This window comes from Alnus glutinosa, chromosome 2 (genome assembly GCF_958979055.1).
Source record: "Alnus glutinosa chromosome 2, dhAlnGlut1.1, whole genome shotgun sequence".
Classification (NCBI taxonomy): domain Eukaryota; kingdom Viridiplantae; phylum Streptophyta; class Magnoliopsida; order Fagales; family Betulaceae; genus Alnus; species Alnus glutinosa.
Window position 1 is genome coordinate 8188542 of NC_084887.1, and position 144179 is coordinate 8332720.

At 37.8% G+C, this 144179-nt stretch overlaps 7 protein-coding genes across 13 annotated transcripts; 3 read left to right on the forward strand and 4 right to left on the reverse strand.

Annotated features, from left to right (window-relative positions):
* The first annotated feature begins 3002 nt into the window (after window positions 1–3002).
* LOC133861156 (two pore calcium channel protein 1-like) lies at window positions 3003–62302 on the forward strand. 2 transcript variants are annotated; one of them, XM_062296876.1, is made up of 24 exons: window positions 3003–3323; window positions 5039–5182; window positions 5411–5518; window positions 6281–6376; window positions 7558–7688; window positions 14031–14091; window positions 14562–14728; window positions 31474–31579; window positions 31705–31782; window positions 47237–47298; window positions 51004–51076; window positions 52636–52701; window positions 52808–52873; window positions 55196–55253; window positions 56402–56509; window positions 56759–56822; window positions 58118–58286; window positions 58736–58800; window positions 59008–59098; window positions 60033–60119; window positions 60595–60672; window positions 61510–61547; window positions 61645–61753; window positions 61979–62302. In XM_062296876.1, exons 1-23 carry the CDS (start codon window positions 3198–3200, stop codon window positions 61730–61732), a joined length of 2130 nt encoding a protein of 709 aa, XP_062152860.1. In that variant the 5' UTR covers window positions 3003–3197; the 3' UTR covers window positions 61733–61753; window positions 61979–62302. The 2 variants fall into 2 exon arrangements, with proteins under 2 accessions (XP_062152860.1, XP_062152859.1); XM_062296875.1 differs by having other exon boundaries at window positions 3004–3323; window positions 52808–52951.
* Window positions 62303–64532: 2230 nt separating this feature from the next.
* Window positions 64533–65961, forward strand: LOC133860853 (major strawberry allergen Fra a 1-E-like). The gene is made up of 2 exons (XM_062296483.1): window positions 64533–64756; window positions 65460–65961. Exons 1-2 carry the CDS (start codon window positions 64585–64587, stop codon window positions 65741–65743), a joined length of 456 nt encoding a protein of 151 aa, XP_062152467.1. The 5' UTR covers window positions 64533–64584; the 3' UTR covers window positions 65744–65961.
* A 2963-nt stretch (window positions 65962–68924) lies between these two features.
* Window positions 68925–73336, reverse strand: LOC133861376 (putative ubiquitin-conjugating enzyme E2 38). Its single transcript, XM_062297160.1, has 7 exons — window positions 73133–73336; window positions 71661–71726; window positions 70998–71561; window positions 70700–70763; window positions 70263–70402; window positions 69866–70177; window positions 68925–69418 (listed from the first exon to the last, which is right to left on the reverse strand). The coding sequence occupies exons 1-7, from the start codon at window positions 73205–73207 to the stop codon at window positions 69173–69175; spliced, it is 1467 nt and encodes a 488-aa protein (XP_062153144.1). The 5' UTR covers window positions 73208–73336; the 3' UTR covers window positions 68925–69172.
* Window positions 73337–79975: 6639 nt separating this feature from the next.
* On the reverse strand, window positions 79976–81847 carry LOC133860256 (uncharacterized). The gene is made up of 3 exons (XM_062295894.1): window positions 81386–81847; window positions 80336–81304; window positions 79976–80245 (listed from the first exon to the last, which is right to left on the reverse strand). The coding sequence occupies exons 1-3, from the start codon at window positions 81845–81847 to the stop codon at window positions 79976–79978; spliced, it is 1701 nt and encodes a 566-aa protein (XP_062151878.1).
* Window positions 81848–109238: 27391 nt separating this feature from the next.
* Window positions 109239–110395, forward strand: LOC133860919 (uncharacterized). The gene has a single exon (XM_062296587.1). It carries the CDS (start codon window positions 109507–109509, stop codon window positions 110188–110190), a length of 684 nt encoding a protein of 227 aa, XP_062152571.1. The 5' UTR covers window positions 109239–109506; the 3' UTR covers window positions 110191–110395.
* Window positions 110396–112465: 2070 nt separating this feature from the next.
* Window positions 112466–117948, reverse strand: LOC133860929 (mannan endo-1,4-beta-mannosidase 2-like). The gene is made up of 5 exons (XM_062296601.1): window positions 116803–117948; window positions 115669–115866; window positions 114001–114123; window positions 113472–113683; window positions 112466–113153 (listed from the first exon to the last, which is right to left on the reverse strand). Exons 1-5 carry the CDS (start codon window positions 117157–117159, stop codon window positions 112748–112750), a joined length of 1296 nt encoding a protein of 431 aa, XP_062152585.1. The 5' UTR covers window positions 117160–117948; the 3' UTR covers window positions 112466–112747.
* A 15316-nt stretch (window positions 117949–133264) lies between these two features.
* Window positions 133265–138934, reverse strand: LOC133861261 (G-type lectin S-receptor-like serine/threonine-protein kinase At4g03230). 6 transcript variants are annotated; one of them, XM_062297004.1, is made up of 8 exons: window positions 137596–138934; window positions 135628–136107; window positions 135043–135180; window positions 134694–134905; window positions 134399–134609; window positions 134032–134269; window positions 133794–133881; window positions 133265–133700 (listed from the first exon to the last, which is right to left on the reverse strand). In XM_062297004.1, the coding sequence occupies exons 1-8, from the start codon at window positions 138932–138934 to the stop codon at window positions 133401–133403; spliced, it is 3006 nt and encodes a 1001-aa protein (XP_062152988.1). In that variant the 3' UTR covers window positions 133265–133400. The 6 variants fall into 6 exon arrangements, 4 of the variants coding, with proteins under 4 accessions (XP_062152988.1, XP_062152987.1, XP_062152990.1 ...); XM_062297003.1 differs by having other exon boundaries at window positions 133794–133944; XM_062297006.1 differs by having other exon boundaries at window positions 133531–133700; window positions 133799–133881.
* Between the last annotated feature and the right edge of the window lie 5245 nt (window positions 138935–144179).

Below are 144179 nucleotides of genomic sequence, written 5' to 3' on the forward strand. Positions count from 1 at the left end.
TCTTTGGTCAGAAATTGAGCTAGTATCGATCGGTTTACTCGTTCTTAATCTGTGATCTGATTTGGCTCACATGACTCTTCCTTTAACCCCAAAGGGTGGCTCAAATGGTGAAGCTAGGTCTTGGGACTTTGGTGAGCTCGCGTTGGACGTGGCAAACATGCATAAGAAAGAGTGATTGACAAATAGATTTCTTATATACTCACGTGACAATCTAAATGAGTGCCATAAGCCATAACATAAATGAAAATTTTAATTTTTTTCTTTCACCACTTGCACGAACTTAAGAATACAAAGCAAGTAGACATTGGAGATTAAAGACATTGCTTTTGGAGAGTTATGACCGACATGATATTCTATTTGTACCCCTTGTGCCTCTTTATGGCGACTGCTTAATAATAAATCTAAAAATAATATAAGAGTTTTCATTCTTTTGAAGGGAAGATACGATAGAGTTCTTTTTAATAAGACATTGGAAAAAAGGTTGATAATTTTTGATACGATTCGTAAATTTAATACGAATTCAACACGAAATTAAAGGGATAGGGTCGAGGAGTCTGGTCAATTTAATTAAATAAGTCGGGGTAGGATTGACCTATATAGTCTTATACAAATACTTCGACGTGACCTAAGAAAAAGTACTAGACACATTTGCACTATCGCTAAAAAATGACTAGTTAATTTGAAACTTTCTTAAAATTCCTTACAAAGCATAGTTTTACATAGTAACTAAGCAATGTAGGACTTAACACTCAAGATTATTTTTATAAACAATTATATGTGGACTCCTCTTCCTCATCTTCCTAATGTATGACAACAATATTACATATATAATCTTATATTCATGCCTCGACACGCGAATACGAATTATCACTCCTGATTGTGGAGGACATTAGGGCTTTACGGTACGGATCGGCATTTCTAGCAATTTATTAATAATTTAAACAGTATATCGTGAGAAAACTTATAAGGAACTTGCCTGTTCAAATAAAATTTGAATTGTCTGATTACATATTATGACGCGTGGCATGCCGTACAAAATACTAAAATTGTTTACAGTAGAAAGAACCTAGAATTGTCTTATGACTCTTATCCTTGATCTTTAAGAAATCTACATAGATCATTAGATCTTTATGAATACGATAAGATGGTGAGTGGTGGGGCCGCCCAAGTTCTTGCCGACTCCATCCTTCGTGTAACGTCTGTAAACGTCCAACGGATACATCCAGAATCTTCCTCTTCATACTTTTCTCAAAAAGGGAAATTCTTTACATATTTTGGAGAATTAATAGTCTGAGATCATTTCATGAATGAATAGTATGAAATCATCCAATAAAAGGTTGTATTAGGATTCTCGTTAAAAATAAAAATATCATAATAAAATGAGACCATACCCGGAATACCTTCCATTCTTTGCTTTTTCATTGATAATAAACTAATATTTGTCTGTTTTTATGTTTTTTCTGTTCTGTGTTGTGTATTTTTCTTGTTTTTTTCAGTATAGTCTGTTTAGGTATTGCTTCAAATTTTATTGAAATTTTTGTTGGCTAGATGCTAGATCGGCCTTCTTTTATTTAAGAGTGATTGTTATTGTAAGAGATGCTTAAATGTAATTATGAAAAAATTTGATGTTTCTGCTTTGACAGCTATTTTTTAAGTCAGATCATTATGGCTTAGAATGTAGAAGTCTTGTATCTCTTTCTCAAGATGTAAGCCTTCAAGCATTTTTAAGCAATATATACTAACATGCTACATGTTCTAAAAAGAAAAAGAAAAAAACAAAAAACTAATATTTGTCTTCTTGTAATAGTATGAGAGGATTCACATTGAACTCAATAATTTTTTTTTAATTAAAATATTACAACTTTTTTTTTATTTAATTATAACTACTCACTTTTTTCAAAGCTTTATATCTCATCTTATATTTTAACGGTCTTTTTACTATTTTATTTAAATATTATTTCTTTTTTAAAGTATCTAGATTTATGTCTCATCCGAGTCAACAATTTTTTTTTTTAAAATTTTAATTTTTAGACTAAAATAATAAAGTAAAATATATATATATATATATATATATATTATCACCCAAATTTACACTCTGGCTTCATTAGGCGGTTGAATGTTCTAAGAAATGATTTCTCATGCTCTAATGTTTAATCGCACCCAAAAGTTTATGGTTCATGAGAAATTATATTTTTTCATTTCTTATATATTTTTAGGCAAAATATATAAATTCTCTTCAAAATACAATTTAATTGTTAATATTTTTCAAATTATTAATTGTGTCAATGTCCCTCTCCAAACTACAAAAAAATGTCAATGTTTCCCTTAAGATCAATAAAAAGACAAAAATGATCATAATTTGTTTTGATTAAGAAAAAAATTTATTTATAAATTTTGAAATAAAATCTAAAACCAAAAAACAAAAAAAAATTATATTTAAAAAAATAAAATGAAAAAAATTAAAGAAAAATTGATTTTTTGTTAAAAAAAGAAAATTAAAAAAACCAAAAAAGAATGATTATTATTATTATTATTATTATTTTTTTACAACTGAAAATTATTAAAAAAAAACGAAGAAAAAAATAAAACCAATTTTTATTTTTTATTTATTTTGTATAACTTTTTGTTATTTTATATTTTTTTAATAATTTTATGAATGATATTGTTATTGACATTTTTTTTTTGTAGTTTCTAGTTTGAGGGGGGACATTGACACAATTGATAGTTTGTGAGGGACATTGACAATTGAACGGTAGTTTAAAAAAAATATATATACTTTTTCATATATTTTTTGTACAAATTTTTTTTTTTTTAAAAAAATCAATTATAGATTTATACGTATGAAATGGTCAAAACTTGATGAACGTGCGTCTCGTTATTAGTATTACCTTGCATTTTTCAAGATGAGTAATTTTAGAGGAGAGTGCATGGAAGTAGCCGTGAGGGGTAGCTCATGGGAACCTAAAGCGAAAGGTTCAAAACGTTCACACCTCCCTTAATGACGAGACGTCGAGACTATCATTTCATTACAGTCACGCTTTACGTCTCGGGACTCAGATCACCATTTTCCTCTCTCCCGCTCAATCTTGTCTCTTTTTATACGACGTTTTTAGCTCCCTCTCTCTCTCTCTGTCTCTTTTCGACGTTTTTGCTGAAAGAAAGTGTGATTTGGTTTCTGTTTCTTTGTTCTCTCTGAGATGGAGAAGCCTCTGCTGGGCGGTGAAAGCAGTGGAATTAAAGGTCGCCGGAGAGAGCACTACAAACACGCTGATGCTATTGCTTATGGTTCGGCTTATCAAAAGGCTGCGGCTCTGGTTGATCTGGTTAGTTCTTTTCTGCATTTCACCTGCAATGTTGTGATCTAATACATAATTCGTAGGAATGTCTGTTCACTTCAAATTTGAATTATGTGCTTTTCGATGACAGTTATGGTGGATTTAGCTGTGGCTTGATGGTTTTGGGGTGAATTCAGTAATGGGTTTGTGTTTAATATTATATACAGGGTAATGAATGATCTTAGATTCTTAGTGATATTTGTTTGAACTTTTTTTGGGTTTTTTTATTTTATTTTTATGGGGGGGGGGGGGGGGGGGGGGGGGTGGAGAATATGCAATGTAATGAATGATTTTTGTGATAGCTGTTTGGCTTATTTTGTTTGTTTTGGATTGGAATTATGGATGTACTGTAATGGATGATCTTAGTGATGGTTGGTCATACTTATTTAGTTTGTTTTGGATGTGAAATTATGGAGAATTGAAATGTGATCTGATGATATTGAATTGAATTTTCTAATTGGTTTGCGTCTCATAGTGTTTGCAGTGGAATGAAAGATCTTTCTTAACAGTTCATCTAGATTTATTTTGTTTGTCTTGGATGCGGAATTATGGATAATTTAGATGTATATTGATGATTCTGAAGTGAATTTTGATTCAAGTTTGTGTTAGAATATATTCAATTTAATGAATGATCTTAGTGATGGTTGATTAGACTGCTTTTTTGTTGTTTTAGATGTGGAATATTATGGGTTTAGCTCTGATTTATTGATTTGAAGTGAGTTTTATAATGGGTTTCTGTTTGATAGTACTAGAATGGCCAGTTGGGTTACCTAATGATTAAATTTTTTGCGCTGCTTTTGCTATTTTGTATGTGTATTACAATGAAATATAGTTGTGATTTGTTAGTTTCTGAATGAATTTTATACTGGGTTACTGTTTAATGACAGTATTGTTTTATAATGGATTATTATTTGATCATATTGACTTGGCAATGTAATAAATGATCTTAGTATATTCAAGATTAATATTGTAAGCAACTGATCGAGGAGGTGGTATATGTATTTCTGTTTTTAATTGACTTGTGTTGGGCTTAAATTTTCAATAGAATGTATCAATCCTCTCATTTTTTTTTTTTTTTTTGTTTTTATTATGCCATATTTAATGAAATTCTTGTTAATACTGAATTTTTTAGTATCCGTTCCAACTGGGTTTGTCTTTGGAATTTCGATCTAGGTTTCCATGAAGACAAGTTATATGCAGTTACAAAGAAATGAGAGAGATTCATATGGGAATTCAAATTATATTTCTAATATATTTTGATAGAAGGGGTGGTGTATGTATTCTGTTTGACATTTTCAGTTCGATTGCTATGTTTTATTTTCTCATTGTAAAAATATTTTCTTCTCATTTTGTGAGTGGAAATTTGCTTGATTTTTGAAGTTTCTTTTTAATAAGTTTGCTTATATCTAACTAACACGAAAAAAGTTGTTAATTTATATCTGTTTGTCTTTCTTTTCATCCTTCTGACATTTTCCCTTTTTTTAACCGTTGTATTTTATTTTATTTTATTTGGGAGACTTGTGAATTGTAACTAAAAATGAAATAAATAGAAACTATAATCATGTCTAGTCTCCCTCTATGAACTTCTATATAAAATGTCTGAGATTTATTTCTCATTTCTTCATTAATGTTCTTATTCTCCTTTTTTTTTTTTTTTTCCAAACAAATAATTACTTGTTATGCTTTGAAAATGCATTCTGCAGGCTGAAGATGGTACTGGTCTACCGGAGGAAATTCTTGATCAATCAAACTTCCAGAATGCTGCAAAGTTATACTTCATATTTATTCGATTTGATTTCATCTGGTCCCTCACTTACTTTGCATTGATAGTCCTAAATTTCTTAGAGGTTTGTACTTTTTTTTTTCCCTTTAATTTTGGTTGCTATTGTTTTCATTTCCATTCTGTGCATTGGTATAAGGCCTTTAGGCAAAAAGAAAAAGAATATTGGGTAGTGCTGTCAAGGTATTTGTTTGTTGTTTATTGTTTTTTTTTTTTTTGGGGGGGGGGGGGGGGGGGGGGGGGGGGGGGGTTGGGTGGGTATGTGTTTATTCTTAACTTGCTTAACTTTGTGCAGAAACCTTTGTGGTGTACAAACTATTCTACATATTCTTGTGACGATAGGGAGTACTTTTTTCTTGGGGAGTTGCCCTACTTAACTGGTTTAGAGTCTCTCATCTACGAGGTAAGAGTAGTATATATGTCAGAAAAATTATATATGGCTTGTAGAATATTTATGACATTTGTTGTTAGTGTATCAATAAATTTTATACCTCTACATTCTACTGGAGCTAGTTAAACATGAATGGTGTGTGTGTATATATATATATATATGCTTTCTGTCCTTGTGTCCAGAAATGCTGTGAATATATTCACTGCGAGTTTTAGTGCACATGCACACACAAGATTTAAGGTATTATGGAAGGCTGGAAGTGCAAATAAAATGAACAAACTGTTTTTAGGAGACTAGGACAAAGTCACTTTCACAAAGCCACTTCTGTTTAGCATCTGTTCTCTCAACTTGCTATCTTCATATGCCAAGTGGTTAAGTTATAAATTTGACATGATTGGAGTTTGTTGTCCTCCAAAATATGTGGTTCAGACATACATTATCATCATTGTTGGAATATTTTTTTGGATGACAAGAACCCCTTCAAGGCAGGGCCATTTTATGTACCCACCCCTGTTAGGTAAACTTCGGACCCATGTAAAGCACCCCCTCCACTTGGATCGGCTAATACTTTGGCTTTGCTGGCGGGCTGGCCCCAAAGAATTGTTTGCACCCAAGGGGATTCGAACCTTAGACCTCATGAGACTGTCACAAAGACCAAGACCCTTACTACAAGGGGTTGGCTTATATAATGTGGTTTTCCACATGTTTCCTTGGTATGATGTATTAGATAGCCAGTCTTTTGCAAGTTGCATAACTTTCTGCTTTCTTCTGCAGGGCATAACTCTCATCTTGCTTGTGATACATACTTTCTTTCCAATTTCATACGAAGGGTACCATCTCTATTGCAGAAATCCTCTTAATTGGTTAAAGGTACTTCCCTTCACATTCTTTATCGTGTAGAATTTTTTGAAGTTCCAAAAAGTAAAAAGCTGACAACTCAAGTTATCTGTTTTTTATTTTTGTACTACCAAGAAGCTTTTTGTTTGTTAGATAGTTTTGTCTATGGCTTCTGCGAGGGATTTAAATGATCGACTCATATGGCTGAGAAGTTCACCAAAGAAAGTAAATCTTTTCATGGGGTTGACCTTTTTACTTATTCATGCCGTGTTCTTAGATTATCAACCACTTGTCTTTTCATGTTGCTTTAGCCACTTTTCTCTTTGGTTGTCAATGCTCCTAGCTCTTGGTGCCATTTTGGGTCACTGACTATGTCCATATTATCTTGACTGACTTAACCTCATCCTTACTTGTATTTCCACTTATTCATCTTCATATTCATTCTTATTTTGGTTGCATTTTTTAAATGTACATGGTGCTTCTTGAGTGACCATTTTGCACCTTAACGCACTGTTGTCAAACTTTTTTTGGGTTTCTCTTGTATACTTGGTATGGCCTCTTTTAATAAGATCTTTACTTACAGAAGAAAAAAAAACTCATTTTCTTTACTTGATGGTTGATGTTGAACTCATATTAAATGCAATCTGAAAAAAAAGTTTAGCAAGTGGATTTATAGAAAACGTTCCTTTTAGGAGTTGGTTAAATCAAGGTAAAAGTATTGATCATGTAAGACAGCCTGAATGTGCCTTCAGTATATGAAAAATCCGTATGCAGTTGAATTTTTTATGGCTTAGAAAATTGCCTAGGATTCTAAGCTGTGCAGAGATAGAGATGAATAATTTGTTGAAAAGGGAACGCGGTTGTGAGTAATGAAATATCCTTCATAGAAAGTAAATGGAGCCTCCTAGAGTGTGTTGCCACTGATGTCTGAATTTTAGAAGCTACAGCAGCATCAAGAATAAAAACATCAACAGCATTAATAAAGATGAGCAAAATAAACAACAGTGTATCTTACAGATTATATGATCTTTCAGTTTAATGTGCAATTCATATGCTCAGTCTTTTGTATGTAAGCTGGAGAAGAGAAAAAATTCTGGGATACAAATGAATGAAAAAAGCCGGCTGACAATATCTGATTTATCTTCTGAAAATGTAATGTCATGATACTTTCTTCCGCCAGTCTGATTGTAACAGTTCTTTTTTTGGCTTTTCAGGTGACTTGCCTGTTAATTTTGGTAGCTGATATACTGGTTTATGCTCTCTATTTGTCACCAGTGGCCTTTGATTATCTTCCTCTCAGAATTGCACCATATATCAGAGTTGTGCTTTTCATGCTGAACTTTAGGTAATGGGTGATCAAATTCAGTTTTTGTTTTCATTTGAACTACCCATGTGTGTGTCTAGAATTTAGACTCAAGGTATTAATGCAACTACAACACAAGAATCTCATTCCAAGTATGAGTCTTGTGCAGCACAACTCTATCCGAAAGTGGTTGATAAGAAGTCTATCTCATCCGATCTCATCCAGACTCCTGGTTCTAAGCTAGAGTCCTAAGTCTAATTGTATGCTAAATAGATGGGAGTTAAAGAGTCCTACTTTCAGTATGTATAGGAGTCTTAATCTATTATGATCAGCGTGTATAGGAGTCCTAGTCTATTATGCACTCTTGTAATTCTCCTATAAATATTCAATGAATGCTCAGCTATAGAGCAAGGTTTTACAACCTAATATATTTGTTCTATCATGGTATCAGAGCCAAATCATCGACTAACGTCGTGATCCATGGCTTCCGACTCCGAATCCTTTGCCACATCGGCAGCTTCTCATGCTTCACAGCATCCCCCACCACCCGTTCAGCCCTCTGTTATCTTTTCAGTCCCAAATATGAACCATAATCTCAGTATTAAACTTACCAAAGGCAACTTCATGGCCTGGCGAACTTAGATTCTTGCGTATATCAAAGGCCAAGACGCTTATGGCTTTCTCGATGGTTCTTCTCAACCGCCTGCCTAGACGATTCCCAATCCCAGCACTATTGCCGGAGCACCAGCCACCGTCGTCAACCCAGATTTCCTCGCTTGGAATTAACGGGATCAGATGATCCTTAGTATTTTAATTTCTACACTGTCCGAGCCCTATGTTGTCCATGCAGTCGGCTCTCCCTCGGCTTCTTCTCTCTGGAACACGCTGCTCACCATGTTCGCTTCTCAGGCCCGTGCTCGGGTCATGCAAATTTATTTCCAGCTCGCAACGGTCAAGAAAGGCAGTAGCTCGATCACCGAGTACTTTCAGACCATCAAGACACTTAGTGATACGCTTGCGGCCGCCGGACAGCCTCTCAATGATTTTGAGAGCGTATCTTTTCTCCTTAAAGGACTCGGCTCCGAATATGATCCTTTTGTGACGTCGGTCACAACCCGAGTCGACCCACTGTCCTTTGATGAACTTTATGGCCACCTCCTTGCTCACGAGATGCGCCTCGAACAACAAATCCCTATCATTGATGTTCCCCAACCTGCTGCACACATCACCACCCGCGATTCCACCTTTCGTGGGCGAGGCTTCCGTGGTCGTGGCGGTCGTCATAACAACCGGGGCCGCGGGTCTTTCAACAGCAACAGAGGTCGCGGTTCCTACTTCTCCCCGGATGCAGCTTCTTCTCGGCCTTACTGCCAGATTTGTGCCAAGCCCGGTCACACGGCATATTTGTGCAACTCACCATCTCACCGGACACCTTCAGAATCTCAATTTGGCTCAAGAGGCGTACCACGGCCAAGACCAAATCCGCATAGGTGATGGAACAGGTTTGAATATTTCTCATACTGGTACTGCACTTCTTCCTTTGTCTCGTCATAAGTCCATCTTAAATCAACTTTTGCACGTCCCCTCTATTTGTAAAAACCTTTTGTCCGTTAGAAAGTTTGCCCTTAACAATTCAGTTTTCTTTGAATTTCATTCTTCTAATTTTTTGATCAAGGACAAACAAACCGGGATGCTTCTTCATCACGGGCAACTTAAAGATGGCCTCTATCAATTGCTTCCTTCTCCATCCAGTTCGTCGTCGTCGTCGTCAATAAATCAAGCTCTTGTTGGTGAACGCACCACTCCGGCCTCCTGGCATAAGCGCTTAGGTCATCCAGCTTTTCGCACCGTTCAGCGTGTCTTGTCTCAGTTTAAACTTCCAGTTATTTCCAATAAGGCCCAACTTTTTTGCTCTGCATGTGCTCAAGCAAAGGGTCATCAATTGCCTTTTTATCCAACTATCTCTAAAGTCTGTAAACCTTTACAGTTAATTCATTCTGATGTATGGGGACCATCTCCTACTATTTCAATTAATGGAAATCGTTATTATGTTTCGTTCATTGATGTTTTCACTCGTTATACATGGGTTTTCCCTATTCAAGCAAAATCTGATGTCATGCCCACTTTTCTTCAATTTCAAATCATGGTTGAACGTTTACTTAATCATAAAATTATAAGTGTTCAATCTGACTGGGGTTGTGAGTATCGTAATCTTCATCAATACTTTCAATCTGTGGGTATTACTCATCGTCTCTCTTGTCCTCATACACATCAACAACAAGGATGTGTCGAACGTAAACACAGACATCTCATCGACACCACTTTGGCATTGCTCACTGACAGCCATCTTGCCCAAAAATATTGGGATGAAGCTTGTCTTACATCCTGCTACCTCATTAATCGCATGCCAACTCCCTTGTTACATCATCAATCTCCCTTTGAAAAACTTTTCCATACACCACCCGACTACAATTTCCTAAAAATCTTCGGATGTGCATGCTATCCAAATCTTCGTCCCTATAACTCTCACAAATTTTCTCCTCGCTCAAAAGAATGTGTCTTTCTCGGGTATAGCCAAAATCACAAGGGTTATAAATGTCTCCATCTAGAATCTGACCGGATGTACATCTCTAGAGATGTCATCTTTCATGAAGACCGGTTTCCCTTTTCCAAGGTCTCTCCTATTTCCGAGTCTCCCAGTGTTCCTCTTCCTATTGTGCTTCCTCCCTCATTGTTTCCTCCTCCTTCTACCACTATATGTCCTCCAGCCTCTCCTTCAATTTTATCTTCTTCTCCTTCTCATTCCCTGTCCACCCCTGATTCTTCCACTCATTCTCCAGCAATTTCCAGTATGCCTTGTTCCACTTCCTTTGCAGATCAGCCTCTAGCTCGAGTACACTCTATGAGAACTCGGTCCATGAACAACATTGTACAGCCACGGCAACTAACAGATGGTCGAGTTAGATATCCAGCTCCTTAAGCTTTAGTGACAGTAGTTTCTCCGGCCAGTTGTGAACCCACATGCTACTCCAATGCTGCCCCTATTTCAGAATGGAGAAATGCTATGCAAACCGAGTTCAATGCACTTCTTCAAAATCAGACTTGGTCACTTGTTCCTCCTCATCCTTCTCATAATATTGTAGGATGCAAGTGGGTTTTTAAACTTAAAAGAAAGGCTGATGGTTCCATAGAACGACACAAAGCTCGCCTTGTAGCAAAAAGGTTTCATCAACAGGCTGGGGTGGATTATGGAGAGACTTACAGCCCAGTTGTGAAGCCTACAACAGTTCGGACAGTCCTCTCTCTAGCCTACTCAGCCGGCTGGCCCATGAAGCAAATTGATATCCAGAACGTGTTTCTCCATGGGTTTCTTTCTGAAGATGTTTTTATGGTGCAACCACCAGGTTTTGTTCATCCTAGTTTTCCTAACCATGTGTGCAAACTCAAAAAGGCCATCTACGGCCTCAAATAGGCCCCACGAGCCTGGTTTTCAAGACTCAGTGACAAGCTAATTCAACTTGGCTTTGTGGGATCAAAAGCGGATACTTCTCTTTTTCTCTATCGCACTGAGACAATCACCATGTATCTTCTTATTTATGTTGATGATATCATCATCACAGCCTCAGATCCGGTTGCTATTACCGAACTTTTACAACTTCTAAGTGCAGATTTTGCTGTCAAAGACCTAGGTGATCTCCATTATTTTCTTGGTGTTGAAGTCCTAAAGATGGATTCGGGTCTGCTGCTCTCTCAGAAACGGTATATCATGGGCCTTTTGAAGAAAACTAATATGCATGAAGCAAAACCGATCACCTCTCCAATGGCTTCCTCCTCAACTCTCTCGGCATTCACAGGTGATCCAATGGACGACCCATCTCTCTATCGAAGTACGGTTGGCTCATTACAGTATCTCTCTCTCACTCGGCCTGACCTAAGCTATGCAGTAAATCGTGTATGTCAATTCATGCATCGTCCGCTCCAGCCACATTGGCAAGTTGTCAAATGAATCCTTCGGTACTTGAAGCATACAATTTCTCATGGCCTTCTTCTTCATCGCAACTCTCACAATACCTTACAAGCATACTAAGATGCTGATTGGGCCGGATGTTCAGATGATCGCTGCTCTACAGGTGCCTATTGTGTCTACCTTGGCTCTAATTTAATCTCCTAGAGTTCACGAAAACAACCGACAGTTTCAAGATCCTCCACTGAGGTCGAATACAAAGCAGTTGCAAATACCACAGCAGAACTTCTTCGGATACGTGCACTTCTTCAAGAACTCGGGATTGGACAGTCTACTCCACCAATACTTTGGTGTGATAATATTGGAGCCACCTACATGTCGGTCAATCCGGTCTTTCATGCACGTATGAAACATGTGGAGATCGATTTTCACTTTGTCCGTGACCGAGTTGCTGATAAATCCTTGGTGGTTCGGTTTGTTCCAAGTTCGGATCAGATTGCTGATGTTCTTACTAAGCCCCTTGTTTCCGCCAAGTTTCAAAACTTTTGTTACAAGCTCAACGTGCGATCTCCTCCGTTGATCTTGAGGGAGGATATTAATGCAACTACAACACAAGACTCTCATTCCAAGTATGAGTCTTGTGCGACACAACTCTATCCGAAAGTGGTTGATAAGAAGTCTATCTCATCCAGTCTCATCCAGACTCCTGGTTCTAAGCTAGAGTCCTAAGTCTAATTGTATGCTAAATAGATGGGAGTTAAAGATTCCTACTTTCAGTATGTATAGGAGTCTTAATCTATTATGATCAGCGTGTATAGGAGTCCTAGTCTATTATGCACTCTTGTAATTCTCCTATAAATATTCAATGAATGCTCAGCTATAGAGCAAGGTTTTACAGCCTAATATATTTGTTCTATCACAAGGAATCATAGGCATGCACACTGATTGGGCAGATGTTTGTCTTATGAACTTATGCTTTGAAACGTAATAATTGTAGTTAAAAACAATAGATCTACAAAATATCTTTTTTTTTTTTTTTTTTTTTTTTTTTCCCATGGCGAGAAAAGAAAGAGTGAACATAATGAAAATGAGAGGAGATATATATATAAGAGAAGACTGGGAAGAGGAGGGGAGTTAGAGAAGGACAAGAGAATCTTTTTCAAAACTCTTCATCTTTTATTTATCACTAAGGCTGATTCTATTACACCCGAACTATTAATAGGCTCTAGAAAACCCTAGAACATGTAGGAACCTTGTAGAACTTTTCCTAACCGATATGTTAATATGCTAAGACTCAAATTTCGTTAACCATGAAGGACGTAGCAATCTTTAGTAATGTTAAATCACCAGTTGTCCCAAAAATTTAAACAAATAAGAAATGACAAATTTAATCATGTAATTAATATTCTAGCTGTTCTCCTCCCGTGTGGGCTCAAACTACTCTTTAATTAGTGAGGCTTAACACGTGGTTTATTTGAAATGGGATGTAAATAGCGGAGACAAGGTTTGAACTCAGGACCTTTGCTCTGATATCATGTTAAATCACCAGTTGTCCCAAAAGCTTAAGCTAATAGGAAATGAAGAATTTAATCATTTAATATTAATATTCTAACAAGTAATATTCTTCTTAGTTTGTTAGTAACCCGGTAAACTAGCAGGAGTGTCATTTGAAAATAAAAGCACATCATTAAGATTTCTATGAGTATGCAATTAGTTAAAGGATTTCCCTTCACATGTCTTCGAACAGTTTGAGTGCTGAGGTAGGGTAATCAAAGAACTTACTTTGTGCTCATGCTCTGCATTTAAAGTGAACCTCAGATGAATGGATCAGCGTTGTATTTTGTCTAAGGAAGTGCTCTGATTCATTAAGTCATTGCTGTTCACATGTACAAGTGGTTGCGTGGGATAACAAATAAAATTTTTCTTCCAATTTGTCGGAGTTATAATGATTTTAGAGAGTTCAATTGGGATCATACAGTTACTATTTATCCTTATAAGTGAGCATTATTGATGTGAGATGATTCCAAACAAATTGCATTTTCCCTGCATCATCATCATGCCCCGTACCTGAACCTTATTATTAGGAAAACCTAATTCAGTTTGGGATATACACAGTATTAACAGTGTGGGGAAAACAGAATCTTCCCATTTCCCTAAGGAGTGCCCAACTAAAAGTAGGGTATTGATACATGTTCGGAGGCCATAAATTAAGTCTTGATGTGCCAAGGGCCTGAAGATTGATTCAATCACCTGTAAGCCATTTGTGATGATAAAGTTCTGGGGACTAGAACTCGCATAATCACTGTAGATACCTATACATCGCGATGCACATGCATTCTTACACTGTACTTTTACTGTTAAACAATTTTTTTTTTTTTTTTAAACTAGTTTGATGTTTTCTCATTCTACTTTGGTCTTAGGGAATTACGAGCGACCGTCTTCATCCTAGCTGGAATGCTTGGCACATACTTAAATGTCTTGGTATGTATACCATCTTATTATTTTTACCTTTATCTATGCTGTTGCTGAGTTTGCGATCTTTTTTAGTTTCTAAATATTAACAGGATGATGCTTTGCAGAGAAAGAAATAATCATACATTCAATGGTATTTAGTTGTCTATAGTTGTACCAAAATCTTTATTTTTGCGACTGACTGTATGAGTGGTCAATTGCTATTGGCAAGACTTCTATTCCTTCGGTATAATTTTAGAAATCATAAGCCTTAGCTTGTAATTCTTTTGGAGATTCTTCTTACTCTGTCTCCGTACTTAAGGTTCTCTTTCTTTTAAAATTTCTATAAGAAAAATGTGTCTTTTTTGGCATGTAACTCTAGGGATGGTACACCTTCATTGCATCTGTTCCATTAAATCCATTGTTTAGTTGTGAAAATACATATTACATTATGCTTTTACCTTTCGCGCTTATTGCTGACTGATTTCCTTCAATTGCAGGCTTTAGGGTTTTTGTTTCTTTTGTTTTCCAGTTGGGTAGCCTATGTCATGTTTGAAGATACTGTACAGGGGAAAACAGTATTTACTTCTTATGGAACCACCCTGTATCAGATGTTTGTTCTGTTCACCACATCCAACAATCCAGATGTTTGGATTCCTGCGTACAAGTATGTGGGAGCTTGAAAAGTCATTAAGATGCTTTTTTTTTTTCTATTTTTTTTGAGTCTTTCTAGTGGTGCTCAATTTCTAGCTTGCCACCGGTAAACTGACAATCGTCCATTTATACAATCTTTCCATGAAGGTATTGCATACTCATTTTGAAGCTGTTGAAACTTTGATTAGGTTCAATTGTACGTGGGTCTTCCATGTGGCACTTTTTGTTTGTGAAAGTGTGACTGTTTGACTTGTGTGGGATCTTTAGCTTTTCAGCACTTCATTAGGATTTCTCAAGCTATCTTGTTTGTAATTTGTTGTGAAACAGGTTTATGGATGGTTGGATTTTTAAAATAGGAATTTGGATACGGAATTGCACATGCAGCTCCGTATTTCTCAAGTTATCTGGAACGATGATTCGTTAGGAATAAGAATGAGTATTACTAGGAATACAAGAAGTTGGAACATAATGACCATTCATATTCTTTCATTTGATGAAAACACATGAATGACCAAATTTTCTCACTGGAACTGAATAAAAATTCCAAAAATACCCTAGCTCTAAAAATGATTTCCCCAAAAAACTTTTATTTTTTATTTTTTTGGGAACCCAAAAATAATAATAAAAGTTCATTCCCCATAGGTTGCCTACCACAATGGGTGCCCAACCACACCCCATGGGAAATGATTTTTATTTTTGGGTTCTTAGAGGAGAGTACCAAGGAGGCTATCTCATTGCTGAGAAATTTCTTTTAATCTATTAGTTTAGCATAGGAGTTCAGAAAGGGTCGAGTAGGGAAGGTGCATTGAATGTTAGGGAAATCATGCAAGTGCTTCCATTCTAGAATTGTTTGGTCTAAATAAGTTATTATTTGTAACATCAACTTTATCAGGAATAATAAGTGAGTTGCATGTGTTTTATGAATCCCGAGGAGGTGTGTTTTGTGAGTCTTTTTCTCTCACTCTTTGGTTTCCGACTGCGCGTCCCACTTCTTCTTAGAACTTGTGTTTGGTTTATCAAGTCTATAGATTCTCAGGACTCTGGGTTGTTTGCACGGATGTTATGGGTGAAGCTTTTGATTTTTTTGACAAGGTTGTGGCTAGGTTTCTGTTCGTATTAAGCTCTACGTTATTTTGTGGGTTACTTCGACAACGGTGTTTGCTCTGTTTCCTTTTTTGTTGCATGACGATGGGCTTATCTAGGTGGTTCTTTGTGGAAGCTAAATCCTTTGAGTTTGCATTAGAAGAGGGAATCTCAGTTTTACGTTTCTTCGAAAGGAGTAGGGGCTTTATGTGCTCCATTTCCATTGGCAGAGTGATTGTACATTGGTTGTTGGCCACCATGGAGAGGTTGCTCGAAGCAGAGGAATCAATGGAGCTTTTGAAGTCCTACAGAGATGGTTCAGAAGCTTTTTTTTGTCCAGAGTTGCGTGAACAACTACGACGGCTTTGTAATCGTCTCGGAATACGACGGTGGTGACCGAAAGGGGTGTTGTGGTTTTTCCGGAAGGAGGCGGAGGAAGGCATGGTTTGGTTTTGTTTGTGAGTTAAAAAGGTTTGTTGTTTTCTTTCAGACCTCCTTTGGTGGCGGCCAACTAGCTTCGTCTTCCCTCTTGAAGGAGCGCCCATTGGTGCCAGCGGTGAAGGTGGAGTGAGCGTCGTTTGTGGCTGTTGGTAATAGGTCTTTTTCTGAGGTGTTGGTTGGACAGGGGCATCGTATGGTGGGTAGTACGACTCTTAGAGAGGGCCACACCAAGCCTAAAGAACCTGTACCGTAGGTACAACTGGATAACAACCAAGGAGTGTGCATCCATGCATAGAATGTCTGCTTTCCTGCCAAGGGATGGGACATGGTAGTGAGGGACGTTAGTGGGGCCCTCCATGACTTGAGAAAGTTGCTGGTTTATTTGAAAGGGGAAGGAGATCGAGCCATTGCAAAATTAGATGTGTGGGCTTGGAGTCGTTTGGGTTAGTGGATATTTTGCAAGAAGTTGTTAGTTTTGAGGTGAGGCCCCACATGCAAGTGAGGGCCCAACACTCTTTTAAGCCTCCTGTTGTAAACCAAAGCCTTTTATCTATGCCCCAGAAGGAACGTGTGCTAAATGGTAAAACACACCCGACCCCCGCACCAAGTTAGGTCAAGTTTTAAACCCACTTATAAGTGGGTGGCGAAGTCTTGGGTTGGGGCTTGTTTGGGTGCAGGCACGAGCTCCAGTGGGGTTGGTTCGAGTGCCTTGCCTGTGGCTTTTGAAGCAACTGTCATGAAGTTGAGTGATAAATGGAAGGGAGTTTTGGAGGACGACAGAGTCAACTACGTTGCCGGTGGCACACTGTCTAAGGCATCGCCGGAGGTAGCCCAACTACATTGCTTCGAGCAACCCTCAATTTCAAAATGTGTTGGTGTCACGAGTAGTCCAGCGCTAGCTCATGTAGTGATGACGTGGAGGATATGAGGTGTAAATAGTATTCTATTAGTTGGTTTTGGTTTCCAAATTCTGTTAGGATGCGAGGCTATTGTGGGAGGGACGGTATTGAGAGAATCTTGTATAAATGGGGAGAAGGGTGAGAGAGATGGCAATCAGTCTTAGATTGTAAGGAGGAAGAACACCTTGAATGTTCATGGAGGCCAGGCACCTCGAATGCCTAATTTCTATGTTTTCTTAATTTTTCAGTAAAGTGTTCCTTATTCAATTCCATTTTCTTCTTCTCCCTTAATCCAAATTCAGTAACAGGAAACTCACCTATTACAAGTAGTATCAGAGCCTCCAATCCTTCACACCATCGCTTCCAATTCTGCCATCTTCCTCTGATCTTTTCTTTACCTCACTTTTTTTTTTTTACAACCCCAAATTCTACCACGATAGTTCTGTGGCGACCGCAATATTATAGCCATGGCCAACTATTCACAGCCTTTGAAGGAATTGCAGGGATCGATGACTCATCTCCTTGCTGACATGGTGGGGACTCGAACCGAGATGTAGAGTATCCGTGCTGTGATTGAGCACTTAACGCAGCAAGTTCAGACGCTCATCGATGATCGTCCTCGGCCACAGCACAATAATTCCAGTTTCAGTGGTGGAGGAGACTCGAGCAGAAGTCCATGAAGAAGAAGAGGATCAGGGCGACGATGAAGCCAACCTCACAATAATTCCAATTCCAGTACCAGTCCCAGTAGATGGCACAAAACGCACACCAGACCCAGCAATAGAACCGGTGGAAGGTCCAAAACACTCAACAGATACAACAACAAATCCTGTTGTCATCGCCTACCATCTTTCTGACGTAATTCCTCGACAAAATTTCAAATCTCTCAAGGAGCAGCAAATTCCGGATCGGTCGGAAGAGTTGGATGTGGTGGTCTGGAAGCACAAATGGCGATGGAAAAACGCCGGAGTAGAGCTCATTCAACAGACTGAGCCACCAAGGCACGTAGAGGATGGCCAAGAAGTGGACGAAGGCAGGCTATCATCTTCCCTTCTTACTCTGGATCGGCCAATCCTTCTAGTCCAGCATATTGGCGGCGCACGGGCAACCAATGGCGGCAAAATCTTGGCTAGAGCCAAGCCGAGAAGGGGGCCAGGTGTTCTAGCGATGGATCCAACTCGGTGCTTCCCTCTTATAGCGCTTGGAGGCCACTTGGACCGTATCTCATTGGTGGAGTACGAATGGGGCACCACCGAGACAGAACTCGGACAAGAGGCAGAGCCACCGGGGTGCATCACTGCTGACAGAAAGAATGGGCATAAAGGGGTGATGAGCTGGCTTCACATTTCCGGCCATTTGGTGAAGAAAATGTGTTCAGAGGAGCTTCCCTCGTGTAGCACCAGGAGAGACGGCGATGGCCGAACACGTGGAGGTTCCAGTCGGAGCAAAAATCGGTCAAGCGTACGCCCCACCGAAGCGAGGCGATGCTGCTTTAGTGAGTGCGAAGGAACGGGTGGTCCTCCGAAGCGAGGCAATCCATCACGGCGGCGAAGTGACAGCCGTCAACGGCCTTCGGTTGGGCGAGAGCACCGTGTTGGACAGCATAGCGGTTGGGGCCAAGTGAGCTGGCCAGGAACTCGGATGGGGTTCAGCAGCCGGCCAACCAGCAAGGGTGGGGAATGGCCGCAGCTGAGGTGGAGATCCAACATTTCTGCTGAAAACTCAGAACCCTTCAAGAAGAACCTAGAAACTTTCGTGTGTCTAGCTAGGTGGCTACGTAGCATTAGGAGCATCACTCGAAGCTTTTACAAATGGCTGGAGGGGCTGTACAAAACGGTGCGCATTAGACATCTTCTGGAGCGTGGCAGCAAAAAATATTTTCAAGGAATGGCAGACATCTGCACAGTGATGGGGTATGAAATGTCGTTCAAGGGAAGGGCAGAATTGTCTTTTACGCTTGGTTCTATGTGTCAACAAGGGACCGACTCTGCCATGGTTCCTCCAAAGTGCCCATTTGGATATGATTCAGAAACGTTTAAGCTAAGGCCCTTCAGCTGTATCATATGCCAAGTGCTTCTCTTTGAAAGTCGCAAATGTGGGCCTTGTTCTCATGTTTATGGCCCAACATGCATATCACGCTTTAAGGACTGTCCACTATGTGGAGCTGATATTGAAAAGATAGAAGTTAATTAAAATCTTCATGGTTGATCGCTTTATTGGAGGTGGTTTACGTAGACGGCCTTTTGTGGAATGGAGGTGTGGAGGTATTCTTGCTGAAACGGGTATAGTTTGTGTTATTGCACGTGACAGGCACACTATACTCTATTTTGAGCTTGTGATGGGGGCTGTAATTTTGGCTTTGAACATTGCTTGGCAAATGCTAAGGAATGGGAAAATTGCAAAGGTCACTTGCAAAAACCACTTGATACAAAAGGCCTCAAGTTTGGGCATCCTTCCAGAGGCAAGGATTGAGCGAGAAGTGCTGAAATGTCAGAGGGAGTTGGCTGACTCGGTCAAAGAGGATGTGAAGAAGGAAGATGCCAAGAACCTAGAAGCCAAGCTGCAGAGGGACATGCTGCAACGTGGACAAGGGTGGAGGATTCTAGATCTTATGGCAGCATTTGGTAGGAGTAGAGTGCAGCATGGGTCCAGCTGGAGTCCGGATTCAGCACTGAGGATCAGCTGGGTTGTTTTACTAGAAAGGGCAGAATTGTTGTTTCAAAGGAAGGGCAGAGATGTCATAGCTGAGTTACATTTCTTTTATTCAATCAGTACCTTGAGGGCAAGGTGCTTAAAAGGGGAAGGTAATGTCACGAGTAGTCCAACGCTAGCTCATGCAGTGATGACATGGAGGGTATGAGGTGTAAATAGTATTTTATTAGTTGGTTTTGGTTTCCAAATTCAGTTAGGATGCGAGGCTATTGTGGGAGGGACGGTATTGAGAGAATCTTGTATAAATGGGGAGAAGGGTGAGAGAGAGGGCAATCATCTTGTAATTTAGTCTTAGACCGTAAGGAGGAAGAACACCTCGAATGTTCATGGAGGCCAGGCACCTTGAATGCCTAATTTCTATGTTTTCTTAATTTTTCAATAAAGTGTTCCTTATTGAATTCCATTTTCTTCTTCTCCCTTAATCCAAATTCAGTAACATGAAACTCACCTATTACAGTTGATGATCTTTTACAGTTGAAGGCCCATAGGAGGTCAGGGTCCGAAGCTAATCCAATCGTGGATGGTAATCTTGTAGGTCTGGGTGGCTTAGTGACAAAAGTGGCGACGACGAATCCTTTCGACATTCTCAACTTGGACCGCCCTATTGATGAGTAAAACACTTCTCCTATTTCTCCTGATTGGGCAATGATGGTAAAATGTGGGAAAAAGATCTCGTTGGTGAGTTTTTCGATGGTAATTTTGTAGGTCTGTGGCATAGTGACAAAAGTGGCAACCTTAACTGCGAATCCTTTCGATGCTCTCAGCTTGGACCGCCTTGTGGATGAGGGAAACACTTCTCCTCCTATTTCCCCGGATTGGGAAATGGTGGTAAAATGTGGGAAAAGGATCTCGTTGGTGGGTTTGTCTCTGCCCTTGCTATCCTCTCTTTCAGAGCAGTCTAGGGGGGGGGGGGGGGGGGGGTAGTATTATAGTAGGCAAGGAGATGGGTCTTTCGAATAAGGTTAGGAAGGGTGATGCAAACTGTTTGGGTGTCAAAGTTTCTACTAGTTTGGCTAGACCCAATGTTTGTTGTATGAGCCTTTGAATTGCTGTCCCCCTGGTGAGTCTGTCAACCCAAGGTGTTCAGGGCCAAAGGCTTCAAGATGGGTTCTGCAGAAGATGATTGACATTCACCATATTGTTGGTCTATCTATTGTGTGAGGGGTTTGAAGGGGAACTAATGGTGTTGCTTGCAACCATTGAAATGAGTCATAATTACGGGGGAGGGGGCTTCCAATTCCAAATCAGCAGTTAAAAAGATTATCATGCTTGATCAACTATGATTCTATGGGAGGCAATTCTAGCCAAATTAGAGCAAAGGGGAGGGGTTTCTCGGTTTGTCAATGAAGCCCAAATTGTTATTGTGGAATATAAGAGGGTTAAACGACGGGGAGAAACGCCTTAGAGTGAGAAATTTGCTTTGAGATTGGAAGATTAGTGTTGCTTAGATTCAAGAGGGGCATCTGGGGGTATATTGCTCATGTGGGATAGAAGGGTGGTGGAGAAAATTGAAAAGTGTGTGGGTGAGTTTTCGGTTGCCGTTTCTTTCAAAAATGTCGTAGATCAATTCTCTTGGGCTTTTGCAGGTGTTTATGGCCCTAACACCGATTGTGATAGGAGGCTTTTATGGGACGAATTGGCTAGTTTGAATAGTTGGTGGGACTTACCCTGGTGTATAGGGGAGATTTCAATGTCACTCATTTTCCCAATGAGAGATCAGGTGAAACCCCTTTTTCTCCTGCTATGACAGAGTTTTTAGATTTCATTTTTGAGTATGGGTTCATGGATATTCCTCTTATGGGTGGCTCTTTTACATGGTATAGCAACAGGGACCCTTCTTCGTGGTCTAAAATTGATAGATTCATTGTTTCTTTTGATTGGGAAGCCTAGTTCCTTGATTTGGCTAATAAATGGTTTCCTAGATTGTGCTTGGATCATTTCCCCATCATTATGGATTGCAGAGGCCTTTCTGGAGCTAGAAGATATTTCAAGTTTATTAACACAACTCACGCACAAGACTCACAGTCCAAATATGAGTCTTGTGCGTTGCAATCTATTCGGAAGACAAGTGATAGGACTACATCTCCTATCCGAAGTTCTAGTGCTGATATGATAAGATAGAGTTCTATGATAAGATAGAGTCCTTCTAGTGTTCTACTTCTATGTTCACGGTGAGATTCCTAAGAGATAAAGCTAGATGAGTTCTAGTCTAATGTAAAGAGAGTCCTTGTAATCAGAGTTAGTGTTTGATCCAAAGTCTTTTGTAATCCGTCTATATATATAAATGAACGCTCATGTTATTGAGCATGGTTGAAAACCCAACAATTCTAAAGTTCTATTATGGTATCAGAGCCTTTTCATAGACAAACGTCTTGATTCATGGCTGATTCTGATTCTGATTCTCCTTCTTCCATCGCCTTTGTGGCTTCTACAACCACTCAACCCCAAACACAAACCTCCCAGCAAGTTGTATTTACCGTCCCAAACTTGAACCCCAATCTCCATATCAAGCTTTCTAAAGGAAACTTCATGGCGTGGAAGACACAAGTCCTCGCTTATATCAAAGGACAGGATTCTTACAGACAATACCGAATCCCAGTAACGCTGGAGCTGCTGCAACTATTGTCAACCCGGACTATCTCGTGTGGTGCCAAAGGGACCAACTGATTCTCAGCATCCTTATCTCCACTCTTTCTGAACCATATGTAGTGCATGCCGTCGGTTGTGCTACATCCTCGACCTTATGGAAAACTTTGCTCACTATGTTTGCTTCTCAGGTTAGAGCCCGAGTAATGCAGATTTATTTTCAACTCGCCACTATTAAGAAGGGAAATAACTCAATTATAGGGTATTTCCAAACTATAAAGACTCTTAGTGACGCCCTGGCTGCTGCTAGTCAGCCTCTCAACGACTTTGAGAGTGTCTCGTTTCTTCTCAAGGGCCTTGGATCCGAGTATGACCCTTTTGTTACCTTGGTTACTACTCGGGTTGATCCCCTCTCCATTGATGAGTTATACGGCCATCTCCTTGCTCATGAGATGCGCCTGGAGCAGCAGGTTCCAACTCTTGACATCCAACAACCAGTGGCAAATTTTTCCTCTCGGGCTCCCATGGCTAGGGGCAGAGGATCTCGAGGTTGTGGTAATCAACCATATAACCGTGGTGGTCGTGGTTCATTCAACAACAATCGTGGACGAGGCTCTTATTTTTCTCAGGATGCTGCATCCTCTTCCTGCCCAACATGCCAGATTTGTGGCAAGCTTGGACACACATCTCTTCGCTGTTATCAGAGGCAGGAGTCTTCTTCCTTCTCTGATTCTCCACAGCCTTCACCTCAGGCTTATTACTCGTCTCCGGTGCTGCCTGCTGAGAACACATGGTACCCCGATACAGGGGCCACTCATCATATTACCAACGAGCTCCAGAATCTCAATCTGTCACATGAGGAATACACTGGACAGGATCAAATCCGTGTAGGAGATGGAATAGGTTTGCCAATTTCTCATACTGGTTCTGCATCTTTATCATTATCTTGTCGGTCTTTCATTCTTAAACAGCTTCTTCGTGTCCCTCTAATATGCAAAAACCTTCTCTCGGTTAGACAATTTGTTGCTGATAATTCCGTCTTTTTTGAATTTCACTCGTTTCATTTTGTGATCAAGGACTCTCAAACAGGGACCATCCTCCATCAAGGCATCATTAAGGATGGGTTGTATCAACTCACTCCTTCATCCAGTTCTCCACCAATCAAACAAGCCTTCTGAGGTGAGCACACTTCCACTGCTCACTAGCACAAGCGTCTAGGACATCCTGCCTTTCGCATTGTCCACTGTGTCCTATCTCAATTTCAGCTTCCAGTTCTTCCCAATAAGGCAGCCTCCCCTTGTACTGCTTGTCCCCAAGCCAAGGGTCATCAACTGCCGTTTGCTGTTTCAAATTACCACTGCCGTTTGTCGTTTCAAATTCCCGCATTTGTAAACCTTTAGATTTAATTTACTCAAGTGCATGGGGACCTTCCCCAACTCTTTCGTTTAATGGAAATTGTTATTATGTGTCTTTTATTGATGCCTTTAGTCGTTATACTTGGGTGTTTGCTATTCAGTCCAAATCCGATGTTATGCCAACTTTTCTTCAATTCCAAGTCATGATCGAACGCCTACTAAAATCCAAAATTAAAAGTGTTCAATTTGACTGGGGTGGCGAATATCGCAATCTACATACCTATTTTCAATCTATAGGTATTTCTCATCACATCTCGTGTCCTCACACACATCAACAACAAGGATGTGTTGAGAGATAGCATCGTCACTTAATTGACACCACTTTGGCTCTCTTGGCCGACAGTCATCTCCCTCAAAATATTGGGATGAAGCATGTTTAACTTCATGCTATCTAATCAATCGGCTCCCCACCCCCTTATTGCAAAACAAATCTCCTTTTAAGAAACTCTTTCATCGTACTCCTGATTATAAGTTTCTTAAAGTTTTCGGTTGTGCATGTTTTCCTAACATACGTCCATATAATTCCCACAAATTCTCTCTTTGTTCAAAAGAATGTGTTTTTCTAGGCTATAGTTACCATCACAAAGGCTATAAATGCCTTCATATTGAATCTGGCAGAATGTATATCTCACAAGATGATGTATTTCATGAGAATAGCTTCCCCTTTGCTGCTGTTCCTTCATCCACCGAATCTCTGTCACCTACCCTAGCTTCAGTTCTTCCTCCTATAATCTTTCCATCTTCTGTCTCAACTCGGCCTTCACATCCTGTAATAGTTTCTCCTTCCATGTCATCTTCCAGTCAATCTCCCCCTTCTTCTGTAGAACAAAGCATGCCTAGTTCACTCTCTGGCCTGGATGACCTTCCTGTCCGGACTCATCCAATGTGTACAAGATCCATGAATAATATTATTCAGTAGAGACAGCTTACGGACGGCACCATCAGGTATCCTATTCCTCGGGTATTATTGGCAAAAACTCAATCTGCAGGTGTAGAGCCGGCTTGCTTCTCCAAAGCCATTACTGATCCTGAAATGGAGGAATGCTATGCAAGTAGAATTTAATGCTTTGCTTCAAAACCAAACTTGGGTTTTAGTTCCTCCGTAGTCTTCTCATAATGTTGTCAGCTGTAAATGGGTTTTTAAACTCAAACGGAGAGCATATGGTTCAATTGAACGCCACAAAGCCAGACTTGTTGCCAAAGGCAAAGGCTTTCATCAACAAGCTGGCCTTGATTATGGCGAGACATATAGTCCGGTTGTTAAACCGACAACAATCCGGACTGTTCTTTCTATTGCTCACTCAGCAGGTTGGCCTCTCAAACAAATTGACATCTAGAATGCATTTCTTCACGGTTTTCTGTCTGAAGATGTTTATATGGTGCAACCTCCCTGATTCATCAACCCCAACTGTCCTCAGCATGTTTGTAAACTGCAGAAAGCACTTTATGGTTTAAAACAGGCTCCCCGAGCCTGGTTTTCTCGACTGAGCACTACACTACTGCAGCTCGGCTTTGTGGGTTCTAAGGCCGATTCCTCTCTCTTCATTTATCGGAACAAGAATGTCACTATGTATCTTCTTATTTACGTGGATGACATCATCGTTACAGCTTCCGTTCTTGCTGCCATTACCGAGTTACTTCAGCTTCTAAGTACTGACTTTGCAGTGAAAGAGCTGGGTGATCTTCATTATTTTCTTGGAGTTGAAGTCACTAAGGTTAAATTTGGTCTTCTACTCTCCCAACGCAGGTACATCTTGGATCTTTTGAAGAAAGCCAATATGATTGAGGCCAAACCAGTTACATCTCCCATGACTTCCTCTTCTAGTCTTTCGGCCTTCACTGGTGACCCTATGGAAGACCCTTCCCTTTATCGGAGCGTGGTTGGCTCCTTGCAATACCTTTCGCTCACTCGTCCTGATTTGAGCTTTGCTGTCAATTGAGTGTGTCAGTTCATGCATAGACCACTCAAACCTCATTGGCAGGCGGTTAAACGGATTCTTCGGTATTTGAAGCATACTCCTTCACATGGTCTTCTTCTTCATCGCACCTCGAGTACAACTTTGGCAGCTTACTCGGATGCTGACTGGGCTGGTTGCTCAGATGATTGTTGCTCCACAGGAGCATACTGTGTTTTTCTTGGCTCCAATCTGATCTCCTGGAGCTCCCACAAGCAGCCAACTGTCTCTCGGTCATCAACGGAAGCTAAATACAAGGCTGTTGCTAATACTACTGCCGAGCTCCTCTGGGTTCGTGCCCTCCTTCTAGACCTTGGCATAGGTCTCTCTTCTACACCAACATTGTGGTGTGATAACATTGGAGCTACATACATGTCGGTCAACCCAATTTTCCATGCGCATACCAAGCATGTGGAATTGACTTCCACTTTGTCCGAGATCATGTTTTTGATAAGTCTCTGAATATTCGATTCATTCCTAGTTCGGATCAACTCGCTGATGTCCTTACTAAACCACTTGTCTCCAACTGGTTTCAACTTCTATGTTCCAAGCTCAATGTGTCCTCTCCCCCGTTGATCTTGCGGGAGGGTATTTACACAAGTCACGCACAAGACTCACAGTCCAAATATGAGTCTTGTGCGTTGCAATCTATTCGGAAGACAAGTGATAGGACTACATCTTCTATCTGAAGTTCTAGTGCTGATTTGATAAGATAGAGTTCTATGATAAGATAGAGTCCTTCTAGTGTTCTACTTCTATGTTCACAGTGAGAGTCCTAAGAGATAAAGCTAGATGAGTTCTAGTCTAATGTAAAGAGAGTCCTTGTAATCAGAGCTAGTGTTTGATCCAAAGTCTTTTGTAATCAGTCTATATATATCAATGAACGCTCATGTTATTGAGTATGGTTGAAAACCCATCATTTCTAAAGTTCTATTGAAGTTCGAGAGCATGTGGTTAAAATCAGGGGGTTTTGTAGATAGGGTAAAACAATGGTGGTCGTCTTATCACTTTTAGCGTGCTCCAAGTTATATTTTGGCTCGCAAACATCAGGCCTTGAAAGATGATTTAATAGTTTGGAATGAGGAGGTGTTTGACAACGTAGAGAGAGAAAAAGCTTCTTTTGGATAATTTACGAGTTTATGAAGGCTTGGAAGAAGAGAGAGGTTTAAGCGAGGAGGAGAAAACAAGGAAGGCCACAATGATCAATGATTTTGAATGGTCAACTCTTTTGTAAGAGCTGAGTTGGAGGCAAAAATGGAGGTGTTGTAGTTAAGAGAGGGCGACAAGTGCACAAATTTCTTTCATCGAGTGGCTAGTTTGAATAGAAGGTAGGCCTGACAATCCGGGTTGGCATGTATGGTCGATTGAACCGCCAACCCGTTAAGGGTTAACCCTGACACAATCCGTTTAGTTAAGTGTGTCAGACCCTTAACAAAGTGATCAAGTTATCCATTGCGCAGTCCAAGAGGTGCCTAACTCTTGGCATTGTCTAGCGTCCATAGTCTATGGCGATAATTGGACACGACCCATTTAAATAAGCGGGTGACACGATGCAACACGACCCGTTTAACCAGTTTGATAAACAGGTCGTGTTGGGTTGACCAGACCCACAGAACAAATTTAATAAACAACAGATCATGTTGTGTTGACTCAATCATAACATGTTATTTTAAAAATAACTCAAAGAAATGGATGACCCGTTTGACCCAACCCGCATAACCCACTTTACTTTTAGGTTTAGTTTGTTTTTGTATTTATTTTTTATTATTATATTTTTAATTTTTAATTTTATTTTTAAAAAAAATCTGATTTTAGTATACGAGTAACTTATAGGTTAAGCGAATGGACTCAAGATTGACCCCGTTTATTAAATGGGTTAAATAGGGCCGACCCGAATTGACCCAAACCCGATTATACCAAAACCTAACCCGCTAATTTCGTGTTGGGTTCAAGGGTCGTGTAAAAAATTGTCAGCCAGTTTCTTAAGATTAGTCTGTGATCAGAGAACACATTGTGCAGTTCTGTGATAATTTGTTTATTGAACAGTTTAGTTGGCGGCCTAGGTTGGATGGCCATATTTTTGATTGGATTGAGGGGGGAGGAGGCCATTTGGTTGGAGAGGCCGTTCGAGGAAGAAAAGGTCTTCATGGTGGTGAAAGCCCTTAATTGTGACAAGGCCTTGGGGCCCGGCGGTTTTACTATGGGTTTCTTTCAAGCTTGTTGGGAGGTACTCAAAATAGACATAATGAATGTTTTCCATGATTTGCATGCTAGAGGTATGCTTGAAAAAAGCCTCACTGCCACCTTCATTACTCTTATACCAAAGAAATGTGAGGCCATTGACATTAAGAACTTTCGTCCTATTAGCTCAGTGGTTGGAGTTTACAAGATTGTTGCCAAAGTTCTAGCTAACAGGTTCAAATTGGTAATGGAGAAGATCATTTCTAAGCCTCATAATGCTTTCATCAAGGATAAGCATATTCTTGACTCTGTCCTCATAGCCAACGAGTGCTTTGATAGTAGGATTAGATTTGGGGAACCAAGTGTGTTGTGCAAGTTAGGTCTATGACCATGTCAATTGGGAATTTTTATTGTATTTGCTGAGGAGGTGCGTATTTGGGGAGAAATTGTGTAATTGGATAGTTTTTTGCGTCTCTTCAGTGTGCTTTTTTGTATTGGTGAATGGTAGTCCATTAGTTTTCTTTAGTAGTTCCCGTGGCTTGATATGGGGAGATCCATTGTCTCCCTTTCTGTTTCTTATTGTCATGGATGCATTAAGTAAAATATTTCTGCTATAGTGGATGGGGGGCTATTATCAGGCTTATTAGTGGGGTCTAGGAGTGGGAGTGGCCTCAACATTTCTCATCTTTTGTTTGCAGATGACACCTTGATTTTTTGCGGGGCAAATCCAGATCATCTTCGTAGCTTGTGTTGTTTTTTTATTTTTATTTTTTATGTTGTGAAGCAGTTTCATGTTTGAGGATTAATATGTCTAAATCAGAGTTGGTTCCCGGTGGAATTGTCACTAATGTTGAAGGTATGGCTAGCATCTTGGGTTATAAGGTTTCTTCTTTGCCTATGAAATACCTAGGCCTTCCCTTGGGAGCTTTGTTTAAGGCTAAATCTATTTGGGACAACATTATTGAGAACATAGAACACCGTTTGGTTGGATGGAAGAAGATGTACTTGTCAATGGGGGGGGGGGGGGGGGAGAGTTACCTTGATTAAAAGCACTTTATCTAATCTGCCTACCTACTTCATGTCTCTTTTTCTCTTCTGGTTGGTGTTGTCAATCACATAGAGAAGTTGCAGCGGGATTTTTTGTGGGATGGCTTTGGCGAAGAGTTCAAATTCCACTTTGGTTAGTTGGATTAAGGTGTGTACTCCAATTTCTAAAGGAGGGTTGGGGGTGCGGAATTTACTTTTGTTTAACCGAGCTCTTTTAGGGAAGTGGCCTTGGCGCTATGCTCATGAGAGAGAGGCCTTATGGAGGGTGGTTTGTGTTCTAATGAGGTCCATGTCGTATGGGGTAGGGCTTTGGAAAATATAAGGGGCTGGAGAGAGTTTTTTAGCCATACTAGATTTGATGTGGGTGACAACTCCAAAATTAGATTCTGGCATGGCGTGTGGTGTGGGGATCAGGTCCTCAAGATTGCTTTCTCAGACTTGTTTAGTATGGCTCGATTTAAGGAAGCTTTCAGGGTAGACCATTTTGATCTCTCTAGTGTCTCTCATTAGTGGATTATTAATTTTCTTAGAGCAGCTCACGATTGGGAGGTGGATCTCTTTACCATGCTCTTCAGTTTGTTGTGTTCTTAAGATTGAGACGGGGTGGTAAAAAAACGTTTGTTGTCTACCTTTCAAGAGATGGTGGTTCAATGTTAGATCATACTACAATGTACTTGTTCGTCGTGATAGTACTACTTTTCCTTGGAAGAGTATTAAGTGGAATAATGCTCCCTTGAGAGTGTTCTTTACTTGGCCGGCCGCATTAGGGAAGATCCTCACCATTGACAACCTTAGGAAGAGGCATATTATTGTGGTTAATTGGTGCTACATGTATAAGAAGAGTAGGGAGTCGGTGGATTCTTCATTGTGAGATTGCTAGCGCTCTTTGGAACGCTATCTTCAACAGTGTAGAGCTGGCTTGGGTTATGCCTAGTCAAGTGGTAGACTTCTTTGCATTCTGGAGAGGGCAAGTTGGTAGGCCTCATTTTGATGCTGTATGGAAGATGATATCGTCATGCCTTATGTTGTGTCTCTAGATGGTAAAAAATGATCAGAATTTTGAGGATCGTGAGCGGACATCAGTGGAATTAAATGCTTTTTTTTTTTTTTTGGATAAATAAGAAAAGTTTTATTAGAAAAAGCGTAAGGCGCTCCTAAGTACACAGGATACATAGGAACAACCAAAGCCAACCCATCAAAAGCACCCAACAAAACCCTAAAGCCCAAAAGGATCACCCGAGAACAGCCCACAAAAGAACCCAACAAAACCCACAAGGCGATAATCCCTAAAACCCGAAAACCTCTAAACCCACGAGGGCACAAAACCCTACTACATGAGAGCCTTGCCTTTCCCGCGCCTAGAGGGAGTGCTTGCCACACCGTAATTAATTGAACTTTTCAAATTCAAAAGCTCCCTCTTTCCTTTGGTCTTTTGCCGTGCTATCATCTTGTCCCGATGAAATTCATCTTCCATGGCATCAAGGATTGCCAAAGACTCCTCACGCTGAACCTCGTCCAACGACTAGTCTAAGGGCAACCCATCCCAAAAATCTCCATCCTTCTCCCAACCAACTAACTCCCCATTAAAGTCATACCCGACAGGCCAATCCTGGGATTGAGAACGACCATTGCCCTCTACAGATGAAGGAATGATGTGACCTCCCGGAGGGGAGTGAAGCCCTATCATCTCAACATCCTTGGCCTCATGAGACGCGGTAGAGGTTATTGCAGCCGGGCGAGGGTTGAGGAACCCCTTTTGAAGGAAACCCTTCTTCGCAGAGCCTACATAATTCTTCAACGGAGGCACTGCAGCTACTTCCATTTTAGCAGAACAGATAGGCGTCTTTGAAGCAGCCAGGGAATCTGCTAACAGCCCCTCATTCCACTTCACTGAGTGACCTTCCCTGAGATTCCTAGCCTTCCGGTAATAGCTCTGGAAAGACTTCTGTGAGTATATATATAACACCCAAGAAGAGTTGCGGAGTTACAATCTAGCTATCTGATAAGCTCTCTCTCTCTCTCTCTCCCCCCCGCCCCCCCTCGGGTGTGATATCTTGGTATAAGCTTAAATGTTTATCACTGAGATCTTTGTTTGATTGGCTGTCTGCCTGCATTGGGCAATCTCCTTTTTACTCTTTTTTGTAATTTTTAGACCTTTTTGTTTAGGAACCTTGAGGTGAATCCTGCCATAATCTTTCTGTAATATGCCCGTCCTTTGTCTCTTTTAGAAGTACTTTTAGTGCATTGACATTTCTCTTGAAGTTACTATAGCTTTTACTTTTTTTTTTGGTTTCCACATATCTGTTGTTTCCTCATGCATTGTTGTTAGAATCATGATATATCTTCACTGATATTTCTGTTTTTGGGAGTCTTCAAATTTCTTTTTATGACATATAAACCTTGATCTAATGTTTCATCATTTATGCTGTCTTTTTTAAGGGCTTCGCGATGGTATTGTCTGTTTTTTGTTCTCTATGTGCTATTGGGGGTCTACTTTGTCACCAACTTGATTCTTGCTGTTGTATATGACAGCTTCAAAGGTCAGGTATTGTTTTCTTCATCTTTGAAGCTGCTCTTGTAAGCATGAAAAATAAGATGCAACTATTTTATCTGTGTTCATCTATTCAATTCAGCTGCTTCCATATTGTTTACTACATCTGTTTGTTGTAGCTTGCCAAACAAGTTTCTAAGATGGACTCTATGAGGAGAAGAATGTTGGAGAAAGCTTTTAATCTCATAGATAAACATGTAAGTGTGGTGGTCACTGACTGGCTAACTCTCCTCTTACCCTTCTGCAACAGTCTTTGATTATATTCTTGATCTGCTCCTCATGAAGGATATAGTTCTCCCTTATAACTGTCATTCAATTTTTCATCTCTAAACTTGGTTTTTACTTTTAGACAACCTTTTGTTAACAGTACTTGTTATATCTTAAAGGACATTTTTGCTTCTAGACAACAGGGAGAAATGATCTTTCTTAGATACAAGAGAGAAGTACTTTGATCCTATGTCTGCAGCTTTAAATAAACCACCGGCATCATAGTGTTCAGGGGCGTGGGTTATACGTGATTTCTGTAATGTTAATGAGTGGTGTTGGAGAATGATTGGCCCTAAGAACTTAAGCCATTAGGAAGGAATCTCTAGGTCACAAACACATTAATCCTTACGTGCATTAGCCTGTCAACAGTGAACCAAATGGGTGAGCCTTGCATGTGTAGAACTGAAGTAAATAATTAGAAAGGGGTCACCAAGACTCGAACTAAGGACTTCAAGACAAATAGGTTCTAATTCCTTGGAACCATCAGTCTCAAAAGCTTACACTATTGGGAAGTGGGCCAACCATGTTTCACACTCACATACACACTAATGCTGAGGGTGGAATACAATTTTTTCTTGTTTTCGACAGTTTATTCGAACTCTCAATAACCGCCTCTTACTCTATTGGTATCCTTGCTGGTTCTCTATGTACCTCAACATTTGAGGTTGGGATTTCAAAGCACCATCTGCTCTGCTGGGATAAAGTGTAGATTAAGGATAAGATGAAGGACACATTTAAAGATAATTTATCATATTCAATCAAGATTTATGAAAGCATTGGTATAGAAGAGTATTTATTTATTTTTTAATCAAAGTTGAAGGCAGCAAAAGGGCAAATTGAATGCCCAAGAGACATGGATAGACTATAAATGCAGGATAAGATAATTTAGTTGATGGAACTTTGGGAGAGTGTTTCTGAAAAATTTTAGTTAAAACAAAAAGACAGAAGAAAAAATTGGTGTGAATGCCTCCTTGGGAGTGGATATTTCATTATTTCCGTTAAAGTGTTTCATGGAGTTGTTTTGAGTGATATAGAAAATCTCATATGTTCTTGCTTGGAGAATATTGGAGGTGTTAGAAAAGAAGGGCTATTAAGGAAGCAACAAATTATTGTGGTAGATTGGTGCTACTTGTGTAAGAAGAATAGGGAAACCGTTGACCACTTTTTACTCCATTGCAAAACAACAAGTGCCTTATGGAACTCTATCTTCGGCTTGTACGGTTTAGCGTGGGTCATGTCTCGTCGGGTGAGAGATCTCTTCGCTTGTTGGAGAGGGCAGTTTGGTAATCTTTGAAGTGAAGCTGTTTGGAAGACGATTCCGCTTTGCTTGATGTAATGTATTTGGAGAAAAAAAAAATGATTGAAGCTTTGAAGATAGTGAGAGGACAGTGGCGGATTAAAGGCCTTCTTCTTCAACACCCTTTTTCCATTAGATGACGAATGATTGTTTGCATATTTCTAGTTCCTGTGTTCTTGATCACTTTTTGCGCTTTTATTGAAATTTCTCTTACTTATAAAATAAAAAAAAAAAAAAAAAAAAAAAAAATTCTAGCTTTCATGACTTTTTGTTTTTAAAATCTTTTTCTGGTTAGGTGTTTATCTTGTATACTTCCTATGTACTTGGGTGCGTCCTTTAGTTTTTAATGAAACTAGCGCATAACCTGCGCAATGTGCGGGATTATTAATTATAATTTAATTTTAAAACTTAAAAACATCTCCATTGCACAAAGAACATTGCATGAATATATAAATCACATAAAATTTTACTATCAAAATTACCATAATTTTAGTTTTAATCCATACAAGTTAAAACATTAAAAATAATCCCATGTGTAGTTTAAAATGGAAAGAAGTGTAAAGAAAAAAAAAATAGCAAGAGAAAAACCGAGATTCTGATTATCAAAGCATTAATAGTAAGATTAATAGTAGGAATCTCTGATATTGTTAGTGTGATACCTATTATGTTTGAACAAAAATAAAATCCTTATAATTCTAAACTTTTTTTTTTTTTTTTTTTTTTTTTTTTTTTTTTAAAAAAAAAAAATAGAGCAAAATACTTATCAAAAAAAGAAAAAAAGAAAAAAAAGAGCAAAATAAACATTTTTTTTAATGAATACAAAATAAAACAAAATCTTTCACTTAACTTTTAATGCAATTAATTAAATCATCTCACATCAGGTTTAATGCTTAATTAACTCTTTGGTGTTTTGAAAGCATTTCTATTCCTTTTGTGCACAATAATCAAATAAGATTTTGCATTTTTTTGCTTTCAAAAGCAGAATAACACTTCCAAACAATAAGTGAAAATAGTGTAAACCACAAAAGAAAAAAATATATCCCACAAAACATTCAAATTAATTAAAACATAATACCCTTATTTTTAGTTTAATCCATATAAATTAAAACATGTTAAAATCTTTGTTTTCATAGGTGTAGTTTAGAATGAAAATAAGTATTAAGAAGAAAAATAGCAAGAAGAAAACCATGATTTTGATTATCAAAGCATAAAATAGAAAATTAGCAGGAATTTTTTATATTGTCGGTGTGATACCTATTATATTTCAATCCTATATAATTCTGAACATTCGAAAAAGAAAATGAACGAAAAAAAAATTCTCATAAATTCAAATCAAGAATTGCTCAACCAAAAATTTCACAAACAAAAAGGAAACATATTTAGATTTCAACCCAAAATTTAAAATACTAAAGAAACACCTGTCTCCACAAAAGAGTCTTACTCTTGTCATTAACCCACTCTCAAGGTTTGACAAAAATTCACGAACTGTAGGTTTCACGGTGACATATGTTCTGTTTGACAAACCATACAATACCTTCATCTGGCCAGATGAATGAAAAATCGTCTCAAGCTTTTCCAAGATCTGAAACTCTTCTATATTTGAAGGCATTAATAGAGAGAGAGAGAGAGAGAGAGAGAGAGAGAGAGAGACGTGCTTGTCATCTCAAGCTTTTGCAAAATCTGAAACACTTCTATATTTTAAGACGTCAATAGAGAGACGCTTCTATATTTTAAGACGTCAATGGAGAGAGAGAAAGAGAGTCGTGTGTTTAGGTAATGTATATATGGATTTTTTTGCTGCAATTTTTTGTCATACAACTATATGTAATTATTGTAACGTATATATGGGTCTTTTTTTTTTTGGTATATATGGGGGTTTTTGTTTTCCTATATATGAGATTCTATATAACACATATAACTCTTGCTTCCGTGTATGAGTTTTTAAATACCGTATTAATACATATAATTCTTGATTCTATATATGGATTTTTAAATAAACGTATTAACATATATTAAATAGACTGGTTTAATTTTATTTAAAAGACCGGTTGAGTACTTGAAGGACCGGTTTAGTCACTAAAAAGTATGTGTTCATGCCACGTGTCGCCATTCTATGCCATTCTAAGGAAGGACTTAGTTTTTATATATATATATATATGATTTGATTACTTACAAAAATAAAAGAGGGAAAATTACACATATTCCCGTTAAACTACCACTCAATTGTCAATGTGCCTCCCAAATTACCAATTGTGTCAATGTCTCCCCCCCTAAACTACCAAACAATGTCAATGTCCCCCCCCCCCAAAAAAATGACAAAAATACCCTTCACAAAATTATAAAAATTATATAAAAACAAAACAAAAAAACAAAAAATTATTTAAAAAAAAAAAAAAAAAAAAAAAAAAAAACTAAGGTTTTTCATTTTTTTTTTTTTTATAGATTTTATATAAGTTTTAGTTTATTAACGCACATGACTTATCATCAAAGGACTCGATCACTCAAGACACCTCTCATCCTATACGTGAGTCTAGTGATAAAGAGATAAGAGATAAGAGCATAAAGAGATAGAGATAGGAAGACATTGTAATCTAACTCAAACTCAATGTATAGATGAGGAAGAGTTATACTTCAATATGAAGACATAGAAGCGGTAGAGTTGTAGTTAATCTTATATATTGTAAATGCTATATATATCAATCAAAGCTCACTAAGATGAGCACGTTGAATATATTATACAGCATGGAATATTGGGTTCTATTATGGTATCAGAGCAACATATAGACCAACGTCTTTGATCCTTATGTCTGACTCTGACTCTACCTCGACCACCTCTTCCATGGCTTCACCACCCCACCCAACCAATCCCATGTTATAGTCTTCACCGTCCCTAACATGAATCACTCCCTGAATATCAAGCTCTCCAAAGAGAATTTCATGACTTGTAGAACGCAGCTCCTTGCCTACATCCGCAGTCAAGATGCGTTCGGATTCTTAGATGGCTCATCTCAGCCACTTGCCCAAATTGTTCCCAATACCAGCACTAAAGCTGGTGCTCTTGCCACCATGGCCAATCCAGAGTATCTTGCGTGGTGCAAAAGGGATCAAATGATCCTTAGCGTGCTCATTTCCACGCTCACTGAGCCTTATGTTGTTCATGTTGTAGGATGTGCTACTGCCCATGCTTTATGGACCACTTTGGTCACTATGTTTGCCTCTCAAGCTCGGGCTCGTGTCATGCAGATCTATTTTCAATTAAGGACAGTCAAGAAAGGGAACAACTCTATCACTAAGTAATTTCAAACCATCAAGAGCTTGAGTGAAACTCTGGCTGCTGCTGGCCAGCTCTTGAACGACTTTGAAAGTGTCTCCTTCTTTCTCAAAGGTCTTGAATCTGAGTATGACCCGTTTGTTACCTCTGTAACAACGCGTGTGGATCCTTTATCCATCGATGAGCTTTATGGACATCTTGCCCATGAGATGTGTATTGAACAGTAGCTCCCGTCCATTGTTCTTACCCAGCTCTCTGCTAATATCTCTTCTCGGTCTCCCATGTCTAGAGGTCGAGGTTATCGTGGCCGTGGCTCATCATCTTCCTACGGTGGACGACACTACTATCATGGTCTTGGTTCTTCCTCCATCAACCGAGGGCGTAGCTCCTACTTCTCCAATGACACTGCCTCTTCATCACGGCCTACATGTCAGATTTGTGGAAAGTTGGGGCACACTGCCCTTCGGTGCTATCAACGGCAAGATTTGACATCTCCATATGAATCTCAGCACAGTCCACAAGCTTATTATTCTTCCTCTACCCTACCTATTGAAGACAACTGGTACCTCGATGCCAGGGCAACTCATCACGTTATCAATGAGCTCCAGCATCTTAATATCTCTTCTGAGGACTACCATGGTCAGGATCAGATCCGTGTAGAAGATGGATGGCACCGGTTTGCCTATAACTCAAATTGGTTCTGCAACTCTTACTCTTACTCGTCGTCAATATCTCCTTAAACAACTCCTTCATGTTCCTTTAATTTGCAAAAATCTTATCTCAGTTCGTAAATTTGCTCTTGATAACTCGGTGTTTTTTGAATTTCATTCTATTAATGCAACTACAACACAAGACTCTCATTCCAAGTATGAGTCTTGTGCGGCACAACTCTATCCGAAAGTGGTTGATAAGAAGTCTATCTCATCCGGTCTCATCCAGACTCCTGGTTCTAAGCTAGAGTCCTAAGTCTAATTGTATGCTAAATAGATGGGAGTTAAAGAGTCCTACTTTCAATATGTATAGGAGTCCTAGTCTATTATGCACTCTTGTAAGTCTCCTATAAATATTCAATGAATGCTCAGCTATAGAGCAAGGTTTTACAGCCTAATATATTTGTTCTATCATGGTATCAGAGCCAAATCATCGACTAACGTCGTGATCCATGGCTTCCGACTCCGAATCCTCTGCCACATCGGCAGCTTCTCATGCTTCACAGCATCCCCCACCACCCGTTCAGCCCTCTGTTATCTTTTCAGTCCCAAATATGAACCATAATCTCAGTATTAAACTTACCAAAGGCAACTTCATGGCCTGGCGAACTCAGATTCTTGCGTATATCAAAGGCCAAGACGCTTATGGCTTTCTCGATGGTTCTTCTCAACCGCCTGCCCAGACGATTCCCAATCCCAGCACTATTGTCGGAGCACCAGCCACCGTCGTCAACCCAGATTTCCTCGCTTGGAATCAACGGGATCAGATGATCCTTAGTATTTTAATTTCTACACTGTCCGAGCCCTATGTCGTCCATGCAGTCGGCTCTCCCTCGGCTTCTTCTCTCTGGAACACGCTTCTCACCATGTTCGCTTCTCAGGCCCGTGCTCAGGTCATGCAAATTTATTTCCAGCTCGCAACGGTCAAGAAAGGCAGTAGCTCGATCACCGAGTACTTTCAGACCATCAAGACACTTAGTGATACGCTTGCGGCCGCCGGACAGCCTCTCAATGATTTTGAGAGCGTATCTTTTCTCCTTAAAGGACTCGGCTCCGAATATGATCCTTTTGTGACGTCGGTCACAACCCGAGTCGACCCACTGTCCTTTGATGAACTTTATGGCCACCTCCTTGCTCACGAGATGCGCCTCGAACAATAAATCCAGATCATTGATGTTCCCCAACCTGCTGCACACATCACCACCCGCAATTCCACCTTTCGCGAGCGAGGCTTCCGTGGTCGTGGCGGTCGTCATAACAACCGGGGCCGCGGGTCTTTCAACAGCAACAGAGGCCGCGGTTCCTACTTCTCCCCAGATTTAGCTTCTTCTCGGCCTTATTGCCAGATTTGTGCCAAGCCCGGTCACACGGCAGTTCGTTGTTACTACCGTTAGGAACAACCCGAGGCATCCCAACAACACGAGTCATACCAGCCATCCAATTCACAAGGTTTTTACTCCTCCCTTGTACTACCAGCCGAGGACCTCTGGTATCCTGACTCCGGTGCAACTCACCATCTCACCGGACACCTTCAGAATCTCAATTTGGCTCAAGAGGCGTACCACGGCCAAGACCAAATCCGCATAGGTGATGGAACAGGTTTGAATATTTCTCATACCGGTACTGCACTTCTTCCTTTGTCTCGTCGTAAGTCCATCTTAAATCAACTTCTGCACGTCCCCTCTATTTGTAAAAACCTTTTGTCTGTTAGAAAATTTGCCCTTGACAATTCAGTTTTCTTTGAATTTCATTCTTCTTATTTTTTGATCAAGGACAAACAAATCGGGATGCTTCTTCATCACGGGCAACTTAAAGATGGCCTCTATCAATTGCTTCCTTCTCTATCCAGTTCGTCGTCGTCGTCGTCAATAAATCAAGCTCTTGTTGGTGAACGCACCACTCCGGCCTCCTGGCACAAGCGCTTAGATCATCCAGCTTTTCGCACCGTTCAGCGTGTCTTGTCTCAGTTTGAACTTCCAGTTATTTCCAATAAGGCCCAACTTTTTTGCTCTGCATGTGCTCAAGCAAAGGGTCATCAATTGCCTTTTTATCCAACTATCTCTAAAGTTTGTAAACCTTTACAGTTAATTCATTCTGATGTATGGGGACCATCTCCTACTATTTCAATTAATGGAAATCGTTATTATGTTTCGTTCATTGATGTTTTCACTCGTTATACATGGGTTTTCCCTATTCAAGCAAAATCTGATGTCATGCCCACTTTTCTTCAATTTCAAATCATGGTTGAACGTTTACTTAATCATAAAATTATAAGTGTTCAATCTGACTGGGGTGGTGAGTATCGTAATCTTCATCAATACTTTCAATCTGTGGGTATTACTCATCGTCTCTCTTGTCCTCATACACATCAACAACAAGGATGTGTCGAACGTAAACACAGACATCTCATCGACACCACTTTGGCATTGCTCACTGACAGCCATCTTGCCCAAAAATATTGGGATGAAGCTTGTCTTACATCCTGCTACCTCATTAATCGCATGCCAACTCCCTTGTTACATCATCAATCTCCCTTTGAAAAACTTTTCCATACACCACCCGACTACAATTTCCTAAAAATCTTCAGATGTGCATGCTATCCAAATCTTCGTCCCTATAACACTCACAAATTTTCTCCTCGCTCAAAAGAATGTGTCTTTCTCGAGTATAGCCAAAATCACAAGGATTATAAATGTCTCCATCTAGAATCTGACCGGATGTACATCTCTAGAGATGTCATCTTTCATGAAGACCGGTTTCCCTTTTCCAAGGTCTCTCCTATTTCCGAGTCTCCCAGTGTTCCTCTTCCTATTGTGCTTCCTCCCTCATTGTTTCCTCCTCCTTCTACCACTATATGTCCTCCGGCCTCTCATCCAATTTTATCTTCTTCTCCTTCTCACTCCCTGTCCACCCCTGATTCTTCCACTCATTCTCCAGCAGTTTCCAGTATGCCTTGTTCCACTTCCTTTGCAGATCAGCCTCCAGCTCGAGTACACTCTATGAGAACTCGGTCCATGAACAACATTGTGCAGCCACGGCAACTAACAGATGGTCGAGTTAGATATCCAGCCCCTGAAGCTTTAGTGACAGTAACTTCTCCGGCCAGTTGTGAACCCACATGCTACTCCAATGCTGCCCCTATTCCAGAATGGAGAAATGCTATGCAAACCGAGTTCAATGCACTTCTTCAAAATCAGACTTGGTCACTTGTTCCTCCTCATCCTTCTCATAATATTGTAGGATGCAAGTGGGTTTTTAAACTTAAAAGAAAGGCTGATGGTTCCATAGAACGACACAAAGCTCGCCTTGTAGCAAAAGGGTTTCATCAACAGGCTGGGGTGGATTATGGAGAGACTTACAGCTCAATTGTGAAGCCTACAACAGTTCGGACAGTCCTCTCTCTAGCCTACTCAGCCGGCTGGCCCATGAAGCAAATTGATATCCAGAACGCGTTTCTCCATGGGTTTCTTTCTGAAGATGTTTTTATGGTGTAACCACCAGGTTTTGTTCATCCTAGTTTTCCTAACCATGTGTGCAAACTCAAAAAGGCCATCTACGGCCTCAAACAGGCCCCACGAGCCTGGTTTTCAAGACTCAGTGACAAGCTAATTCAACTTGGCTTTGTGGGATCAAAAGCGGATACTTCTCTTTTTCTCTATCGCACTAAGACAATCACCATGTATCTTCTTATTTATGTTGATGATATCATCATCACAGCCTCAGATCCGGCTGCTATTACCGAACTTTTACAACTTCTAAGTGCAGATTTTGCTGTCAAAGACCTAGGTGATCTCCATTATTTTCTTGGTGTTGAAGTCCTAAAGATGGATTCGGGTCTGCTGCTCTCTCAGAAACGGTATGTCATGGACCTTTTGAAGAAAACTAATATGCATGAAGCAAAACCGATCACCTCTCCAATGGCTTCCTCCTCAACTCTCTCGGCATTCACAGGTGATCCAATGGACGACCCATCTCTCTATCGAAGTACGGTTGGCTCATTACAGTATCTCTCTCTCACTCGGCCTGACCTAAGCTATGCAGTAAATCGTGTATGTCAATTCATGCATCGTCCGCTCCAGCCATATTGGTAAGCTGTCAAACGAATCCTTCGGTACTTGAAGCATACAATTTCTCATGGCCTTCTTCTTCATCGCAACTCTCACAATACCTTACAAGCATACTCCGATGCTGATTGGGCCGGATGTTCAGATGATCGCCGTTCTACAGGTGCCTATTGTGTCTACCTTGGCTCTAATTTAATCTCCTGGAGTTCACGAAAACAACCGACAGTTTCAAGATCCTCCACTGAGGCCGAATACAAAGCGTTGCAAATACCACAGCAGAACTTCTTTGGATACGTGCACTTCTTCAAGAACTCGGGATTGGACAGTCTACTCCACCAATACTTTGGTGTGACAATATTGGAGCCACCTACATGTCGGTCAATCCGGTCTTTCATGCACGTACGAAACATGTGGAGATCGATTTTCACTTTGTCCGTGACCGAGTTGCTGATAAATCCTTAGTGGTTTGGTTTGTTCCAAGTTCGGATCAGATTGCTGATGTTCTTACTAAGCCACTTGTTTCCGCCAAGTTTCAAAACTTTTGTTAGAAGCTTAACGTGCGATCTCCTCCGTTGATCTTGAGGGAGGATATTAATGCAACTACAACACAAGACTCTCATTCCAAGTATGAGTCTTGTGCGGCACAACTCTATCCGAAAGTGGTTGATAAGAAGTCTATCTCATCCGGTCTCATCCAGACTCCTGGTTCTAAGCTAGAGTCCTAAGTCTAATTGTATGCTAAATAGATGGGAGTTAAAGAGTCCTACTTTCAGTATGTATAGGACTCCTAGTCTATTATGCACTCTTGTAATTCTCCTATAAATATTCAATGAATGCTCGGCTATAGAGCAAGGTTTTTCAGCCTAATATATTTGTTCTATCACATTCTTCTTATTTTGTGATTAAGGATTGTCAAACTGGGAGATCCCACTCCATCAAGGCCCAATTAAGGATGGGCTCTACCGACTCCATCCTTCGCCTAGTTTTTCCCTTCAATAAAACAAGCCCTTGTAGGTGAGCGAACCTTCATCAATCACTGGCACACGCTCTTAGGTCATCCTGCTCTCCGCACAGTCAATAGAGTCTTATCTCTGTTTCATCTTCCAGTCATCCCTAATAAGGCATTGACTCATTGCACTGTCTACCCTCGGGCCTAAGAGCACTCCATCAGACTCCTTAAAATGGTTCCCTTCCTTATATTTAGAGAAAATTTCATAAAAAACATCAAAAAACACCCTTCATCAGACACCCTAAATTTACATGATCTCCTTGGGGATCTACAATAACCATGTATATTACATGGTTATTGTAGATTCCCAACCTAATATTTTAATAAATAAAAAAACCATCTCTCTCTCCTCTATCCTCTCTCCTTCCACCTTCCCCGTCCTCCATCGTCTCCACCCCGTCAAAACTCAAACTCAATCAAAATAAAAAATTTCTTCAACCACGGCAAAGCCCCGAGCCCTAGGATCATTGGAAAATTCACAGTTCAAAATTCCATCGGAAATTTTCTCTTGTTTCACCGGAAGTTTGCACCTCAAGCTACCAGAATCACGCCCTCAACTTCTATGGCATCGACCCAGCATCACCCACCGGAGATCAGACCTTCCTCTCACCGTGTCTCTTCTTAGGCTACCGGAAATCGGACCCACGGGTCTCTCTGCATCTCCGGTTCTCTTTCTGATTCGATCTCTCTTCCTCAAGCTCTCTCTCTCTCTCCCGGGTTCTCTTACTCTACTTGTTTTGGGTCACAGAGAAGAGAGGAAAGAATGATCGGGAAGATGAAGAAAGGTAGAAGAAAAGAAGAGGAGGAAGAGAAGAAGGGGCGGTGGACTGGTGGGTTTTGAGAGAGATAGGGCAGAGATGACAAGAGAAAAAAATAATAAAAAAAATAAAAGTAGGAAAGAGAAAAGATAATAAAATAAGAGTAAAAAATAGTATTTAATTGATATAGGGAAAATTTAGAGAATTTATTGTGGAGTTTTTTTTATAGGGAAGCAAAAAATAGTTTTGTTCCCTAAATACAGGGAAAATGGTTGGGAAACTGATGGAAGTGCTCTAAGGACATCAATTGCCATTTTCAGTTTCTGCTTTAAGCATATGTAACCCTTTAGATTTAATTTTTTCAAATGTATGGTGTCCTTCTCCAACTCTTTTTTTTTTTTTTTTGATGAATAAGGGAAAATTCATTAAAAGCGCAAAGAGCAATCAAGTACATAGAGAATATACAAGAATGACAATTAAGAAGAAGAGGAAAACAATACAAGAAAATCATGATAATTAATCACTATAGGGGCAAGGAACGCAGCCGTCCAAGAATACAAAGAAAGAAAGAAAAAAGAAATGAGCTCCTTAATGATTATTTCTTTATCCTCGAACTGTCTATCATTGCGCTCCCTTCACAAGTACCATAAGAGGCAACAAGGGACCATCTTCCACACAACCGCACTCTGAGAGCGACCACTCGTCCACCAAGAAGCAAATAGATCTACCACCTGACGAGGCATAACCCAAGGAGAAATGATTGAGGGGGGACCTTTAACCGGCCCCCCTCCCCCTCTTTTCAATAAAAAAAGTAATTTTATTCAAAAAGTGTACTTTTTGATTGTTTTGTTTTTCCTTTTTGAATAAAATTGCATTTTTTTTATTGAAAAGGGGGAGGGGAGGGGGGCAGGTTAAAAGTCTCCCCTCAATCATTTCTCTAACCCAAGACAGACTGAAGCGACTAAAAATGGCATTCCAAAGAACGCAAGCGACCTCACAATGGAAATCGTTATTATGTGTCATTCATAGATGCTTTCAATCGTTTTACATGGTCTTTCCCATCCAATCTAAATTTGATGTTATGCCCACATTTCTCGAATTTCAAGCCATGTTTGAATGCTTACTAGATTCAAAGATTAAAAGTTTGCAAACAGATTGGGGTGGCGAATATGACAACCTCCATACCTATTTTCAATCCATTGGCATCATCCATCGCGTTTCATGTCCTCACACGCATCAACAACAAGGATGCGTTGAATGAAAACACTATCATTTTATTGACACCACATTGGCTCTTCTAGCTGACAGTCATCTTCCCAAAACCTTTTAGGATGAGGCGTGTCTCACTTTGTGCTACCTCATCAATAGGTTGCCCACTCTATGGCTGAAAAATAAGTCTCAATTTCAAAAAAATTTTAACCGCACTCCTGACTACACTTTCCTTAAAATCTTTGGGTGTGCATACTTCCCTAATCTTCGCCCCTATAACTCTCATAAATTCTCTTTGATCCAAACAATGTGTCTTCCTCGGCTACAGTCCAAACCACAAAGGTTACAAGTGCTATCACATTGAGTCTGGCCGCATGTATATCTCACGAGATGTGGTGTTTCATGAAACTATGTTTCCCTTCACCACTACATCATCACTTACTGAGTCCTATGCTGCCCAACTTGCTCTCTTTATTCCACCTCTCCATATTCCAGCACATACTCCTACTTGTCCTACACCTCCTCCTGTAGCATCAAATATAACTCTATCGCTTACTTCTTCCCATTCATCTTCTGTAGAACCAAGTGTGACTAATTCTCACTCCAATACTCATGCTCCTCCTCGCAATCCACTTGCCTCCAGCCTACTCGGGTAGATTGGGTAGGCTGCCCAGATGGTAGACACTCCATAGGAGCCTACTGTGTCTTCCTTGGCTCAAACTTGATTTCATGGAGCTCTAGGAAGCAACCCACCGTCTCACGCTCCTCTATGAAAGTAGAATTTAAAGCGGTTGCCAACGCCACTGCTAAACTCCTTTGGATTCAAGCTTTTCTTCATGAACTCGGTGTCTCTCTCCCTTCTCCACCTAAACTATGGTGTGACAACATTGGGGCTACGTACATGTTAGTAAATCCTGTATTTCATGCATGCACAAAACATGTGGAAATTGACTTCCACTTCGTTAGAGATCTCCTTGCTGATAAATCATTGGAAATTCTCTTCATTCCCAGCTTGGACCAATTAGTGGATGTTCTAACTAAACCACTTGTCTCCACTTGGTTTGTCATCAAGCTCAAAGTTCGATCTCCCTTGTTGACCTTGCGGGAGGGTATTAATGCACATGACTTATCATCAAAGGACTCAAAATCCCTCAAGACACTTCTCATCCTATACGTGAGTCTAGTGATAAAGAGATAAAGAGATAAGAGTATGAAGAGATAGAGATAGGAAGACATTGTAATCTAACTCAAACTCAATGTATAGATGAGGAAGAGTTATACTTCAATATGAAGACATAGAAGAGGTAGAGTTGTAGTTAATCTTACATATTGTAAATGCTATTATCAATCAAAGCTCACTAAGATGAGCATGGTGAATATATTATACAGCAAGGGTTATTGGGTTCTATTACAAGTTTGGGCCACCTCCTTGGATTTTCATTTTTCTCGTTTTTATTTTTTTTATTTTTAATTTAATTATTTAAATTGTTTTTTTTTTATTCTATCTTTCAAAATTTTTTTTTAAAAAAAAAGAGAAACTAGTGTTTTTTTTTTTTTGGTTTTTTTGTTTTTTGTTTTTTTGTGAATTTATAAGGATATATTTGTCTTATTGAAACTTTTTTAGGGTTAGTTTTGTCTTTTATTGGATTTAGGGGGACATTGACATTTTTTAGTAGTTTAGGGACAGATATTGACACAGTTGATAGTTAGGAGGGCACAATGGGGGTGACCAGGCACCCCCATTTTTATTTTTATTTTCAATTTTCTTTTTATTTATTTATTTTTAAAATTTTATTATTTTTAATTAATTTTTAAAGATTTTTTTTCAATTTTTTTTTTTTTTTTTTATAGTGCCACGTTAACACGTGGCAAACCGTTAATATTTGGATGGAAAAGTTAATAGAAGTATCAAGTTGGTTTTTTCCCAAAACTCAGGTACTTCCTATGAAACAAATGAAAATTAAAGTATAAAAAAAAAAAAGTTGAAAACTCAGGTACCAATTAGATATTTATCCCTTTTTTTTAAGGCCATCCCAAAATAGTGAAAGTTTCCAAAAATGAAAGTTTTATCCTTTTAACTTACCATATTGCCCTTAAATTTGAACTGTTCCTTTTTTTTTTTTTTTTTTTTTTTTTTTTTTTTTAAATTGAATTCAAATTTCTTCACCCATTTTAAGAGCATTTAAAGAAGAATGTTTGTTTTATTAAAACACATGTTATTTGTAAACTTCCGTTTGTTGCAGGATAGATGGAGTACTGTCTTTTAAATTAAAAGTTGATTTCGAGCCCTATGTTTTTTGTTTTTTGTTTTTTTTTGTTTTTTTATGAATAATAATTTATTAAAGAGAAAAGGCAATGCCCTCATACGTGAAAAGTATACAAGAGAAGCTATCCCCCTAAAGGTGTATGAAATCTAAAACATAATAAGATCTAAAATAATATTTGATTTTGAGCCCTTTATTTGTGGTTAAATAATTTATTTTTGTCAAATTTCACTCACATTTCTGGACCTATTTAAGAAATTTTTTGGAAGAGTGTTTGTTTTTTTAAAATGCGTGTCATTTGAAAACTTTCATGTGTTGCGAGATGGAGGGCGTATTATTATTAAGAGTTGATTTCGAGCCCTTTGTTTGTGGCTTTAGTTGATGAAGATAGGGAAAAAAAATTATGGTTTTTTGGAATGATATGTTTATCTAACAGGCTTGTGTATGAAAAAAATAATTGATACTGCTGGTTGGATCCATTGGCCTGTCTATAGACATTAAAATACCGGCGCTCTGAATTTATTGTATGTATGGGCAAATTTTTATGTGCGTATAATGATTCCCCAACACCACCCCCCCCCAAAAAAAAAATGTAGCCCTTCTGTTGTCATGCATGTTGTCAACCTTTTTTTTCCCAGCAGAGAGTTCATTTTATTAGTAAGAAAGTGATTCTTGTCTTCCTGGCACCATGATTATTTTTCTTGTTTAGCTTAATTTCTTTGGAATTTAAATATGGTTGCATTTGTTATTTTGGACATTAAATATTTATTTATTTTTGAGTCCTTTTTTTGTGCTTGAACAGAATCGTGGATTTATTGATAAAGAGCAATGTATTAAACTGTTTGAGGAACTGAATGAATACAGGTATTAATGGCAGCTCTATCTTTAACATGCATTCAGATTTATTTCTTTTACCATTCCATTGTTGTGTCTTTTTTGAAATTCTGTTGGTTAATAGAACGGTGAGAATGGAAGGCTACAGTGAGGATTACTGTGTCCTCCTTTCTTTATTGGTGCCAAGCGAAATAGACTCCTCTCCTAAAAATACAAAGAACAGTTTTAGAAAACAATCACAAAGAATGGCTTCCTATGCGGCAGTGGAATGTATGCTCTCTGGTTTTGGTTTTTGTAAATGTTCTCCCGTCCCAGTTTCCATTAAAAAAAATGCTCGTTTTCTCCTCTTAATTACATTTTGCATAATAACTCTTCAGCATGGAACTGCTTTCCTTCCTCGTTTACCGATGCACGGCGCATGTCAGTAGGCAGTAGATAACCCAATGTTTTTGAAGGTATAAATAGGAACTTGATTTTTTCTTAAATCTACTGTACTGTCCTCTCCGAGTTGCCAGAGAAAGGAAAACTCATAATGAGGAACAGGAAGAACCACACTTTATTTATTTTCCAAATAATTGTGTAGATTTTCCAGGCTACAGTTTTTCAAATTACAGATGATAGATTACGTTTTTTAAATTCTGGTAGAAGAAAATATTATTAACTTGACCTGAGACATTTCAAAGCTCCTCTGCTTTCCATAAATGAAGGTTGTAGCTCTTGGCCAACTTTCTGGTAGTTTAATACAACTCACCCATATGCATGGGATTGAATCTAAAGGTCCACCCTCCACCTGTAGGGGAAGGAGATGTCATTTGGTCCAAGGATCATTGCATGCCTGCTCAGCGTTCATGTTGTATGAAAATACTTGGATTCATATGCTTTTTGTTCAAAGTAATTTATCAATAGAGTAGGAATGCGCTAAGTAGAAGTTATTGGAGGATTTTAATTTTTTAGGGAAAAATACATTTTACTCCCTTGAAGTTAGGTCGCTTTTTCGATTTTGCCTCCAATGTTTAAAAAGTAACAATGTACCCCCACAAAGTTTCTGATTTTTGCAATATTGCCCATCTGTTAGGCATTTCTATCTTCTCTGACAGAAAATTATGCACTGGGGTTTTTAGTGGATGAAATGTTGAAAATACCCTCATTTTCCTAAATAAAAAAGAAAAGAAAAACCCTCTTTCTTCAATTTTTCCTCATACTTTTCGTGTTCAGCCTCATAATCATCCTACATAGTCGATTCCCACACCACCATGAAACTTTCAACAATGAACAAATGAATTCAGTTCCACAGTTATCTAGAAACTAAATCCAATTGAAATGTCAAAGCACCACATCAGACATGAAAGAATCAAAATTTTTACATCTAAGAAGTTATAAAATTTATATAAATAAATAAATAAAACTCTTACCAATTATTTGGTCGCCGAGAAAACTGAAGACAAATGAAAGATAAATAATAATAATAATATTTGAAAAAAAAATTCAAACTCAACAACCCAAAGACATCAACTATCTCGGTGCGGTAAACATTTTGTTTCATTCTCCAGGATTGAAAACAATGAAAATCCCAACATGAAAACCTTACACTCATTTCTTTTGTCAACGTTTTCTCGGAAACCAAATAGAGCTAAATCTCCAACTCCTTCAATATTCGCTAACACCAATTGAATTTACAACAAACAAAAATCTTTCACTAAAATTAGGAAAAAGTTATTCACAATTCTGGATGGGTCATCACTTTTTTTCGTGATGGGAAAGTTCTTGTGAAGGAAGAGGATCCAATCTTTCTTCACCATCCGACGGCGAAGATGGCGCCCCAATGGATCTGGTGCAGTGTTCACAATGAAACTTGCAGTCAGAGCCTTGATTGTGGACCCCAGCATGCAATCATGGCTTTCAAGTGAAGAACTACTATAACTCGTTACAGCCTGAAAAGAACGAGGAGATTGTAAATCACCTCCTCCTCGATTGTGAGTTTACTAGTGATCTTTGGTACCTTGTTCTAAACTTATTTGGAGTTTTGTGGGTCATGCTTAGCAATATCCTAGGGGTGCTACATTGTTGGAAGACTCAAGGACGGGGACATTCAAATGGGGCCATTTGGAAAGTTATTCATGCACTATTAATGTGGAACATTTGGAGAGAAACAAATCGGCACCTATTTGCGGACTACGAGTCTAATGTGCTTTGTTTAAAATCCTCCTTCTTGAGATCTCTCTTAGATTGGGCTGTAGCTTATGTTCCTAATTTCTCCTCAAATCTTGTAGGTACTGTTAACTTTTTAGATTTCAGACACCAGTAGGGTGGTTGTCTCTCGTGTACTTTTCGTGTACAAGGGCTTGGCCTCTTCTTCTAATAAATTATTATTCATAAAAACAAATATATTACATACTACCAGTTTCATCCTCTAAAATAAATCCATTGACTTTGCACAATTTCTATAAACAATCTCTTGACTTTCTGTTGTCCAATCATGGAAGCCTTCTTTTTAAACCACTTAAAGTGTAAGGATGATTTATATTTGACCATTTGCTACGGGTGTTGTTTCTAGTCAGGTTAGTGGCAAGAGGGCCCTTGCTGTTGTCTAAAGTAACCCAGGTTCTTTGAGGGCTTTGCGTTTTTGTGGTAGGGTTGGGGGTTGCTTTTGTTTTTTGGGTTTTTTCGGGTTTCTTCATTTGTTTTCTGTTTTTCTTTTGTTTTGGTGTCCTTCTTGTATACTCCATGTATGCTTAAGGGTGCCTTACACTTTTTAATTCTATTTCTTTTCTTACCTATCTTAAAAAAAAAATTTAAAAAAAGAAAAAAAAAGAAAAAAAAAAAGACCATTTGCGGACTCCTTTTTCAAACAAAATATTCTAATATACGAAGTTTAGTTATAAAAATAAGAAGCTGTGAGAGACCACCCTAGGTGGAGAAAGGATCAGGAGGCAGCCTAAAGGCAAGTGATTCCACAATCATTAGTTGTTGCTTTTCAGTCATGACATCCCGATTAGAAGCTCAGTGAACCACTTTTCATTTTAAGCCTCTGTTATTGACATTGGATCTGTGGTCTAGCAAAGAAACTACTAACATGTGGTTTATATATATTTCATCGGCTCAGCAAGTGATTCCATAACCATTAGCTGTTGCTTTTCAGTCATGACATCCTGATTAGAATCTCAGTGAACCACTTTTCATTTTAAATCTCTGTGATTGACGTTGGATCTGTGGTCTAGCAAAACAACTACTAACATGTGTTTTTTGATAAGTAAGCAAAATTTTATTAAAGAAAAAGGCGTAAGACACCCCTTAGTACACAGAAAGTATACATAGGAGTAATCACAGCTAACCCACAAGGGCCACAACCCAACAAAACCCACAAAACCTAAACCCTAGAACCTGAAAGATACACCTAAAAACAACCCACAAAGGAACCCAAACAAGAACGGGAGGAAAAAAACCAAGGGCCCTCAATACAACCCACAAAACCCACCAAAGCTTACAACCCTACATCATGTAAGCCTTGCCTTTCCTACGCCTAGAAGAAGCTTCAACGTTGCCATAATTGATGGAGCGTTGCAAATTCAGGAGCTCCCTCTTGCCTTTGGACTACATCGGCTCTTTCCACAAGAGATCAGCTTCTATTATGAAATGAAGGCTCTTATATTAATTATAGCATTCAATATTTGTACTGCTTGCTTGTGACATTGATTTTGTGAATCTTGAAGGATGTCTTATATAAATTCCATATAGGACTTTGCCACCAATATCAAGAGAAGAATTTGAGTTGATATTTGATGAGCTGGATGATAGTCATGACTTCAAGGTATATTCATTTACTTAAGCTCTTGATTAGTCGAAATTCTTGTAAACTATTATTTTTTATTTTCTTTTCCATTCGCCATTTGTTTGAAAAATCCAATACTTTTCTAAAAATTGTGTTCTTATTGTTATAATTCTACATTTGATTCTTTAAATCCCTAGGGTAGCACATCGGCTTGGACCCCGCCTCATGAAACGGAAGCCACTAGTTTCAATTTCCCCCTCTCTCTTGGGACAAAAACTCACTCATTCAAAAGAAAAAAAGTTTAATCATATATGTTTGGGGTGTCATAGATATGTTTGTTAACAATGCAGTACCCTTTGATGCACATAAAGATATGCTATTAGTTTGTAATATTTTTAAATACAAGGAAAATACATTTTAGTTGTAGAGTGCTTCTTGTATTTCAAAACAAGCAGCTTTTTGTGCCATTTTAAAAAAGAGGACATACTTGCCTCCATATGTTGAAACTATTCACACATTCCTCGAACAAACCTCCAAGAAGTTAGTTCTTTTTATTATTTAGTTAGCTAGAGATCCAAAAAATGAAGAAGGTGATCCTCAAATACATTCTGGCCTGAAAGAGCTTCATTACCCCCTATTGTTTCAAGAATATTGCCAATGTAGAAAGCTCAGCAATGCTTTCGCTATATCTTATTGATCTCTACCCTCTTTTTGATTAATGGTGGGACCTAATGTTTCTCTTTGTTGGTAGGGATTTAAAAGTGTAAGGATGGAAAATGTTGGATAGAAAAGTTAAGAGTAAGGGATGTTGCTTTCCCTTGTATGGTAGTAGGGATGGAAAGTTGGACACATGGAAAAAGGATGACAATTTCCTTGATGGGTAGTGGAGAAGGATGATAGGATGGAAATAGGATAATCTAGGAAAGAAAGAGAACTTTTATACCCTATGTATTGATCTTTTGGAGTTGCAATTCATAAATTGGTAAATTGGCAAAGATTTTTCTTCATTCCATTATCTGGTTGGATAATACATTTGTGGGAGTTGGTTGAAAATGCTTTTTATCCCTTAACTTTTTTTCCCCCTGCCAAACAGTAAAAACTGGCAATCCACTTATTTTTCTCCCTACCAGATAGAGATGTTTTTCACACTTTGATATAGAACTTTGATCTTCTAGATGTGCTGGAAGAATAAAAAGAACAATGCAATAACTGAGCTTTTTGGTGATATAAGTTTGATTTATCAACCTATTTCATCAAGTGTATCAGTTCACCATTTGCTTACCACTACATGATTATTTCTGCCTTTGCTTGAGAGTCCGTGTTCTCATATCCTATAGCTTGAATTCCTTCAACAATCTCGAATCTGGAATGCCAATCATGATTTTTGACCAATTACTGTCTCTCCCAAGTAATTCGGCTTATTTTCAGTGAAAAGGACTACAAGTGATGCAACCTTTAGTAAAAAGTTGGTTTTGGTTTTTCTTGTCCTTTTATGTTTTGTAGGGATGGATATTATAAAAGACATTTGTATGGTAACTATTATTTATTTTGTGTATTTCTCTGATTTATTTCCTTGACTTCATCTTGTTGACCTGTAGATCAACTTGGATGAATTTGCTGACCTTTGCAATGCCATTGCTCTTAAGTTCCAGAAGGAGGATTCTGTAAGTCCAAACTGCTGTAGATCTGCAACATTAGGAAGCTCCTTTTTGGGTTAAAGATCTTTGTAATAAAACCTTGATGCTGACATACTATGCATTTTGGTTGCAGCCATCTTGCTTTGAAAGATTTCCTTCATTCTACCATTCACCCTTCTCCAAAAAGTTGAAAAGCTTTGTACGGAATGCCAAATTTGGATACATTGTATCCTTCATTCTTATACTGAATCTACTTACTGTTATTGTTGAAACAACGGTACAGATTTCATTTAAATAGAACTACTGTTTTATATTTGCTACCCTGATTAACATATAGGGTTAATTGAATTGGATTTTTTCTCATTTTTATGGATCAAATTTAGCTTTGATATTCTTGTCGGATGCCACAAGTTGTATGATGTTAATGCTATAATTAAACTTTCATTTTCTCAATGAGGATGTGATTTCTGGATGCAATCCATCGTCAAGGCTCATCATTTGTAGTATAGAATTAATTTTATTCCGTCACTGCACGTTTCAAATGAAACAGATCTCATATGGTCATAATTATTTGTCTGTGGGGTTTGACATTTGGTTCTTCATTGGCCTTTTCCCACTCCCTTCCCCCACCCTATGCCTGGAGGGCCTTCTTTAAGTATTCTAAAAGTAGAGAATAAAATAGGATAAAAGCCACACAAATAGGATTCAGAACATTTCTCAAGAGGCAGCACTTATAGAACCTTTAACATCACAATTCGAGAAGAATAATTTATATTCTAGAGACAAATGTAAGTGTTAGGACAATTTCCGATTGGTGACGTGTCCGCACCTGCAAAAGAGAAAACAGTCAGGCACAAGAGCTTGTTGGAGTGGGCCGTCGGGAGATAGCTCTCTAATGCCTAAGTCAGTTATCACTCTTGAAGTGGATAATGACAATATCACAATTGACCTTTTGCTAAGAGTCAAATAGTAAAAAAAAGTCCCTTTACCTCTATATATAGTGGCTCGCTGTTGATGGAGCTTATCCTCGTACCCCCCAAATCCTAGGATTGGGGGAATGGTGCTGGCTTGGCCAAACGTTACATGTCAGTGGAGAGATGTTATTCATACCCCCAAATCATGGGATCCAGGGTGTGGTACGAGTGTCGCTCGGACTGACGTGATCTCTGTACCCCCCAAGTCGTGGATTCTGGATATAGCGTGGAGATTGCCTTTGACTTCTACTTCTTGCGAGCTGGCGATAGGATCCCGGATTTCGCGGGAAATAGAATCGAATCCCAAATACTTCACTAACAGAATGATTTCTTGCCGATCGGGCTCAAGGACTCGGATTGAAGCCTTGACATTGATCGGCTATGGGCTTCAAGAGGTGAAACCCAGTAGTGGACTCTGATTGTTCACAGAGATAATGGGCTGGGCCTTAACTGCCGGCCGAATTCCCAACAGTAAGTATTGATTTCATCATGGAAAAAGGCTGTCAGACATGGCAACTTCCAAAAATCTTTACTAGGGGACTTGGATATCTACATTGTTCTTGTGAAATTTTATTAATAGACATGTATATTAATCTATGTTCTAGGGTTTTACACTTGCAGAATAACCATAGTTTCTGAGAAATATCAACATAATAATAATGTGTAAGTTTTATTTTTTGGTCAAAAATGCTTTACACCCTCGTAATTCTCCAATTGTTTTGGATTGTTGGTGAATCTTTATCCAAGTGTTCAAACTAGTATCAAACACAGCTTCACGTGAGCGTCATGTCTTCAAATTACTAAACTCACCAATTTTCAACAGAACTGTCTTGTAAATTGTATCAGATCTTCCTTTTTGGCCTAGCTTGTGACTAGATTATTGCTTCAGCTGCTCATGATTACAGCAGTTGGCCATTCTTTTTTCCATATTTTGTCAGCTGTGGACGCAGCAGTGTTTCATATTCCAAAGGATGTTCTGCATTAATAAGATGCTGATCCCTCCATAATCATGCCTTAAGAAAGGAATTTTTTTCCGTGTTAACTAACAAAGACACCTTTCAGTGTTTTCAGTTAGGTTTTAGATTAAGGAAATCAATAATACATCTACCATCTGAAACCTGGTCTATTTGATTTCGAACTACAATACTAATGGCCATTCTTTTCAGATGATCGAGGGAGGGAGGCAGGGAGGGAATCTAAACCAGCTACATCTATAGATGATAGGTTCTTTTGGCACTAAAATGAAACATAATACATCCCTCTGACGTTCTTGGAAAGGGAAGAGGAATCCTTTTTAATCAATGCTCCCTTAGTGGAGATAGTTGTCCAGATTCTTGCTAGACAATACCGAAAATTGAAAGAACCTAGAATCACACATTTAAATTCCTACTCCAAACAACATGTATTTGGTCATATCATTGTTATGTTTAATGCTTGTGTGTTCTTGATTACTGGCTCCTGAACAATTGATTGCCAGGTGGCTCATTTAAGTTGTAGCCTGCGTTCATGATGGTTCATGCTAATGTGGAATACTTATTTTATTGCAGCTTGACATAGAAAATAATTCTGCTCAGAAGGTGTGGCAAGAGGTAGAGGTTGTTTTTGGTAAGTGTTGCTGAGGAGTAACCTATTTTCACCTATACACGTTAATTGTTGCTAACCAACAACTTATGGTCTAAAGATGTTTATGGTGAGCTTCTGAGTTGATGCAATTCTAGCAGTCATATCTGGAATTGTTCAGGCAATCAAGATTGGCAACATGGATTTTTTCACCACTAGTCTTGGTTTGCTGTTATTTGTCTGAATTGCTGTTTATTGTGTCAAATGAATGATTAAGAGAGCAACTATGTTTTCCTGGCAGATAACTATGTGCATTTTCATTGGTGTTACAAGGTTTTAGTGGATCAATATTTTAAGCCAGCAATTGGTGTCATTGGCCATTTATGTCAGTGGTGAGAGCTTGAAATGATCCACTGAAGGATTTTGAGTTGGAGCTCTTGTAAACATGAATATATCCAATGCTTGAGATGGTCAATTGCTGTTGATGCTTAAAACCAATATAAGTGGCCTTCCTGAATGTTGATACCTTGTCAAGTACTTAACGTGAGAGAAGAAAGTGTATTATATTTGAACCAAATATATGCTTAGGGTTTTATATATCACATGTGAGGGCGAGCACACCACATAAATACTAGATTAGACACATTCACTTACATAAGCATCCTAGCATTCTAGTAGTAGCACACTTGTTGATTGCACTGCTGGCAGTTTCTTGTGCTGCTTGGTTGACTTGTAGACTTGTTGATGCATACTCGCTCCAAAGAAAACAAAAGAAAATATTGTCCCTTTTGTTCAAAATACCTGTTCAATTGTGTTCAAAGCTGTCTCGTCAGTCTTCTTCAGTGATGGCAAAATGAAATGCAATTACTTTTATTGAGAGTTTTTGACTTGGGCTAGAACTCTGTTTTACGATTTGAGAGTTTTAGGTACAGTGTTGGAGTTAGCCATAATTGAAACTCTTAAATTTTTGTGTATAGCAGCTAGATTGAGCTTATAAGATAAAATATGTCTGAATCAGCTGGGTTGCTCCCTTCTTTTGAGTTATCTATATGAGCCTGCTCTAGAACTGTTTTAATTATTTACTCCTTGCTCTGTGTGCATTTGGGCTCACTAGTCAAATAGTGTCTGATATGTTGACACTCAGTTTCTGTTGAAATTAATGGGTCTCTTTTTCTTGTCATTTTATCCCCCAGGTTGGATATATGTACTGGAAATGGCTCTAAAGGTCTATTCATTTGGATTTAAGAATTATTGGAGTGATGGCCAAAACCGCTTTGATTTTCTGGTCACATGGATTATAGGTAATTGGATTGGATGATAACATCCTTTTTTTCAGTACTATTCAATTAGAATCACGCAAAGTGGTAAATGCACTAGGCATTGTATTTGATACGTGGAAATATTTATAGAAACTACTTTTGTCATTCCTAAATTGACCCTTTATATGATTGTTATATAGATCCAATATCCCTTGCTTTACTGGTTTGTTTTATTCGTTTTATTCTGGCTTGCATTTACATTGCTGTGACAGATGATTCTTATGCCTGCAGTTATTGTAGAGACCTTAACTTTGGTGAACCCTGAAGGACTAACTTTTCTTTCCAATGGAGAATGGTAGGACAAGTTTTTTTGGTTTTTTTTGTTCTGGATAATTCGAAATTGCTTTATTTCCCCTCATTTGTCCTAAATTGCTATTGAGCTTATTAGTTATATGAGAATATTTTGAAGAATGGGAATTTTTAGTCTAGGAATGATGACAGATTATTGGGATAATGTTAAATGACCTCCTCATTGTCTTTGTCAAATTGCTCTCACATTAGGACACTTCTCAATGATATTTACAATTCTATAATTGAAATGTTGATGGTGTTAAAAGAAAGACTAATGGAAATATAAGGGACAGGGTAGTTTCGTATTCTAAAGTAAAGGATTGCTACAAATAAGCACATTTCTTAAATAAGGGAACCCTAGCACTTTTGTTGGTGATAAAACTCTTAGGATTGGATCTGGATAATTAGGTGTATTTTCTTCTTGTTTTATCTGGAATGGAAGTTTTTCTTCATCCTCAAGAAAAAGAGAAAAAAAAAGAAAAGAAGTTTTATCATCTAGGTTTAATGTGGATTTACCCATCTAAATATTGCATTCGAGACAATGTTTCCACATTTGGGACTAGATGTAGCTGATAAAACTGGATTCAGATACTATGCAATTTTGGCAGGAAAAATCACTTGTATACCTTGAAATCTGGTTGAGAGTGAACTTGGGAAACGACTACAGGCATTCATAATTGAATCAAAAGCCAATATTTTTGCGGTTGCCAGTGGGGCTGATCCAAAGCCTTCAAATCAACTAAAACCATTATCAGTCTGGTTTCAAGTTTTGCTATCTTTGAAGGTCATAGTAGAAAAGATTAACATCCTTGGTGTCATTTAATTAATTAACTAATTTCTTTAGTTCAACTGCACTAAACAAGGAGCTGGCGGAGAATATGATCTTAGAAAGGATAAAATGGCAAAAAAAGATACCCCAACTCTGATTAGTTGAAAAAGGATTTATGAAGGCAACCCCATTTTCATCACATTGTTTTTTCAAGTTAGACCCTGAGATTGTTGGCTGCCTTCGATTTTATAGTGGGAAGAATATGAAAGAAAAATACAATTATAATTTGAAATCATACAAATAGATGATTCACCAGCTTGTATCTTAGATGAGAATGCTTTGACTTATATTTGCGGATGAAAATATGAGGTCCCCTATTTTATCATCACTCACTTTTGTTTCTTCTGCTGTGCATAAAATGTGAAGTTGATGATAAGTTTGATACTGTACTTTTATGGTTGTCATACGTTTTTAAGCATTTCTTATCTACGAATACATATTGACAAGTACTTCTGCTTTAATATCAACAGGATTCGCTACCTTCTCCTTGCAAGATTGTTAAGGTTAATAAGGCTGCTGATGTATGTAAAGCGTTACCGTGCCTTCATTGCCACTTTCATAACCCTTATACCAAGTTTGATGCCATACCTTGGGACCTTATTTTGTGTCCTATGTATTTATTGCTCTCTTGGCGTACAGGTAAATCTTTTCTCCTTTCACTTAAAGAAAGTAATTCATTAATATAAAGATGCCCTTTTCAACCATCGTTCTTTCTTTGTTAACTTGTGCTTCCATTGTTGGAATGGGAAGTAAAAGAAAATTTTCTAACCTGTACTGTGACCCATTTTCTCTTCATTCAGTAAATTTGGTAGTGAGCTTTTTTTTTTTTTGGGTGTGTGTGTCCCAAATCTGTTCTTGTTATGTATTTTTGCAGATTTAAAAGAAATACCTAGTGTGGAGTCATCCTTATACATGATTGATTTAGCCCTTGTGTCAAAGGTTTCATGCCTTCTACATCTTAGAGATTGACAGTTGACATGGCATATCTTTCAGACATCTGATTGTTATGTGTATAGAATTGAATCCTTTCCCTTTTATGTTACTGTTACAATATGCTTCACAATTTTTTTTTCCCATTTAATTTCTAGATCTTTGGTGGGATTGTCAATGCTGGAAATGCCACTTTGGAAGGAACAGATCTTGCTGATGATGAGTATCCTTTATTAACTGATGGAACTCTTTCCTAGATTTTGATTTAATCCAGCCATCGCATGACTGATACCTCTCTGCATGAGATTGATGAACTGGCTAATTATAGGAAAATTCTATTTGATTTTAATATCAATAATCTTTTAACTTGTTTATTGCTCCTGCAAGGGTGAATCTCAATTTCTTCACTCACTTTTCTTGACAAAATGAGCTATTTACTTTTCAATTTCAATGACTACCCAAATGGGATGGTGACACTTTTCAATTTGGTAGTCATGGGAAACTGGCACATATGGATGCAGGTATGACTGCTTTGAGCAATTATTTATAAATTTTGTATATTGTCCTGCGTTATCATCTTTTTCTGCATAGTCACTGAGCTGTTCTCTTATGATATATGTCCCGATGGAGTACTAGCAGGGAATTTCTCTAACTTCTGCTTCTCTTGTATATTTTCACGTGATTATGAGCATCTGGGCTTTTCCGATTCTCTGTGTAGTGACAGAAGATTTGACTGGTTTATTTGTAAGAGAGCTGGTAATAGGTTGGCAACTCTGTGAACCTATCCCAAATATATGAATAGGAAGTCTGAAAACCATGACTATTGATTTGGGATTTGGCCTTGCATTAAAAATGTTGCATGGATCTAGACCATCCAAGCATGTCAATCCCATGTAGGACCCATGGGTTTAATGTAGGCCCCATCTAATGGACAGTCTGGTTCTGTGTATCAGAAAGTCTAGAAATTTACACTGTACAAAACTTGATATCGTGAGAACCTGACGCAACGCAAAGTCAGTCACAGTGATGCGACCATATTCTTGGCACATCTGCGACATGCATGTCCAGGAATCATAGGAAACTGTTGTGTCTGACATGAATCCCCTCCTTTTAAAGTATTCAGGTTACCTGGCAGGACCCACATATTGTGTGTGGCCCAGTGTCAAGGCTACAATCCCTTTTGGTTCAATGAAGTTACTAGCTTAGCGAAAAAAGCATTGCTTTATACAAGTTTCTCCATAGCAAACATCTGTATTATTTAAAATGTTAGAGAACTGTATGTGGTACATACAGCTGATATTTGGACTATATAAGATGTTCAAGCATTTTTAAGTTGTTTTCAGCAGTTCATCCTTAATTCTGTGCTATTACTTTTATGGGTTGATTATTTAAAGTTGAATGGTAATTGTAACCTACACGTTTAAGTCATCAATTAATTGCATTTCACCATTTCAGAGCTACAAGGAATTAACAGGAACTTGGTGGACCGTTGCTTATTTTGTCAGCTTCTACTTGATAACTGTGTTACTGCTTTTGAATTTGGTAAGTTTTATTAAACACTGTAGTATATCATTTTTATCTTGATATATCTTTGTGTTTTCTTTTTAGGTAAGTTACAGAGACACTCAGTGGGTTTTGAACCCACTACAAAGAGAGAAGATGCTATTTGAGCTACAGCTCATTAGCTTCTTATCTTAATGTTGCAGAAGCAAAATGCCCTCCATTTGATTGTTTTGCAATTTATGGGATAGAGCAACTTGTTTCTTCAAATAGATGCTGCAGTAACACATTTTCTGAACTGACTAAACCCGGAGTTGAAATATATCTTTATGATTTTGTTTGATCTAAATTCATGTAGTAAATAGTAACTTTATAATGGCCCATAACTTTGAACCTGTGCAACCAGTTTTTGTTGGTTTGGTATGGTTAGCTGAGGGCCCCTGGTTCCATCCTTAAGATTTTACATGTGATTGCGGACAGGGTCATTAAGTGAAGTTTGTTTTTTATGCAATTTCAGATTGTAGCTTTTGTCTTGGAGGCATTCTTTGCTGAAATGGAGCTCGAGTCATCAGAAAAATGTACAGAACAGGACAAGGTTGGTAGCTGTTCTGAACTTTTTATTACTATGGAAAATTAGACTGCCAGGTCCATGTGTTAAAAAGTGATCAGGATTTAGATAAATGTATTCCCTTTTTACTTAAATATATATTTAAAAAAATTCTTTGATAAGCATGCTGCTTGGTTTTAAAGTCATCTAATTAGTCAAGAGGAATGTATACAGATACTACTCAAGATGAAAATGCAATTAAGTCCTAGGTCAAGCTCAAAGCTTTGATGACTGTTAATAATGGCCATGTTAGATTCTGCCGCAAATTGCTCAGCATTACCATATTGGTGTCCTGAGAGTTTCTTGATATCTAGATTTTTTTTGCAACTTGTGCTATCAAGGGACATGAAATTACATAATAATATTGTTTGCAGATTAATAGAAATACTAAAATCATTATTGTTATTCTCACAACTTATCACCTCCATTAGAATTTCCTAACAAATTGCCTGTGAATTTTTAAAATAATATGGTGACCATGTAAGTTGCATTGTCCTCACTTTGTCTAAAAGAGTGATCCCCTAGTAGCACAAACTGTCACTGAACTCGATTTAGTTTCTTTTAAACGGAGCTTTTTTTCTTTCTTTCTTTCTTTCCTAGGCATATTCTTTTGAGCATCATACAATTAGAGCTTGCACAAAATATTTCAATTGGAATCTTATTGAACCATAATAAAGTTTTTCTTGCCTTTACCATGTTTGTTGCTTGTAGCAGTTTTTCTTTCCCATTACTGTGGTTTCCAATATTTTTGATCTCTCACCAGTTCATATTCATAGTTCTACCCAAGTGTTTGAATCTTAATTATTTTTTCCCTTCTCAATCTAGGAAGGGGATAGCGGAAAGGACCATCGACGATCTGTTGGGTATTTACACCAACTTGTTCTCACTTTGGAAAGCTCTATTTACATTCATTTGTTTATGTTAACACCAGCCCGGTCTCATTCTTTTGGCTTGATGCAGCACAAAAACACGGAGCCAGAGGGTCGATGTTCTTCTTCATCATATGTTGAGCGCAGAGCTCGATAAACCGCAGTCCTCCAATATATAACTTCGCTCCATTCCAATCTTGGTAACTGAATTAGACCTAGTAAAATCTTTTACTCAGCAAACATTTGATCAGTTTATGAGACTATAAAATCGACATTTTGTTATCCCATTTGATTTGCTATTGTGAATTTCGAGTGAGATCTTTTCTGTTTCTTCATATAATTGCATGGTGACAGTACTGCTCACAGATTTTTTGCTAGCCATTGCAATTGCTAACCCATCGCCATTCTGTCTGGTAAAACTATAGAGGAGAAAATTGAAGGCATTTCAATTCCCCACTTGCTGTGGATCTTTGGTGGAAAGGAGCCATGCTGTTGCTTCAATTAGGGAGTGGTTTATGCAGACATTTTCTCCACAACCTTGGTATGAGAAATACATTGAGATGCTCTTACTGTTTGGCAGGCTGCTTAAATTCTGTGAGCATACACATTCTATGATCTCCAAAAGCCCTGCCTTTTCTTTTTTGTAAGTTTTTTGTGCTACCAACGCAGTTTTGCTTGGAATTGTATTTCTATTACTATAACCAATTTTCATATTATTGTATAATCCTAGGCTGTCCATATTTCTACAACCCACTCTTACTATGTTTATAGAAATTCGAATAGCCTAATAATAGAAAATCTCAGTCACTTGAGATAGCCGATGCTTGATGACTACGCTAGGGAAAGCCACATACAAAATCGATAACTGGTATGTGACATCAACTAAAAGTCTAAAATTATTTTATTTATAGTAATGTTATTTAGTAGACAGTTAAACGATTATCATATAATTGGAATGGCGTAGGAGTTTTACCTTTGGATCTGTAAGAACTTTGTAAAAAGAAGAAAAATAAGGGTTAAATTTCACATTTACATCAGTCACAGTCACATAACAATTTACGAAATAGTATTTCTTTCTCTTCTTTTGGGTTTATTATTTCATAAGCTCGAACCCCGGAACAAGCCCATGACAAGTGGCCTTAAAGCTTGAAACCCATGATTGGGTAGTTGAAATCACCTACCAACAAATAATATACCTCCATCTTTTATGTATTTTTTTGTACATTTTCAACCAATCAAGTTTTAAACTTACTATTGAATTTGTGGGATCTAATGTAGGTCTCAGACTCCCATAAATATAAATGTGGATTTAAAAATGAAATATACTATAAATATATAGGGGATGCAAAAATATTATTTTTCTTTTTCCCATGACAAATTACGCACACCTTTAGTGAAAGCAAGAACTGAAAACACCTACACCCACTTTTTTTTTCTTTTTTTCTTTTTAAAAAAAATAAAAAATAAAAAATAAAACCTACTCCCAACAAACTAGTGTTGCTTCCGCAGTTGTACCGAAAAGAAAAATTAACTTATTGAGTTTTCAAGTGAATTCAATTATTATTTGGGTTTTTTAAATTGTTTTATAACTTTTTAGGCCCCCTTTTTCTTTTTTTTCGCTCCCCTTTTGTCCAAAACTAATTAAGTGGCATTAATTCCGTTACTGCCACCTACAAATAAAATATAATAAAATCCGTTATTGCCTAGTAATTAAGCAATTTTGTTACGTGACGTCACATACGCATGTTAAAAGAAATAATGCTTTATTATTTACATATATATATATATATATAAATAAAAAAAAAAAAAAAAAAAAAAAAAAAAAAGGGAATAGTGATTCATCCATTAGATAAAGGGGTACGTGAGTGGACGCCCACTACCGATGGGCGGAGGGCGATGGATGGGTTGGACTGGAGCCTCCGTTAATCTTTTTTTTTTTTTTTTTTTTGTGTGATATGTCCACACAAGAGGGTCAGGAATAGGATTCGAATTAATGACTTCCGTTTTATGAAACGTGGTCCCTATCTAATTGAGTCACCCTTTAAGGATGTTAATTAATTTTGAATGGAAGTAGAGTGAAAAAAAAATAAAAATAAAAAATAAAACAAAATAAAATTACAGTTTAAAAATTCAAGGTGTAAATTAAAATGTTGCGAAAAAACACTTGTATGTTTGATAAAGAGTTTTGCAGTGAAATTTTTGTTTAAGTGGTAATAATAAGAAGTGATTGATATGCTATAAAATATAAATAAGTTTTCAATATTTTATGAGAAAAGGAGAAAAAATTATGTATTTTAGTGGGTGTTTTTTTTTAATTATTTTTTTGTTTAAACAGTAATAAAAAATTATTGATATGATATAAAAAGTATGAATATTTTGAAGTTGAATTTTTTTTTTTTTTTTAAAAAAAAAAGAGAGTTGAGTTGTTTGCCAAACGGGGTCTTCTTCTTTTTGGTTTTTTTTTTGGTTTATTTTTTGGGGGCCAAAAGCATACGAGGAAATGGTTTAGTATTTAGGAACCTGATCCCATGAGAATTGAAGGCATTATTTTGCACTTGTAAATGAGTGGAATTCTGTCTTTTTCACTACACTCCAAGGCTTGTGCTATCAATTCTTCTTTAAATATATATAGGTAGACCATAGATAGTGAATATTAGCATCTACTTTTGAAATCAAAATATAACTCGATTCACGTCAATTCTTGCTCCACAACCCTAATTTAATTTATATATATATATATATATATATATATATATATATATATATATATATATATATATAATTGTAAGAATTTATAGGCACCAGACGACCCTCCTTCCTATCGAATTACATCATGTACGTATAAAGTATAAACAAACAAAAAACATGACACAGAGAGGGAGAAGTACGTGGCTTCACTATACTATACTTTACCAAAGAAATCTCTATGTGGACAGAGCGTCTCTTAGCCTTGTGTCCTTATTTAAAGCCCCCAGGAATCAATCACAAAACAAGCTAAGCCAAGGGGAGAGAGAGGGAGAGAGAGAGAGAGATGAATTCCATGAAAGGAGAGGTGGTTCTGAACATCCCTGCGGAGAAGGCATGGGAAATGTACAGAGACAACGATATCATCAGCAAAATAAACCCTCAGATGCTTGCCGGAGCCGAATACATACAAGGAGATGGTAGCCCCGGAAGTTTGAGGGTTTTCAAGCTCGGCCCTGGTAACCTTCCCCCCCCCCCCCCCCCCCCCCCCCTCTCTCTCTCTCTCTCAAACCTTGTTTCAGCAACAACTGACTCTTCTATATTCTAGCTCTCCTCATATCCCCATATCTCCCAAAAAAGAAAAGAATGGGATAATTAGTATCCCATAATTAAGCAGAAATCGAATATAATATTATAGTGATCTACGTACAATAAGAGAGTTGCTACAACCATTGGCCATATCCACTGTCCGGCCGGACTGAGCCTTGTTCGGTCCGAGGGAATTGAGGCATTAATTCGGTCGGTGCTACAGTCGCTCCTCGTCTAAACGAGTAGTAATAAGCCCGAGATATTTAGTTGGAAGGCTGGCTGTAGCTCGTTTGACCGACCGACTGTACTATTCGTAGTAGTTTCATCGCGATTCTCATCCAAATGAGATCCCGACAGGGCGTTTTAATTACGTGTTTTTATCATATAATCTTAATTTGGACAGCCTTAATTGGCTGCAATTTATATATGTTTTCTTCTATTTTACCTCAATTTCTTGATTTAATTCTCGGTTTTGGGAAGAGTTACGATCGAGTTGTGTGTCGTTTAGTAGTTTTGCGACTCACTGTATCAGAGCCACTGCATGCATGATGAAAAATATGACCATAATTTTGTGTTACTTAATTGGATGCGTATGAATGGAAACCATTTCTGATGCATATTTGCGGCACGCAGCTGTCAGCAACTACGTGAAAGAATCAACTCAGAAGATAGAAAAGGTGGAGATGGGGCAGTCGGTGACATACCGTGTCATCGGAGGTGAGCTGCGAGGGCTGTACGATCCATACAAGGTTACCTTCTCGTTTGTTCCTGTTGAAGGAAAAGAAAATGAAATGTGCATCGCTGAGTGGAAGGCGGAGTTTGAGCCGCTGACTCCGGCGACGCCTCCACCGGAAAAGGCAAAGGATGCTGCTCTGGGATTCCTCAAGTGGTTTGACAAGTTTGAGCTACGCTACTAGGCTACTAGCTATACATATATATATATATATATGTTTCTATATGTGATGACATGGTGAATAAGATCTATATAATTGTGATGTGTGTGTTTATATTCTAATGTCTGATCATATTTATGTATGTTCAACCCATGTTAATACAATCTATATGGGGTGTTGGGAATGTAATTAAACTTTGCCTTCTGCTTTCAATATATATCATACAAATGAGTTTTTCCTTTGGACCTGACATGTACGACTCAAAATCAATGGAGAGATATATGTTTGGGCTTTAAAAAAAGAATTGAGATTATTAGAATATTAATTAAATAATTAAATGATGAACATGAGCGATCTGCAGATGATTTAGAGCTGCTCCAGCGTCTTCAATTAATAGTCTTTTATCCGGTTCCCTTCGAGTGTCAATAAGATTGATCCAAAAGTTCTCATTTTTAAGTTCATTGAGCTTCTCGATCAAAATAGAAAGCGACTCAAAAAGATAGTAAGGCTCGTGCCCATGCAAACTGAGAGCGATAGCATGTTTAGATCTATCAGCTTATGCTTTTGGGACAACTGATAATTTAACATGACATCAGAGTAAAAAATTTTAGTTCGAGTCTTGTCTTCGTCAATTATTGTGACGTCTCACATCGCTGGGAATAAGGATGTGCTTATATGTATAAACATACCCTTCTTGACACAATGCGTTTTAAAACCGTGATGGCCATAAACCTATTAGTATTCCGCAGTTAAGCGTGTTTTTGCGAGAGTAGTACTAGGATGGGTGACTTGGAAAGTCTGGTTCAGATGAGTTAAAAGCGAATAATATTGTGTTATTGAGAATGAATCGTTACATTTACCTTACATTATTTCAATAAAATATTTTACCTATAGGAGCTAGATTTATATAAAGATAGTGGATATTTTCTTGCCTTTTGCTTTATTGCTTTTATCTAAATATAAAAAGTCAATGTAAAAGAGACATCCAATGAGAGAACAAACGTATCACATGACTTTGTAGTATCCATTAGATTGCATATTTGTTTAATGGTCATGTAAAGTGCTTGTAACTTTATGACATATTCTCTCTATTAATTGGTTTGTAATATATATATATATATATATATATATATATATGTTGTGTAGCTTATAGACAAATTAAACAAGATATCTTTTAGACCTATACCTATACCTATCATATCCTCCAATACCTCCTTTCTCCTCTTTTTAACGATGGCTTTAAGACCTCTATTACTTTTTTCTTTTCTTTTTTACTTTTTTTTTTAAGATCACGAGTATAAAGTTCTTACATCACAAAACATAAAGCTTAGTAAAATCATAGTCACATGCTATAAGGTTACAAAGTCATAGATACAAACAAAATTCTTACAATAAAGTGTTATCTATGACTTTCATCTTCTGCTAATCCATGTACAAACAAAATAGTTTAAATATACAATAAAGTGTTATCTATGACTTTCATCTTCTGTTAGCTAACCCATGTACAAAAATAGTTAAAGAACAAATCTACTCCAAGCAGGCTAAATTTAAAACAAAGGTTGCCAAATATCCTAAAAAAATTTATTTTAAACCGACAGTGAGAAATAAACCCTCACACCGAACTATTCAGGCCATGAGAGATAACCTTTCACACCTAATTAAGCTCCATCCCATAGATCGTCCATGATGACAGATCTAAAAGAAAGAAAACTTTTATTCAAAGTAAAAACACAACTAGCAAACAGCAGCAGCAGGTAGGGAGGAGATGAACGGCACAACACGGAGGTAGATGGAAGAATGCATAGCGGAGATGCCAAAATTACTAATATGGTCAGATGGTCAGATAACACCTACAAACAAAAGAAAAAAAAAAAAAAAAAAGGGGGAAAGGGTAGGAGCGGGGAGTGCGATCTGTTCCATTCTCCTCTCAGATCCATTTTCTAAAGGGTGAATTCTAGAGCCGGATTCTCTTGATCTTATCCAACTTCTCCATTACTTTTAAATGTACTCTCATATTTAAATTAGTAGGTCTCCCTTTGTACCCTTTTTCTTATTTGGCTTAAAAATAAATAAATAAAATTAGTAGGTCACAACTTTGGACCAACTATATACCACTGATGATGATGGTGATCTATATTGACTCCACAAGATGGCTAGTACGTATTGAGTTTGAGTTTTAGTTTTAGAACTAATATTCTCTCTACTATTGTTGGTTATCCCCTAAAATATCTATTAAACTAAAGGTAGAGATAAATGTACAGTAAATTCTTTTAATCGGTTGTCTATATAATTTGGATAAACGATTGAGAGAGGGCTCCGATAGAGTCAACCTACCAAAGCATATGGATCTCGCACTACGGACCACCTAAGCACCCACTTGTGTATGTAGGCCCATCGGCACCCTCTCTCATTTGGAGCTCGGGTAAGCTGTAATTTGGTTAACGAATTACAACCAATCCTTATATGATATACATTGCTTAAACCATTTTCCCAAAGAAAAAATAAATAAATAAACCTACTCTAACGGTGTGGCTCTCTCTCTTGCACGCATGTTACAACCAATCTGTCAATCTGATATACTAAAGTAGTAAGCACTCTAAAAATGTATAGATCACAAATGAGAAATGAATGCCTCCCTAGTTTTAGGTGGAGAAAGCATCCAACTTGCGTTCATGATTTTCCATGTTGTCATGAGGACTTTCAGAAAAATAACCGAAATTTGTTTAAGGGATCATTTTGTTACTGAAGGATACCACGAGGACTTTTTAGTTTATTTTGAAACCATAAGGATTTCCTTGTTACAAGATCAACCAGGACCAATTTAACAATTTTTTCAATTATATTTAATACCTTCAATAAATGTTCATATTTTTACACAACACCAAATGCAGTGTGCTACGTCAAAACGGGTCAGACTTCTCAACCCTAACTCGCTAACTTCGTGTTGAATTTATGTCGACTTCGTGAGTCGTGTCAAAAATTACCTGAATGTCACATGTCAGGTTCAAGTAGAGACGTGTGTATTAATAAAAATGTGCAGTGTATGTGATCATAACTCGACTCATTTAATTAAACGGGTCAGACCTCTCAACTCTAATCTACTAATTTCATGTCGAGTTTGTATCAGTTTCATGGGCTGTGTCAATTGCCAGCCCTACCTTGCAATTCCCACAACATGAATACAACATTTACTAATTTAGAGACATGCACGAATCATCTTAATCCAATAGAAATTCTTCTCATCAATCATCCCAAAATCATCCAATTATATCTACAACTACTTGGAATAGAAAATATATAAATAGACTAATGGTCCAATTCCATCAAAATTGCAATGAGAAAGGCCATCAGCTATATGTCAGTTCCAACACTGATTTCAACCTCCCCTGTACATATTTCGATCTTACTGGCTTACAGCCTTTCCCACGCTACCAGCTCCTCTCTAGTGTGATTTTAGGCCGGAAGGCTAAACTGCTCAATGTCTGTCGACCCATTCTTGGTGAAGCATGTTATCAGCATACTCATCATCTTACCTAATTTCGACCTGAACTCAATTGACCTGTTGTCTCCTCCAACATTATCCTGAGCCCCGTCATTATCAACAAACCCTACAGGAGCACCCTCCGTGTATGCTTTACACGCAGCCAAAATAGCGTGTGCTCTACTGCGAAAATGACTGAAAACAAAGTCCTCAAAATGCTGCAAATCAGAGCCAGATATAGAAAATTTAGTCCATCAGTTCCTCGACGTACAAATGTATTTGTAAGCATATGCATGATAGAATTACCAATAGTATTATCAGGATGATAAATGCATAGCTCACCCTTTGAATCATCTTATATAGAAAAGCAAAAATTGAAGAGGGATAAGAGCTTCGAATTTTCACAACCTTTCAAGACAATCAAACTTCTGATGGAAATGGTGTCCGATAAAGCAGAGGATGAGGTTATGGTTCAAGACTCATTGGGTGGATAATACACACACACACATATATCTATATAGTACATTAAGAACAAGGAAGGGCAGATGATATAAGTGTGACGCTTCAACTCTAATGGTTCAAGTCCACGTGCAAGCAAAGCAATTGATGGATAACCTTGATACATGAAACTACCATCCAGACTAAGATGGTTGGAATAATCATACCTTTGGTGGCCGCCTCAGTGTGTATATCATTGTCTTCAAGGATAGAACAAAGGCATTCTCATTGTACGCAAGCGATCTTCTTTCGCCTTCTATCCCAGTGTATGTTTTTTCATATCCAGGCTCATTAAAGAAGGGCTTCGCGTTCAGAATCAGAGCTTGTATAGAGACCAAAACTTGTAGCATGGTTGATTTCTCTGGGATCCACATCTCATTCTGTTTACCAGTCCAGGTGCCCAAAAGGCTTAGGCAGACTTTCCCACAATCATACAAATTTGGGTTCAGTCGAAGGCCACCTGAATAGTAGTACACCATCTGAAAGAAGAAAACTCCCAATTTCTATTATATACAATACAAGATATTAATGATGAAAGTACAGGCATTTCCACCAAATACATACCGGTGGTGAGCTGGGATAGCTACTGGGAAAGAGGCAATCAAAGACAAAAAGACCATCATGATAAGGAGTTCCCGCAGGTCCAATCATAACAGCCCTCAAAAGTTCCATCCTTGCTTCATAAACTCTAACAAATATTGTGTCTGCAGAAGAAGAATCAGTGAGATGCAGGGACAGAGGTAGTCAAGGGAATAACAACTTGCAAAATGAAGAAAATCATTCATATTCTGGTATCATACACTCAACATTAAGTTATTAACATTAAAGGGCTTAAGACATTAATTCTGCCCCGAATAAGAAGGACCACGTTTAATACTTAACAGATACTACAGGCCACATCACACAGAAAAGCCTGATCGGTGATAATGGTCCCAAGATAATCCTGACATGTAAATACTACAATAGCACAATATTTCAGAATAGTAAGAGTCAGAACTCACCCGGTAAATTCTTTTCTAACATTTTCCACTCATCCTGAATTCTCTTTCCCCAATTCTTGGGTGGCTATCAACAAAGAGACACATAGCAATTCATATCAGAAACACAGAGAAATAACTTTACATACATAAATGTACGTAACTGTTTGTGTTTGTGTTTGTGTTTGTGCTGGTGTTGGTGTTAGAAAGGGACACACACACACACACCATACAGAGAGACCCAGTGCAGCATGTAAAATTACATCTTTTTTTTTTCTTTAAAGTACAATCATAAACCATATCTGTAAGTAACTTAAGTCACCTTCCCATCTAAAAATCCCATGCGGCTATAATGGTGATCTGACCAATCATCTACAGTATCAAATTGCTTAAACTGTAGAACTTTTCCCATTACTGTATCCCCATTTTCTTCTTCTTTCTCCTTTGAACTTGACTCTGTAGGGATGATTGAACTGCTTGCAGCAGCTACCTGCATTTTGCTTTCTGGAAGATCTGAAATAATTAAACTCCTTGTTGAAACTGGTATGTTTGCACTTGAATCCGAGTCGTTCAACCAAGGAAGTGGCACCTCTATTCCAGGAGGCAAATCCACATTATCAAATTGGGATTGCATACCCATATAACCATCATCGTACAAGAAATCATCATTATCGTAATCAGAAACATAGTCCTCATCTTCATAGGAACCACCATCATCATCACCAGCACCGTTGACATCCTCATCATAGCCATTATATGTTATATCAGAAGTAGAACTGTTAAGATTGTTTGAATTGATTGATCCTGATGTGGTGCTCTTGAGGGGATCAACACTGTCCAGTGATCCTACAACGGTAGAATTTCCAGGATCACCAGCTGAAGCATCCTGTAGAAAGAACAAAATTACAAAACACACAACAGGACAAGTAACATTAAGCAAAAGGAAACCTATCAGCAAAGCACAGAGTTAATTCTGACAATATACCTTGACTTGGTCTTGCCATGTCCCGTCATAGCTTATTTTTGTTTTCCCTTTGCTGTCCATGTCAACCTAAACAACAAGATTAGTCCATGAGCATGTAGTTATCAACTTTTTCATCAAATAAGCAAAGAAACTAAGCATGTCCATGGAATTTAAACAATGAATCTGAAAGTCCACTGTAGTTATCAACTCGGGAGAGGGAAATATACCTACAGCAAAAAGTGTATTCTGCAAGAACATGAGTATGTCTAAAAGCATATGCGACAATGTGCACGTGCCTGTCTGTGTGCGTGTATGTGGCGAGAAGGGGGGGGGGGGGGGGGGGGGGGGGAGAGAGAGAGAGAGAGAGTTCCAACATAAAGAAGCAAAATGATAAGTGGAAAACAAGCTGTTTTGGTTTATCAATATCATACCCTTTTTTTTATAAGTAAGAATCAACATCATACCCTTATTATGGGGAAAAAATCAATTAATATTTGAAAATATGGTTTTGGAGTAGCAAAGGGCATTTAAATGCTTAGAACTCATCCTCCAAATGAAACACACCTTAGAGTGGGTTCATTAACATTCACTCTTTCATTTCTTTGAATCAAAAAGGTAAAGAAATTAGCCTTTCTGAGCAAAACAGCTGGTCGAAAAACCATGTACTCAAGCATGCACATTCATGCTGGCACAGGAGCCAAGGATAATCAGCACTTGGTCGGCACATCTTGCACTTCACAATTCACAAGTAAGCATGCATGATACAAGAAACAATAGAGTCGCTCTAGAATTTTTATTGGATGCCTTATTCCACCTTATACATAAACCATTGCAATAACGCTGTTTTCTATCCATATAAGCTAAACCTAAGATTATAACACAACGCCTAAAGTCACATTGTCGGCTATGTACTTCTCAGAATACATCTTAAAATTAAGCATTCTTACTGAGTCTCTACTGCTCTCAACTCATCCTCAATATGGCTCCATGATAAAATAACAAAAGTACTGTTTGGGGGTTGAGAAAGTTGAGGGAAAAAGGTTGGAGTGGGGGTAAACCCAACTAAAGTAACTCTTTCTACAACCATCCAGGAAATCTATTAGAATCTCCCTTCTCTTTCAAACCAAGCAGCAAACTTTACTCCTAGTTTCCCCTCAACTTTCTCACCGACAAAACAAAACCTTACAAAATGCATGTGAATTATCAGAATCACCCAAGCAAATAAACGACAAAAAGCCATAAAATTTCAAACAATTACCGATCATACACATCAACCAAACAAAAATCAACAGCCCCAACAACCAATTCCCTTCTAAATTAACAATCTAAACGAACCCACCAAAGAAAATTAACCCAAACCCACTTTTCCAAAGCACAAAAAATAATATGTCTATATATTTCTCAACCCAAAAATCAAATTTCATCGAATTATCAAAAACCCATCAATTAACAACCCAAAATTAACGATGAAAAAAAAAAAACAAAAAGACTACCTCGTTATGTTTAAGTTTCTTGGAGATCAAAGTCTCGGGAGTTTCACAGGCGTTACCCTCCACGTGCAGATCCATTACTCTAAGTCTCTAACCCAATTGCTGTGCCACAATTCTAGACAGAGAAAAACAAGAAGAGAGATATCAAAGTCAGAGCGAAAGAGACACAGAGTTCAGTTGGCAATGGGTAAGCAAGTTTGCTGCCGTATTAGGCAAGGGAACTATTTAACTCTTGCTACACACGCTGTGTGGCAGCCCTTCATTTGTCTTTAAAAACATTTTGGTAGAAACTTTGCTTTGACTTTCCTACGTGCACTAAAATGAATGGTGGAAGTTTTAGGTTACGGTAAAATTGAGTGTGGCTGATTTCTTCCAAAAGTGCCCTGGAAATTTTTGGCTTCTATGAGTTAAGAATGCTGGTGATTTTGAAGAAACCAGGACATCTTTGGTAACTCATGTTTTTTAAAATTTGTAATTTGAAAAAGTTATCTTTAAAAATGTTTTTTTGGCTTTTAAAATAATAGGTTAACCTTTTAAAATTTTATATTTTTAAAAAAATATCATATTGCCTGCGATTTTAAAAAATAGTTTTTTTGTGTTTTAAAATCATAATTTTTTAAAAACACAATTTCTAAACGGTGCATTTTCTGCGATTTAGTTTAAAATCGCACTTTTTATTTTTGAAATCGCAATTCCAAACGCAATCTAAACCATCCAAACATAATTTTGAAAAATAAATTTTCTTTATATTCACACTTTTAAATATAATAAATAAAAGTATAATACAACATAAAAAATAAAAAGGAAAACGCACCAAATGAGCCCCTAATATCTCCCATCTCTTCTTCTTTCTAACTTGTAAATTTCGCATTAACTTTTTTTTTTATTTTTTTTTGTGGGTAAATGACCCCACCCTGCTGATTACATTATGACCGTCTAAATTGATGACTTTTTTTATAAAGAAAATGCTATTTACACTACACTCACATAACAATGATACAACAGCCCCTCACATGGGGTGGCCCACACATACTATGGAGCCCGAGAAATGATCCCTACACTCATTTCTCACAACAACCCCACAACAAACTGACGTGGCTGGTAATATTTTATTATTTTTTTATTGTAAAAAAATAATAAAATATTACCAGCCACGTCAGCTTGTTGTAAAGCTGTTGTGAGAAATGAGTGTAGGGATCATTTCTCATGGAACCCACCCCATATGAGGGGCTGTTGTACCATTGTTGTGTGGGTGTAGTACACCAATCAAGTTTCTTTTTATAATATAAAACACTTTGTGATAGAATTTACACCAAGCCGCGAGAGGTTGTTCGGGTCTCCCTTTGCTAAGTTCTAACAATCTTTAACGTAAAGATTGTCAAAATAGATGAGGTCCGAAGAGCTTCTCATAAGAGCGTTTTTATTGCATTGATTCTAATTATGGTTTTAAGAAGATTGTAAACATAACTAGGAGTCATTATCTTATCCTAATAACATTTACATAGATTTATCCGCCTTATTAATAGTTTTTATCTTCTTTTTCTCTCTCGTTAATTAAAGTGATGGAATAAAAGAATATTCATATTTCAATGAATTAATAATTTGTGAAAGTTAAGCTCACCTTTATAGATGAATAGAGGTACTATTAGAATTATAAAATATATTTTTCGAATGGAATCCACCTCCTCTCAAATTAATTTTTGTTTTTAAAAAAATAAAAATAAATAAGTAGTGAAGATATTGTTGGTGGGAATCAATTGGACACACTACTTTATTTCTTTGTTCACATGAGACATTAATGCCTAATGACCTACGCATGCAATTAAAATAGTACGTACGTGCCCGACTAAATTTCCCATTCTTGATGCAGACCTTAGAACCAGGGACAGCAAGACATTTGATTGGCAGGGTCAAATAAAAAATAAATTAAAATATATAGTTAAAGTATAAATACAAAAAATATTGTGTGTGTTTGGTATTTTTTTATCTTCAAGTTTTCGACGTCTTCTTAAGTCTCTTTTGTCCTTGAAAAAAAAAAAAAAAAAAAGCTGCTTTTTTACAATACCTTTTTTTTTTCTTCTCAATTCTATACTACATCATCTATAACACAAACTAATATTTTCTTTCATTCAACATATAATATTAGTCACAATATGGTGGGATGATGCTTTTCACGGTCTGGTTGAACCGCCTTTTAATCCAAAATTTATTCATTAAGATTTCAACTCCGGCAAAGATTAATATTTTCAAGATTTTTTTTTTCTTTTTTTAAATCTTCATCTTCCCAAGTTCTCAACACTCAAGAACGAACCTCCAAAAAAATAAGTTGAAAAATTTGCTCCTCTGTTTCGGCCTACACCCATACTTTAATTCATTTTTATTTCTCCACAAATTATAGACCGTTTCACAAAGAACCAATCGACATAGATAAGCTTTAAAAGGTTTATTACTCCACACTATAACAGCAAAAATAGACCAAAATTTCTAATGGGTAGGGCCAAAAATTTTAATCGATAGGGACCAAATAAACTAAAAATCAAACAATACTTGTTAATTTTTTTATTTTATATTTTTCAAATGAGCTGGGGAGGCATCGCCCCTACCGGCCATCCCCCATCCCCCATCTCCGTCTTTGCTAGACCACAATAAATTATACATCTATATAAATAGTGATATTTAGGTAGTTAAAACATTGAAATTATTCCAAGAAATAATGCTATATACCTATTTTGATAAGTTAGAATAGAAGACTATTAATGTTGGACATCATTATTTCCACTTTCATAAGTTAGAATAGAAGGAATCACTCACTTCATCATTCATTGTCATACTATTTTTGGCATTACTGTGGCCAGGATATGACCTTTCACGTGGCCATTTTTACACATTTTTGTCAAAGCAATTTGAAGGTGTGGAATCTGGCCCACGAATTAGCAACTTCTTTCATTGATTTCTTTTTCTTTCTTTCTTTTTTTCCTACGTAATATAGGGACAAAGGGAGAGGAAACTACAAAGATCGAGGAGTTCAAAACTGAGAATATTTGAAAGAAATGGGTACTTTTCACTATTTCATACTTCTTACCTTGAAATAAGGAAGATGGGTTATATGTTGTAACGGGTAGGAGATATACTAAACATACATGAGAGAATAAAATAAGGAAAATAATAACGGGCATGTCCCTTTGATTTATGCAGGTAGCTCGTGATTTTGATTCTCTCTTTAATTCTTTCATTGCATCTCGTGGTTGTCGGACCTAATTCTCCCCCTCAAACTAGGCTGAGGAGTGGGGGCGGAGCTACCATTGCTCTTTGAGGGGGTGTGTCCACGGTAACTCCAAACTTTTTTAAAACGCTTACAAAAGTATTATTTTAATACTCTAGTCCAAGACCATTGATATAAATTTGTTTAGATTGGTTAATTCAAAGCGATGTTCATTGGCTCTATGGTTAAACCTCTCTTTACTAATATGAGGGAAGGGGTTTGAAACCCTCATTTGCATAATATGTTTTGACTATTCAAATTTTTACATTAACATTTTAATTGCAAAATAGGAGAAAATATGAGTTATAGGGTTCAAACCTGCGCCTAATGAGCACATTTACCATCACGGCAACCACAAAAGTTAGATGTAAATATAACATATGATTATACTAAGGGTTAAATACTCCTCTAGTCCCTGAGTTTTGAAAAATTTATTTTTTAGTCCTTGAGTTTTAATTTGCATCACAGATGATATATAAGTTTTTGGAAATGATCAAATTAGTACCTCGGTTAACTTCTCCATCCAAAAACTAACAGCCCGCCACGTCACTGACACTTAGCACCACTAGAAAGTCAACGCCTGTCCGGTCAGACACGTCAGCATCCACTTAAATTCCAAATCACCCAAACACCTCCACATCACACACCCACGTCATTTGTTTATTTTGAGGGGAAAATGTTTTGCAATTTAAAAAACTTAAAACTGAAACTCAAATATTTCAAACAAAAAATTGAAATTATCTCATCGTTCATATGAAAAAGAAATAAAAAAGGAATTAACTTGTAAATTGAAAACCCTAATCCCTAAACTCCCTCTCGACCGACTCCCTCCAGATTTCTCTCTCGTCGACTCCACAGAACCGGCCGACTCCCTCTTGGACTCTCGCTCGATTTCTCTCCTGTTGACTCCACAGAATTGGCCGACTCCCTCTCGAACTCTCTCCCTTCGACTCCACAGAATCGGCCGGCCGGTGCTCTGTAACTGGCGGTCTTCTCGCCGATTTCACACCTAACCTCGGCCGGACATAGAAGAAAGGGGATTTCGCTCATCAAATCGGCACATTCCGAGGTATTTTGCCCATTTTTGTTTTTTTAGAGGACTTGTTAGAAGTTTGTTTTGTGCTATATATATGGGTTGTGTATTGTGATTGTTGGTTGAATCTTTGTTTTGGTTTTTGGAGCAAATGCTTGTCAGTTGTTGGGCAAAGTGATGATGTTATAAAAACCGAAACTTTCGGTTGTTGTGGGTGGAAGAAAGCGATGGCTTCTTGTCGCACACGAGATTCCAAAGGGAAGGAAGTTTCCCGTGGTGTAGAAAAGGTCGGTTCTTAGGTTCAAATTTGCTTTAAAAATTTGTAATTTTATAATTTTTTCTTAATTTTTTTTTTTGGTTTAAAAAAAACTGCTTCGTTTGAAGATTTAGACAATTTTTTGTTTGTTATGTGTTTGGTGTTGTTCGTTCTTTGAAGTCATCATCCGGATCGTCCTCGGTGGGTCGTGTTAACATATCTATTTCTGTTTTTGTGATTTACCCGCACCATTGAAGACCTCGTAGACTACGGAAAACTCTAGAAGAAGATTTTGAAGTTGCGCCACTTACAACTTAAGAGTAAGCATTTTGTTATAATTATAGATAGTTTGAGTGAGTTTTTGCTGACTGAATGCTATACTTCAACATACAGAGAAAAGATGCATGCAACTTTTTCAAATGGTTGGACAAGCCAACTTGTGCAAGGGGTGTGGAGGTTTTAAATTAAATTACCAAGAAACTTAACGAAGTGGAGAATGCAAATGGTACTTTGGTAGCAAGGATTAAAGATTTGGAGAATGAAAATGTCAATTGCATGGAAAGAGTTAGGCAACCACTGAAGGGGGATGATAGACAAATGGAAATCATCAGGTGTCTAGAGAAGGAAAATACTATAGGGCAAGAGAGAAATTTTTGATGTATGCTTTGTTATTGTCATGGTTTACCATTCTGTTGATTGCTTGTGTTGTACTTATGAAATGAAATGTAGTTTGAGATATGAATTGTAGATTATGTAGTTTGGATATGTATTTTGTATATATATGAGAAGTATGTAAGTTTTATGGATGGAGCTGCTGGTTTGAATGGATTCCCGTGTATCACATTTGATACCTAACTGTTGTCAAATTATCACAATAGGTACTTAGGATTTTGAAACGTATCACAAATGGTACCTCAACATGTTTAGTGCTCCATTATTTCCTAAATGCACAAATTTGTCAACAAATGCACGAATAAATGCAATAATTTTGTCAACAAATGTACATTCGTGCTCAAATTTTGGACACTTCATACATGTCCCAATTTATTCCATTATTTTTTAAACAGTATCACAGATGGAACCTCATGTTTGTATTTATATCACATGGGGTACCTAAGTTTTACATATGTATCACATATAGTACCTTATAGGGTATCTTAATATGTTTTTAATATGTTATGTCAAACAATATCCTTTCTTCAACAATTTTGTCAACAAATGTACATTCGTGCTCAAATTTTGGACACTTCATACATGTCCCAATTTATTCCATTTTTTTTTTAAACAGTATCACAGATGGAACCTCATGTTTGTATTTATATCATATGGGGTACCTAAGTTTTACATATGTATCACATATAGTACCTTATAGTGTACCTTAATATGTTTTTAATATGTTATGTCAAACAATATCTTTTCTTCAACAATTTTGTCAACCTTGGCGTCTTTATCTTCTGATTTTTGGTTACTCCATTTCGTTCCATTAATTTCTATATGGTATCACAGATGGTACCTCAGTTTTGCATATATATCACAGATAGTATCTTTGTATGGGTTTTGATATGGTATGTCAAAAAATATCCCATCATGCACAAATTTGTCAACCCTTGTCAACCTTTGCCCCTTCATTCATTGAATTTCGGTTACCTCAGTTTGTTCCATTCTTTCCTAAATGATATCACATGTGGTACCTCATTTATTAATATGTATTACAAATGATACTTAAGTTTTGGTGTTTGTATCGTAAGTAGTACCCCTTCCTGTATTTTGGGTATGACCTGTCTGTGCATCCAATAATCAAACATGTACAAATATGTACATCAACAACCCTTTTTGCAAAATATCAATACAACAACACAAAATATGTACATCAACAAACACGAGCAAAATGTGCACATCACATGAACACCAACCTGTGGCTTGATTTCAAATAACCTGCTTAACAAACTGAGGTAACCAGGTACATCAGCAATCAGTATACTCCCATTAACACAAAATACATTAACAAAATGTGCACCAACCAAAATGTGCACATGTGCACATCAACACAACAAGTATGTACATCAACAACCTGGATACAATCATCAACACAAAATGTATCTTGTCTTTGTCTTGTACATCAATCTATTTCAATTGGCTGTGATCCACCTTGCTACCCCAACCAAGAGATAGGTCAATCAACATGTATTTAAATACCTATTAACCAGCTCACATAGGGTAACAAAAAAATAATAATAAGTGGCTAACCTTTGGTTGCCTCTTGTATATGGAAGACATTCTCCTTTCTCTTGGTCTTCAACGTATGCTTGTTCCTTGAGGTATTCTTTGTCTTCGACGTGTCCTTGCCAGTTGACCTGGTGGATATGCAGGGACAGATGGGCCTGCACCTGGTGGATCTGCAGGGGCAGATGGGCCTGCACCTGATGGACCACCAGGGGTAGATGGGCCTGCACCTGATGGACTTGCAAGGGCAGATGGGCTTGCGCCCGCATCTGGTGTGCCTGCACCTGATGGCGCTGCCCTTGATGGGCCTACATCTGATGGCCCTGCATCGGATGTGCTTCCCTGTCTCATATTTGACAAACACATCAGTTACAGAAATATAGTCATTCAACCAGTATTCATAAATATAGTCATTCAACTAGAAATATCTACCTTCGGTTTCTTAGGCTGTTTGGGATACTTCTTCCTATACGGGTTGTCGGGTTTGCGGCAACTCCTAGCATGGTGCCCATTTTCACCACAATTTCCACACCGCACATCGTAGCCCCTGTGACTCACTTTAATGCTCTCGTCTGGCTGCTCATCAACTCCTCTTTGCCTCTGTTTTTTGGGCCTCCCGCACTGTTTCCTTGGCTGCGGTGGTTCTATAGGTTCTACACCCTCATCAACAGGCCACTCATCCGGGCCAGGCATAGGATTAACTCCGGAGGCATAGGACTTTCTGTATGTATCCATCATGTACCAATGGCTGACATAAGTCTTGGATTTTCCTTTATTGAGGTATATCGCACAAACTGCATGTGGACAAAGAATCCCATTAACTTGCCGCCTCCCACATCCACACGTTTTTTGTTGAAGATCCACCACCCGCCGAGCCTCATAGGCACTATCGACCTCAAACTGCATCTGATTGCTCCAGCAGCAAATATAGTTTTTCGCCTCTAACTTGTTCCTCTCCAACTTCTTCACAATCTTCAGACAAATTACATTCGGTGTTGTTGCCGCCCCAGCATTTTTCTGACTGAACCGGTTCATAATTTGCTGCCGTATAGTCTCGAAACAAGTTAGTATCAGCTGGCCTCTTGCTTCCAATACCCAAGCATTGAAGCTCTCGGCGATGTTATTCAGCAAGATGTCATTGCAGTTGGTGGTTCGGAATGCGTGCCTTGACCACATTTTTGGGTCAAGCCCCTCAATGTACTCGAGAGCTTTTTTGTCCATACCTCCAATGACAAAGATGTAGTACTTAAATTGGACTTCATTGGGTGCCCTAGCTGCACCCCATAACCCGTCCTTGAACTCATTCCCCTTCAATCCCTTCCCCTTCATGTTTGCATGCAAGTGCCTAACACAATAACGATGCTCGAGACTGGGCATTAGGTCCTCCAGAGCATTGATTAGCTCTTGTGTAAACAAAAAATAAATGTCAAACAAATGTTATTAAAATAAAAATGACCATACGATAATTGTATTAGATATTACCTTTTGTCGGTCTGACATGAACGACCACATATGCTCCTGCGTATAACCAATATCCTCCAACAGTTGGACCAAGAACCATGTCCATGTATCCTTGTTCTCGGTCTCGCATACCACATATGCAATAGGATATATGTCATCATTACCGTCACGGCCGATGGCGGCATGCAATTGCCCACCCCATTTGATCTTAATGAAACAAGCATCAACACATATCATCGGCCTACATCTTGCCAAGAATCCTTCTTTACATGCCGCCAAAGAAACATACATCCTCTGGAAGAACACTCCGTCCCTTTGGATGTAAGCTGAGCTACCGGGATTCCACTTCCGCAATGCACTGCAATACTCTCGAGTGTGACAATATTGTGAACCATCTCTTCCGTCGAGGATATCAATTGCCATCTTCTTTGCATGATGGCAACTCAGTATTGTCATCTGCAAGTTGTAATCTCCGCGTATCATTTTCCGCAACGCCCTAGCCGTAAAGTTTCTTTGGTCTCGGAAAATCTCTACATATCGATTTGCAGCCCACCTTATAGTTGCCTTATTGTTGTAGTAATCACTGCCACAGTTATGCTCATCATAGAGAGTCTTGATCTGAAAATACTTTCTACACGGAGTCCAGGAGGCATATAATTTCCAGTGACATAACGATTTGCAGTGGGCGGTTACCCATTTTTTGTTGTTGTGCACATACTTGTAATCGAAGTTATTTTACACTGCGAATAATTGCAATGCTTCTTTAAATTCTTTCGGGTTCGTAAACCTCAACCCTACACTCAACTCCACTATTTGACTCCAGTCCCGCTTTTTCTTCCACTCGACATATCTTTCTTACGCTTTATAGTTGACCCTTCACTTTCTTCTTCACCACTGTCTAGACTGTCAAAGTACTCACTATCATATGAATTAGGGCTGGCAATTTTGACACGACACGACAACCCGACACGAATACGACACGAAATTAGCGGGTTTGGGTCTATCTTAAACGGGTTTGGGTCATAAACGGGTCTACCCGTTTATGACCCGTTTATCTCAGTTAAATGGGTCGTGTCACGGGTCACCCGCGGGTGACCCGCCAGACACGATTACTCTCTTTTTCTTTTTCTTTTTTTAATTATTATTATTATATATATATTTTTTTTTAAAAAAAAAAAAAAAGAAGAAGAAGGAGAAATGGGATTAGTCTGACTGTCATCAATATCTTCTTTTCTCTCTCTTTTCTTGGTCTTCTGACTCTTCTTTCTAGTTTCTTCTTCCTTCTTCGTTTCTTTTTCTTCTTTCCGAGAGACACAACGAGAGACGAGAGAGAGAGATCGAGAAATTGAGAGAGAGAGAGAGAGAGAGAGTGGGTTGAGAGCTGAGAGATGAGACCGAGAGATCGAGGGAGACCGGAGGAAGGAGAGACCCGATCGTGGAGGATCAGACCAGTGGGTCGACGGCGACGATTCTGGCGAAGCAAAGCTGATTTTCGGTGATTTCTCCGGTGGATTTTCTGGGAAAAATCCTGAAAGTGAGTAATTTTGTGAATTTAGTGTTATCCTGTGATGATTAGTTGGATTGACAGCTTGGGTGTTATTGATTTGAACTTATGTTGAAATTTTGTTGTGGGAATCGATTGGGCTTTGTGAGAGTACAGTATTTCGGATTGTTTGAGTATGTGTGGGCATTGTGTGCAGTGTGTCGGTTGACTGAGGGTTATTGTTCCATGTTCTTGTCATTCTTGATCAATTGTGATATGGGGGCGTGACATTTCTGGGCTAGGTCTCGGGCGCGAGAAGCGGGCCTAGGGTTCTCATTGTTTTTACTTTCCTTTCTCTTTGGTTTTAGTACTTGGAAGTTGGAAGAGTGTTTGATTTTGGTTCTGTTGCTTGATGATTTTGATTTTGTGTTTGAGCTTGAGCTGATTAAGATATTGCTCCGAGAGTTTTTGATTTTGATGATTTTGATTTTGATTCAGTGAATGCTTTCACAGAATCCTAATATATATATTTTTTATTATTTTTTTTAAAGGGTTAAACGGGTCGTGTCGACCCGATATGATCCGTTATGTTAAACGGGTTTAACGGGTCGTGTCGGGTGACCCGTGAAATAACCGTGTCGTGTCGTGTCTGGAGCCCCGACCCGTTAACATAAACGGGTCGTGTCTGGGTCTAGCTTAAATGGGTCGCGGGTCTTAACTGGTCATAAACGGGTCGTGTCGGGTATCCGTTTTGCCAGCCCTAAATTATGAATCCATGTCCGGGTCATTTGTTGCATCAACTCCAATGCCCGCTTTGGAATCTCTATCCCAAGTCTGAAACCAGGTATTTATATCATCATTGGGTTTGCGTAGGACATCCTGTTCCTTCGCTACAAACATGTCCTCCTCCTTGCCGTCTGTCAACTCAAAATCACTCAACTCAATGTCCTCCTCCTCATCCTTCTGTTTCCTTGGCCGCCCGGGTGGCCGTTTCCTTGGCTGCTATGGTGGAGGTTGCACTGCTGGCTCTTGGGGTGTCTGTTGCACTGCTGGCTCCTTGGCTGGGTCCTGTGACAAATTCTCCTCCGCATATTTTATCTCAACTTCTGCTGGAGACTGGGTCAAAAGCAAAACAAGATTTATCACTTCAATAGGAACAGGTTCTTCATGATCCACAAAAACATGCAGCTTTTTCCTGCCACTATTCAACAGCCCTTTTTTTAGAGTAACGAAATCACCATCTTTGGTAAGACTGTGTATTTGCTCGTTGGTCTCATCATCAAACTTGTAATACATTCTAGGTAGCACTCTAAAATGTTGGTCAAATCTCCAAACTTGAACTGAGATGTATCTATACCGGCAATTGTTAGAATGTCTCTGCCAAGATAGGCCATCTTGTGTCCAAATAGTGACCCATGATGGTAAACAAGTAGCTCAAATGTTGGATCTGACATATTCTGCACCCTCTGAATTAAACAAAAAGGAATCGTCACACTCTAGCAATAAAAACTGTAAAATTAACTACCAAAGAGAGTATGTAAAATGTAAAAACAAGTAAGACCCTCTGACAAAAGTAATGGGATATAATATGATCACTGCCACAGTTAGGTTGTATCAATCATCCAGGAATATGTTTAGGAAAAACTAGTTGTGAACATTCTTATTATCCAAAACTGAATGGTAGACCATAAGTGTCGAGAATTAATCTTGACACTTAATAATACATGACATGCCACCTATGCAAACTCTATAGAGGACCTAAAGAATATGGTACAAATCATGTAGAATTACATAAACTATAAAAAAATACCCCCTAACTACAAATTCATTCACAAGTTTAATTTTTTTCAACTTAATTTCAAAACTGTTTTTATAACATCATCACTTTGCTAAGTGTCAGTGACGTGGCGGGCTGTTAGTTTTTGGACGGAAAAGTTAACCAAGGTACTAATTTGGTCATTTCCCAAAACTTATATATCATATGTGATGCAAATTGAAACTTAGGGACTAAAAAATAAAGTTTCCAAAACTCAGGGACCAGAGGAGTATTTAACCCTCACCATGGAAAAGTTCATTTTACACTTAACTAGGTATCACTAAATACCAAGAAGCTTTCAAACTTCATACTAATTAGCCATGCGTAAAATATAGACTACAAACAAATAAATCACAAAACTTTTCAAAGAAAATCTTCTCTTCTTTCTAAAGCCAATGGTAATTTGAATCTTAAATCAGAACACTACTTGACAAAAGTACAGTCTATCCCTGTTCTTGGTTTTTTTTTTGGGCTCCTCTGAATCCCTATCAAAACCTCCACCAAGGCAACAATCCAATAATGTAATTATTACAGGTTGTGTAATCTTTCTCGGTTTAATGTGATTATTACAGGTTGTGTAATCTTTCCCGGTTTAATGTGAAAAGTAATGTGTATCTCTAGTTTTGACCAAGTTGAGCATGTGTTTGATGTGCACAGTTGGTGAACACATTATGGATTAGATCCTTTATCATGTCTTGACACTTAGTTGCAGGGTGATACTAATCCAATAATAGTGTTTTTTGTACTTTACTGTTTCCTTTTGCCCAGTTGGGACCCTCTTGCCCACCATGTGCAACCACAAACACAGTAAACTAAAAAAAAGACAAAGACATGCAATAAAGTAATACATTCCAAAATGCAATGTGCTGGACAACATCCCAACCAAACTGGTTGTTGGTTTTCTTTACCCAATAAAAGACAAAATCATGTGATGATGGTCAGGCTCTACCCAACTTTTTTCCACCCATAACAACTGAAAGGTTCTATTTTTATAACCTCATCACTTTTCCCAACAACCAACAATCACAATACACAACCCATATATAGAGCACAAAACAATCATCGTTGGAGTCCTCTAAGAAACAAAAATGGGCAAAATACCTCGGCGAAAAGACCGCAAGTCACAGAGCACCGGCCGGCCGGTTTTGTGGAGTCGACGGGAGAGAGTTCGGGAGGGAGTTGGCCGATTCTGTGGAGTCGACCGGAGAGAAATTGAGCGAGAAGACCGCCAGCTATGAAGCACCGGCCGGCCGGTTCTGTGGAGTCGATGGGAGAGAGTTCGGGAGGGAGTCGGCCGATTTTGTGGAGTTGACGGGAGAGAAATCGAGCGAGAGTCCAGGAGGGAGTCGACCGGTTCTGTGGAGTCGACGGGAGAGAAATCTGGAGGGAGTCGGTCGAGAGAGAGTTTAGGGATTAGGGTTTTCAATTTACAAGTTAATTCCTTTTTGATTTCTTTTTCAGATGAACGATGAGATGATTTCAATTTTTTGTTTGAAATATTTGAGTTTCAGTTTTAGGTTTCTTAAATTGCAAAACATTTTCCCCCCAAAATAAACAAATAACTTGGGTGTGTGATGTGGAGGTGTTTGGGTGATTTGGAATTTAAGTGGATGCTGACGTGTCTGATTGGATAGGTGTCGATTTTCTAGTGGTGCTAAGTCTCAGTGACGTAACGGGCCGTTAGTTTTTGGACGGAGAAGTTAACCAAGGTACTGATTTGGTCATTTCCAAAAACTTATGTATCATCTGTGATGCAAATTGAAACTCAGGGACTAAAAAATAAAGTTTCCAAAACTCAGGGACCAAAAAGGTGTTTAACCCTTATATTAATAAGAAACTATCATATACAATTTTTACTAAATGAAAAGTTAGCTATCTTTTTGCTTCTAATCCTTGTTGTTCTCACATAACGATTTCTACTCTTACACTCTATGTCAAATTGATTTATGACTTATGACATGTAATTTTTGTGTACGTTTATAACTTATGAGTTAGAATGAAATTAAATTTAAGATTTTTACGTTTTTGTGTACATTTCATTACTTTTTTTTTTTAAAAAAAAAAGTGTGCTCGCACATGGATGGAAATACTATATTTATTTTTGTAAGTTCGGACCTCCTACACAATAAATCCTAGTTCCGCCCCTGCCGAAGAGTGAGGCCTAGTTTGATAGATAATGTAGTAAAAGAATCTCTTGATAGAGGTTTGGTCAAGATATGAGCCAATTAATTAGAACTTGGTAACAAGAGCGCTAAGAGCAACCTTTTCACGAACATAGTGATAGTCCATTGCAATATGCCTAGAGCGACCATAAAAAAATGGATTTACAGTAAAGTAAAGAGAGCTTAAATTATCACAATACAATGTAGGTGGCCAAGCGAAATGAAGCCCAATGCACGAAGCACAAAACCAAGCCATGTAAGTTCAACTGAAACAGAGGCCATGGAGCGATATTCACCTTCGATGCTAGACTTAGCGACAATAGGTTTTTTCTTTGGACTCCAGGAAAGACAATTTGGTCCTAAAAAGGTGTAAAACCTAGAAGTCTATCGACAAGTAAGAGGACAACCAGCCCAATCAACATATAAATCAAGTGAATTGTGGGCTTGAAGTTGTAAGCCATGAGAAAGAGTGTAAGAAATGTAACAAAAAATCCGCTTAGCTGTATGGTAATTTGTTTCAGTAAGAGATGCCATAAATTGAGAAACATAATTAACACTGAAGGAAATGTTCGGCCAAGTTGTTGTGAGATATTGCAGCCCACCAACAAGGCTACGAAATAAAGTAGGATCGCCAAAGGAAGGTGATGTGTCTTAATGGGCTGGCTTTGCATAATAAGAGTAGAGACAGATGTACAAGATGTCATGTGAGATAAATCAATTAGATCCATAGCATACTTGGCTTAAGGAAGATGAAGACCATCACTAGTACATGTAATCTCAATACCAAGGAAGTAGTGGATAAAAGATCCTTCATAGCAAATTCACCGCATAATAAAGAAATAAAATGATGGAGCATAGCATTATTATCGCCAGTAACCAACATATCATCAACATATAGAAGTAGAATGAGGGTACCGTGCTTATTTCGATAAACAAACATAGAAGGTAAGTAGTGATACAGTAAAAACCCAAGGTGAGAAAAACCACTAAAACGATCAAACCAAGCACGAGGTGCTTGCTTAAGCCCATAGAGACCTTTCTTGATTCGACACACATAATCAAGATAGACAACATCTTTAAATCCAGGGGATTGTTCCATACAAACTAATTCAGAAAGATGTCTATGAAGAAAGGCATTTTTAACATCAAGTTGGCGAATATCCCAACCTTTCATCAATGCGGCTAATAGAATAGTACGGATACTGCCAAGTTTTATAACTAGAGAGAAGATCTCGGTATAATCAAGACCTTCAATTTGGCTAAAACCTTTAGCAACCAATCAAGCCTTAAGGCGTTCCAAAGTTCCATCGAAATGAATCTTAGTTTTAGAAACCCATTTGCTACCAACCACATTCATATGTGAGGAGTGGGGAACAAGCTCCCAAGTATCATTATGTTTAAGGGCAACTGATTCTTCTTTTATGGTTGTTTTCCACCCCTCATGTTGAAGGGCAACCTTTATATTGTTGGGCTTTTGAGGAAGATCAAGGAGAGAGAGAAGTGCATACTGTGGATTTTGCTTGATGACACCGGATTTGGAACGAGTCACCACAGGATGATTAACTGGCACATGAGGATCAAGAAGTGAACTCTAACTTCAAGCTTCACCATTGAAACTTGCATCGGTAGAAGATAACATATCTTGGCTGGTACACATGATAAAGGATGGTGGTGAGCTTGGAGAACTTGGACTTTGTAAGCCTTTATCACTTGGGCTGAAAGTGCGAACCACATGAGTGGCATCAGTAGGCAAATCCAATAAAGCAATTGAACTTATAACAAGTTCTTGTGGCCCATGGAAAGTTGGAGGGCTTGGTGAACTTGGACTTTGTAGGCCTTGATCACTTGGGCTAAATGGAAGAATCTTCGGAGTGGCATCAGTAGGCGAATCCAATGGAACAATTGGACTTATAACAGGTTCTTGTGGCCCATGGAAAGTTGGAGGGCTTGGTGAATTTGGACTTTGTAGGCCTTGATCACTTGGACTGAATGGAAGAATCGTCAGAGTGGCATCAATAGGCGAATCCAATGGATTAATTGGACTTATTACAGGTTCTTGTAGCCCATTGAAGGGTGGTGATGAGGTAGAAGAATCTGCAACTGTTTCAACCCATTCCTTCAAGGAGGTCATGAGATGGTTTTCAAGAGGAGTATACAATAAATGTGGAGAAGTAAAAGGAAAAATATGTTCATAAAAAACAACATTCCTAGACGTGTAGATACAACCAGTAGGAGGATGTAAACAACAGTATCCCTTGTATTTGGAACTGTATCCAATGAAGACACAAGGCATCAATTTTGGCCCAAGTTTGTCCGAAGCATAATCACAAAGATAAGGGAAAAACTTGCTGCCAAAAACTCCAAATGAGCTAAAATCAAGAATTTTGCCAAATAATGCTTGAAATGGTGAAGACATGTTAAGTATGGAAGACAACAAGTAATTAATTAGGAAGACATCTGTACTAAAAGCATCTACCCAAAATGGTTTAGGAATATTTGAATGTACCATCATGGTGAGCCCAAGCTCAGTAATATTAAGATGTTTTCTTTCAGCTATCCTATTATGTTTAGGAGTTTTAGGACAAGACATATGATGGACAATCCCTATTTGACGAAGATGATTTGTGAAAGCCCCATCACTATACTCACCTCCACCATCAGATTGTTATCAAACTGGCGTTCTACCATTGATTGAAAAGTAAGAAAGCAGTTAAAGAAATCAAATTTACACCTAAGGGGATAAAACCACGTAAATCGTGTGTATTCATCAATAAAAATAACATAATAACGATACCCATCATGAGACGCAACTGGAGAAGGCCCCCTCAAATTAGAATGAATATCGTAAATAGGTTTAGTTGAACAATCTCTAGTGGAAATAAATGGCAATCAACATGATTTCCCAATTTGACAACTATCACATATAGATTTATTCCTGTTCCAGCTAGCAATGCTAATACAATTATTTTTATGCAAAAATTGAACCACCTTTAGTTGTGGATGTTCAAGCTACCAATGCCATATCTGTTCACTTGCACTCCGATGACGATTGGAGAAAAAAACCTTTGGTTGAGAATCATCAAGTGCATACAAGTTACATCGTCTACTACCTTGGACCATGATATTCCGGGTTTTCTTGTCCTTAATCACAACATCAACATTTGTGAACTCAACTTTACAAAGATAATAATTAGTGAATTGAATTACACATAAAAGATTTTTGGGAGTAATTACCTTTTCCCCCATCAACTACCAGCCATTGTCAATATGCCCTCATGAACTGACACTTCGACCAAAAGAGAGTATCCAACTACCATCTTTATATACTTTGGCCCCTTCCGTCAAGAAATCCCGTTAACTTGGATGGAATATGCCATTCTTTAGCGTTAATTTTGGTTTAAAGACCAAAATGCCCTCCACAGTAATTAATAAAAAATATTAAAATTAATATATTTTTTTAAAAAAACAAAAAAAAAAAAAGCCTAAGGGCAGCCAGCCTCTTTGGTGGAGGGGGTGGCTCGCGAACCACCCCCAGAGGTGGCTCCGGCCACCCCAGAACCTAAGGTGGCTCCGGCCACCCCAGAACCTAAGGTGGCTCGCGGCCACCCCAGATTCCGAGATGGCTGCGAGCCACCCCTAAAGGTGGCTCCAGCCACCTTTAGGGGTGGCTCGTGGGCCACCCACAGCCTCTAGGGTGGCCGCGAGCCACCCTAGAGATGGCCGGAGCCACCTCTAGGGGTGGCTCGTAGGCCACCAGGCCACCTCAAAGGGTGGCTGCCACCACCCCCTTTTCCTTTAGTTATTTATTTATTTTTGTTTAAGATGAGGATATTTAGGTCATTTTTGAAATTGAGTTAGGACATTTAAGTCTTTGCATGAATTAGACTTACGGAAGGGGCCAAAATATGTAAAGATGGTAGTTGGATACTCTCTTTTGGTTGAGATGTCACTTCATGGGGGTATGTTGACAATGACTGATAGTTGATGGGAAAAAAGGTAATTATCCTAAGGATTTTCTTAAGCCCAGGTACTAAAAGAACCTACTTCATAACCATTTTTCCATGAGTAGTATTTAGAAAAGTATCACCAATGTGAGATATTTTAAGTAAATCACCATTTACAACCATAACACTATCATGACCATTATAAGGTTTCAAATTAACTAGTGTACCTAAATCATCAGCCATGTGATTAGAAGCTGCTGTTTCTTGAATCACAAAAAAAAAAAAAAAAAAAAAAAAAAAAAAAAAAAAAGGAAAAGAAGAAGCTGTTGTTTCTAGAAACCGTTCACTATCCTCAGTGTTTGTAATGGTCATGGTAGCAAGAGCTTGTGGAATATCAGTTGGAGCAAATGATTTATTGAACTTGTGCCAACATTTGAGTGCAGAATACCTCGTTTTTCTGCATATTTGGCACGGTATGAAATAATTAAAAGTAAAAAACTGACCATGATCACTTGATGTTGGTGTGCAAGACCCTTGATTGTTGGAATTTGGAGGCAAATTGGGAGCACGATTCCCTTTGTTATGCTGGCCAAATTGGGTAAATCCCCTTCCTCATGAGGTTAAATTGTGGCTAGCACGTCCTCTTTGAGAAAAATTATGCCATTTTGACTTACAAAAGCAATTGTTTGGTTGTTTGAAGTGTTTGATTCATGTAAGGAGAGCCATGTTTCATGACTTTGCAAAATGGGTATAATCTTAGTGTAGGTGGGTGTTGGTGGTGAAAAGGGCCTTATATTCGCTGCCTAAACCATCAATAACCGAAAAAGTTTCTTTTGGCTCACAATAGGCTTGCCAATAGCATCCAAGTCGTCACAAATAAGTTTAAAATCTCTAACATACTCAGTCATGGTTAAAGTTTCCTTTCTGAGGGTTTGTAATTTTTAAGTAAGATGAAATTCTCCTTCTTGATAGTCATGAGCAAAGGCAGTATATAAAGCATTCCATACCTCTTGTGAGGAGTCAAGCCCAATTACAAGGCTTAGTATGTCTTCAGACAAGGTACTAGTGATTCATCCTCTCAGTAAACGATCTAAACGTCTCCACACTTTAAATTATGGATTAGCCACCAATTTTGGATCTGTTGGGTTGCATCTGAAGTAGACACCATTGCTGGTGAAGGTGAAAGTTCTCCATCAATGAAATTGTGAAGCTCTTGGCTTTCGATTAAGCCTAACATTTGAGTTCGCCACCTAAGATAATTGGTTGGATTGAGTTTTATTGACACAAAATTGCAAATATTCAAGGTAGACGGGTAAGGGTACGAAGTGTTTTAACTAGCCATGGGGGATGAAGGACTATAGGACCGTAAAACTATGGAGGAGAAATACACAAAGAGATCGTGTGAGAGAAGCAGAGAGAGAACGCTCGGGTATGAAGATCCGTGAAAATAAATATTGACTTCTAACAACCAAGTGTGTGTGTTTGTGTGCAACAAAAATATCTTTAAATGCGGAAAATAAAAATAAAAAATTGTTGACGAAGTGGAAACTCTGTGAAGAGAAAAACCACTCCGGGGCAACCAAACCCAGGAACTCCACTATCCAAAAACAAAGCAAGTTACAAAGCACTCGTACTCACAAAACCTATTGTAGTAGTCATACCTTTAACTATAACACGAAGCCCATCGTGAATGCTTCCCAACCAAGTTTCCTCCTTGAATGGGCCTTTGATGGATTCCTTTACCTTAGGGCTGACCCCTAAGATAGACTTCACACAAACTGTTAAGCACACACCGGCAACGGCTAGAGAGCTAACGGATCTTCGATTCTCCTTAAACACCCTCTTTAAGCACTATGTCATCAAATTTACAAGCCTAGAGCCCTCTATTTATAGGCTTATAGAAAACCTAAATCTGCTTCAATTCGAACTCTAGCTATCAAACGTCTGGACGGAAGTTAGCCTTGTCCGGATGGTCTTCTGTGACCGCCTTCAAGAATAGTGCAAATCTTTCCATAACAAGTATATGTTCGGACGGCTTGGCCGAGCTTTCGGATGGTCTTCGCTATAACTCATTTCCGCATTCGAACGGAAGTCCAGAATATTCTGGATAGCGTCCGGACGTGTTGCCACTTCGTCCGAACGTCTTGCAGAAACTTCCCAAACAATGTCGACTACTGAAATCCAACTCAGTGTAGAAATTAGAGAAGCTTGACCTAGGGTCTGGACAGTGTTGCTCTGACGTCCGGACGTCTTCAACGATGAAGCTTCTAGACACTGCGGGGAGTCTAGATGCCTTCAAAGGCTCGTCCGGGCGGTTACACAGGAACCGGTTTTTCTGTCTTAGAATTTGCAAGGAATCTTCATGAACATCTTCTAGAAACTTGTTATCAGTCACATGTTTTGAAATAGACACTATTCTTATACATGAAGACTTTGAATAAGAACCGATCACCCTGTTAATTTGCAACCATTACAGAAAGTGTTTTTGCAATTCAGAATGTAGCCAACATAAAATACTAACAAACTACCCATTTGGCCATTCTGGGACAAAAAAACACTTGACTGGTTTGGAAATACATTTCTGGTCCAAAAATAAAAAAAATACTTCCCCTTTTTGTTACAAAAGGACCAAGGGTAAACAAAATATTAAAAAAAACCATAAGTATTAAAGAAATACACAAAGTCTCATAACAAATTAAAATTGTTCCCAAAACACAACAAAAATAAAAAAAATGTCAATCCTCATCATCAGGCTTGGGGTGATAATACTGCAGGTACTCCCTTAATTCAATCTGACACTGTTCAACACGCTATCCGATAAGATTAACTTCCCTTTGGAGAGCTCCCATAGAAGACATAAGCTGAGTAAACGCAGCTTCAATGTCAAAGGAAGGAGGCACAGCCTGTGATGATGCAGCTGATGAGGGGGTAACTGGAACTGGTAGAGGCTGAGGACCATCGCCTTGACCCTCATGCCGCAACTGTGCATTGGACTTCATGAGTGTTTGAATGCCAAGAGGATATGGAATCTGTGATCTGGGCTCAGAGTCTGAAATATCTGTCACGACCTGAAGACAGATTTGAGTGATTAAACACCCAAAAGACAAACTCGTGTTCTTCTCACCGCGAACCTCGAGCATAGTGTGCAAGATGTGCTTACACAAGCAAAAAGGAGTCCGCATCACAATGGCATAGAGAAGGGTGGCCTTCTTGAGAGTAAGCTCACTCCAACGAGCTTGAGGCCAAAGATTGGTTAGAACAACCTTTGCTAAGAACCGGTGCATAAGAGCAAAAGCACCAATATTGATCTGTGAATGTGACTTGTCCTCTCTCTGTGGTCTCGTGCCAAAGAAATCATTCAAAAAATCAATGTTGGGAACCTCATCACCAGGAGGGAAAGGAACTTCTGAGATTGGTAGAACAAGGACCTCGATTATAGCACTGATAAGCTGAGGGTCAATGAGAATCGTTTGTCCTCTGACCATAGTCTGCATGATCAGTCCTCTGTCATCATCCTGGATGATGATCATGTTGCCATAGAATTCCCGTACCAGTCTGGGAAAGGCCGGGTAGGCACAATTGAACAGGTACTCCCACTGGTTCTCCAGAAGCATCTGACCAATAGGGAGTAGGACTAGATCCCTCAGATCGACGCGAAGAAGATTCCGCTCCAATAGGACCTACCTCTTTTGCATGCGGAGCCGCCTATCAGCAACTGATTCTTCAATTCTTTGCCTGACTCGGGGTGGAGAGTCGTCTGAAGATACATTTCCTGGGCTAAAAAAAATACAAAAAAATCCGTGAAAACATTAAATCTTGTTAGTCCAAAAAAAATTTAGGTATTATGACGGTTGTAAAATGGACTATCCCAAAAATTACAATCACATAGATAACCACAATAATACATCACAACTCAGATAAAGATAGTATCTCAACCCAACAATAGAGAATATGAGCATATAAACCACATGTTAAACCACATAGACTAAATATGTGAAAAACCTTAAAAACAATCATTATTTTAAGCATAAATACTTAAAGAAAACAGTAAAAGGGTAGAGAAACATACCTGGGGTGGAGAGAAATCGCAAAAAGGACAAGTGAACGTGAGAAGTACATATAAAAAGAACAAAGACAAACACATAAACCGACAAAAAATCAAAGAGAAAGAAAAGAGTGTCGTGCGGCACAAGGGGGAATGCGATTTAACCCTACAGGGTTCACTGTTCGAACGGAACATAAGTGTCGTCCGAACGTAGTACCACGTAAGTGAACGCACTAACACGCCCGTCCGGACAAGGATAAGGAACGTTCAGACGAAACAGCCTAACCGTCCGGACAACCAGAAACACCGTCCGGACACTTCACACAAAAAAAAAAAAAAAAAAAAAAAAAAAAAAAAAAAAAAACAGAAAAAGAGAGGAAAAAAAACAGAAAAATATTTCCCAAAAATAATTTCCAGAACACGCATGTATAAAAAGCTGATAACACAGTTCAAAAGTATTTTAACACAAATGCTAAAATATAATAGAGAGTTAAGTAATTTATCGAGCAAAAATTTTCCTACATAAGAATTTTTTAAACAGTCTACTTAACTCATGCAATGCCTGTGTGTGTGAAGACTTTCTCAGTAAGGTATGATCTTTGCTGATATGATTTAAAGCAACTGAAATTACTTAAAGAGAGAATTGTCACAGTTGGATCAGTCAAAAGTCAAACCTTATTATACTAGGACCTAGTCACCCTCATCTGATACTTTCCCCCTAAGAAGCAGCACTGAAGTTTTATTTTACTTGCACCATGAGGGACAAGATAAAATTTTTACTTGCACCATGAAGGACAAGATATAGCTATATCATCACAGAAGTAGTGAATTTATTCATGTAACAATAAGCTCAGAGATATAACTGCTTGTTTCTTTTTGGTGCTGCAACTTAGAGATGAAGCAAGAATTTTTAGGGCTAGGTTCAACTAGTGAATTAGTCAATTTGACAATCCTAGCAAAAAAAAAAAATCTCTCAAAAGACTTTTTAGAAGCAAGCAAAAAATAAAAATAAAAATAAAAATAAAAAAAATAATAAAAAATAAAAAATCAGAGGAGAAAAAAAAAACCTTAGAGGAGCCTTAGATAGTGCATATTTTCATCACATGAGAAAAATAACTATCTATCAAATAGATGTAGTAGGAAAACTTTGCAGATATCAAACAAGAACTCTCAGTTATATAAAAGCAAAAAGAGTAATGCACCAAGAATTGAGACATCAGGTAAAAATACATGAGATATCTGAAAAGCTAAAACTAGGAATAAATCTCTGCATCTTTCTCCCCCCCCCCCCCTTTTGAAAAATAAAAGCAAAAAAAAAAAAACATGCTTCACAGTAAAGAGGATAGCATTGTCCAAGCATATAAGGTAAAAAACTTGACCTCAGGGAGAGAGGTTTGGTTGTACCAAGATAGAAAAGCAGCCGCTCGACGTGCTATTTCTATCATCCCTATTTTTTACCTGCAGAATTTCCTCAAGACAAACAAGAGGGAATATAGGAATAGAAAAGATGATTCCATAACAACATGCAAAGATTTCATAAGATGATATAAAAATGCTATGCAAGTGTACCTGTCATGCTCTAGAATTTAGGAATCAAAATCCTAGGCATGTATGACCTCACCTTGGGTAATGGGTGTCCTCTTTCTTGTCCTGTCCTTCCTTCTTTAGCTATAGTGTCAGATATCTGACAAGATATTGCATGAAAGAACTGACAGAAGATGTTCCTTCATAGAAGATTTCTCTTCCTGCAGTCTTCTGTTTCTCCATATACAGCTTCTTGGGGACCCAAGTCTTTTTTGCTTGAGTAGGCTTCTGCAGCTGCTGATGCCTTGGAACATGATTTCTGGGCGGTGATCCATGACGCCTGGGTGGCTTAGGTGGAGGACACCTAGGCCGGACATGACTGCGAACTCCACATTGGTGACACATGGGAGTTTTAGGAGCCTACCAATTTATCTTCCTCTGAACTTGCCGATGTGGGCACTTAGGTCTGATGTGCCCTAGCTCGCCATAGTGATGGCATGTGGGAGGCTTTCTTCTGATAGGAAGCTTGGCCAGAGGCTGAGGGATGACAGGTACTTCCCCAGGCATAACAGTTTTTCCCTTATCCACACTTGAGGGTGGAGACTCGGGAATAACTGGCTTCACAAAAATAGTCTGGGCGGTAGAAGGGGTATGAGAAGTAGAAGGAGGAACATACCGGAGTCCGGTCCTGGCAGTTGGGCACTTCTGAATGGAGAGCATGTGAATTAGCTTCTCATCTGAGACTCTCTCTAGTTGCAATTGTGTCTCCATAAGCCTCTCTTCTAAATCATTGATCTTTATTAGCATAGCGGTCTTTTCAATCCTGAGGTTGTTTAGCTCTAGTACCTGCTGGTTGTATTTCTCCCTCAGTTTTAAGAACTCTACATATTGAAGTTGATAGGCTGACTGCATATCTTCTTCATCATTATTCTCAGAGTAGTAGGACTAAGAATCCTCATTTTCTTCATGTGGGGCCACAAAGGATAGAAAATTTTCTTCCTCAGGAGTTTCTTCTTCCTTCTCAGACTCATCGTTGAGAGTTGTATTAAAGGCTTTCCCTTTTAGTTTCTTCGGATTTTCACATTCAGTCCTAATGTGTCCGAAGCCTGAACATTCGAAGCATTGGGGACCCCTCGGATCTTTCTTCTCTGCTTCTTCTGACTCAGCTGTGTGGGGCGCCTTTCTTAGTTTGTCAAAGAACTTCTTCTTGAATTTATTATTCTTCATGAACCGCTCGAAGTTCTTGGCTAACATTGCCATTGCATCTTCATCAATGTCAGAGTCTTCATCAGATGAGACTCTGGATTTCTTCTTAGATGCCATGAGGGCAATAGTCTTTGCCTTTCTAACTGTAGGTAAGGAGTATTCATATGTCTGAAGAGATCCTACCAACTCTTCAATCTTCATCTCCTCTAGATCTTTGCTTTCTTCTATAGTTATCACCTTAATCTTGAAACACTCAGGAAAAGATCTTAGTATCTTTTGGATGAGTTTTACATCTGAGATTTGCTTCCCAAGACTCACCATCGAGTTTCTTAGGTCGCTAATCTTGGTGTAAAACTCTCCGAAGGTCTCTTCTTCTAGCATCTTAATTTCTTCAAATTTAGAAATCAACATTTGAAGCTTGGCAGATTTTACTAGTTTTGTGCCTTCATATGTTGTTTCTAGAATTTGCCATGCATCTTTAGCAACTTCACAATTTGAAATTCTTGCGAATTCAGATGGTGAAAGTGCTTGACATAGTGCATGGATGGCTCTATCATTGGAGAGCCGCGCGTTTGTTTGTGTAATAGTAATTTTGTCTGTTTCTTCTGGTTTAATCCAACCAGTTTCAACAATTTTTTAGGCGTCAATTGATTTTAAAAAGAAGCGCATGGGGCTTCCCAATAGCCATAGTTCGTCCCATCCAAGGGCGGAACTGAATTAAGATTTTGAGACATTATAAAAATAAACAAAACAAAAGTCAAGAGATTACACTCAAGAAATAAATCTAAAACAGAGTGTACCAAGCTCTGATACCAAATGAAAATAAATATTGACTTCTAACAACCAAGTGTGTGTGTGTGTTTTTGTGTGCAACAAAAATATCTTTAAATGCGGAAAATAAAAAGACAAGATATTTGTTGATGAAGTGGAAACTCTGTGAAAAGAAAAACCACTCCGGGGCAGCCAAACACAGGAACTCCACTATCCAAAAACAAAGCAAGTTACAAAGCACTCGTACTCACAAAACTTATTGCAGTAGTCATACCTTTAACTATAACACGAAGCCCATCGTGAACGCTTCCTAACCAAGTCTCCTACTTGAAGGGGTCTTTGATGTATTCCTTTACCTTAGGGCCGACCCCTAAGATAGACTTCACACAACTGTTGAGCACACATCGGCAACGGCTAGAGAGCTTGTGGATCTTCGATTCTCCTTAAACACCATCTCTAAGCACTATGTCATCAGATTTACAAGCCTAGAGCCCTCATTTATAGGCTTACAGTAAACCTAAATCTGCTTAAATTCGAACTCTGGCTATCAAGCATTCGGACGGAAGTTAGCCTCGTCCAGACTGTCTTCTGCGACCGCCTTCCAGAATAGTGCAAATTTTTCCATAACAGGTATACGTCTGAACGGCTTGGCCGAGCATCTGGACGGTCTTTGCTATAATTCCTTTCCGCTTTCAAACGGAAGTTTGGAATATTCTGAAAAGCTGGACAGCGTCCGGACATGTTGCCACGTCTTCCGGACGTCTTACACTTCCCAAACAGTGTCGACTGCTGAAATCCAACTCAGTGTAGAAATTGGAGAAGCTTGACCTAGCGTCCGGACGGTGTTGCTCTGACGTCCGGACGTCTTCAACGATGAAGCTTCTAGACACTGCGGAGCGTCTGGATGCCTTCAAAGGCTCGTCCGGATGGCCTTTGCTATAACTCCTTTCCTGGTTCGAACGGAAGTTCGGAATATTTAGAATAGCTGGACAGTGTCCGGACGTGTTGCCACGTCGTCTGGACGTCTTGCACTTCCCAAACAGTGCCGACTGTTGAAATCCAACTCAGTGTAGAAATTGGAGAAGCTTGACCTAGCTTCCGAACGATGTTGCTTTGACGTCTGGACGTCTTCAACAATGAAGTTTCTAGACATTGCGGGGTGTTTAGATGCCTTCAAAGGCTCGTCCGAACGGTTGCACAGGAACTGGTTTTTCTGTCTTGGAATTTGCAAGGAATCGTCATAAACATCTTCTAGAAACTTGTGATCAGTCACATGTTTTGAAATGAACACTATTCGTATACATGAAGACTCTGAATAAGAACCGATCATCCTGTTAATTTGCAACCATTACATAAAGTATTTTTGTCATCTAGAATGTAGTCAACATAAAATACTAACAATCCGCTATTTTTTTTTCTTTGGTGGTCACTGCAAGAGAGATCATGGGACTTTTTTGTGTGCTCTAATACCATGAGAATATTTGAAAGAAATTAGTACTTTTCGCTATTTCATACTCCGTACCTTGTAGTAAGGAGGATGAGTTATATTTATACACCAATGCATTGATTACAAGAGAGATCTTAGGAGATATGTTGTAACGGCTAGGAGATATGCTAAATATACATGAGAGAAGGAAATAAGGAAAATAATAACGGTCATGTCCCTTGATTTATGCATTCAGCTCGTGATTTTGGTTCTCTCTTTAATTCTTTCATTGACATCTCGTGATTGTCGGTCCTAATAAGAACATCCATTAGAGGAGAAGAAATAGAAACATAGCCAAAAATTCTATAAGGAGTAGTCCATTTAGCTGCAGTATTAGCCATCCTATTAGCCTTCCTGAAATTTTTTGAAGCAGTCCAACTAGAGAGTTGATTGAGCTGAAATAAAACATCTATGATGATGGCTTTAATTCTCCAATCTTAGAGATGGAGTTAAGCATAAGAGGGAATCCCGTTCTAAGATTACTAATAGCAGCTTCACTTAGATTTTTCTTAAATTTAAGGAACTAACTACTTTTTGTTTACATATTCAAATAAACTCCACAATAGCTTCTTTTATTATTTCCCTATACCATTTAAATATTCTTTTAAATAAATGTTAGGCAAAAGAGAGATGAAAGAAGTGAAAGTAAATAATGGCAAGGGAATCAAAAGTGCTACCCTAATGACTTAGAAAAAAGGCACTAGTCACATCTATGCTAATACTCTAAAAGGACTAGTCATTTTCTTTTGAGGTGATGACGCAGATATGGCTAGTGCTTTTTCTAGGGTCATTACAAATGGTGTTAGAGCCGCCTAGTAACGTCAGGCCATATGGTATTGGAGCATTGCATAATGTGGCATTGACAAGTATGTCAAGGGTTTAAGGGAGAGAGTTTGTAACACCTATGTCCCACATTAAAAAGATGAGGATTAGCCCACATAGAGTTGGTAGTTTATAAAGATGTAGTTACGAGTAATAAGTCTCACATTACCTAGTTAGTAGATGAAACTAGGCTTTATAAGAAATTCTAGGGAAGCTTCAAATTGACTAGTCATTTTGGAAAGATAGCGTAGATGTAGCTAGCTTTTTTCCTTGAGTTGTTATTTTTCCTTGGTTTAGGGAACACAATTGGAGTCTGTTGCAGAGTCTTGTGAGTTTTCCCTATATTTAAGGAAGGAAATGAGATTAATGCTCTGTTTGTTTTTGCATAAAATGGTTTCTGAAAAATAATTTCGTCATTTTTCAGTGTTTTGTAGGGGCGAAAAATAATAGTCAACCAGAAAATGATTTCCGTTTGATTAAAAATGCTTAGTAAATTTTGAAAAATTATATATGCTTTTTAAAAGTTTTAAATCATTTTTTCCAAACGGCAGACACATTTGACCATCTTTTAAACGACGCAATTGACATTTACGTTCAAGTAGTCGAACACCGACGAAATTTGGATGGTGCCGAAATTCGACAATATCCGGTCACTGTCGCTGGATTCGGGCTACCTTCGCCGGAATCCAGTCAACCCAGATTCCGACGACCAAACGGTCAGATTCCGGGCATTTGGCCAGGATCTTGCCAAATGGCCAGATTTCGGCCAGCTGGCAAGGATATGGCCAGATTCAAGCCTACTGGCCAGGATTCGGTTGTTCTATGCCGGATTCTAGCCTACTGGTCGGGATCTTGCGCTAGATTCCAGCCACCTTCGTTGGAATCCGGTAAAAGTGGCCAGAATCTTGCCGGTCAGTAACAGATTCTTGTCACCGATGATTTTTATATTATTTTACATTAATATTTCTATGTTGTGAATAAAAATTGATTTTTATAAGTTAATATGATTTAATAAAAGTATAAAAAATATTTTTGATTTTCCGTACGCACCAAACACTGGAAAATGTTTTAGGCGAAAAAAATTTTCTAGAAAAATGACTTCCCTGAAACCATTTTACGATGAAAACCATTTTACGTCGAAACAAATGAACATATGGAGTCTGTTGCTAGTGTTTTAACTTAATATATTTGAAACCACAAGAGGATGCTAATCAGACTACTAAAAGAATAGCATAAGTTTCTCCTTCAATCAATTCAATAGAGTTAAGTTTAGAGGTGCATGCAATCAATACCTTCCAATATTCATCACTAAAAACTGTTGTGGCAATAGAAAATCCATGAAGTATTGCTACATCAAAATTTGCTTTTATGAATCTCGGGAGAGGAAGCTCCCAAGAATCTCTCAAAGGGGCTGAATTCTCTCACGTTGCCCATGAGAAGCTATTGTGATGTTAAAGCTCTTAATGAGAGAATCAATATCTATTTTATGGGAATGATGAACCACTTGATTTCTGGTTAGCTATATCATGTCAATTACGATGAATTATTCATTCTTATTATCTTTCAATGATTTACTCAACTTTTCACCAAGTTAGATATGTTATTATTAAACTTCATTTAAAAAAAAAAAAATTGATATGCTATTAAACTTGGTTAATTTATTTTTCAAATAAACTCATACTTGTTTATGAACTATTTTATTAATTGTTTTTCCTTATAAAAAGCAAAAATCATAACAGAAATTGATATTATATTTTTATACATTCTATTTATTTTCATACAAATTTAAGCTATATTTAGCTTTTGTATGAAAAAAGATTCGTTTTTCATTTTTTTTTAAATACTTAAGATGTTTCTATAATAAAATCTTGATAAAAAAATAAAAATAAAATTAGAGATGGCATGTATTGTTTCACCAAGAAAGGAACTGCACGGTTTCAAGTGGCAAGGCCAGATTCGCAACTTTGGCATTGTCGATTAGGTTATTTATCAAATAAAATCTTGTCATTTATTTATTTATTATTATTATTATTATTTTCTAATAATGTACTTAAAATTTGTTATCCAAATTCATAACATTGCTTTCTCTGCCCTTTGGCAAAACAAACACATACTCAATTTCCAATTAGTCATATCTATTATATTGCACATTTTAATCTACTGTGTGTTGACATTTACAGTTGGTATTGTATGCCTTCCACCAATGGGGCACACAATTTTCTTACCATTATTGATGATTGCACAAGATGTACTTGAGTCTATTTAATGCAACATAAGTATGAGACTCATTCTATCTTGAAACACCAATTCTTTGCCAAAATCAAAGTCATTTGCAATAACAATGGCCTTAAACTTATCATCCACATTATTGTTGAAGACACATTTCTTCTTGGATAACTGGACCATGAGATCATCATCACAAATCTGACTAATACTAAGTAGATTCACCTTGAGACTGTAATGCCCGAGAAAATAATATTGTAATTATATATATATATATATATATATATACACACACACACACGATAGAAATAATAATAGTGGTAAACCCAAAAATAAATAGACTATATGAATATTTATAAGATTAAATATTCATTGGTATTTGAGGCACGTTTACGGTTCCAAATGAATTAGATAAGTTTAACGGACCTTAAACTTTAGAATACAACATTATAAATAGTCAGTCTTAAGGTGGAGATCGATCCACAGCTTTTGGCAATTGATCCCCAATATGGAGATTGATCCACAAGTGACGATTGATCCCTAAAATATGGCAATCGATCCCCATAGAATTGCAGAGAACGGATTTCACTGAACAACTGTCCTTTATTTTTATCAAACTTATCATTTCATGTGACGAGTCGACTACCTTGATGGATCTGTCCCAACCATTGATTCCAAACATTGGTAATTAAGGAAACCTTGATGATAAGTTTTAAGAACTAAATTATATTATAGTTAGAAATCTAGTTTTACTTAAAACAAAAACTTAACTCTCAGTTCATTGAAGATATTAGATTTTTAGCATGGTGATGATTGCTTCTATGGGTCATCACCCAACTCACCAACCACCTGCAAAGCCCCCAGCCGTGGATGTGCTTAAACCAAAACAAATCCAACCATTCATTTATGTATATAAGGGGATGCACCCCCTCTTCAATTCATGCACAAAGCCTCTTCTTTCTCTAATCTTTCTCTCTGTCTCTGACTTGGCCTGTAACAATAGTAAAGGAGAGAAAACTTTGTGTGTGTGTGTGTGTATGTGTCAGGACAAAAACAAGACAGAAGAAAAGAAAGAAGAACCCTCTCTTTCTCTATTGTTTTCTCTTTCACAGCATAAATTCTCTCTTCCCTTTTGGTTCCGAAAGAAAAATAGAAGCACTCTCTCAATTCTCTTCTCTATCTCGGTCACGGTTCCAACAGAAAAACAGAAGTACCCTTTCAATTCTCTTATCTATCTCGGTCACAACAAAGAAAAAGAAAAAGGAAACCCTTTTCTCTCACTCTCTTTGTTTCGGTTGCACTTAAAAAAGAAAGAAGAAGTCTCACTCTTTCCTTCTCTCTCAACCAGTAACAAGTTTCAGCCCTCTGTTTTTAAAGGAAAAATACAAAAGTTCCTCAAACCCTCACTCACTCTCTCGGTCGATTAGTGGGCAGCATGGGTGCAATTCCAGCTTTTGGTTTCTAGAAGCTCTTGGTAAAGCCTTTAAACTCTAGCTTATGGTTTTTATAAATTTTAAGTTATTAGGTTTAAAGAATTGTGCTTAAAATGATATTTTTAGAGTAATGTATTTATTTTATAAATGCATCGTTATAATGCCTAAATAAAATTGGAGATTTTATAAAAACGCCATTACACTCCCCAAAATTATAAAAACGTTTTTTTAAGCATTAGTCATACTAATGCCGTTATTCTGCCAAATTTTATAAAAGGATAAAATAGAAATTATTCATATTTATGCCGTTATGCCGTCCATGTGTTTTAAAAATATTATACCCGTTATTTATACTAATGGGATTGTTATGTCCATTTTTATAAAAAGAGAACATTACATTTTTAGCATACTAATGCTAGTGTGATGCTTGTTTTACTTTGTAGGTATTTTAGGGTTAATTAAATAAATGCCGTAATAATGTCCACATGAAAATGTGTTATGCAACCGGTCTAAATTTATATGCCGTTATAATATCCAAACGACATTAGGAAACTATGTTAGGTGGTATAGAAGTCAGATGTGACAAAAGTATTAAAATAGGTTTTTAGCAATTTGTACTAAATTCACTATCACTTGTACAAAATTGTATTGCAGTGAACACTTGTGTGAATATTTTCTGAAGCAGGAAAGGACTGTAAGTATAAATTACTTACTGAGAGTGATGCTGATTTCGATAATATTATGTTTATAAATTTGTTGAATTGTATATGTGTGAATGGAGCATTGTATTTTATGCATGCTGTTGTGATTAATGAATTGCTAAAGAATAAGATTGGAGGTTAAAGTCAATACCGTGTTTTAAGTTAAAGTCTCACGGCACCAATAAATGAGACTATGAATATAAAATTGTCATCATATCATTGCATTATGTGCTTTTAAATAAGTCAGTAACCATTATATTATTGAAATAGTTGACTCACATAAATACAGTATGGGATTGTGGTAATATCCACAATCATATGATTATGAATGCAGGTTTCAAAGATGAAGGCACGGATTACCTTTGCTAGCTTTAAATGATTTCAAGTTAATACCTATGTAGCTGGTTGTATTTATTTGAAACAATTTGTGTTTATAGTAATGATTAGATGTTATATGTTTAGAGAAATGTTTGTATTTGGTAGGCTTTCTATGTATTTAATATGTAAGAACACGTTATTCATAGTTATTCATTTTGAGGTAATTCAGCCAGCTCTGATGTATTATATTCCTAAGTTTTTAAAAAGAAAAATATTTTTCCCTGTGAGATTTTATCGTCTCTGATGCAATAATGTTACGTGGGTTATTAGATATAATTATTTACATCTTTTTGTAAAAGGCGGGGCGTCATAGAGACCCTCAACATAGAGCACATCATGAAGTAGAGGAAGACTTGGAATCTCAACTTTGCCCATGCCCTTTCCTCGTGACCAACTACCATCACCAAAGGTTACATTACCACCCTTGCACTCATCAATATGTTTAAACAAAGACTTTATCCCCTGACATGTATCTAGAGCAGCCACTATCGAGGTACCAAATACAAGTGTTCAACACCTTAAGTGTAGTGTGTGCAAGTAAACACAAGTGTTCATCCTTCATCACCCAAACCTTCTTAAGTTTGGATGTGGTCACGGGATGACCATGTAACACCCCAAAATATTAATTAGGGTTAAGAGCGCCTTAATTAAAACTTAAGAATATTAAGGTTGGATTTAAGTTGGAATTTTGGGATTTTGTGATTCTCTACCTCAGCCGATGATTGAGGGGAATCCGAACAATCGAGAGGAAAGATCAAACAATCTCGGGTTCGAGTCATGGAGGGAGCGACCTATGAGATAGAGTGAGTTGTCGTGGATATCGGATGCAAAGCATGATGGTATGTTACGATTCTAAGTGTCCCACATGGCTTGAGTATAATCTTAACCATGTGTATATAAGCTCTTGGACACTCTCTCCTCGCAAGTCGGTTTTCAAAGGTGATTTCTATCCAAGTTTTGTATCATTTGGTATCAGATTCGAGAACCACGTCACAAGTTCGAGTCACGAAATGGGCAACTTATGAGATAGAGTGGGCTGCTTTGGATATCGACTACAGAACGTGGTGGTATGTTATGATCCTAAGTTCTTGTAATACCTCAAACTTTAATTAGGGTTTAAGAGTGCCTTAATTATAACTTAAGGATTCTAGGATTGGTTCTCAATTGGTAAAGTGTGAGGTCTTGGACTTTTTAAGAATTTTATGCCTGGCCGAATGTTTGAAGTTGGATTTGAACGATTGATGGAGAACATTCAAAGTTTCCTTTGAACGATCGACTATGAACGATCAAAATTGTATTTGAACGTTCAAAGTTACCACAAGATCTTTCTTTAAAAAAAGTTGGACACATCAACCCTTCTTATCCCTTTAGATCACCTATAAGAAGGAACTTACGTCCTTTGGTTTCCATTTTCGCCATCTTGCAGTCCACAAACCCTAGGATAGAGAGAGAGAGAGAGAGAGAGAGAGAGAGAGGAAGGAGAAGGAAGGAGAATCTTCAGGTAGTCTTCAAAGGAGGTAATACCCTACTCTAATCTCGTCTCTACGATCCTTTTAGGCATGTTTCTCCTAAGTTTACCTTCTATTATTAGCCTTATAACATTAGTTTACGTTTGTGTTAGTGGCTGTTTTATTATGAGATTAGTGATGGGTTAGTGATTTAATAATTATGGACGAACTTTTTAGTGTATGGATGTGTTATTTATGGTTAGGATAGTCTTAAGCTTGATAATAGGACCTTAGATCATGTTGGGAGGGGTCAAGTTTGGACCTTTTTATAAAAATAAGAGGTTCTGCTAGACCTTTGAACATTTGTGAGGGCTGCCGAATGATCGGTGGCGAACATTCGACATGATACTCGAACTATCAATGTCTGGATAAAATGACCATTTTACCCCCATGTTAGGTTTAAGGGGTTTTAAATGCTTGATTAAGGTTTTATTAGGGTTTTGTTATTTATGGTTAGGACAGTCTTAAGCTTGATAATATGGCCTTAGATCTTGTTGGAAGGGGTCAAGTTTGGACCTTTTTGTAAAAATAGGAGGTTTTGCCAGACCTTTGAACACTAACGAGGGGTACTGAATGATCGAGGGTGAACATTTGACATGATACTCGAACGATCAATGGTCGGACAAAATGACAAATTTTCCCCCATGTTAAGTTTAAGGGGTTTTAAATGCTTGATTAAGGTTTCATTAGGGCTTTGTTATTTATGGTTAGGACAGTTTTAAGCTTGATAATAAAGTCTTAGATCGTGTTGGGAGGGGTCAAGTTTGGACATTTTTGTAAAAATAGGAAGTTTTGCCAGACCTTTGAACATTCGCTAGGGCTGCCGAATGATCGGGGGCGAACATTCGACACGATACTCGAACGATCAATGGCCTGACAAAATGACCATTTTGCCCCCATGTTAGGTCTAAGGGGTTTCAAATGGTTGATTACGATTTCATTAGGGTTTTGTTATTTATGATTAGAACAGTCTTAAGCTTGATAATAGGGCCTTAGATCGTGTTATGAGGGGTCAAGTTTGGACCTTTTTGTAAAAATATGAGGTTTTGCCAAACCTTTGAACACTTGCGAGGGCTGCCAAATGATCGGGGGCAAACATTCGACACGATACTCGAATGATCAATGGCTGGACAAATTGACCATTTTACCCCCATGTTAGGTTTAAGAGTTTTTAAATGCTTGATTAAGGTTTCATTAGGGTTTTATTGTTTGTGGTTAGGACAGTTATAAGCTTGATAATAGGGCCTTAGATCGTGTTGGGAGGGGTCAAGTTTGGACCTTTTTGTGAGAATATGAGGTTTTGCCAGGCCTTTGAACACTCGCGAGGGTTGCCGAATGATCGGAGGCAAACATTCGACACGATACTTGAACGATCAAGGGCTGAACAAAATGACCATTTTGCCCCATGTTAGGTTTAAGGGTTTTTAAATGCTTGATTAAGGTTTCATTAGGGTTCTAGTATGAGGCTTGTATAATATTAGAGTGTGGCTTGTAGAATCGTGAAATTGAGCTTTAGGATATCTTTGTTTGAGGATAAGCATTCAAGGTAAGTAAACTCAATATAAAATTATAAATAAATTTTCATATATAATGTTGCAATTTAAAACCGAAGATATTCTTATAAAATAAAATGATATAATTTTCTAACATGAGGTAAGCCATAATCATATTTTGTTTACATGATGATATTTCAAATGCTAAATTATGTTTTACGTATTTTTAACTATGAAAGATGATGAAACAATATGTTATCAGATATAGAATGAGTTACGATTACCTAAGAATGGACTCGATATGCGGTACAGATTACTTGGTAACGGGTTTCGATCTGAGTACAACTACCTTGTGATGGGCTGTCGATATGCGTTACATTTACTCAACGCGTCTCCGATATGAGTTACAGTTACTTTGTAATGGAGTGCCGGTACGACGGCCTAGTCGTTATGTTTACAGTCCCTCCTGTGGAGAGGGAACCGATACGATACAAATTACCTATATGGAATCTTGTATTTTTGCCAACCTTTATAGTACGAGGGTTAATGTACTTTTTTCTGTGTTTTGAAATACAATTAACCAAGGAGAGAGTGCCTAAAGACTTGTATACACATAATTAAGATTGTACTTAAACTATATAAAACAATTAAGATTGTAACAATTTCTCCATCTGCGAATATCCAAAAGAACATTGTAGCTTACATTCATAGAAAGAAAAGAAAAAAAGAAGAGGTGGGTCCAATTCTCTAATGCTGATCTGGCATTTCCTAATTAGCACCAAAGTTATACCAAGAATCCCTCGACCTAAACCCAGCAGGATCACATCGGAGACACAGGAGATATCTGAACCATCCAGCAAAAGTGGGCCACATGACACCACCTGAACCCCGCCCTTCACGAACCGTTTTCATCTCAAACAGACCAAATAATTAAAGTAACTATTTCCCTCAAATCCTATGGCGCCAACTACTCCCGCTAAAAAGTTCCCGCCAATCCCCGCCCTCTACGCCACCCTCTCTATATAACCCCAAACAAAATCAACCCCAACATTGCCCTCTTTCCGTTCGACGAAATTCCCCACAGATCTCTCACTCTCTCTCACAATCCCATATCTTAAAAGCTCTGAGTCTCTGACTCTTTTTAGCCATGGTAGTGCCCTTGGGTCCCGGCAAGTTCTATGGCTCTAGCCTCCCACGTCCGCGGATATATACGGACGTCAAGCACAGCGAGGAGCGGGTTGATCCGCCGGTCTCGGTGCTTGATCCATTTCTTTCCTGGGCCAACGAGGCCCACTGGTACATGGGCGGGCTCAGCTTCAAGCGCCTCCGCCTCCAGGGCCGCATCGAGGGCAGCGTCACCAAGCTCCGCAACGAACACGAGAAGCTCATGAAGAAGCAAGCCAAGAAGCCCGATTCGCCCAAGGGGTCGGGCCCAAGTCTGCCAAAGAGGGTGATTTCACTTCCGGGTTCGGAATCTCCACCGCCGGCTCCGATCGCGACGAAGAGGCGGAGATATTTGGCTCTGGTTGACGATGACGAAGAAGCCGAAGAGCCGGTTGTTGTGGTCAAGAGGAGGCTGGTGAAGAAACTTGGGGATGATTTTGATAGGGTGGCTATGGAGAGCGAAAGGAGCAAAGGGGACCCAGTGAAAGATTTGGGTCATGGATCGGGTTCCGGTGTGGAGGGAACGAGGACTCCGAGCCGGGGAGTGGGGGAGGTGGGTGAGCAATTACATGACTTGGATTCCAAGGGCAAGAAGTTGAAGGGTGGTTCTAGTAGAGTGAGTAGGGTTAGGACTTCTCCAAGGCTGGCAAAACGTGGGTCTAGTTAGATTGAATTGGATTCCTGTTAGTCTTATTTAAGCAAATAATATAGTGCCCCTTTCTTTTTAAGTTTTTTATTTTATTTTATTTTGGTTCTAGGCTTTTAGGTTTGTATAAGCTACATATGCTCCTTTCTTGGTTAGGAAATGGGAGTTTCAAGTTTGAATGGAAATTTGTGTTTGATGAAAATACAATATCTGATTTGCCTTGAAATTTTTTTTTTTTTCTCAATAATTTAAAGGATGGGAATGGGCAACCAGCTTAGCTACTGTCATTGGGCGTTACCATAGGGTTTTTCACCCGTTGCAAAATGTTCGGTTTGAGCCGCTGTCTAGAGTCTAGACGACGAGCCTATTATCACAACCCTACCAAGGCGCGAATGGGTAAAGCCCCTTGCTGGTAGTATTATCTTTAGTCAAGTTGTTGATTTGCTGATGTACTGGACATGGGGGTTTCATTGATTAGTTTGGGGAATCTAGGTAAATCTAAAATTGCTGCTCTTAATGTCTTCGTTTTGTAAATAATTAGATCATAGCCAGCTGTGTTTGTAGTGATCGACACAATGCAAATGCATTATAATTCTAGTTGTATAGGGTTTTGAGTCACCTGATTTATGCACCAGAGAATGCTGTTTTCAGTTTAGACCAATTTACTTGTAGGAAATCATTGATACTGCCCTTTCCCGATCGCTTCTGTAACTTCTGTTATAGAAATGATCAACTTCATAACCAATTCACTATTCACCAGGAGTCTTTAGTGGCTGTTCTCTTTTTTCTTTATCTTTTTGGTTCCGTTTGGTGGGTAAGCCCAGCAGAGGAAGATTAACCTTCTGAAGAGTTGTGTATTAAACTTCATTGCTTAATACTGTAAAAAACCCTCTGGCGAAAAAATCGCTCCCCTCTCTCTCTCTCTCTCTCTCTCTCTCTGAAGAAATCCCAACCCTCTCTCCCGGCTGCTGAGGAGGAGGGAGTGGTTTTCACTCCCACACTCCTCTTCCCCTTTTCCCCCCTTATTCCCCTTTTCCTTCTTCCTCCTCCATCTCTAGCCTCTGAGGAGGCTAAATTTGCCTCATTCGAAGCCAAACTTGCCTCGTCGAAGGCCTTATCTTGGTTCAACGTCTCCACCGGCTCCACCTCTGAAGGTCCGTTTGCAGCCTTAATCTGCTGTCCCCAGACTTGAATCCAACCTCTTCCTAGAGTTTTTAGCATTTTTTTTTTCTTAGAAGATCTATTCACTTTGGGATACTCCTCCACCACACGCTCCACACTACCGTGATATGGGTTTCCTCCACATTGATCGGCTGCAATCCACTTCCCATTCCGACCACCACGGGTTAGCGATCGCATGTATCTCACGCGTCGACGCTTGCATGCTGCTGCTTTCGTCGACCTTCAACGGAGATTCTGGCTAACCATGTCAGTGCGTAGTGTACATGCGCAGGCGATCAATAGCCACTCTGCCGTCGTTGTTCCATTATGTTTTTTGCTTTCCCTAAGTCCAACAGCTACTGTGTTGGTTTTATTTTCCAAATTTTGTATTTCTTGGCGTTTAAATTTCTGTATTTTCCTTGTATTCCCTGTGATTGTTGTTACGCAACTAGTATTTGGGTCCTATGGACTCAATACATACCTTTAACTGCCTTTATTGGTGGAGAGTTTTTGGCATCCGTGCCAAAAATTAGTATGCCCGCATCTTCAAACACATTGCCTCCACATACTTACATTCTTAGTGTTTATTTTAAGGTGCCCAGCCCTGTATTATAATTTTTTAGTGTTGTAATTTCTTTTTTCAAGTATCTTAAAAAAATAAAAAAGGCCATGTGTTGTAATTTCTTTTTCAAGTATCCAAAAAAAAAAAAAAAAAAACACCTTCTGAAGAAATAAAGGTGCCACTGATGCAAAACAGCAAATGCACGCAAAACAGGAAAACCTTTTGCTTTTCTGGTGGGGTTGTTTTGTTACGTGGTAACGTGAGTTACAGTGTTTTCTCTTGTGAAATTTTTTCAACCGAAGATCGAACCTCCTTTTCGACGGCTCCGGTTGTTTGTGGTGGCTAAGTTAGCCACTAGGTTCTACACGGCATCATGGGTAGACTTACCCAAATAAATAAATAAAGCACAAATATGTCTAGGTGAATGCAAACGGTAAGTCTACACAAGTTGCTGGAAAGCTTGAAAATGAACCTTGAGATCTGTATTTTTCTTTTTAAATGCCATGCACTGTGCATCTTCTTTTGAACCTTCAGTTTAGAGGCTTCTCAAAATCTTTCCTTGGATAATGTTGATTAGAAGTTCAAAGAGTTTCTGCTCTAACTGCATTTTCTTTTCTGGAAACAAGCTTCAAAAAATTAATACAAGTTACAATAGTACCTGTAAACTGTGATTCAAGAACACTCTATCCTCATCTAATACTTTAATCTTAAGTATATAATATGTATGGACATGAGAAGAAAAAGGCACAAAAACAGTGATCTGCTTCCCTCCTTTAAAGCATCACCAAGCCATATAAATAAGAACCCAGATTCCCCCACAAACAAATCAAATTTCCTGATGAAAGAATCTCGCCTTCACTGTTTCTGTAAGCACAATTCTTTTAAATCTTCCTTTGGTTGACTCAGTCCCTTGATTCTAGCCAACCTGCATGATTGGTCGGTTATCAACCTATACGTCGAAGGCCTTTGCCATGGAACAATACCAAAGTCATCATTATAGTCCTCCATTGCTCCAACAAAGAACTGCCAGATTAAAGCACCTGCCCCAGACCGATTTCTCTTTGCAGATTTATAGACGATATCTAGAACAGTTTTGTAAAACCTATCTCGCTGAGCTGGTTGGAAGTCCTTATTCAGGTTTGACAATCCAAATTCAGTGAACATGACAGGTTTCTTCAGCTCTTTGTCTCCATCCTCAATGTGCGAAAGCATCCACTTGGAGACATATTTGAGTTTGTCTGCTAATTCTTGCTCGTGAAACCTAACAAAAATTTAAAGATGAATTGGATAGAGGTCAGATGTACAACCAAGAGATTCCTTTTGGGAATAGAAGAAGAGGGCATTGAAGCCACCTTGAAGCTCAAACGAAAAACCAACCCCAAGAGGGTAGGGACAGTTCTTTGGGCTTGCATCAATAAATGAGCAACTAAACACTAGGGACTATAATTTAAGCCAAGTTTATTTATTTCAGGCTTAATTATTTTGGTTTGTAAAAAACTTTCTAAGATTCAACTTCCTTATTTAATATTATTCTGACTGGATCACCTACATGGTAGACTTAATTATCATCAGCACTTACCAATGGTCTGGGTAGATGTGAACAGAAGCAAAATCAATGTAAGGGACCTCGGAGTTGCGAATAAAATCAGATCCAAGCCTGGACGCCCACGCTTCTGGGTTCACGGTCAAGCTTTTGGGGCTTTTCGGACCGTAAAACCCTTCCAGGCCAACCGTCAATAGATGGTTCTTGTCAACTGATTTCACGAAAGCAGACATTTCTTCTATCCACTCCTGCAATTTTATATGCCATTTAATTAATCCATACTAAAAAATGTATCAATAATAGGTAGCAGAATCCCTCCCCCCTCTGACACACACACTTTCACACACAAGTTCAGACGATATTTTTTGTATATCCTTAAAAAAAGAAGGGGGAAAAACACCTGTATCAGATATACAACAATAGATATTATTTCTTGTTGAATTTGATTTAGGTGGCGAAATTGTACCAACTTAGCAATTTTAAAGACATTTCAGTAATCAGTGTTAGAGGGTATGTATCTCTCTTTAGTTGGTATAGGGGAGCAGAATCAAGAGTCACAACTTACCTGAAGAGTATCGCCAGAAGCATCAGACATGCAACGGGGTTCGTTTATCAATTCCCAGGCAAAGATGGTGGGATCATTTCTATACTCAATTCCAGTAATGGTGTTCCTCCTTGTCAGGACAGTCTGGCAGGACATATGTCAGAATTAACAAAAAGTACTAAAGAAACATCACTAATGGATATACAATAGCAAATTTATGAAGCCCTCACAGTGAAAAGTATGTGATATACTGCTTAAAAGAAAGAACTTTTAAACACCATGATTAAAAGAAAAAGAATTGGATAATTTATGTTTTTGACAAAAAAAAAAAAACATTTTAGGGGTGCATTCTGAATTAGGAGAATAGGAGAAAAAAAAAATGAAACGGAAGAGTCTAAAAAGAAACTTCATTTCAATATATTATGGGGTATCGGGAAACACGAGTTTCATTAATTTCAAAACATGAAAATACTCTACCTAACTGTGTTGTATTCCACAAACAACTAAAATACGTGCCCATCCAGTGACATCCAAAAATGTCGACATCTATTGATTCATTATCTAGGTCTTTTATGGAAGGGTTCTGTAATATTGCCAGCTCAGCAGGGTGACCACCTTGACGTTTTCTTATTGTTTACTGTATTGGTCTCCAAAATATCAAGCTGTTACCAGCATGATGCTGAACTTGCCATTATAATGACAACCTATGCTAGAAGCATCATAATTCACAATTCTGTTCTACAATGCAAATATGACCTGGAAAAATTATGAGGCTGTTGGTCATGCAAAAACATATAATACAATTACTTTTCCTACAACTGTATTTGAACAAGAACGCGTAAGCTGAGCAGGGGGGAGGGTGCAAAAAATATTTAAAATAACTTAAGAAAGAAAGCTAATTTATGCATTGTCCTTTCCTTTACCGCATCTCTTATGAGCCTTACATGGAGCGCAGGAGAAATTTTGTCCCATAAATCATCAAACAGTCTGATTTCTAGTATGATATCGGATGTTAGTATGATGGTAGATATTTCCCATTTTCTGGATTATAATACCCTGTTCAGTGCTTTTTTACAATCAAGTTGTTTATGATACAGGGTCCTGCCATAATCAGTTTGAAGAGCTTTCTGAATAAAGTTAAATTATTAGTATCAAGTTACCAAGGAAGTTACCAGGGTCTATCCTTGAGAAATAAAAAAGGATCTCTACTAGTTCAAATAGCAAACTGAAAGACGTCTCAAGCATCTAGGCTATTCTTGACATTGAATACCATGTATCGTTCCCATACCCTGGTGTGTCACATCCACAATTAGATGTCTCAATACTGACTACCGCCAAGGACCTGGGCAATTTACCAACGAATTAACAAACTTTCTTCTGAACTGGAGACATCATCAGATCCATCATAACACCCCCAAAATTCTTAGCTCATTGTGCAAGAGGATAAAATTTTCGTTTAAGAAGAAACTGTAGAAGAGATTATAGATTTGATTGATATGCTACAACCATTCTTTGGGTTGTTTAACAAGAAAATCCAAGTGGGTTAAAATTTTGGCCTTATATGGTTTAAATTAGTCATGAAAGTACCACTTTCAAGGTGCTTAAACCAACTTCTTGCAAGTTATTATTGAAAACACAAACTTCACGCGAGGCACTAAACCATTATATGGAAAGTAGAATTGAAGATACCTTGATGTAATTCTTGAAATAAATGCGGATGGATGGATCAAAGAAGAAGGAATCGTTTGAGGAACTTAAACCTATGCCTTCTTCCCATGCCCACTTGACATACTGAGTCTTCCCACCATATGCCTGCAAGTTATTTACTAAGCTAAGAAGCAACCTGATCCCATGTTGTCTTGCTTCTGCAATGACATGATCTAGTGCCTGCCACCAACCCAGTTGTCAAAATGAAAAACAAATATGATTAGCATAATTTTAGACAATTGTTCTTATTGAGGTTATAGGAAACTAGCAAAAATGTAACAGAAAACATCTGGCATCTTTCATTGAGTTAGTACCAACACTTTCATAATCCATGGGCCTTAACTATGAACTGTTATAGTAAGAAAAAGCTTGGCTAGGTTTATAGGCATTTACCGGATGATAATGAAACCTTTAGTTTTTCATGTTCAAATTTAGTTTCTTCCAAAATTTTCATTTGCAACACAAAGATTTAGTTTGTATGGGGCCGCTTACAGTTAATTGAACAGTCACTAGCCAAACATTTCTAACCACTTCACAGAAGACAAGTATAGTTTAACAACATAATTGGAAAAATTTGAAGACAAAATGGTACCACAATAATCCCTTAGGACTTCAAATCAATTTGTTTTGCTTACAAGCACATGTAGAGAGAGAGAGAGAGAGAGAGAGAGAGAGAGAGAGAGAGAGAGAGAGAGAGAACATAAGAAATTAGAGTTTGTCTGTAGGATCTTCAACTCAGCCGTACTGAATTCCTAAATGCATTGAACTAATATCTATAATTCTGAATTCCTAAATGCATTGAACCAAGGTTTATGTTAACAAGGACTCGGAAGTTTTAGTTGAGCAACCGGCATGCATGCCATGGCTAATGTTGTATCAAAACTTTTCATGTCAAAAACCTTGGACGTTACAAACAGGCATCGTTGTCAGTAACCTCGTTAGATTGCTGTTTATCAATACCAATTGCAAAGCATGATTAGGTTCAAACAAGCTAAGAAGTCCAAGCGCCCACAAATGCATAGTAAGAATCAGAATTCAGCAACCCCCCAACAACAACAAAAAAAAAAAAAGAACTAATTATATGAGAGAATAGGATCAATTATGAGCTTCTAATACCTGGAAAACTCGCTCATCGAACTGACCAGGGGAAATCTGAAGGGCATTGTAAACACCATCATTGAATGCCCAAGTTCTGCACACGGTGAGACCCATATTTGCACCGGCTTTCAGCATTGCCCGGATCCTTGGTCTTCTATATTCATCCACGGCATGGTCCATTAACCAGTAAGAGTTCCACCCATTAATGTAAAAGGGTCCTCCATCCAACATGAACTGAGTCCCATTCCTCCCCACAAAACCAAACTCTGGTTCTTTATGGTAACCGAGGATGAAGTCCCCAAATGACATGTAAATGAAAGCCACACATGAGGCAAAACCAAGAATTGGGAAATACAGCCCGTTTCCTGCCACCATTATGTCAATTTCTAGTATAGGAGCTGGAAAATGACAGAGAACCGAAATTCGCACAAATTGGAACGATTCTTGGATACCCTTTCGGCTTTATTTCAAGAAACTCCCAGAATCACCCACACCCAGAAGTGATTATGGTACCTCAGACCCAGATTTGAACAGAAATGTACATAAAACCCAATCTCTACGACACCCAGATCCCCCTTTGTAAAGGGTCAGCCTGAAGTTGTCTTGCTAGAGACCAAACTGCCAGAATCCTTGATGAACCTCAAAAGTTTCGGATACCCATTAAAAATGTCGGTAACTTTGGGAGACGGAGAGGGGGAGAGATGAATTTGTATGTCGGTGCGACAGAGTTTTTGGATTTTATAAGGGAAAATGAGGACAAAGGAGGTGTATGCAATAAATGAAAGGGGGGTCAAGCCCTTATGAGAGAGAAAGCAAAGAAAGCACAACTAACGATGAATCATATGAAACCAGTCAAAAACTGAGGAGACAAGGAAGAGGGTGTGGCGGTGAAAGTGCGGTGGAGTGTTTGTATCAGCCTGTTTGTTAATCATAGATCTAAAGAACCTGATTCCACAGCTTTTCCAAGTTTCCTTGAATTTTAATACTGGACCGAACAATTCTGTTCAACACCCATGGCCCATGGCTGATGTCTCTCTCTGTACCAAACTTGCGTTCAAAGAAATTAGACTGGAAAATGACAGTGAATAATATCTCAATTAAAGAGAGAAAAATGTAAAGGGAAAGTAAATATATATCATCATTCACGCCTCATTGCCACACATTTAGATTCTGTCGTTAAATGTGGCTGATTAGCCTTTCTGGCATCATCATCAGACAAAGATTTCAGGGTTTTGGCCTCAGATAAAACAAGAAAATAGAATTTTAATTTCAATGTTTGGTAGATCTTAAATCTACTCCTCCCACGTGAGAACCAGAAAACATTGAGAATCTTCCTTTAGAAAAGTCTCTTCTTTTTTAAGGGTTAATTAGTCTATATAATTACAATTAGCAGATAGATGGCAACAAATTCTTTAGCAAGCACGCAATTTCCAATCACATTGCATCATGCAATTTGCAAGCGTCGGCATAGAGGTTATTAAGTTTGGGTGGAGGATTCTGCTTTTCAAGTGAAATAAAGAATAATTACTTTACTGTGTATATTAGATTTTACAGATTTAATCGTGTTAATATATTGGGATGTCTATAAAATTTTCAATGTCGTGGCACTACTATATCTATCGTTAAATATAACAAAACAAAATCTCAACTGTAAACTAATTTGTTCGAGTAAGTTTGGGGTTAGCACCTTGACCATGTAAACCTCTTTATATATAGGAATAATTGTACCGTTGGTCCCTGTGGTATGTCATAATTATTTCTCACTCCCTATAGTTTAAAAAGTTTATAGGAGGTCCCTGTGGTATGCAATAATTACGTTTTACTCCTTGTGTCGATTTTCCGTCTACTATTTTGACAGAATCTGTTAACCCTACACATCAGCGCCACGTGTCGCCAATAAGATGGCGACACATGGCGCTGATATGGAGGGCTAACAGATTCCGTCAAAGTGGTGGACAAAAAATCGACCCAGGGAGTAAAACGTAATTATTGCATACCACAGTGACCTCCCATAAACTTTTTAAACTATAGGAAATGAAAAATAATTATGGCATATCACAGGGACCAACGGTGTAATTATCTCTTATATATATATTTCTTCATAAAGAAAAGGTAGTGATGTTGAACCCACCACTTGGCACGTGGGGGTCATTGTTGATGCCTTGCATATCATGGTTACAAACATTAGATTTTTGCTGAAATATCCAGTGCTATAGTTTAGTGATATTTCCCATTTATATATTTATATATATTAAAAGAGCAGGATTTAATCCCAGTAACTGGAATATTTTGAACTAAAGGCTAAAAAGGGTGAAAAAGAAAACAAAAACAAAACGGTCTTGTTTTAACATATTTCAGCCACTTATTTAATGCATCTATGGCTTTAAAATTACAGAGGCCAAACTGTCACCCATTTAAGTTGGCTAAAATAAGCAATCCTAAACGGGAAATGCTGGATGGGGGACACTCATCCGTCCCTCATCACCCATATATAATAAAAAATTATTTTTATATTAAAAAAGGCTTACAGGGGACGGATGACCGTCCCCTGTGTAGCAAGCCTCATCCTAAACAAGGCAACTTACCATATTTTTAGATTGATAATAAGTACTTACAAAATTACATTCTCCAATTCACGATTTAAGTTTTATTTTGTGGTATTTAACGTTTTATATAATGTCACGTTATATAAAAATTTTAAATAATATAATGATATATTTATTATGTGATCGATAACGTATGCATCCTTAAATTTATAAAATCTGATCTAGCGGAGAGATCATTTAATCAACTTGGTGAATTTGGGTCTCCAAGAGGTAGCTCAATCGGGTGGAGATCACGCTTCATGAAGTGGATGTCACTACATTAAATCCCTCATTCCCCTCTTATGTGGACATATAAAAAAAAAAATAGCCCTAAATTTATCAATAAATAAAATTGGAAATAAATATCTTTTCCTTTCCCTTGCTAAATGGCACTCACTCTGATTATCATAAATAAGAAATGATATATATGTATCTCCTATATATCTTTATACAACAAGTTTCAAATTTACCATTAAATTTTTGGATCTCAATGTGGGTTTGATAAATTTAATAGTGAATTTAAAAATGAGATGAATAAGAAATGTGTAGGAAATATATTTATATCAATTTTCATAAGAAATAGAAGGTTCCCAAGTCCCTATCTTACCTGAAAGGAAATTATATTAATATAGTTAAATAATTATTTATGAGTTATGACCTCCACGTATCAATCTCTAGTGTTCAAAAAAAAAAAAGAAAAAAGACGATTTACTTAATGCTTTATGAATTTTTTTTTTTTTTTTCAAAAAATATTTTAATGACAATCTACATTCCATAAAATTGTATTTTGGGATAATTACATAACAAGTTGCAGAGTTTGATTTTCATTTTAAATATAATCTTAAAATTTCAATCAAATCAATAGCTACCTTAATCACAAAATTTTACAATTTGAACTTGTGTGCCTATATTAATAAAAAATAAAAAATAAAAAATGAAAAATACCAATGTAAGCTATACTTGGAAATTGAAGAAGACGCGCAGGAAATTATGCATGCTTTGCAACAGAAGGACTCTTGTTGGACTCGATATGGCCAACAAATCAACGATATTCGAGCTAGGTTAAATAGTCTCCAATTATAGTTTGTATAACATACTAAAAGGGAAACAAAGGAAGTAGCCGTTGTTTGGCGAAAACAATTATTTATTAATCTCTAGATCAAGTGTGGATGGAGAATATTCTCACTTTTATCCAAATGTAAATGTATGATAAATTCTTAAGTAAATGCGCGATTTGAAATAACTTGTTCACTCTTTTAATTTTTAATTTTTGATGCATGAGCTTTCGCAAATTCAAATTATGTCCCTTCGTGAGTTTTTCGTCTAAGTTTTTTTAGACCGTTAATGCCACAAACTTTTTTTTGTCAAATCACCTTAAAATAATATTTTTTTTCACCCCAGAAATATGACACCGCCTTTTTTTTATTATTTTTTTAAAGAATTAATTTTGTGGTCTCCTTTGGAATGCCAAATCACCTTAAAATAATTTTTTTTTTTTACCCCAGCAATATGACACCCCTTTCTTTTCTTTTTTCTTGAAGAATTAATTTTGTGGTCTCCATTGGAAAGGGTAGAGGGTTGAGTGGAGGTGTCTATTGTGTAGTAGATGGGGGCATGCTTAAAGGAGAAAAGTCAATAGATACTTTGCGGCCTTTTTGCTCAACATGAATAATTCTCGCCCTGTTTGAAAGCCCCTTACCCTCTCTTTTTCTTGGGGTTTTTTTTTTTTTTTAAGGAGTGAAAAATAAAATTGATGTGATATAAAGTTGAAATAATTTATATGAAAAAATGAAAAAAAAAAAAAATTTGCATTGTAGTGAGTTTTTTATTTAAAAAGTATTAAAAAAGTGTTGATGTAATATAAAAAGTGAAAAAAAAAATTAAGAATATTTTAAAATTAATGTGTTTTTAGGAGAAGTGAAAGGAACGAGAAAGGAGGGGAAAGTAATTTTCAAACGGACCTTAAAATCTTCATTTTCCTCTAAACTCATCATAAATAAATGTACACAGTTTTCTATACATAGATACGGACCGTTATCATAAATAATGACTATTTATTTATTTAATTTTATTCTACAACGTTGTTCTTCTAAAACAATAATGATTTTCAACTTTTAGCGAAGGCATATGTAAAGTTTATTTTAGTTTATAAAAAAGTGGTGACTAGTTGCAGGGCTTCGAATGCGACCTTCCACCCTCTACTATCATTTGATTTTTTAATTTTTCATTTGAAATTTCGATTTAGACCCTATATCAATTTGTAAAATAATCAAGATTAGTACATTTATCACACTTTCAATCCAAACGCTATAAATATCAGTAATAAAATTAAGAAAGCAGTAAAAGAAATCAACGCATAAATTTTAGTAACGAGGTGGAAACCTTTTTGGATAACACTTCAAAAAATAAAATTATTCCGAGAGCCGGTCAACTCTGAAGGTATCCACTATAAAAAATTTATGTTACAAATTGTTCTTGCATGCAAAACATTTGTAACTCTGGAGACTTAATTTGCAATTCTAGTAAACGACACATTTACCTCCTACCATAATGGCTCTAGTTAGAACCTCTAACATTCTTCTATTTGATGGCCGAAAGCTTTTTTGTTATTTGAATGAAGAGAATTATTGAGGAGAGGATAAGAAATTGTTTAGACTCAACAACTCTAAAGAAATTATGCAAAACAATTGAAAAACTGCATCTCTTCGTTTTTGGAAGTCACGGGACGCTTAAATAGAGAGGAAAACAAATTAGGGTTTATGTCAAAGTTGGTGGAAAATAAAGCAACCGATAGCTGGGCTCAGTTGATCGAGTCGTTAAGGTTTCAAGAGTGAAATTACAACCTAGCCTATCTTAGTCAATTGACCCTCGTGCTTTTATGGGACATGCTGGATCACCTTGATCGATTGAGCTTCGACTAGGACTTCGACCCAGATCTTCCACACTATAATTTTTTTTAGGGGAATCTTCACTTTAACAAGCAATGCTTTATAATGTAATTACAAAGCACAAAAATTAATTTTTCTCCCCCAAGACAATACTCTCACAAATTGAATCTTCACATAATTAATGTGTAATAACGTTTCACAACTAACAAATAATGAGTGCTTGAAGTGTGTGAATGATTGACCACGAGGGAGTTCTAAAACCTTAAATTTGTAAGGAAGTTGGACATAAATTTGAAACCACTATTGAAAGATAGGCACATTCTTAAGACCAAAAGTCAAACCAATTTCACTAAGACCTAGGTATATTTATATATGGATATTCCCTCTAACACTAAGTACTGACTGTTCGCTTATTTCCACAATAGTGAACAATGACTAAATGTGTAATGTTCATCTCCTGCGATAGTTATGAACATCAACGTTTTCTATAATGCATACGTGCTTTAGTAACTCGGGAGAGATAAGGTATGGAACATAAACCCTAGGTTCAAATAATTTGTGGTCAATTTGGCCCTTTCGGGTTTTACTATGAGACATGTTGCATCACCTTGGTCGATAGAGCTTCAACAGGAACTTTGACCAAAGTCTTCAACACTTGAATTTTTGACTTGTCTTCAACTACATTTCAATTCCAACTCAACCTTAAACTTAATGCTTATAACAAAACATGTTTTGAAACTGAAATCGCCAATATTAGAAACCTAATACTATTGTTTTGGGATAAACCAAGTATAATATATAAGGCCCCTAATCTAACTCACTAATTTAAAGTTTCATTTATTCACTTACAAAAATGTACAAAACAAGTTATCTTGTGGAATTCTTTGTATGCTACATCACTCAATAAAACGGAAAAAAGTTTTGCATCTAGAAGTTTGAGTAAAACGGGAAAATTAGAACTGGTTGTAGTGGAGGCTATGGCAGCGTCCCAAGCGGCATTTTTTAGCAAAGATTTGGTGTTCAACATATATCATTTTGGAAGGAGATGCGCTTCAAGTAGTCACAGCTTTGAACTGTACTGGCCGTAACTTCAGTAGGTTTGGTCAATCACGAAGCAGATAATGTTATTTGTTTATTTTATTTGTTCAGCCACATCTTTCTTCATTTATTAATCATCTAGTGCCCACCATAGCAATGACAATTTTAGCATTTGAGTGTTATCATGATAACTATAGTTTTTAGTACAAATTTCTTAGAAATTGTAACATTTATCAGGTCTGCTAATAAAATAAGAATTGTCATGTAAAAAAAAATTATCTGTTGGGTGAGTTTATAAAAAAAAAAATTATAGTAAAAGTTATAATTCCCAAATATTTTTCTTTGCATTTTTGCACTTTGCTAGCTTGTGCTATATATGAAGAGGTTTAATTTAGATATACCGCAGACAACCATAAAAGTAACATGCAAACTCCCAAGTGAGAGAAATATGTTCATCTACCTAAGTTGAGTCATAGATGCGTGCTTAAACGCATGAATTTAAACCACCTACTTTGAACCATTTTCATTTTTGGGCGAACTGATGCATGTTTCACTTCTTGTTGCTTTTACCTTATTTTTAGGGTTAAATACGTTTTTAATACCTGAGTTTTGAAAACTTTATTTTTTGGTACCTGAATTTCAATTTGCATCACAGATGGTACCTCTGTTGTAGGAAAATATCAAATTAGTACCTCAGTCAAGTTTTTAGTCTAAAAACTAACGGCCCGCCACGTCACTGCCACTTAGCACTACTAGGAACATGACACTTGTTCCTTACGACACGTCAGCACCCACATGAGCCACCCCCTTGCCCAATCTGGGGTGGCCAAACCACCCCTTGGTGGCAGAAAAAAAAAATAAATAAATAAATAAAAAAAAATTGAAGGGTTTTGGCCCTTGGGGGTGGCCGAACCACTCCCAATTATGTGGGTGTTGATGTGTTGTAAATGACATGTGTCGTGTTCCTAGTGGTGCCAAGTGGCAATGACGAGGCAGGCTATTAGTTTTTGGACAGAAAACTCGATTGAGGTACTAATTTGATCTTTTCCCAAAACAGAGGTACCATCTGTGATGTAAATTGAAACTCAGATACCAAAAAATAAAGTTTTCAAAACTCAGGTACTAAAAACGTATTTAACCCTTATTTTTAAGTCCCCAAAGATCAAGGATTCATGGCTATTGGCTAGTAATAGCTACCCTTTTAAGACTTTGATGGTTCCACAATAACACTGAGGTTATGTTTGTTTTAGCGTAAAATAATTTTTTTTAAAACCGTAATTCATTTTTTCGAGTTTGAACTTTTCCTTCTTGAATTGTCGGGGTTCACCGAACCAGTGCCAGACCTCCATCGGACCACATCATGAGTTCGCCGAACCTTCATTGGACCTTAGCTGGACTACCATCGGATGTCGCCAGCCATTTTCCGCCATTGTTCATTTTTCATACAAGCCAAACGCCAAAAAATATTTTCAAGAAAATCTTTTTTACTGAAAAATAATTTTTTGAAAAATATTTTCTGACAAAAAAAAAAATTACGTCAAAAGAAATGGAGCCTAAATCAAAACTATATTAGAACTTGGGTATAGGAATATCCAAAAAATTCCCATGTCTAAAGAACTCGACTGTTATTAAAATTAACTAGCTAATATTGATTTTATTTCATCGTTGTGTTTGATATCTACTTAGTCAGGGTTTTTATATGAGCTGAATTCACGTACCCGATTATGATTAACAAGCTTTATTGATTATTCCTTGATTTGGCGCTACAAGTAAGTTTAACTATAGACCTCAATTATAATATGAGAGACTTGTTGGTTTTCCATATTAGGCAATTTGAACTTTAAAGGATGACTTAGCAAAGTCATGTTGTATGATTGCATGTCAAAGATTCCCAAAATGAAAAGTAATCTTGTTTGATAATTAGTTCAAATGGACAGTTACGACAAGGATCAGGATCTTCTATAATTATTTGTCTGAATTTGAAAGAATTCGAACAGGTAATTGTGAGAGACCACTTATGACACCCACCTGACCAAATAAAAATTGGGCTGTCCAATTATTTATTCGGTCAAGTGGGTCCCATAAGTTATCCCTCGCAATTACCTACCCGAATTTTCTCAAATTCGAATAAATAATGGTAGATGATCCTAAACCTACTGAAATAGTCTGCAGGCTGGCAAACAAACTTACAATCTTTAATTCTTCAACCATAATAAATAATAATGACATTAGGTTGCATGGTATATGGTCCAAAGTACATACTAAACTAAACAAAAAAAATAGTAAAAACAGAATAATGATGAGATACACTAGTTTATCATCCGTACGTTTAAGTACCTTCCAACCTCTAATTGCATTAATTAAATATTGTTCTATCAGAATGCCAACAAAAGAATATGATAATGCCAATGCTAAGTTTTGCTGTATATATATTCCTTTGAAAAGAAAATTTAATTTGATAATAGTACAATAATCTCATTGAGTGTCTCTCTTTCTTCAATTAAGCAAAATCATGTAAGAGTAAATGAATCGAAATATTTTAAATAGTCAAGGCATGTTGCAATGCTCTATTTGTAAAATGCATAAGGGAATGCTTGCATGAGGGACAGCCAAAAACCTTCTTTTGTTGATTAGTTAAAACATATGGTATTGAAAGCTGTATAACATTGGGTTGCGTAGGGCCAAGCTTAAGAGTAATTAGGATTGTATTCAATGCGAGCTAGAGTTTTACATTTTCAAACTCTGCTCGACAGACTCATATGAATGTTCAAGCTCTGCTTGAACTTGAGCCAAATTTTGAACCTTCGTTTGAACTCGGCTCAAGATTTCCTTGCTGAGGTCGAGCTTGGCTCAAACTCAGCAGGGAAACCAAGTTGATCTCCTATCGGGTACTCTTTCTGCTCGTGATAGAGCCCAAGACGAGCTAGGCCTTTTTTTTTTCTTAACAATTTTGATTCTAAGCAAAAGAAAATAATCTTTGCTGGGACACTTTTTTGGTTACTATCCAAGTGTTAGAAAACTGGGTAGACAACCACCTTTTGGGTCCGAGTTAGTTAGAAAGGGAGTCGAGTCAGTAAGTCACACCAACTGGGGAGGTTAGCAGCTATCAGTGCCCTACATGTTAGGAAATTACTTTATTTTTCAAGATCCATGAGATGCGAAAAATAAGAAGAAAACAAAAGTAAACAATTACAAAAGATACTAAAATTTAAGTTGTTCCCTTAATGTGTGAAGTACGTTTACCGGTGGAGGCGATCATAAATAAACTTACTATGAAGTTAGAGTATGAAAAATATTAGAGAAAAAAATACTAAAAACCTAAAGCGCCAAAACATTCAAATCCCACCATTATACAATAGAGATTTTTTCTGAGAAGAGATGGAGGTTGATCTCTTGTTTTGGTTCCTCCAAAACCAAGAAAAAAGACTCTTGCGGGGCTCCCTGGTTTCACGTTTGACACACCCTTTATATATTTTTCTCTCTTGTTTCACAAAACCAAGAAGAACAAAAAAGGTGTGTCGCCTTGATTCACAAAATAACGCTACTCTAGCTTGTGTTGCTTTTATAAGCCTTGAAGTCGATCGGTTAAACATTGCAAGACCCCAAATCCAAAACCAAGAAGGACACGACACGTTGGCTTGTAAAACCCCGAAAGGAATAATAGCACAAAGACTCTAAGTCAAGCTCGGTATTCTAAATAGGAGAAAAGACACTTTGCCCCCCTGATTTATCCACGCTGTGGCAATATACCCCCCAATGTACAAAAATTTAGATTTGACCCCTCCGAACTTGTCAACGTATGACAAAAAATACAATCCGTCCATTCTCCTGTCTGTTTGGACGAAAAGTCGATCAGGTGCGTTGCACGTGACCTTTTAATGTATTTTTTCTTCCAAAATTGCCCCCACCCCTTCGACCTTTATATTTGCACATGTATGGGAAAAAAGACACGTGTTGACAAATAATAGTGAGATTATTTGTCGTACTTCTTGATGAGCTCGGACTTGGTGAGCGGCACGACAAGCGGTGACGACACTGGCATGTAGGAGACTGGATACTTCTCTACAGCCCTCAGCATACCCTCGAAGTCGAACCTCTCCATCAATGTACACTAGTGTCTCGCCCATTGCCACCACCCTCACCAGCATGAAGAATCCAAACACGTGGAAGTAGCAGAAATTGCTTGTGCATGAGAGTGAAGCTGGGGGTAAATATCTCTAATCTTTCTGTCCCGTGGGATGCATCTAACATTTGAACATGTTTAAGTCAGTGGTGGACACCTCCAAGGATGATATATATCACAATTACTCTTGGCAATGAGGATTGTGACAATAATTAAGCCCTTGTCAACTCTTCTAGAGAAGCCATTGACTTGATTGGAGCATTTCGTAACTATCCAAACGGCAGTAGTGAAGGCATAGGCGAGTTTGATTCTTTGCCGCAATTGGACCTTTCCTTGAAAAGATCTCATCCCAGTGGCTTTGGGAATGAATATGCTGAAGAAAGGCATACCCTTGGACATTCTAATATACAACAGGACCCCTCCTTCCGAGTGAATATATTTTATCAATCAAACCTTGAAAATATTAATTTTGAGCAGCAACATGATCTACATAGTCAAAATACAAACAATGATGCAAACCAGACTATACACAACAACAATCTGTCATGCTCTGTTTTTTGAACATGAGATAGAGGACGTGGAGAATGTGTTTTTATGTCAAGGTAAGTTTTCCTAGAGCAGCAGATTCATCAAGAGCTACTACACTTGAGGAATAAGTTGTCATTGATCTTAGCATTGCTCCTCAAGCTGCAATCTACAGAAAAGGAAACTAAAATAATCAAGGCTACACGTGCAGCTGCAGCAATGAAAGCTTGTATAGATGGAATAGGCACAGATCATACAATCAAAGATCTTGGTATTATGCTACGTGGGCCCTTACGTGGGCACAAAAACATGTGCCACGTGGGCACATGAAAACCATGCAAACAAAACAACGGATCCGGCAAACAAAACCATGGGTTGCATGGCTAGCTTATTTTCTATTTGTACAGCCTTAGAAATGATAATCTTCTCTGTTTGTGTCATAGCTAGGCTGAACTTTGTTACAATTCCCTCATAGTATTGAAGCACCATGGTTAGAAAGACAAATGGGTTTGTCAAAGGTTGTCTTCCTGAGGAACTAAAGAAAGTGCTTGGATCAATGGCTGACGTGATCAATGATATGGGGGCTTGTGTGTGATCCGATTAAGTGGTGCAATGACTGAGGAGGTTTAACAAAAGAGAAAAAAAATGGTTGTCAGCAAGGTCTTGGTTCGGGTTTATGGTGAAGGCATGAAAGTTTTCTTTAACAGGGACGATGAGGTTAGGACGTTTGAATGCGTGTCTCGGACAGTTCTGCAATACAGTTCTGCAATGAACCAATAGAATCCGTGGCTTTCTCGAACAAGGAAGCAAAGCAACTAGGTCGAAAATCTTCACCCAAAGCATTGACGAAGTGAGGAAGCCATTGATGGAGCTTTATCTAAAGCATTTATGTGAAAGTGCCATGCGAGTGTGGTCTTTGTTGGACATTGTTTTAAAATCAAAACACGCCGTTTCATTTAAGAGCTGATGGGATGGGGGTATTTTTGGAAGGATAAATGCATTAAACGGTCATGTGCGTTGCACGTGACCGACTTTCCATCAAAATAGATGGGCGAATGGACAGATTGTATTTTTTGCCACGCGTTGGCAAGTTCGGGGGGGTTATATCTAAATTTTTGTACATTGAGGGGTATATTGTCACAACGTGGATAAATCAGGGGAGCAAAGTGTCTTTTCCCCATTCTAAATTCTGATGTATTGAGATGTGTTATTTGTACACACACACTCACATTTAGTGTGGGGCCAATGTATATAAATTCTAATGGAATGAGATGTATTATTTGTACACATTTTGTGCACACACACACTCACATTTGGTGTGGGACTAATGTATATGGGATGAGTCCCACATGCATGGGTCTCACACCAAATGTGAGTGTGTGTACAAAAAAGTATGTACAAATATCATTTGCCGATGGGATTAGATCAAAAGCTGGGTCCCACTAAATGTAAGGTGACTTGGAAATTCAAGTCATTCCACAACATTATAGGCCTACAAAAGACTCAAGCCTAAAATCGCACAAAACAATCCACATGAATGCGATCAATGATCACTATGTTTAGTTGTAGGAGTAGTGATAATCTTAACTTCAATAGCAACAATAATTTTAATTTCATTAATAATTATAAGTATAGATTCAATGGCAATATATATAATGGTTTTCCAAGTTGTGATAATAGATATAGGTTAGCAGTAATAGTAACTGTGCATCTAGTAGTAACGGTAGCTGCATGTCTAGCAATAAATATTAAATACGCGTTATGCATCCAGCAGTAGCTGTAGTTGCACGTCCAATAGTAATAGTAGCTGCACGTTCAATAGTAATAGTAGAAGTGTGTTGCGCGTCCAACATAAATGGTAGTTGTGCGTTCAATGGTAATAATAGATGCCTGTTGCGTGTCCAACAATAACAAAAATGACAAGTTCAATAATAAATAGTGATGATTTTGTGAGTGAGGATCATGACAAATTTACCACTAGTAATAAAAATAACTTTTATCAGTAAAGACAGTGAAAAGAATCAAAATGACAATTAGTTCTAATAATAACTATAATATTGACAATAGAAAAACAATTATAATATTAATCTCAATAATCACATAAAATGGAAAAAAAGATAGAGTGATTAATGGAGAGAGTATGTGACCATATGATATTGCAGCAACAAATGACATAACCTCAAATCGACAGTGGTTAAGCCTTTGCAATTAGTGAGCCATGTATTGATGAGAAGGGCTAATATAGGTGAGATGAGAAACTCCCTCTTTCTCCCTCTCTTTGTTTTCTTGCTTGGAAGTTTTGAACCAATCCCTTTTATATGGTTGGAAAGTATCCGTCAATTAGCAGAGAGAATAGCTAGGAGGAGGACTAGAGTTCCCATGGCTTCTACAAAGGAGTAGATGCTTTTCCCCTTTTGTTATTTTGTGTTAGGGTAAAAATGTCGATGTTGGGTTGTATTCTCCTCCTCTTTGTCTTGGGATATGTTCCATTTATAGGAGAGTGAACCTTTCATTGAGCAATGCAAAAGAGAAAAAAAGAAGAGATGTGAAATCACCTTTTCACCTTAAGCAATTTATCATATGAGTAGGTGAGAAATGAGACTTTTGTTCGGTTTCACATAGGACTGACAATTTTTGACACGACTCATGAACCAGACACGAATCCGATACGAAGTTAAAGGGTTAGGGTTAGGGTTATGCTTAAATGGGTTTGGGTCACAAATGGGTTGACTCGTTAGACCCGTATACTACAACTTTTTTTTTTTTTCAAACCTAAACAGTCGTGTGACTGTGAACTCTCTCTTTCTCTCACTGTTTAAAGACTAAACATAAAAAAAAAAAAAAAAAAAAAAAAAAAAAAAAAAAAAAAAAAATTTAAAAAAAAAAAAAAAAAAAAAATCTCACAAAAGACAAAACAATTACTTTTTTGAATCAGTTAGAGTTTGCACTAAAAACTAAAAAGAATTAGCTTTGCCTTTACTGTGAGCTAGGAAAAGCTGGTCGCTAGGAAACTCTCCCACTCTCTTGTCCATCAGCACTTTTGTGGGTTTCTTTGGCTGTTTGTCCAGGCAAGTGAAACTTTTCCTACTTAACCCTGTAAGGCAATCTAACTGGTCACGAGTGGAGCTATCTGGCTCGAAGCCAATGAGCCAATGATTGAAACCTGATTTTGGCATATTGTTAGTGAAGTAAATGATGAAGGCTTACTGTAACGACCCACCCCCAATGACACAATATTGTCCGCTTTTGGCTCCTCTGAACCAGACTTTTCAGGAGGTCACCCATTCTGGTACTACTCTCGCAGAAGCGCGCTTAACTACAGAGTTTTGATAGGTTCATGACTATCACGGCTTTAAAACGCATTGCGTCAAGAATGATACGATACATACATCCCCATTCTCAGGCGATCTGGGACATCACAATCACCCCGTCTTAGGACCCATCGTCCCAACTGGTGACCCTCATGGATCACCCCATTCTTGGCGACCCTCATGGGCATGTGCACGCTCTCCCCATCTTAGGCTGAATAATGGCTCTGATACCATTCGTAACGACCCAAGGAAAAACGCTAGCCACATCTGTGCTATCACCCCAAAAGGACTAGTCAATTTGGAGCTTTTCCTAGAATCCCTTAAAAGCTCAGTTTCACCTAGTAACTAGGTAATGTGGGACTTAGCACCCATGAGTATCTTTATAAACTATTCACTTTATGTGAGTTATTCATATTTTCCCAATATGGGATCGGGGTGTTACAAACTCCCCCCTCAAACTCTTGACATCCTCATTAGAGTCACGTCATACGGTGCTCCAGTACCACTTGACTTCGTGTTACTAGGTGGTTCTAATACCATTTGTAACGACTCACCCCCAATGACACAATATTGTTCGCTTTTGGATTCCCCGAACTAGACTTCTCAGGAGGTCATTCATCCTGGTACTACTCTCGTAAAAGCACGCTTAACTGCGGAGTTCTGATAGGTTCATGGCAATCACGGCTTTAAAATAAGTTGTGTCAAGAATGGTACGTTTATACATATTCGCACATCCCCATTTCTAGACAATGTGGGACGTCATACTTACCATCCTTAAGCTTGAATTTCTTGGAGACCAGCTTAAATTTTAAAAAAGACATTATTAAGTTCAACATTTTGGAATTTTTATTACTTTTTCTGTTGATATACATTTTATTTGCGACTCAAGTCATGGTTGTTTTTTTTGTAACATTTATCTAACATTTCCTTGATAATGGTAATAATAGATAGTTGACTCTTTCAGAACCTTTTTTTGTGTTGAAACTTGAAAGTAGTAGCTCATCTCTTTTCGTTTGGCTGGACTATGGAGTAATATGATTATTCAAACAATATGATTTTTTTTTTTTAGATTATATTTGTGTTTTTATTTTTATAGACTTTATTATATAATGGGTCAAACGGGTCTTGTTAGGGTCGAAGGGTCTGACCCGTTTAGTTAAATGAGTTTTGTCAGGGTTGACCTTTAATGGGTTGGCGGGTCAAACGAGTTGACCCTTAAAAAATCCGACATGTGAACCCATTTTGCCAGCCCTAGTTTCACATGCTTGATCTTTTCTTTTGAAATACACAACTTTCTAAGAAAAAAGATTTTGACTCCAAGCTGTATTAATAGTTGAAATTACTTGAGAGAGTGACTTGTCAAGGCTCACGAAACTTAGTTGAGGTTTAACTATTCGGCTTGTTGTATACCAACTCCAAGTCTGATTTTCTACGACCCATTAATTTTACCAAGCCACACAACATATGGTCATAGTTAGACGATAGAGCTTTTGGACCACATTTGTAACACCCGAGGAGTAATTAAAACGCTAAATTAAGTAATTATGGGAGTGGAATTAATCAACAAGCAAAACACATGGAAAGTTTAAGGAAAATTTGATTTTCAGAATGGCATCCGAACATGAAGTCTTCCGTTCAAATGGTATAGATGTTGTGATGTACATTGGAAAGTCTTCCACAATTAATCATCCATTCCATTCCCGTTCCCTTTCCATCCAAACGAGCATTTTAGAAAATGTCTTGTTCCATATACGTTCGAATTGGAATGTCACAATGGGTCTCGTCTTGTTCGTGTTCCAAGTTTGTTTGAATGGCGTGTCACAGTGGGTCTCGTTCCATCCTTGTTTGATTTCTAGTTTGAATTAGTACTAGTACTTATGCTATTGCGTTCGGACGAGGCATGTTCTATAGGATTTTTAGGATTTCACGTAAGGGGCATTGATCGATGATTGAAACAAAGAATAGCAAAAGAAATTACAATCATCACCAAATACATGTACCATAGAGAAGTTTGTAAGGGAATAGATATAGGGAGAAAAGTTTCATTTGGGTGAAGGGCTATTACAACCTTCTTATTTATAAAAACCAATGTTTTGTCCCCCAAAACCTTTGCAAGAGAACTTGCATTGGTATCATGCATTATCGATCATCTTCCTTCTAAGCTACTAGTTGATTCTGTATATGTGTACGGTTTACTAGAAGAAGTAGCTCTGCTAGAAAGGCCTCTCCATGGAACAAATGCTGGTTGTTTTGGGGTTGGAACTATTGCAGTTTCACTGTTAAGCATGATAACAATGTTTGACATGGTGGGACGGTCATTTGGGTCTTCTTGTACGCATAAGAGTCCAACATTTAAGCACTTCACAAACTGATATGCATTGCAAACTTCGTGTAGAGCTGGGTCCATAAAGTCCAATGCTTGGTTTTCAACCCATAATTTCCATGCCTGAGACAAATTTAAAATCAGAATTGGAATGAAGCATAAAATAACTAAAATAGTATTGAATATTAAAAAAAACAAAAAATTAAACATGCTTACATAACTTATAAGGCTCATGGCTAGTTCTGACTCGTAAAATCTTGTATTCTTTTTTCCGCTTATAATCTCAAGTAGAACTACACCAAAGCTAAAAACATCAGATTTAACTGAGAAAACTCCATCTAATGCATACTCTGGAGACATATAGCCACTGCATGCCAACATTCATCAGTAAATAAGTGAGGAACTTGTATATTCTATGTGTAAACAGAGTTGGGGGATTGAAAATTGTGCTTACTAAGTTCCAACTACTCTATTTGTGTTTGCCCCGGTTTCTTTGCCTCCAACAATCCTTGCCAAGCCAAAGTCAGATATTTTGGGGTTCATCTCATTGTCCAAAAGAATGTTGCTGGTTTTCAGATCTCTATGGATGATCCTCAATCTGGAGTCATGGTGAAGATAAAGAAGCCCACGAGCTATTCCCAAAATGATGTTGACGCGCATTTCCCATTCCAAACACATGCTTAGCTTTTGATCTTGCAAATTTTCCATTTACCATTCAAAGAACAATTTCAGCAACAGTAACAAATCAACTTTTACTCAAACAAGATACAATCTATCAATAAAGCATTGCAAGATATTTGGAATTCAGTTTAGAGACCAACCAAATATAAATGAGTCTAAGCTTTTGTTGGGCATGTACTCATAGAGTAAAATCTTTTCATCTCCTTGTATGCAATATCCCCGAAGTCTAACAAGATTTCTATGTTGAAGTTTTGCAATTAACACTACCTCGTTTTTAAATTCCTGAAAGCCTTGTCTTGAAACACTTGAGAGCCTCTTTACTGCAATTTCTTGACTACCTGAAAATGTGCCCTGAGACACCATACTCACAACATTACGAATAACTTGAAACTAGTTTACATGAACACTAACACCAATTAAAGCTGCTGAAATTACCTTGTAAACTGGCCCATAGCCTCCTTCGCCGAGCTTGTTTGCATCCGAGAAGCTATTTGTAGCTATTAGAATGCTTTCCAAATCAAAGAATGGTACATCTATGCCTTTCTCATCTTCTTCCTTGAACTCACCCGAGTCCATCAAGTCTTTGAGATGTCTTTCACTGTCAAATGTGCGAAGTACTCGATTTCTTTCGTTGCTTCTTATGTTTTCTGAGTCTAGAAGACAACCACACACACATATAATTAATTAATTACATGAAAGAGCTAATAAATGGTTTTATTTTGAATCAATTGGAAATACTACAGATTATGCACACTATAGTGCATTTCGCAAAGCAGTTAATTACCTTGTTTCTTGGCCTTCTTTCTTCTCCACAAACATATACAAACAATTGCACTTGCCAGAACAAACACTACTATTAGAGGTATCGTAACAATTAGAGTCAACGACATCTTTCCTTTTGAAGTCTGAGGAAAATCACCATCTACAAGAAAGTAAGAGGACTACTCTCAGATAAATATTTAAAATACGAAAATGACTCTCCATTATAATTTTGTATTTTTTTTTTGGATGAATAATTATAATTTTTTTTGACAGTGATCGAACTAGCTCTGATAGAAAAGTCAAAATGATAACAAGTCATATTCTACAGATATACTGTTTAGATTAATTGTGGGATTTATATATAATGTCTATTGTTAGCACAAGGTAAGCATGATGTTGCTAAAGAGGATTTGAAAGTCCTACCAAAAACCTCCCAACTTCTAACGTACGAAAGCTGCACAAATCCTCAGTTGAACATGGAAAATTTTTCTTAACACTAATGAAATATTGCAATGGAGAAAGAGATCCTCCTTCTTAGTGGTCTAATTATTTCTTCACCAAGAGAGCAATCTTAATATGCTAGAGGCACATGAAGTAGCATCCTAACCTTTAGTACAATTAAAATTTGAGCCGTCCCATATGAAGTTTCCAGTGCAAAGGCACCTCCTCTTTCCATCTCTTCCGGCATTGCAAGTTGAATTTGGCCAGTCCTTGCAGTCTCTGGATGAAATACAACTTGGCTCTTGCGGGGGCTCCCAACTAATCTCTACTTGATCATCTGTAACTTGAGAACTATGGATTCCAGAATCAGCAGTCACAATATTAAACGGTAATGACTCATTGAGCTGCAGAATTCCACTTGAATTTCTATCATATGCTGCATGTTTGACTTGGATGGCAAATTGTCGTGTACTTGGATCGATACTGGTGACTCGATAGGTGCCACTGGGTGTCTTGAAGCTAACCTGGGCTATGGAATAGTTGCAGTAGAAACTGAAGTACATGGGGTCACCACAATTTGGTCCAGTGCTGAGCGGATAGGGAATCATGTTTGTGCCACAAGGCTCACAATTCCTTGTTGTCGATTCTGCAAAAATATGAAGTCTGGAACAATATTTAAACATTATAAAAATGAGCTTTAGTATTATAACATATATGGTGCCCAGCTGCTTGACATGTCAAATACTTCTATCAGTTCCTGGGCAGCCACAGGTAACTGGGGATTATGAGCATGCAAGATTAATTTGATTAATATTTAACTCAAAAGTTATAAGTCAAAAGATAAATTCACTTATACTTCATCTGATTGGACGAAAAATATTTTTGGAAAAATATATTATATTTTTTATTTTTCGATGTTTGGTGCAATTGAAAATGATGGTGAACGGAAATCATTTTCAGTTTGACTGTAAATTAAGCCTCTTTAATTTTTGAAAAATGACTTATGGTTTTAAAAACCGTAAATCTTTTTCTAGATTTAAACTCTTCAATCTTGCAGGCACGTTTGTGGGAATTTGCCACCACCGGGCATTGGAGTTTGTTAGTAACCCGAATCTACCACTGAAGATCCCCAAATTTTGGTATCCGATTGCCGAATTTCGGGGCTAGTGATTGACCGCTGTCGTATTCTGGCAAAACAGGCTGGAATTCGATCGGTGCCAGAATCTAGCACTAGTATACCAGAATTCGGTGAGGAATCCGGCCAACCAAGGTTCCGGCAAAATTGTCTGGAATTTGGCTATTGCCGCAGGATTTCGGCCTTCATCGCCGAATCCGAAAACAGTAGCCGGAATCCGGTGAAAGTGGCCGGAATCCTACCAGCTAGTGACGGAATCTCGTCACCGGTGATTTTTTGCTGTTAGTGATTTTTTCGTACAAGCCAAATGCCAAAAAATATTTTCAGAAAAATCGTTTTTTCTGAAAAATGATTTCATTGAAAATATTTAATTTTCGTCGAAGCAAACGGAGCAATTTAGATAAATTCACTTAACTCCCTGAAATTTCATCATTTTTGCAATCCATTTCCCAAAGTTCAAAAATTCTTAATTTAGTGTATCGAACTTTCAATTTTTTGCAATTTCACCAATCCCGTTAGGATTTGGGGTGAAATCAGACGGTAAAAGGGTAAAATAATCTTTATACCCCTGTAAACTTTATAAAATTACAAAATTACTCTTCAATTACGCCTTTTTAAAAAAAAAAAAATAGAAAAAAAGAAAAATGTATTTTGATAATTTCTCACCCTTTCGTTAGGATATATATACATTAAATCCTAACAAAGGGGTAAGATTGCAAATTTTTAAAGTTCAATACAAAATGTACACTAAATTGAGAATTTTTGAACTTTAAAAAGAAGATTACAAAAGTGATAAAAAGTATAGGATAGTTAAGTAAAGTTACTCATAGATTTAATTAGTTAATTAATATTTTAACACCGTGTTCTTCAAATCAATATGTGTGGATTCAATTCAGCTAGTATCCCAGCTAATTTCAACATATTCCAATAAAAAATACTACGTATACTTTCAAATGCTTACTCTCTAATATTTCTCCATCTGAATATGAAAAGGAGTACCTATATCAGATTTGGCTATGCGGACGGAGAGGTTACGACCACCGTTTGCATACTCCTCTTGCAGACCAGTTACATCCTTACTCCAAATCCGGCAGACGTCCGCCGCACTAGAGGTACTGTTATCACCTGATTCACCTCTTTGTTGCTTTCTGTTTTTCGCCGCCTCATATGAATAAGCTTTGCACTGGCAGTCGTTGAGGCACTCGTTTCTACACTCTGTTTCATTTTTTCCCTCGAAATCAGAATCTGGGTCGCTCACTTTCATCATCTTCAAGCTCAAGAACGTGTCGCTCTTGCCACATGACGTCGATTTTCTGATGCACCCACCAAAAAAATCTTCAGAATTCCACTTCTCCGGGTTACTAGGCTTGAACCCCGGCAAACATTTGCATCTTATCCTATCGTTAATATTGCAGCTGCCGAAGTTCCCGCAGACATTATAAACGCTACAGTTGTCTTCCGGCACAAACCATATCAAACTCCAATGATCCAACTCCCACGTCAGATACTTTAATTGGCCACTGTAATCCATCACCAACCTTGTGGAACTATAATCGCGAGGCAGTTTTGTTGACTTATTATACATGCTATAATTGACGCTCTCGCTGAAATTCGATAACAAGCAGAGTATTGCATGACGCAGAGGATCTGAGCCCACGAAATTGCTTCCCTTCCGACTTTTCCAGTAATCGACCGGTTTCTTTGAGATAATATACCGGCCCTCTTCTTCTGGATCTTGCTTAAACGTGAATTTCCCTCTTCCCGGGTCGCCATAACCTTTCCATGAAGTCAACATCAGGTTCTTATCCATCTTCATACCTGGAAGAAATGTATCCGTCGGATTTTTGAAGCTCTCCCACAGGCTCTCCACCGACTGATCATCATTTCTGCTTAATAATTGCAGGTTTCCAGAATCCATGAGCTTCAGACTCAGAGTAATTCGATTTGTAGACAAGGATTTATCATCAAGAACTGTAGACCAATACTCTTTTCCGGTGGCATCGAACACCTTGAAGTTGCCATCTTCTCCAATTCCAAATGAACCTCTGGTGGAAGTGCCCTTGAGTACTGGATTGTCTCGGTTGGCCACCCATACAATTGCTTGTTGATCCCACTTGTTATACCATATCCCGACAAAACTTTTGTTGGTAGTAGTAAAGAATCCCAATGCAAACCTTCCTCCGGTGGAGACGAGAGTTTCTCCATTGTCAGTAATCCGCTCGCCAGGCTTCAGAATATCTCTAGCATAGCAGTGTAGACGAGACGAACAAAGCAAGAATATATACAGAAAGAAGGCGGAAGGCACCAAGCAATCTGCAGACAATCTAGTGCTGATCATTTTTCTTTTTCTTTTTCTTTTCGCCGGCGATGGATTACTAAGCTTCCTTATCAGCAATTTAAATTATTTTGGTCTTCAATCAGTCCATTCCATATACAGTACTATTTAGTGGCTTTACTTTTCTCGTTATCGTTGGGAGATAGAATTATCGACATGATCACTACATGGGTTGTTTTGTTGACTTCGATCTTATCAATTATGTACGTGTGTTTCTCTTTTTCTTTGTCTTTTTGGAAAGCGGCCATTGATATTTGAGGCAAAGTGTGGGACGCACCTTGAAAATCATGCCCAACTTTAGATTCCCAGTGGTAGTTCTACCTTTTATTTGTTGATTTTTTCCTCAGTGTTGTTGGAAGTTCTTTTAATAAATAATGACTTTTGGTTTCTTAAATTGATGTCTTTTGGTTTCTGTAGGAAGTCTTAACTTAGAGGAGTTATTGGTCTTTATTGTAATAAAGAGGGAGAAGAAAAAGCTTTAATTGGACGTTTATTTTTTGTATGCCTCTATATATATAGAATTTTTTTTTAGGGGAATCTTCACTTTAACAAGCAATTAATGCTTCATATCTCAGTCAATCGACCCTCTCGTGTTTTTATGGGACATGCTGCATCACCTTGGTGGATCGAGCTTCGACCCAATTTTCCACACTAGAATTTTTTTTTAGAGGAATCTTCACTTTAACAAACAATGCTTTATAATGTAATTTTACAAAGCACAAGAACTAATTTTTCTACCCCATGCTTGAAGTGCACGGATGATTGACCACAAGAGAGTTTTAAGACCTTAAAACACGAAATTTGTACGGAAGTTAGACATAAATTTGAAGAATAATAATTTCCTTACAACTCTCACACAACCTCTTCTCACATTGTGTGGGTCTCACATGTAGGACTCACATGCATGGAACCCACGCAGAAAAAAGTTTGTGTGAGAGTTTTGTGGAATTCACTCCCCAAATTTGAAATCATTATTGAAAGATAGGGACATTCTTAAGACCAAAAGTCAAACCAATTTCACTAAGACCTAGGTATATTTATATGTGTATATTCCCTCTAACACTAAGCACTAAATTTTTTTCTAGTCCATTTTGATTGTTCGCTTATTTCCACAATAGTAAACAATGACTTTTTCTATAAAAACATTAGGTTAAATCATTAAATGTGCAATGTTCACCTCTTGCCATAGTTGTGAACATCAACATTTTCTACGTTGCACATGTGCTTTAGTGACTCGAGAGAGATAAGGCATGAAACATAAACCCTAGGTTCAAGTAATTTGTGGTGAATTTGGCCCATTCGGGTTTTACTATGAGACATGTTGCATCACCTTGGTCGATAGAGCTTTAACAAGGACTTCAACCGAAGTCTTCCACAATTGAATTTTTTACTTGTCTTCAACTGCATTTTAATGACAACTCAACCTTAAACCTAATGCTTACAATAAAACACGTTTTGAAATTGAAATTGCCAACATTAAAAACCTAACGCTATTGTTTTGGGATTAACCAAGTATAATATATAGGCTTAACCCCTAATCTAACTCACTAGCTAATTTAAAGTTTCATTTATTCACTTACAAAAATGTACCAATCAAGTTATCTTATGGAATTCATTGCATGTTACATCACTCAATAATTTTTTATATAATCAATATTTTGGCAAGCCTATCGTTATATTATGTTATATATCTCTATGTTTATAATGTTAAGTGATGTAGGATAAGTTTCACCCTAAATTTCAGTTTATATTAGAATTTGTAATCTATATAAAGGTTTTGAAAATTTGTCTATATTTTGTGAAAAATAAACAAATTATGTCCATCTCTTTATTATATACCTTATTTGAAGGAAAACATTCCTCCAAGGAAAAACAACAAAAAATGATTATAGAAAATAAAAGAAGTCTTTTTTTTTTTTTTGAATAAAATAGCATGTGCTATCATTAATACTGCAAACAGCTCATAGGCTTACAACTTGAAAGTAAGGAACATGACCCCTCAACTCTCTAAGCCAAAAAGATCTGGCTTAGTAAAACAGCTGCCTAAGCAGAAATAAAAATTTTACAAGAATGACACTTGAGCCTCTCTTACAATAACGATCATTCTCTGAAGAAAGATGGCTGATCTAGCACTTAACCAACAAATATTCCCATAAAATTTGATCCAAACACAAGCAAGCTGAGATTGGAGAAACAAAAGAAAAACACAAAAAACACATAGGCAAAAAACACCCAAAACAAGCTGCCAGCAGTGGGGGAAAAAGTCAAGATGCCGGACGGCAGCGCGTGTCACGAGGCCACCCAGACGGAGATCCGACACCGTATAACCGGTTGCTGCCGAGCACGGCCTGAAAAAGGTGGAGTGTGGCCCTCACGTGCACCATAGAGTAGAGAGCTTCCAGGCGCGTGGGCGCCACATGTCGATCACCGATGATTGACAAGACCGGAGCTTGCAGCCGCAGGGGCGGAAGATGTCGGGAAACGTGGCTGGGGGGCGCGTGTTAGTCAAAAGTCGGCGGAGAAGTATAGATTTAGCTTCCAAAATCAAAGAAAAATGTGAGAAAAAAAAAAAAAAAAAAAGAACGGCCAAAAATCACCCCACCGACGACACGTTGGCTCGGCCACTCCTCCAAAGAAGACATCTTGAGATGAATAGTCCTGCCAAAACGAAAAAAAAAAAAAAAAAATAACAAAGAAAAGCAAATAACAAGCCACCATAGTCCAAAAAGGTTAGGGAAAAGTCGGTTACCACCGGATCTAGCCGGGGGGAAGAAAAGCTCCACAACCCTAGAGGTTGGGAGAAAAACTACCCCACTGGACCAACCCAGTGGGAACAAAAACACCTTAACTCACGAGGAGCCAGAGGGAAATCACCACCGGGAGGGTGAGGCGTGAGGCCACCCCCTCCCGGTGAAAACCATGCTCACAGGAGAGGGGCTCTAGAGAGAAGCAAAACGGAAGAGACGCGGGTTTTTTTCACTTCTAAGTAAACATAATGCTGTACCAAATTCGAAAATAAAAGAAGTTAATTGTATGGGAAGCTCATTAACTATTTGGCAATACAAACACATCGATTAATAATGTATTTGTGTAATGAGCTTTTACTAGTGTCCCTTAGAAAATGGAGATGTCTTGGCCTCATTAATTACACTGTTCTTTCAATCATGAAGCAGTTAATGTTCTTTTGTTTATTTTCTTTTTCTTTTTTTGTTCAGCCACATCTTTGTTCATTTATTAATCATCTACTGCCCACCATAGCGATGACAATTTTATAGCATTTGAGTGTTATCAGGTAATTATAGTTTTTACTACAAATTTTTTAGAAATTGACATGATAATGGATGTCGATAAGAATAATCATGTGACAATCGACATAACATTTATTTTTATAAAATATAAACTATCACTTGAATTTAAAAAGAAATTATAATAAAAGTTATAATTCCCAAATATTTTTCTTAGCATTTTTGCACTTTGCTAGCTTGTGCTATGAAGAGTTTAATTTAGATATACCGCAGACAACCATAAAAGCTAAGGAACAAACTCCCAAGTGAGAGGAATATGATCATCTACCCACGTTGAGTCATGTATGCGGGCTTATATGCATGAATTTAAACCACCTAGTTTGAACCATTTTCTTTTTTGGGCGAACGCATGCATGTTTCACTTCTTGTTGCTTTTACCTTATTTTTTAAGTCCCCATAGATCAAGGATTCATGGCTATTGGCTAGTAATAGCTAGCCTTTTAAGACTTCTGTTGAGGAGATACTTGTCCCCTATTTAAAGTGGGGTCAGATTAGCCCATCGGGTTGATTTGAACTCAAGACTCCGGATTGGTCCTCAGACCTTGAGCCTTGGCCGGACATCTCAATCTTCATTTATTGGCACAGTTAATTCAAGTCAGATATATGTGTATCAAATATATGCTTAGAACACCGTGCCTGACAGAGGAAGTGACTAGATATTTATCATGACAAGATTTTCTCTGGACAAAAGGGAGAAGAAAGGGAATATGCACATGTATGTGATATAAAAAGGGAGTATTTAAACTATTTTTACATCAGGATCAATTATCCTCTCTCTCGCTCCCTCTCTTCTTTAGACACTCGATTGACTTGACCGTCGGAGGAGGCTTCGCCGGCCAACCCCCAGCGGGTCTTTGCTGTTTTGCAGGTCAAGAGACACTAACGAAGGGACGTCTCTGATGATGCCACGTCACCGTGGAAAATTTTGACATCAACAACTTCGATGGTTCCACAATAACACTGAGGTTATATATGTTTTAGCGAAAATGATTTTTGATATTTTTTAATGTTTGGTGCGATGGAAAATAATGATTAAATCAAAAACATTTTCAGTTTAACTAGAAAAGCTTTTTTAATTTCTGTAAAATAGTTTCTTTTTTCTTAAACTGTAAATAATTTTTTGAGTTTGAGCTTTTCCTTCTTAAATTATCGGAGTTCATCGAACCAGTGCCAAACCTCCATCAGACCACAGCTGGAGTTCGCCGGACCCTAGCTGGACCACCACCGGATGTTGCCAACCACTATCCGCCATTGCTCATTTTTCATACGAGCCAAACACAAAAAATATTTTCAAGAAAATCCTTTTTACTAAAAAAATTTTTGTGAAGAAAAATAAATTTACGTCAAAAGCAATGGAGCCTAAATCAAAACTACATTAGAACTTGGGTATAGGAATATCCCAAAAATTCCCATGTCTAAAGGACTCAACTATAATTAAAAATGATTTGTTTCGTCATTTTATTGGAACTAGCATTGCACCTAACGGAATCCTTCAATGTTTTAACAGAATTTAATTCCAGGAACTAAATTTTTTTTTAGCATACTCTACTTTGATACAACATAGAGCGATTTGTAATTTAGGCAAATCACATGAACTAATTTTGTATTCATTCCTAAATTTTAATCTATATTGAAGTCGTTTTGGGTACGAACGACGTGAAAAAAATTCATGTCGATTTTGTAAACGACATAAACCATTTTTCGTCGCGACGAAAATTCTTGTTATTTAGTGTTAAAAGGACCCGAAATTTATTTCTAATTAACAAGCAAAACAAACAGGGTTCAACAATGTTGCAGTGACATCTCTCTTGACCAACCTCTCTCTCTTCAAAGACCCGTCTATATATGTCTATATATGTCTATATATGTCTATGCACCATCTCTCTCTTCAGCATCCTTCTGCGCGCGAAATATTTCACGTACGTTCACTCCCCAGGGCCCAG

Coding starts and splice junctions, on each gene's coding strand:
- LOC133861156 (XM_062296875.1), top strand. CDS start 3,198: ATGGAGAAGCCTCTGCTGGGCGGTGAAAGCAGTGGAATTAAAGGTCGC. Junction 5,519..6,280: donor TAGAGTCTCTCATCTACGAG/GTAAGAGTAGTA, acceptor TTTCTTCTGCAG/GGCATAACTCTCATCTTGCT. Junction 60,673..61,509: donor AATGTACAGAACAGGACAAG/GTTGGTAGCTGT, acceptor TTCTCAATCTAG/GAAGGGGATAGCGGAAAGGA.
- LOC133860853 (XM_062296483.1), top strand. CDS start 64,585: ATGAATTCCATGAAAGGAGAGGTGGTTCTGAACATCCCTGCGGAGAAG. Junction 64,757..65,459: donor GGTTTTCAAGCTCGGCCCTG/GTAACCTTCCCC, acceptor TGCGGCACGCAG/CTGTCAGCAACTACGTGAAA.
- LOC133861376 (XM_062297160.1), bottom strand. CDS start 73,207: ATGGATCTGCACGTGGAGGGTAACGCCTGTGAAACTCCCGAGACTTTG. Junction 71,727..73,132: donor AGAAACTTAAACATAACGAG/GTAGTCTTTTTG, acceptor CTTGTTGTTTAG/GTTGACATGGACAGCAAAGG. Junction 70,403..70,699: donor GTTAGAAAAGAATTTACCGG/GTGAGTTCTGAC, acceptor CTTCTTCTGCAG/ACACAATATTTGTTAGAGTT.
- LOC133860256 (XM_062295894.1), bottom strand. CDS start 81,847: ATGATACGCGGAGATTACAACTTGCAGATGACAATACTGAGTTGCCAT. Junction 81,305..81,385: donor TCATGTCAGACCGACAAAAG/GTAATATCTAAT, acceptor TTTACACAAGAG/CTAATCAATGCTCTGGAGGA. Junction 80,246..80,335: donor AACAGCCTAAGAAACCGAAG/GTAGATATTTCT, acceptor AATATGAGACAG/GGAAGCACATCCGATGCAGG.
- LOC133860919 (XM_062296587.1), top strand. CDS start 109,507: ATGGTAGTGCCCTTGGGTCCCGGCAAGTTCTATGGCTCTAGCCTCCCA.
- LOC133860929 (XM_062296601.1), bottom strand. CDS start 117,159: ATGGTGGCAGGAAACGGGCTGTATTTCCCAATTCTTGGTTTTGCCTCA. Junction 113,684..114,000: donor CTTCTGGCGATACTCTTCAG/GTAAGTTGTGAC, acceptor ATAAAATTGCAG/GAGTGGATAGAAGAAATGTC. Junction 113,154..113,471: donor CACATCTACCCAGACCATTG/GTAAGTGCTGAT, acceptor AATTTTTGTTAG/GTTTCACGAGCAAGAATTAG.
- LOC133861261 (XM_062297003.1), bottom strand. CDS start 138,934: ATGATCAGCACTAGATTGTCTGCAGATTGCTTGGTGCCTTCCGCCTTC. Junction 136,108..137,595: donor CATAGCCAAATCTGATATAG/GTACTCCTTTTC, acceptor ATATTTTTGCAG/AATCGACAACAAGGAATTGT. Junction 135,181..135,627: donor AAATTTTAATTGTACTAAAG/GTTAGGATGCTA, acceptor ACTTTCTTGTAG/ATGGTGATTTTCCTCAGACT.